The sequence below is a fragment of the Haliotis rubra genome, unplaced genomic scaffold (genome assembly GCF_003918875.1).
Source record: "Haliotis rubra isolate DU_JTF1 unplaced genomic scaffold, ASM391887v1 Scf51, whole genome shotgun sequence".
In the NCBI taxonomy this organism is placed as follows: Eukaryota; Metazoa; Mollusca; class Gastropoda; order Lepetellida; family Haliotidae; genus Haliotis; species Haliotis rubra.
This window is the reverse complement of record NW_025767202.1, coordinates 21,721-136,612: the sequence shown is the minus strand read 5'-3', so window position 1 is coordinate 136,612 and position 114,892 is coordinate 21,721. Positions and strand designations below refer to the sequence as shown.

The 114,892-nt window shown below is 40.4% G+C and overlaps 3 protein-coding genes across 3 annotated transcripts in view; 2 read left to right on the top strand and 1 right to left on the bottom strand.

The window, feature by feature from the left end:
• Window positions 1-29,262: 29,262 nt before the first annotated feature.
• On the top strand, window positions 29,263-51,763 carry LOC124292245. The gene is made up of 5 exons (XM_046729312.1): window positions 29,263-29,861; window positions 46,875-47,318; window positions 48,846-48,890; window positions 49,948-51,038; window positions 51,217-51,763. The coding sequence occupies exons 1-4, from the start codon at window positions 29,801-29,803 to the stop codon at window positions 50,238-50,240; spliced, it is 843 nt and encodes a 280-aa protein (XP_046585268.1). The 5' UTR covers window positions 29,263-29,800; the 3' UTR covers window positions 50,241-51,038; window positions 51,217-51,763.
• An 11,891-nt stretch (window positions 51,764-63,654) lies between these two features.
• LOC124292228 lies at window positions 63,655-90,183 on the top strand. The gene is made up of 4 exons (XM_046729280.1): window positions 63,655-63,765; window positions 85,696-86,139; window positions 87,973-88,017; window positions 88,545-90,183. The coding sequence occupies exons 1-4, from the start codon at window positions 63,705-63,707 to the stop codon at window positions 88,835-88,837; spliced, it is 843 nt and encodes a 280-aa protein (XP_046585236.1). The 5' UTR covers window positions 63,655-63,704; the 3' UTR covers window positions 88,838-90,183.
• An 11,253-nt stretch (window positions 90,184-101,436) lies between these two features.
• LOC124292257 (sodium- and chloride-dependent glycine transporter 2-like) overlaps window positions 101,437-114,892 on the bottom strand; it is a 20,781-nt gene continuing 7,325 nt past the window's right edge. The window contains exons 5-13 of the mRNA XM_046729322.1: window positions 110,051-110,185; window positions 109,041-109,144; window positions 107,046-107,170; window positions 106,582-106,694; window positions 106,123-106,254; window positions 105,129-105,228; window positions 104,356-104,456; window positions 103,416-103,583; window positions 101,437-102,582 (exon numbers count right to left, since the gene is read on the bottom strand). Of these exons, the coding sequence (XP_046585278.1) occupies window positions 102,457-102,582; window positions 103,416-103,583; window positions 104,356-104,456; window positions 105,129-105,228; window positions 106,123-106,254; window positions 106,582-106,694; window positions 107,046-107,170; window positions 109,041-109,144; window positions 110,051-110,185 (1,104 nt within the window). The 3' untranslated portion in view covers window positions 101,437-102,456. The remainder of the gene's footprint in view (window positions 102,583-103,415; window positions 103,584-104,355; window positions 104,457-105,128; window positions 105,229-106,122; window positions 106,255-106,581; window positions 106,695-107,045; window positions 107,171-109,040; window positions 109,145-110,050; window positions 110,186-114,892) is intronic.

The following is a 114,892-nucleotide window of genomic DNA, read 5'->3' as shown; positions in this document are numbered from 1 at the left end:
CGTTTATCTTGTATCAGATGTCTGGCTCAAGGGCTGTACTGGAAGTATGGTGAGTCTATCTTTATGATAGGGAAGTATGGATAAGGGGACGAAAGTCTTTTATAGCGACAACTTGTTGTTAATGCAGATATAATCTAGAAATGAAAATTAACACTGATACGTATTGCTGATATACTTGTGCTAGTCTAAACCAAGAGTTAAGTATTACATGCGCGGATATGTGTGCCTGGTCATGAGGAATTAACACAGTATCTCCTTACATCTAAGTCGTCTGTGTATTCAACACCCAGGCAGGTGAGCGTTACAACTAATCTCATAAACACAGATCGTGATGCTCTCTACCGAAATATCCAGCAATATCACGGCGGGGGACACCAGAATGAGCTTCACACATTGTGTGCATGTGGCGAATCTAACCCGGGTCTTCAGCGTGACGAGCGAACGCCCTAACTACCAGGCTACCCCGCCGCCCCATAAGGTGGGAAAGAGAGTCATTGTGATGCAGATAAGGGTTGTGGATATGGTAAACCAAGAATCATGACTGCAGGAAGTCTTCAATATAACAGCTGGCATAACAGTAATAATACACGGATGAGCATCGACATTGCCAAACAAGGACTTACAGGGTCTGAAAGAGTTCGTGTTGATTCAGAAACAGTAGTCTCTATCTGCCATAAGGTTCAACAAACCTGTTTGTTATTATAGTTAATGGGCACAACGGAAGGCTATGGTACAGATCAACTCGTTGATTGTTCACTACTGTTATGTGCCTGTGCAACACTGCCCCGGTTTTGTCGTCAATGTAGACAATTTATTGTTTCTCTTATCTTCGCACCGTAAATCACTTCTGGGCGAATAACCCGAACTTATCGTCGGCCCAGACTGCAGTAACATAGACGGATCAAGAAGGGGGGTGCAGGGGTGCGTACCCCCCCCCCCCCTTTTCCCTTTCTAAAAAACCTGTATCCGTCCCTGAGTAAAATAAAGGAATCTACATGTATTGGTTCGTTCCCCAAGGAGGCACGGATAGGCCAGCCGTCCAAGGAACTATTGGCCCCTTCGATGTGCAGAGTTGACTCCCTTGGGTCGCTAGAACCTAAGGTCGTGGGTTCTTGGTCCCTATTGTCCTATATTAATATATACTGGGCTCCCATCAGGCTTTACTAGGTCCCCACAACACTATTCCAGGGTCCTATCAGTCTGTAATAGGTCCCTACCACACTATTCCAGGGTCCCATCATTCTGTACTAGTACCCACAACACTCCCCCCACACTATTCCAGGGTCCCATCAGTCTGTACTAGGTCCCCACCCACACTATTCCAGGGTCCCATCAGTCTGTACTAGGTCCCCACCACACTATTCCAGGGTCCCATCAGTCTGTACTAGGTCCCCACCACACTATTCCAGGGTCCCATCAGTCTGTACTAGGTCCCCACCGCACTATTCTGTACAGGTTCCCACCACACTATTCCAGGGTCCCATCAGTCTGTACTAGGTTCCAGGGTCCCATCCTGTACACTATTCCAGGGTCCCATCAGTCTGTACTAGGTCCCCACACCAGGGTCCCATCACTATTCCGGGGTCCATCATCAGTCTCCAGGGTCCCATACTAGGGTCCCCACCTCACACTATTCCTAGGGGGTCCCATCAGTCTGTACTAGGTCCCCACCACACTATTCCAGGGTCCCATCAGTCTGTACTAGGTCCCCACCACACTATTCCAGGGTCCCATCAGTCTGTACTAGGTCAGTCTGTACTAGGTCCCCACCTGGGGTCCCATCAGTCTGTACTAGGTCAGTCCCACCACCACTTATTCCAGGGTCCCATCAGTCTGTACTAGGTTCCCACACTGCACTATTCCAGGGTCCCATTCCAGGGGTCCCATCGGTCTGTACTAGGTCCCACCACACTATTCAGGGGTCCCATCAGTCTGCTAGGTCCCCACCACACTTTTCCAGGGTCTGGTTCCCACCACACTATTCCAGGGTCCCATCAGTCTAGGTCCCCTATTCCAGGGCACTGTATTCCCCAGGGTCCCATCAGTCTGTACTAGGTCCCCACCACACTATTCCAGGGTCCCATCAGTCTGTACTAGGTCCCCACCACACTATTCCAGGGTCCCATCAGTCTGTACTAGGTCCCCACCACACTATTCCAGGGTTCCATCAGTCTGTACTAGGTACCCACAACACTATTCCAGGGTCCCATCAGGCTTTACTAGGTTCCCACCACACTATTCCAGGGTCCCATCAGTCTGTACTAGGTCCCCACCACACTATTCCAGGGTCCCATCAGTCTGTACTAGGTCCCCATCACTCCATACTACTGACTCGTGCGGGACACCAATCACCCTTTATTAGATCCTAACACTCTACTAGATCACTCTACACAAGGTCCCCATCTGTCTATACTACTATCTACCACTTTATGCTCTATATACTCTATTCACTTTCGAAACGTGTTTTCCTGTATATTTAGAATAGACAGCTTTCTTTGTGCGACTGCTTGTGTATGGGACTGCCCAATTGGCTACTCTCCGAAGAAAGTATATATTTGATGACGTATTTTCTACACATTCAAGTTGTTTCTTCGCACGTTAGATCATTAAATAACACATCGATGTGTTCATTGGGCATGTTATCCTTACCGGTCCTCTCTACTTATATGTGCATCTACTATCCTGTTATCCCTATCCTGCCTGTCTACTACCCTGTCCATCTACTATCCTGTTATCCCTACCCTGCCTCTCTACTACCCTATCCATCTACTATCCTGTTATCCCCTACCTTGCCTCTCTACTATCATGTCCACGCACTAACCTGCCATCCATTAAGGCAACAACTCAAATATCCAGCCACACCCACTTAACCCACTCAAGCCGTGTGTCGTGTATTACGCCAAGCCTACCTCAATCAGGTCAATCCCCGATCAGGTGCATCTGTGTGACGATGCAGTTTTAGTAATGTTTGTTACACATTTCATAAAGTAGTTGGACAGTCTTATGTTTAACTATACATTATGTCATATAATGTGTTGAAATATTTGGTACACTGAAGGAAGTGGGATCCTGGTGGTCTACCGCGGTTATTCCTGTGTTGACAACCGTGTCAATGAAGTAGGCGAGATAACCGAATATGAGGCACAAAAATGTGGAATGTATACAACTGGAACTAGTGAATGCATATTGCATTCGAACGAGTATTTTGTATTATTATTTCAAATGTGTCAGCGTGTTTATAACTTTCTGACTAAATTTATTCATTCTATTTGGGATAGTGCTGTTAAGTCTAATGGGACACTGGGGTTATGTGGTGTTACACATACAGGTTATATTCAAAGATGGCGTCTTCTTCATGGTTTTTTAGACAACCTCTAAATTTATAAAACGTGTTAGAAAGTTTGCCACATAAAGGCGAGGGAGACACTGAAACGGTGTGTACGGGATGAGTCCTGTACGGATTTCACCTCGCTGTCACACCTGGCCACAACCAGCAAAACCCTTTGTTATCCTTGTGTCTGTGTTTAACATTCTGCAAAACTTACTTTCGTTGTTGGAGTTGTATACACTTTACATTTAAATTAACAATCTAATTTTCTTGTCCATTTTAATAGGAAACACCTATAGGACTTAAGAGTAATAATATACAAAACTCCTGGTGGGATAGGGTGTTAAACAATTGATTGCATCATGTAATATATGTCCTTCTTTACCTTCAACTTCCCGATACGGTTTTGTTCGGGCTGTTTTAAGCATGAGAATGTTTCCTTGTTGACAGGCAGTTTGCCACAATAGTCACAGAAATAGCACGGCGACCATTTAACCTGAATAAGCTACTGTGTTCATTCATTACGAAGGTGATATCGTGTATCAGGTTCAGTATGTACGAAATGCAACCGCATATATTTTCAAAACAGGTCGACGGAATGACACAGAGAAGTAATTAAAACCCATTAATTGAAAAAGCACGCCTCGGTTTGGGGAAATGGTTTGCTGTAAAATTAATTTATTTCCCATTGTACTGAAGACATAATACCGTGTTGGTGCATCGCATCAATGTTTTCTATATGAATATATAGTAATTGCAAATAGTGCAACACAACATTTACTATGACGTGAACACGAACCTATAATACAGCCATTGACAACGTCCCTCAACAACATCTCTCAATCATGGTCATAATGTATGGTGTATTTATAAACCACAGATCCGGACCGGGGATCTTGTATGGATATTCACATTCTGTAAAAAAAACACATAAAGGGAATTAATTACTTACAATCGAACAGCATAGCCCGAACTTTTTTGTGTAAAACTTGTGAAGCGTAGATAATGCTAAATAAATATAGCTTAACCTTCTTCAAGCCACCGGCAAGTTTCAGAGGAGCTGTATTGGGATCCGTATTACATGGGTTCATTTGTTCAGGGGTGTAGGGATGCTTGAAGATCTGTTTCAAAACACAGTGGCCTGCGCATGGTATGTCAGTCTGTGTACCACGTTATGCTCTGTTTTTTCTTCTAAATGTGACTCAGTCATGTGTGAAGGACAGGGTAAACCAGTCTCACGACATCCTTACCAGCGTTCCTGTTGACTACACACCTTTGCCAACAATGCATGAGCATTCATCAATATATTTGGCCATTCTTCATTGAGTACAAGAGGTGACTTCACCTGCAAATGTGCTTTAAAAGTACAAGCGTTTTTATTTGTGTTTTGGTTTTTATGTTTCATTCAGTACGACGTGATTGAAACATGATTTGATGTCAATTACAGGTGCTAGAGCCATTATGTGATATATGCCGCAAACAATTTGGTTGTTTGGTTGGTTAACGCCGCACTCAGCAATAGTTCAGCTATATGACGGCAGTTTGTAAATAATCGAGTCTGGACCAGACAGTCCGGTGATCAACAGCATAAGTAGCGAAACAATATGGATTGTAGATGCCATATAGATTGTGGGTTACAGATGCCGATTAAACAGTGGGTTATTCGTGCTAGTTAAACTGTGAGTTATCGATACCGATTTAAATGTGGGGTATTCGTGATAGACAAACTGGGTTATGGATGCCGATTCAAATGGGTATTTGTGCTAGTTAAACTGTGAGTTATAGATACCGATTTAAATGTGGGGTGTTTGTGCTAGATAAACTGTGGGTCATAGATGCTGATTAAACTGTGGGTTATGGATGCCGATTAAACTGTGGATTATAGATTGCTGGTTAAACTGTCGGCCATTCGTGCAATATAAACCGTGCGTTATAGATGCTGATTAAACTGTGGGTTATTCGTGCTAGTTAAACTGTGAGTTGTAGATACCGATTTGTGGGGCATTTGAAGCTAAACAAACTGGGTTATGGATGCCGATTAAACTGTGGATTATAGATTGCTGGTTAAACTGTCGGTCACCCGTGCCAGATAAACTGTGCGTTATAGATGCTGATTAAACTGTGGGTTATTCGTGCTAGTTAAACTGTGAGTTGTAGATACCGATTTTAATGTGTGGGGTATTTGTGCTAAACAAACTGGGTTATGGATGCCGATTAAACTGTGGATTATAGATTGCTGGTTAAACTGTCGGTCACCCGTGCCAGATAAACCGTGCGTTATAGATGCTGATTAAACTGTGGGTTATTCGTGCTAGTTAAACTGTGAGTTGTAGATACCGATTTTAATGTGGGGTATTTGTGCTAGACAAACTGGGTTATGGATGCCGATTAAAATGTGGGGTATTTGTGCTAGTTAAACTGTGGGTTATGGATGCCGATTAAACTGTGGATTATAGATTGCTGGTTAAACTGTCGGTGACTCGTGCCTGATAAACTGTGCGTTATAGATTCTGATTAAACTGGGTGATTCGTGCTAGTTAAACTGTGAGTTGTAGATACCGATCTTACTGTGGGGTATTTGTGCTAAACAAACTGTGGATTATAGATGCTGGTTAAACTGTCGGTCACCCGTGCCAGATAAACTGTGCGTTATAGATGCTGATTAAACTGGGTTATTCGTGCTAGTTAAACTGTGAGTTGTAGATACCGATTTAAATGTGGGGTATTTGTGCTAAACAAACTGTGGGTTATGGATGCCGATTAAACTGTGGATTATAGATTGCTGGTTAAACTGTCGGTCACCCGTGCCAGATAAACTGTGCGTTATAGATGCTGATTAAACTGTGGGTTATTCGTGCTAGTTAAACTGTGAGTTGTAGATACCGATTAAAATGTGGGGTATTTGTGCTAAACAAACTGGGTTATGGATGCCGATTAAACTGTGGATTATAGATTGCTGGTTAAACTGTCGGTCACCCGTGCCAGATAAACTGTGTGCAGTTAAACTGTGAGTTGTAGATACCGATCTACCGTGGGTATTTGTGCTAAAACAAACTGTGGTTATGGATGCCGATTAAACTGTGGATTATAGATTGCTGGTTAAACTGTCGGTCACTCGTGCCAGATAAACTGTGCGTTATAGATGCTGGTTAAACTGGGTTATTCGTGCTAGTTAAACTGTGAGTTGTAGATACCGATTAAAATGTGGGGTATTTGTGCTAAACAAACTGTGGGTTATGGATGCCGATTAAACTGTGGATTATAGATTGCTGGTTAAACTGTCGGTCACCCGTGCCAGATAAACTGTGCGTTATAGATGCTGATTAAACTGTGGGTTATTCGTGCTAGTTAAACTGTGAGTTGTAGATACCGATTTAAATGTGGGGTATTTGTGCTAGACAAACTGGGTTATGGATGCCGATTAAAATGTGGGGTATTTGTGCTAGTTAAACTGTGGGTTATGGATGCCGATTAAACTGTGGATTATAGATTGCTGGTTAAACTGTCGGTGACTCGTGCCTGATAAACTGTGCGTTATAGATGCTGATTAAACTGGGTGATTCGTGCTAGTTAAACTGTGGGTTATGGATGCCGATTAAAATGTGGGGTATTTGTGCTAGTTAAACTGTGGGTTATGGATGTCGATTAAACTGTGCGTTATAGATGCTGGATATAAAAGTACAAAACTGAAAGGCATATTGAACTCATGTAGCTGCGGCACAACAATACAAATCTACTATTTATTTCCAAAACGTAATCTTTGTGTGACTGAACAGCTTCAGCGCCAAACATGCGGCAATTTAACTTTTCCCCTTGTTTTAGAAGCTTTTGAAGAAATATTTGCCAAAACGTCACCAAGAAAGCATGCGATGCCAAATGCACGTGCATTCAGTCTTCAATTTTGTGATTCATTTTTGCCTGGAAAAAGGAAATCATCATGCCACGACTGGGTGCCGCCAATCGAAACATCACCATAGGCCGCCTTGAAGCTGGGCAGTCGCAGTCTGCAGTTGCTCGACACTTCAACGTTCATCAGAGCACCATATCTCGCCTTTGGGATCGATTCCTGCAGACCAATTCCGCCCAAGATCGCCCGAGAAGCGGCCGTCCAACAGTTACCACCCAAGCCTAGGACCGCTACATCCGGGTTGCTCACTTGCATCACCGTCTTGCCACAGCCGTGGAGACTGCACAACGCATCCCTGGTTTGAGAAGAATTTCCCACCAAACTGTCATGAATCGATTGCGGGAAGTGGAGATTCGACCAAGAAGACCAGTTGTCGCCCCTATTTTGAGAGCAAACGCTTTGCGGTGCTGTCGTAGAGTCAGGAACTGGAACCTTAGAAAATGGAGGCGAGTCTGGTCCAGTGATGAATGATGAGTTTACCGTCGGAGAAATAAACCTACTTGCCCCTAATTGCATTCGACAGGTCGACAGATTCGGTTGAAATCTGTGAAGGGCATTTCGGTAGAGACAGTGTCATGGTATGGGGTTTAACAATCCAGGCTTATGTTGTGTTATCGAACTCGTTGTCTATAGGCGTGTGAATGTTCACCTTTTCACCATTGACATTACATGAAATAATTGCTCTTGAACTAACGCAATAAATTGTTCAAAAAATGGCTTACGCGTTTCTTTTGAAGAGTGTAGGTGTCACAAATCAATGCGAGTTAATAGATGTCAGATAAATGTTGGTTGCAGATGCGGCATATAATGGCTCCACATGCTGACAATAGACTAATGACTGATTAGTCAGATTTCGGGAACATGATATAACTTGGTTGAATTGTTTTCGATTGGGCACAGTTTGCAATGAATGTCCATATCCTATACATCAATCAAGAATCAAAGGCTTAACGATATACCTACGCATATCTCTTCCTAGACCTCAAGTAAATAGACACGACATATTTGTAATAATTCTTCAAGACTCGTTGTGCGGTTGCAGCAGTAACACCAGATCTTGATGAATCTGGTCATTGTTGCCAGCCAATTGAAAAACCGTTCAGAGACAACCCTTTGCCACCTGGTCCATTAACATAATGAAACCAATTATTTTTTTCTAACATCCTTTCTAACATCTTAACATCCCTAATAGTTTGTTATTCATCATTAAAGACCGTTGTGAGAAAAGCTGATCTCATCATAAACATGTCAAGTGACCTTAACAGGTTTCATCATGAAACTCCACGTGATAGGAACACACTTCTGTATGGAAGCGCCGTGTTACTGGAAACAGATTTGATTGAGACACCTTCGCGTTACAGTTACAACCAACGTGCACCTCACAAGGAAGCCACAGGATTCCACAACAAATCCTTGGTCTAGTAATTCTCGATATGCTGTTTGCTTAATTTAATTTAATCCCCAATATGTTTGTAGTCAGTTGGAAAGTATACAGCAATAACGATGAGGGGTGGGCAGGTGGACTCTCAGCGAGACAGCTTCATATGAGAGAAAATCTAAAAGTTATGCATCTTTCCGACCTTAACCAGTTTTGTAAAATCCGTGAGCATGGATATGGTACTAATATAAAACATTATTTGGACGAACGGGGATTCGAACCATGATCGGGGCGGTGGGGTAGCCTAATGGTTGAAGCGTTGGTTCGTCACGCCGAAGACCCGGGTTCGAATCCACACATGGGCACAATGTGTGAAGCCCATTTCTGGTGTCCCCTGCCGTGATGTTGCTGGAATATTGCTGAAAGCGGCGTAAAACCAAACTCAGTCAGTCAGTCGAACCATGATCAGAGGTTTCTGGCATACCAGGGCAGAGTGAATAGCAGATCGGGTCACATGGGAAAGAACTATGTTGCTAGGGTGAATGAGTGAGTGGGCTTGGTGTTACGTCGCTTTTAGCATTATTCCAGCAATAACACGGCGGGGAACACCAGAAATGGGATTCACACATTATACCCCTGTGAGTCAATCGGCGGGGAACACCAGAAATGGGCTTCACACATTATACCCCTGTGAGTCAATCGGCGGGGAACACCAGAAATGGGTTTCACACATTGTACCCATGTGAGTCAATCGGCGGGGAACACCAGAAATGGGCTTCACACACACATTGTACCCATGTGAGTCAATCGGCGGGGAACACCAGAAATGGGCTTCACACATTGTACCCTGTGAGTCAATCGATGTGATGAACCACTAGGCTACCCCACCGCCTTTATACTGCCACGACGAAGATAGTATTCGCTTGAAAACTGATAATTTGACTAAACCTGTTAACGTAATCAGAACGACATGAGGCAGAACATATTTGCCGAGGCACTGCAAATTTAATTCGAAAACAAAATCAGATACCTGTAATGACGTATACGTTGTTTTGTCCGTCAGATTATATCGTGTTGTGTATGTAGCAGGGCGTGAAGTCGTACAACTGATGACATCTTTACTTTGCCAGCTTGCTGACGGGGTAAACATCTTTGGTCATGTGGCACCATACTCATTCGCACCCGACTTTGCCTACTGTCAGTTATATTGTCTATAGTATGTTGGTGTAGATCCAGCCTAGTCTTCGTTATGTTGTCTCTCCATAACACACGATTTCAAGGTTGTAATTTATCGACATTGTCCTTCACACTGCCTTACATTCTTAGCGGAGTTCGAGTCGGATGAAGCGGCCGGAAAATCTAGCAGTGTCGTCATTGCCCCGAAACCACTGTAAGGTGCCTGTGGACGTGTCGGCACTCGTATTGCCCTGTTGCAGGATAAATGCTACACTACTTTCACCAATAGCAGATACCAACAGTCCTCACTGTAGTAATCTGAGTGTATATTACCGAGTGTATGCTTCACTCCACATGAATTAATCTCAGGAAAGGTTATGGCTGCAACATGTATATGCTTTGTTTGTGTGCTGGCTGCCTCACTCTGAGTGGTGTGGGTTCGAATCCCGGATGGGACTCAAACCAACAAAAGTACGAGAATCTGTACTTTACTAAGAATGTGTAATCTCAAACATAACAATTGACCACTTTCTAAATGGCATTGTGTAATCATGCTTGGTTTGTTGCTGAACGCCGCACTCAGCAATATTCCAGCTATATGGCGACTGTCTGTAAATAATCGTGTCTGGACCAGACAATCCAGTGACCAACAGCATGAGCATCGATCTACGCAGTTGGGATACGATGACATGTGTGAGTGAGTGAGTGAGTTAATTTTTATCGTTACATCGGCAATATTTCAGCGATAACGTGACGAGAACATCTAATTGTTGTATTACAGAACAATAAAATTAGAAAGTAAAAGCCTATTGACGAACAGTAAAAGTTAAAGTAAAACTAGCATGTTGTCATAAAACGGTATTTTTAAAGAGAACAATACAATAAAAAAAACAGGCCATAGATTGGCAACACCTGAAGAATGTTGTCCTCAGTTCCTGTAACCTACAGTCTATACTGTACCTGCAGTATGTACATTCACTGTGTTAATAACATCCGGGAAACTCTGGGGTCGTTGTATCTCGCCCAGCATATCTATTGATATACCATGTCTCTAGTCTTCTTTCAATAACCACCCGTGAAGATCCGGGCTAGAATAGATCTTCAGTAACCTATGCTTGTCGTAGGAGACGACTAACGGGAGCGGGTGGTCAGGCTCGCTGACTTGGTTGACACATGTTATTTTATCCAAATTGCGTAGTTCGATGCTCATTATGTTGATCACTGGATTGTCTGGTCCAGACTCGATTATTTACATATAGATGGAATATTGCGGGGGTAACTAACAAACAAACCAAAATAACTTAGCTCATCGGCTCTACCTTTCCCCAGACATGCACGTCTCTGTACAATATAATTAAATAGCTTCATCAATAGAAGCAAAATAAAGTCAGGAAGAAAATCCCGATTGGCGTCTTTAATGACTTGCTTTTCTAGTCTGTGTTCACAGAAAGCTTTGTTCTGTTTTGAAATTTAGTGTGTACACCCGGAATGCTATCAGCTTAATTTGTAATCCAATATGGAGGTCAGGTAAGATATTTGTATTTAGATATAGTCGTGTGTCAAGGACATTCATCAATATTTATTTATTTTATTTATATCTTTTATTTTGCCATTTCGTTAAATTACTTCCTGTGTAACACAATATTCTATGTACATAAATACTCCTTTGAATGGGGCCGTAATATGAGTTTGTTTGTACGTCAGTGTTCATGTTCTGCGGAAACAGAATTTGTCAATTACAATTTCAATTTGTCAATTACAGACAGACAGACAGAATTAGTTTATTATAGTGTCACATGTTAGACATGTTAGACAGTATAAGCAATTGAAATAATGTTTAACATCCGGTCATATCCCGGCTTATGAGACACTAGCATTTATAACATATTTATAACACATAGGTAAACAATAAAGATGTGGTATAAAATGGGTAAAATAATATCTGATAAAGGCATATAGGGTGTGTGGCGGGAGTTAAATGAATATTTGGCGTCTAAAAAACATATGTCGGACAATAACTGCAGTGCGTTTGATAGTTTTGGTTTTTTTTCGCACTCATGGTTTTAACAAATAGGTTTGTTGGGTTGCTGTAAATATATGTTTGTTTAATGTCGTATCTGCTGTCTTCATATAGTGAACATTCGATTTTATTTGGGCAAAAGTTGCCAACTCTGTTCCAAGGGGGTGGAGGGTTTGTTGTAGCGTCCAGTTTCAATATGAAAAGGGGGCTTTCACAGCGCAATCTGGGTAAGTATTTCCTGAGGTTTCTTGACATTATAGTTCTGACGTATGTTTCAGGGATGAGTTCCTTTTTAAAAAAGTCTATAACAACGAAGCTTGTTTCCATTTGTAATATTTGGTTTATCGTCAAAAACCTCCTTAAACCATAAACATTCATCTGTAACTTCATTTCTTTCTTCAGCTTTAACGTGACCCAATGAATGGATTCTGGCATAATAAGTATGTTGACGATATCAAGTTGCTTGCCGGTTTTCAGAACAGTGTTACAAAACGATTTTTTCCCCTTCTTTTTGTAACTTCTAAAATTCTTCGTGGTAATCCGCTGGTCTCATTTCTTTTCATCTTAAGAAACCATCTAAAACCTTCCAGTCTCTGTTTAGTGAGGCAGGAACCGCCTCCGTGGTTAAGTGGTTACAGCGTCCGCCCGGAGAGCGGAAGGTCGCGGGTTCGATCCCCGACCGCGTCAAACCAAAAGACGTTAAAATATGGTACTTGTTGGTCCCTGCCTGGCGCCGGCATTAATGGGTACAACAAGGACTGGTAGGCTCGGAGTCAGTATACTGTGTCTGAGTGGGGTATTCATGCTTCACTGCGGCATGGTATCTCAGTGGGCTAGCACTATAAAACCAGTTTAAGTCTGGGCTAGTACAAGCAGCCGCACATACATATACACAGGCATGCACGTCGTCATATGAGCGAAATATTCTCAAGCACGACGTTTAACCCAATGTCACCTTAGTGAGGCAGGATTGTCATCCCATTTCTCCTCGAGCAGCGCAGTTTGATGTACAACGTGAAACTCCCAGGAAGATATCAAATGCACTGCTGTTTTCTTCAAAGCTCAAACCAAGCTTAAGTTTGTTCGCATGAAGGCCACTGGCCTATATACCGAGAAAACGCTCATGTTCAGATTGTTTGAATAACAACAAAAAAACACGGAGTGGGTGGCAAATAAGTAAACTGCTTATATCAATACATCCCCGGTTACGATGAACAATAAGGAGACTAATCTAAATATGTTTCAAGACTTAAATGTTGTAATAACAAATGTTCCCAACGTCTAATTTGTGTGCTAGTGGTGCCAACGTGAAACATGTGTCAGACGGGGGTTATTTTAAGCTCCGCAATAAGAAAACAGGATAAATATGATCATTTAAATATTTTGTTTTTTTATGATAAGCTCGTGTAAAGATTTAAAAATGCCCATGTTGATGGAGTTACTTATCTTTATGTTTTAACCTTCAGTGTAAAAAGATATATATTCCATAATATCGTGATATTACTCGCTCACTGTGAGTGATAAACTCAATTCCCTCATATTCAAGTTCGCAGACGATACTGCATTAACAGGCCTCCTCAACAGCTCTGAACTAGACTACAAAAACGAAAATGATAGATTCACTTCCTGGTGTAAAGACAATTATTTTGCATTAAATGTCACCAAGACAAAGGAAATGATTATAGAGTTCGTACAAGTAAACAACCTCTAGAACCAGTACTCATCGACTTGGAGGAAGTGCATGTGGTAGAGGAATACAGATATCTGGGAACTATACTCGACAATAAACTGTCTTGGAAAGCCAATACTCACGCCTTATACTGTAAAGGTCAACAAAGGCTATATTTTCTCCGCAAGCTGCGTTCTTTTAATGTTGACTAAGTCATGTTAAACCTATTTTAACAAACCTTTATCCGAAGTGTTATCACATTTTGTTTACAAGCATGGTACGGTAATCTCCCCCTGAAGCTAAAAAACAAAATCAACTCAATTGTGAAACTTTCTAGTAACGTTTGCGGCATTCCCCTCCATGACTGCTCTTTATGAGGCCCAGGCTGAAAAGAAAGCATCTGCAATTCTGGCTAATACGTCCCACTTCTTACATTATCATTTTGAACTACTTCCTTCCGGCCTCCGCTTCAAAATTCCTCTTTACAAATATAATAGAACCTCCATATCATTTAAAATTCTTAATAAATCTCAACATTACTTTTAAATGCTTAGTATTTATGTTAATAATGTACATTGCCAATCTTAATATTACTATTGTGTTTTAATACTGTCAGTGCAATATTTTAGGATCGTTAAATGATCCAGAGTTCTAATGAATGTAAACCAAATTTCCTACGTGGATAATAAAGACTTATCTTATCTTATATTTCCGTCATGTGAAAACATCGTGTTGGGCGTGTTCACATTAACCACACGAACTTATAGACGCTTCGGAAATGTGTCTATTAAATATCAGCCGTTAGATCACTGCATCCCGGTCTGAGGCGACACTGGCTAACCTGACAGAATCTAGTTCCCGAGTTTAAGCCAAAGTACATGCATTGGTTTGATACTCACAGTTTATCATAGTACATAAGCATATCATAGCCTTTCTTGGGAATTCTACCAGTGTGCATTTCTGCAAGTTTAAGCCAGTATTTCATAAAGCGACAGACTGAATTTACACATGAATGGTATTGGCCACATTCACCGTATACATTTACATTCAGTGTTGAAAAAATAATGTCTTGCAAGCAGTTAAAGGGCAAGTATACACGGAAACATGCCTTTGCTTGTTGTACTTTTTCAACATAAAATGATTTATTTAGTAGTTTCATAGCCACAACAGCAGTACATCAGTACATCACTCAATAATTGTACCCCATGTTTACAATTATCTACAATTTCCAGAGAAAATCCATTGATAAAGAATGGGAATAACAGAGGGCTGAATATACAGCCTTGTTTTAAACCAACAGGACAGTCAGATATTCTCCTACACACACCATCGCCACATCTTACACATTTATTCAGCGAGGTATAGATCTTGTTCAGGACTCTTAACATTTTCCAGCTTCAACCAGATGTGTACACACAATTCAAGATCGATTAACAGAGGCGAACGCCTTTCTACAAAGGCAACTAGAGTTTATTGTTCTTTATTTTAAGTGAAAACAATGATCCAGTGTAGAATATACCTGTCAAAGTCAAAAGGGGAAAGTTGCTTTCCCGATCCCTATGCTGGAAGTAAGGGGCGAATAAATTGATCATGTGGTGAATTGTTTGATTGTCGTACCCCGATTGAGGAAATTTACTCATAATATCAGTCATTGGTTTCTCTGCTACCGATTGGATTATTTGGGAAAAGGGGTCATACAGGGACAATAGACCAACGCAGGGTTTAATGAGCCTCTTTCAACGAATACACTTAACTGAATGTCTTGCAGTTGGTGCCCTGCTTTGTTAAACTGCAAAACTAGAATGTAACTGTATATGTATGCAAATCTTGTTCATTCCTAAACACCACCATTCATTCAGTATTGATCTATATATACCTTGCTGAATGCAAGTAATGAACTCAGGAGGTCGACTATTACACAAAGCATGCATCAATGCTCATCAGTCGTTGGTTCAAAGGAATTGATTTACATTTACATGGATATTTATGGGTATGTAATTGACACAACTACATATAGCTGTTTTATGGGTTTCAAACATTGATCTAAGCTTTTCAATTTCATGGTATGAATTTATTGCATATGCAGGGACCCGTGACAGACAAAGGGTTTATGAATCACCATCAAACAGTGATGATACCCGGTGTTCGCGCAATGGTGAGCATGTCCTGCCCCACCGGTGGCACCCGTCATAAACATGAGTCATTTGCTCACCTCAAATAATTCGGGAACGTATGGTACAAGTCAAAATAGGGAATTGCATCGGACATCATTTTTGTCACTGATGCATCAAGTTTGGAAATTTCATCCACATGTCTACCATAAAACTTCTTCAAAGCTACACTGAGGCCTTGAATGTTGTAACCTTTATCAAACAAGTTCTGAGCAAATGTGGCATGACGTTCTTTGAAATCCTGATCAAAAGCTAGTGAATTGTTCACCTGGAAAAAATCGTGAACGTATAGTACGTATAAGAACATATTGCAGCACATGCCTTACACAAGGAAGACCAAACAGAATTAGAAACTGCTTGCTGAGTCAGGAAATGCGTGAGAAAATAACACGCTGATGGTCACATACCGACAAAGGATGCAAACATGTTTCATTATTTAGCACTGCAGGCAATCTAAAGAGAAAATGGTAGAAAACTGGTAGAAAACTTCAATTCCGTTTCTGTTTGCCATTTGGAGTTCACAAGTGCTCAATAAACCTGCGTTGGGAAATTAAGCTTACAGAGACCAGAGAAGTAGAAAGATTGATCACATAATTTTTGTTTTTGGTTTGCTTGTTGTTTAACGCCGCACAAAAATATTCCTGATATATGACGGCGGTCTGTAAATTTTCGAGTCTGGACAAAACAATCCAGTGATTAACATCACGAGCATTGATTTATGCAACTAGGATACGATGGCATGTGTCAAGCAAGTCAGCGAGCCTGACCACCCTATCCCGTCTGTCGTCTCTTAAAAGCATGGGTATCCGAAGACCAATTCTAACCCGTTATGAACACAGAATGCCTCATACAAGTCATGAGTTTTTTTCTTTCACTTTGTGATCAAGCCCCGTTAAGATCCTGACTGGGATCTGCAACAGCTCGTGACTGTGAAAACAGGCGGCTCAAGGGACCATGTGGTCACACGCCGACTTGGAAAAATGTAAATAATTATAGACAGAGTGGTGAATAGGTGACTTTTAACTTAAGTTAAATTGTGCAAGATGGTAACCACAAGTCTTAGAATGAAACCACTGGAACGACGTGGTACAGAAGATTCCCCTGTTCCAGTAAAATAACACGAAATGGGAAATATTATACATCCTATCATAGTACTAGCGAAGATTGTAAAACCACATTCACTTAATCTTCTTCTCATCAGCCAAATGAACCAGAGATGTGTAATGGTAAAATGCGTTTGGGGTGGGGGGAAGGGAGAATTAATGCTGAAAGTTAGTTTCTGTAACACGCCCGGGTGATATATTTGACCTTAGTTGAAGAAGTTGCGTTAATTAAATATTTTTCATCTCAGAAAATGTATTACTAAAACCGGTGGTGCATCTTTGTTATCGTTATAATGAAATTCGTTACAGAATATTACATGTGGATTGATGTCATACTGTTCCTTCTCGTATGTCAGACCATATTTCTCAGACAAATATAAGTGCACAACTCTGAATGTCAATGTGAGCTGCGGGACCTAAGTTGCCATAGCAACCAGTCTGGAACTATACTGTATTGAGCATAATGCGCAACAACCTAACGGTATACAGGAATAAACCTTTTCAAAGCTATTTAGTTTGTCCAAACTCGCCCGCCCGTCCGTCATGGCAAGCTTTCCCAAGACCATTATTGCCCGAGAGTAGTACGCAAATTATAATGGATACGTTCATAAGTGTATTTCACTAAACATACGAATTAACTTGCACTCCTCTCCTGCAACCGATTGCAATGCCGAAGTCAAGAAACCAGTCAATATTGGCATCAATTCTGTGTTGTAGAACACAAAAATATATGTGTTAAACTAACCATGTTGTATGAATCAATATCGTAATGGCATATTCTCGATGTGAGTGTCATGTAACGTTTACATGTCTTTCAGTGCTTGCTATAACCTCGGCGTTCTTGCGCTAAGGCCACATCTACAACGCATCTGAAACAAACAGTCTGGTCTGAATAATATTTTTACAGCACTTGTGAGTGTTGAAGAAGAGTGGTTAGCACACAGTGTTATGTTTGGTTAAACCAACACACTTGCTCAGAATCCACGCCAGCCCATCTGAACACCAACGCTAAAATCGTCATAATTCTTTCAATGTAATATCTCCTTTTCACATCAAACAAAAATTTGCGGTGACAACTTCAAAGTCGTGTAACCAATTTTATCATTCTAAACACGTGTGAAATAGCGATATGTTACAAGAGCGATGTCTTACTCGAACTGAATAAAACGGGTTGTCATTTATCGCTGAATACTCCAGGAAATGTATTGATTGGTAATTAGAAGTATGGAAAATACCTGTCCATCACATTTAATGGCGCGAGTAACATGTGTACTTGTTTTAAAGCCTCCCAATATACTTCCAACAGGGTGGTACATAGTAACGTGTCTATCCTGCATAGTCTACGTCTGTATTTATATAAAAGCATGGAAATTGAGAGCCAACACTATTAACCCACAGCACTTAGCCCTACAGTTACCACTGGTACACAGTGAGGCTCGTCATTTAAAACCAACAATTTATAAAAGCATTTTGTTGTTTATATAATATTGTATTACAAATTCTCATACCTGTGCCTGCTAAGCTCCTATATTTTCACTTAGGTATTATTTGCTATCACAAGAGAAAGTATGCATCATTGGCCAAGAACATCTTTATTGAATAAAATCTGTCTGTCTGTCTGTCAAACTGGATGAGCTCCTGACGATCCGGGTTAGAACTGATCTTCAACAACCCATTCTTGTCGTAAGAGGCGACTAACGGGATCGGATCGGTCAGGCCCGCTGACTTGGTTGACACGTCATCGTATCCGTATTGCTCATGCATATGCTCACTGGATTGTCTAGTTCAGACTCGATTATTTACAGACCCCAACCATATAGCTGAAATATAGCGGCGTGAAACAAAAATATCCCCATTGAAACAAATCAAACATATGGGGAGTTGGGGAGATTGTTGTGTTGAATTTTAACGCACATTTATTCTGTGGATAACTGATAGTTGTTGAGATGACTTCGAAACCCTTTCAAAATTCTGCGTCAGGACATCATTGTTAATAGTCTCCTTGAAACAGAGATACATGTTTTTTTCTTATGAATTAAAGTAAATTCCAAGTTCCTAAATGAACACTGTACAGCAAGTCTGAATGACACTACCTTACCAAACCAGTCAACCTTATACCACACTTTGTATTAATGTATTAATTTCAGCCAATATTATTCAACGCTATGTAACAAGATACGTCTTTAGACGAACAGTATATATTAAGGCCAAACAAATGCTAACATTAAACTATGCTACTGACTTTGTAGTGACGACTGTTAGTCACATCGGCAATGTCATACCGCAAATACAAGAAGTTATACATTGATGATAGAATATGTTAGATAGCAAAATCTGTCGACAAATGGCAAGAAATTCAACTAGAATATCCACGATACAGAACTTAAACTAGCATTTAACTTTAAAGTATATCACTGTTCAGGACAAGGCAATATAAAAACGAGCTGTAGATCGCCAGCATCTGAAGGTAGATAGCCAGCAACTGAGGTAGATCGCCAGCAAGTGAGGTAGATTGCCATACTAGGGATCACTGGGACTCATAGCACTTTTACTACCTGCATAGACCCTAGCTTGATTTAATGTAATCATTCCTTTCAGGTGTTGGGAAATTAACCAAACATTGAAAGAACACTTATCTATTATTACAACCATGGAGGATGAAAAATACTTTGAATAAAGAATGTGACTAACGTACTGGCTTTGAGAAGGTGTGATGCGAATGCTCGCCATCATTCACATAACGCCATGCTGATACTGATTTAGGAAAACTGATTTGTATGGATAGTCAACTTCTTTATTGCAATGAGGCGGTATTACCGACTACTATGGCATGCTGACCCTTTTCGCGAACACCTGGTGTCATCACTGACTTTCATTAATTCTTTATACGTCTAGTGTTCCTTTTATACCAAAAGAAATCTGTGCATTGATTTTGTAAATGACATACAGGGGTCGTCACTTACTTTGTACATAAGTTTTAAGAGGGGGGGATTCACAATATATATGCTTCTCCATATACACGCACGCACGCACACACACGCGCGCGCGCGCACACACACACACACACACACACACACGGCCCCTTAAGATATTGAAACTATAATCCTCAATGATGTTTGCTCCTTCAACTAACTTAACAAATCGTTCCCTACCACAAGTCCCCAGGGCTCCATTGGTACGTTCCATGGTCGCCCATTAACACACACACACAAACAGAATGATGCACTCCATCGACAGTACACGGATGATCCGTCGCATTGTTACATTCCAACACAGCTAAACAATGAGAAGACCGATTACATATAAGGATACTTTGCTTAGATCTATTTCCAATTATCCATAGGATCGACAGACAACATCAGATTATGATTGATGGATGTATTGTCTTACTGACGCGTCTTTCATCTTTCAAGAGCCTAGCATTGTCTTTCATTGGGTTCAATTACTTTCAAGATGTTTCAGTTATCTTGTTAAAGGGTCAGCCATATTTCCTCACCTTCAGCCAATGGTATAATCAAGTAAGCTACTTTTCGTCAAAATGTGGTTATTTAGTGTTCGATGCAAGACAGCACAGGCAAAGCAGATACCCGTGAATAGTTCCTTCTTCAGGTAGAAACGAACATATTTCTCCGACATGTCATCGCTAAATAAATCAAGATTTGCTTTGCAACTGTGACGACGGACTGTTCCCCCTGGTCTGTGATACATAGTTCAGTGGTGGTCGCTGCTTTCATACATAAGTAGGCTGCTGCAAGATCGATATTTGGCTATCCGGCTGGGTACCCGAAGGAATAAAAACAGTCATCGGAAAAAAATCTATTTAAAGAAAGTCTTCAAAGTAAAGTCAATTGTGTCGACATCATTGCCACGTGAACTTGAATCACCATCAAATAGTGATGATGCTAGTGCGCGTATCCTGCCCCAACGGTGGCACCCGTAACAAACATATGCAAAGACATAAAACATATTCGCTCAATCATGCGATCACTGTCCCCGATGAACATCAAACACCGTCAGGGTCGTATGACTCTCTTTGATATTTTTGAAACAACTTACTTCAAAGTTTGAAAATTGAAGAGTTTAATTGGCAATTGAAGTGTTTATCCCCATTGACTACATGACACTTTTTTTTATGGATAACAAGTTCTGAACGACTTCATCGGGTGAATGCTGAGTCTGTACACAGAGTGAATATATACTACCCATCAAAAGTTTACACTCATTAGTGTAAATGTAGCCACTTACTTCAGTCAACTGTTCTAAACTAGATTTCGCAAAATAGTCCATATTTTTCAAAGGTTCTGTTTATACATGTACTGAAGTATTGTAAAACAAATTCGAAACGTTGAAAATATTAGTGTCATGAGTTCAATAAAATTAATGGTGAAACTCAGTGAAAATTGGCGAATTCTTAACAAAACTCAACACCAAAACACAGCTGTTCACATGCACGATATTTGCACATGCGTTTCAGCAATTTGATGCATGACCCTTTTGCAACATCATCTGCATAAGGTTTGCAGTTGGTTCCCCCAAGTTGTAGAAAAATTCCACTTCTATGTAACCATATATATATATATATACATAACATGTACTGAGTTCTTTAAGTAGTATATATATAGATGGAACATGTTTACACAATGCAAGGTGGGGGAATGTACAAAGATAACAATATAATTACGAAGCCAAATAGGAGTAATATTCAAGGATAGCAATATATTGTAATGACAAAGCCAAGAGCGGCTGTGGGTCGTGTTTATGTACAAAGATACAACATAACAACTTCATCCCCATTGTCATTCAGTCTCGTTACAAAAACTGTAATTGTACTACATGAAAGGCAAAACAGAAAGGGCTTTGTCTTCATACGGCCATATTGTTTAGTTTGTCGCTTTACAGAGCAGAAATACATGACTATGACATCTTATAACTCTGGTGGTTTATTCATCTGACAAGTACGTGGGAACAATGTATTTGTTATACAATCGATCTAAAATGTACAGAAACATGTTCTACAATTTGCAAATCACAGACGGAAACACATTGAACATAGTGGCAGTCATCACCTATGCAGGCATTCAGGTTGAAAGTAATTACCAGCTGCTCGGGATAACGATCCGCAACTCGTTTGGTTTTGAATCCGAAACCATTCTGGCAGTCGTTTTCCAATTTGAAAGCTGATCTCTCTATTAACGACCGACCATAACATTCCCTGGCTGATCTCTCTATTAACGACCGACCATAACATTCCCTGGCTGATTGTCATGAGTATGAATAGCATGTTATTCAGAATAATTCACGAGAGATACATCATTGATTTCGACATTGATGTGCCCCGAACATGTATTGTAACAGAGCTTTCGTGTCATACTCATTCCAGCGACAAAACAAGCCAAGGTTTTTAACCTAAAAAAACTCGAATTCAAGCATTTATTTATTTCTTCTCCTACCGATCCAAATAAAGTTTTATGCAGACTACAAATATCCTGCGGAATGCATTCTACCCGAACAGTGTATTCTTCACTGTCAAAAATCGTAAATAAGAAAAATACTCTTCTTAAAACAAAGCCAGCTGTACGATTCCAACTCATAAGCATCAGAAGTTTATGAATCACTTTCAAATACTGAATGATTCCAGATGTTCGTGATATAGTGAATCGAATGTTCCTGTAACAAATACGGCAAAGTCAAATTAAAGGCACAATGTCACACATTGTCAACAATATTTTGGGCTATACTATATATTTTGGGCATATGCACTCACCTTAGCTTCCAGTTGCAATAAAAGACTTATCCCTTGCGACTTGCCTGAAATCGATAATTGAAACTTCGAGGCGAACAACTTTCAAACAGAGAACACTTGTCATATATGGAATTTTAAAACATTCTCCGGACACAGAAAACTGTCGCACACGGTGTTGTCGATGTTTGCCGAACTGGTTTCAATCACAAGCTATGCAAGGAAATTCGTAAAGAGCGCTCCTAGGGACATAACTCAATGGGGTTCGCTTGAAATAATGTTCGGCCGGTAGAGGGCGCGAGAGTCGATTTAATGCAATGTTGCATTCATTCGAACTTTTTAATTTAATATTGTAATCTAGGTACGTATTTTTAAAAAATAAATCATCTTCCCTGAAGGCTGCTAGTGAGTATTATTGAGAGAAATGTATTATTTATTTTAGAGAAGTGTGGTGTGATATAGTGTCTTTAAATAGGTTCAGGTCCAATATAGTCCGTTTGGCTCAAAACCGGACCAAAGAATTGCAATCTAACTCGAAAACTAATAAATATAAAATACTCAATGAAACGCTGATCATAATCAAACATCATACCCACTCTGTGAGGTTTTTTGCAGAATTTTTGTCCTAAAAATAAAAAAAAAATTAACAATCTATCATTAGAATATTGACACAGATCCCTATTTGTTACTAGGGAGGAATGCAGAGAAAGGGACAGCCAGGTGTTCGAGAAACTGACTGACTGACTGACTGAGTTTGGTTTTACGCCGCTTTTAACAATATTCCAGCAATATCACGGCGGGGGACACCAGAAATGGGATTCACTCATTGTTCCCATGTGAGGATTCGAACCTGGGTCTTCGGCGTGACGAGCCAACGCTTTAACCACTAGACTACCCCACCGCCCTGTTCGAGAAAGGATGGAGACGGCACAGCACAGGTTAATTAATCAATAACTATGTCGGTACTTGTGCACGTGCTTCTCTAACACCTGGCTGTCCCTTTCTCTGTACTCCCCCCTCGTAACAAATAGTGAACTGTGTCAATATTTTAATGATAGTTTCTTAAACATCTTTTTTGGGTGGGGTCCGGAAAATTTTCAAATATAAGAAAGCTGTTGGGTATTAGTAAATGATAAACATGTGTACTATTTATATTTATGTGGCAATTTTGTACGATGATAACATTTGCAATTCATCGGTCCGTTTCTGACTCAAACGGACTGTAGTTGTATATGACATACTTTGTGTCGCTGGAAAATAATTTAACAAGATCAAGACATTGCGAGATATACAAACACCGCTCGTGTTACACAGACATGCACGTCTGCTTTGGACATACAGTGGATCTTGTGACCACGCCTTTTGTGGCTGTATAAACCACCACGGGAGCTAATAGCAACTCGAAGGCAATATGTCCTTAACACTGATGACGACATCAACTATAATTAACGATGTAAGTGTATTCTGGTGCAGATCGAAATCCAACAAAAAATTCCCCGCTTTCATTATCACATCACTCTTTGTACTGGAGAAGCCCCAGGTGATTTGACATCTCGACTTAAGTTTTCACAATTTACTCACTTCAACCCATTTACTTCAGACAAATATATTTTCCCTACCATTGGGTTCAATATATTAAAGCTTAATTCTTATCACTATAGGAACAGCCAAACACAAAGTTACAAACAATAGACAGAAGGAGTTGGCTTCATTGCAATTTGAAGCATTGTCGGTGTAAAACATGAATATATATTTAACAATTACCTATTATTAATTAATTAGATCATTCCTAAAGGCTTTTAGTTCGTGTCGCGTTATCTACAGATATGTCTACGCAATAAGGAAACCCTGTTATTGATAATTATTGTACACTTACAAAGAAAATAAAATGACAGGCATCATATGTTTTTTGTCAATTGCGCGTATGCTTTTGAGTGTAACTAACAAATTGTATCTGCACATTAACCAATAAACCTTTGCAAAAAGAAAATAGATTAAAAACATGTAAAAGAATAAGCATATGTATTATATTTGAATTTAAAGATATCTGCATATTGAAAACATTACTGCAAAATGATGGCAATGGCTGGACACAATAGAAGGGCAGTACCAAATGGCAATGACAATATATAGTACAAAAGCGGTTGGAATAGTACTAATGCCAGTGATAATTATATTCATCTGGCAACATCTGATGTCATGCTTTCTTTGTCCACAGGCAAACTGCGCAACAGAGACAAATATTATCAGTCTTTCTAGAAGCGAGCAAAGGTTGGCAACGTACTTCCCTTGCTTCGGTCCGTAAAATCTTTTTAATGGCAAAATAAAATATCGCCGGCATCAGAGGTTGACACCCATTTCATAACAGGGTTGTGCTCTCAGATTTTCAACCCCATTCTCACTAATTACTCACGTAAAATATATTTAATGCAACATTTTAAGCGTCACTCGAGGCATTGTCAAATCGTTCTTCGCCTCCATTACCCCTGCCAGCTTCCGGTTCAACGGAGTTCCTTCGAGCCGAAATGAGGGAAGTACGTTGCCAACCTTTGCTCGCTTCGCTCGCATATAGAAAGACTGGTCATTTTTCTCTCTGTTGCGCAACCCTATTTGCGCTACAGTGTGCCTGTGGTTTGTTCAGTATAGGCCCAGGCTGTCCTGCTGCTCCCCGCACAACCGGCCTTGAATGAGTGAGTGAGTTTAGTTTCACGATGCAGCTATATGGCGGCGGTCTGTAAATAATCGAGTCCGGACCAGACAATCCAGTGATCAGCAGCATCAGCATCGATCTGCGCAATTAGGAACCGATGACATGTGTCAACCAAGCCAGCGAGCCTGACCAGCCGACCCCGTTAGTCCCCTCTTACGACAAGCATGGTTTACTGAAGATCAAGATTCTAACCCGGACCTCGACGGGTCATCCGGTCTTGAAGTAATGTGAGGTGATGGAGGCATGCGTTTGTCCACTTCTTTGGTTTCAATACCTCCTCTATAAAGTTGTATTTCTAGCTGTACAGGTGATCAAAATAACAATAGATAGATTGCTATCAATAGATAGAAATTCATGTCTGACAACTTGCTGTTCTTAAACCAAATATTTTTACAAGTTATTCACGAACTTGTCATTGGGCAGTACTACCATGGCAACATCCCGGAGTCACGCATGTGCTATTTGCTAGCCGACAAGGACGTCAGTTTCACGATGACAACCTATTGGTACTCATGTCCCGGGATATCTTTGCCAACACACAAGGCGCTGCGCTGCAGGAAGGATTGGATAGAATGAATCAAATCGACATTAGACAGTGTTATTCATTGTGTGACAATGCTGCAAGTGTAAGACATTGTACCTGCCTGTTGATGTTCAGTTAGGGGCAGTGGTGTGCTATATTTAGAAGTTTGCTATATTTCCATATAATGTGGTACAACTCAGTAACAAATAGAACAGTATAGAAAGATCTGAAATCCGTGTCCTGGGTCTTTGAGGGAAATTTACTCTGGCCTCTCATCTCACATTACACCTCAAGTTATTAAAAGACAGCATTGTGTGTGATTTGGTGGGCTGTGTTTAGACGTGTGCTATATTCCCATAATGTGGTACAACTCAGTGACAAATAGAACAGTACAGAAAGATCTGGAATCCATGTCCTGGGTCTTTATGGAGACTTTACTCTTGCCACTCATCTCATATTACATCTCAAGTTATAAAAAGACAGCATTGTGTGTGATTTTGTGTGCTGTGTTTAGACGTGTGCTATATTCCCATAATGTGGTACAACTCAGTGACAAATAGAACAGTACAGAAAGATCTGGAATCCATGTCCTGGGTCTTTATGGAGACTTTACTCTTGCTTGCCTCTCATCTCACATTACACCTCAAGTTATAAAAAGACAGCATTGTGTGTGATGATCATTATTCCCTGGATACTCTGCCTAGTTGGAGACTACCGTCATTTTCTTTATTGTTGTTTTTGTATTATACAGCCTTTGAATTTTTATTGGCAGTCTGTCTTATACTGCTACTGTCATACCTTTGTAGTGATTTGAACTAATTGGTAAACGTAGTTAATTTTAGAGTGATTGAGTGAGTGAGTGAGTTAAAATTTACAGTAACATCGGCAATATTTCAGCCATATCGTGACTAAATTATAGATTTACAATGATTAAAGTAAATTATAAACATCTGTCAACGAAGGACAGTAAAATAACTAGATTATCACAGATATTAATTGAAAACTAGTAATCTATTCTACAATAAATTAACTATACAGGACGATACAATATAATAACAAGCTATATATCGCCAACAATTGAAGGGGGATCCCCATACAAGGGACCATGGGGACTTACAGTACCTTTGCTACCTGCATGGACCCAAGCTGGATTTACACCATCCCTTCAGCTGCTGGCGATTGTAGGAAGATTTAGGCTAAATTTATAATAAGAAAAATTCGATATTTAAAAATGTGGTAAATTTAAATTTTACTTAGAAGTTTTGGGACTTACGTATCCTCGCAGGAGGAAAATAATTTTACGACACTTTAACCCCCTTTGAGGATACAGCCACTAACAATCGCAGTTGCAGTTAATTTTAGAATACAGTTGTTTATTATATGACACTGTCTTGTTTGATGGTTTTACACGCGGTTCTTATACAAACTGATGGTAGCACAATATATCGTCAGTATCACTGACTCTTATCAACAACATATGACCCATGGTTAATCAGGGATTGGCAAAGACACTGAGACTTTATCGCCAGGACTGAAAGTTCTATCTTGAGTCTTCCTGTCGAAAAGTACTTCATCTTGTCTTGGGATTCTTTCAAGTCATCCCAAGCAACATCACAAGCTTTCAAAAGTCAGGGCCAAAACGATGAAAATGTTTTAAATGTCAACAAGCTGTATGGCCAAAGACGAGGTCGAACAGACTGAAACCTAAGAACTACTGAACTGACTGTCACAGCAAACAACAACAAATGAATGCCTCATCCCAATCGTTCTCAGTTTTTATCATATTGTTAAGAGTCTGATGGAACCTTTCTAGTGCTCCCTCAGGTTCAGGAAGCTATAACTTTACCTAACTGATAAATAGCCTGCTGGAACATACCTGACATCAAATTGAAGCCTTGATCTGATTGAATAGTCTTAGGCAAACGAAACATTGTGAAGAACTTCACCCAAGCCTTGATAATTACCAGAGCTGTATTTTCGGAATAGGAACAGCCTCTGGAAACCTCGTGCATGCACAAATGATGGTAAACATGTACTGCTTGTCTGATTTAGTCTCAGACAAGGGACCAACACAGTCAATAATGACCCTGCTGAAATATTCTTCAAAAGCTAGAATGAGTTTCAATGATGTGGCTGGTACTTTATGAAGTGGTTTGCCACCCATTTGACACATACGACACACAAAGTAGGTCAAGAGAAACCTTGTCACAAGGTTTGTTTACACCCAAATGGCCTGTCAAAGGAGTTTCATATGCCAAACTTAAAACATGTTTTCAATATGAATTTGGAAGAACAATCTGATGAAGAAAAACCCATTCATTATCAGCGGGTTCCTCTTGCGGCCTACATTTCCTCATGAAAACGATAATTGTATTTGTGTTCTTACCTACGCTGATGACATAATTCTCCTTGTTGAGAATGAACAGGATCTAAATGTGCTTCTTTATGGACTTAGTGAGTGGTGTGCTGTGAATAAGATGTCTGTCAACCCAAACAAGTCGAAGATTTTGCATTTCCGGAGCCATTCAGTAAACAGAACGGACTGTTTATTCCAGTGTAGTGACATGAACTTTAGTATCGCTAGATTCTACAAGCGATCGTGCGACCAGAATCCGAGGAGACTGTCCTTTAAAGTTTTTATGTGGGTCAATACACTGGCTCTTTTAAACAAGCGCAACTGGAATCACCGTGTTCACAGAAAATTACGAAGTTTGGATCTCGAGCATTTCACTCCGATCGGGAACATATTTCATATTCGCTTTTTAACTACATGTAATGAGGTTGGAGATAAGATCATGCAGAATTTTATACGGGAATGGATTATCTCAGTTAATCAAGAGAGTAAACGCAGATCAGGAAAGAACACGCTTCGTCTATATCGGGAGTTGAAAGTGTCATATGAAGTGGAACTATACATACCGAGTTCTCTACCTCGTTCTTACCGTCGTTCCCTTGCACTATTCCGCTGTGGAGTTGCCCCGCTTCGTGTTGAGACAGGTCGTTATATCAAACTACCCCTGGATGAGCGTGTTTGTTTTAATTGTCATAAATGTATTGAGGATGAATGCCATGTTTTATTCCACTGCCCTCTATATACAAATCTCACTGTTAGTCTTTTAACTAAATGTGCTGAAGTCTGTGATAGTTTTCAAGATTTACGTGATGGTGATAAGTTTTCTTTATTATGTCCAGTGATGAAGTACTCTTTTTAGCGGCCAAAACCTGCAAGCTCTTATTGGAAAAGCGTCAGAATATTTTATATCATAATGCTTAACTTTTATCTTTTTTATCATGTATTTATATAATTAGCATACCTATTTTTTTAAGAAAGGTGCATAATTTTTAAAATTGTGTACATTTATGTAATATGGTTTTATTTACAGTCTCTCTCCCTATATGGCTGGCTCGTTAATGTATGTTACTGTACTGTATATATGTACGAGGTGAGACTTTAATAAAATATCTGTCTGCCTGTGTAACCTCTTACGACAACCATGGGTTGTGAGTGCAATCCCATTCTTCCTGGGTACCATGGGTATGGAATACAGCGCGAGCGTGGACAGAGAAAATTTCAATCGAACCTAATCTAATGTGACATCTTCTTGTGTTCCTGCTCATGGAGGGAGACATGAGGCACAGTTGTGTTGTTGTGCGAGCTTCCAAGATTCGCCTCCCTTATGGTTCATGGAATGGTCGACTCTCACGCTCGTTTGGATCAGGTGATGCATGCTGGTGATACACTGTTAATAGATGCGCTACACGCTATACGATGTTCATCAACTGTATCCGATCAATCATTACGCAGCATTGCGTCCAGAATGGTATTCCACAAAGATTTAATTTAGTGCAAGACCTAACTGAAGATTTGAATAGTCAAAAGCAATACTTACGTAAATGCTCTTCGATCTGTTTCTCCCTTAAGCCTGGCGCACTAAATATTAATACACGTCTCCTGGGTCAAGATACCGTTCAATACAGCACTAGAAACATATTCTACGCGTGTATTCATAAGAAGTCTGCACACGGCAACAGCGCACAACAGTAGTGTCTCGGATAACAGATTTGTATTGTAAGAATGGAAACAGCGGCGAGAGTATGTGCTATTCTCATGATGCTCCCGAAGTCTGTGATTCCAGGTAATTTCCATGTATTAATATAACTACATGAGTCATTGGTATAGATTTTAGGAATTTTACTCATGGAAACGAATAAGGGAACACATGAAAGTACAAGTGTTCCTTTATTCTTTTCCAGGTTTCTTAACAAGGTATGTATTGCACTGTAAGTGAAATTCTGGAAATTATTAAAGAACATAGTGACTTTTCTGGGTTTCATCTTCTTTTTTATTGATGAAACCCAGAAAAATCTCTATGTTCATCAAATAGCATCTTCTAAAATGTCAATCAAACATCTAACTAAAGGAACACTTGTACTTTCACGTGATCCCTTATTCGTTTCTAGGAGTATATATTATTGTATGGGTCACACGAATCAAGGAGTGTCTATATTTCAAGAAACAGCACGACTTGATTTCGAAGTGGTATTCGGTATTATGAAACGATGTTATTTATGGTGAGCAAGTTTATCACATGTATGTCATTGAATGTTTCGCACATTTGTTTTGTTTTGTTATTCATATCACAACTGGGTTTTCCAGTCATACAGCAATCTGACCACATGGTGTTCTGTAAGTCACTACTTAGAGGGTATATATCTTCTATATTGTCGGGGGCGGTGGGTAGCCTAGTGGGTAAAGCGTTCGCTCGTCACGCCGAAGACCCCGGTTCGATTCTCCACACGGGTAGTGTGTGAAGCCCATTTCTGGTCTCTCCCGCCGTGATATTGCTGGAACATTGCTAAATGCGGCGTAAAATCAAAACTCACTCACTCTATATTGTCGTAATAGCGTCATTACAATACGGGTGCATATACGTCTAACATGAGTTTCGACACACTAAGACAATACCATGACACATCCTGATACATGACATGAACAAGGAGGGGAATATATAACTGAACCTCTTCATTTCTTCAACAACTTAACAAACACGAGCCAGTGCGGCCACCTGGCAACATCTTTCAAAATTCAAGTACAAAATACAAATTAAACGTCTTGATGGGTGAGAATTAGAAAACATGTAGTTCCCCGTTTAATCGAGTCATTTTATAGGAAATAGAATATACCTGTCAGCAGGCATGTTGTCTCTGCCTCGTCATCGATGGATGCAGTGAAACTGTAACTTCACTTACTTGTTCCCACGGTTGATGACACCCCAACGAGTGATCACTGCGTATCTGGTCTTACTTTTGTAATCCGTATTATTCAGTTTATTTAACATTTCTTTCACCATTTTACAATGGTTTCGGTGAAATGGTGCGTGAACATCAACCCCAATCAGATAACTTATGACTGAATACACAGATAATGAGAACCATACCCTGAGTCGTTAAACGTCACATTTGTTGTTGTCTGAATATGATATGTCAACATGTAGTTTTCCCGATCAAAATATAAGGTTCGCGGGAAGCGCGGAAATTATGAAAATAATGTGTTTTTTCTTTTTATCACAGATTTCATGCTTCTTAATTATCGTAGAACCCATATATATGCGATTGAAAAGTGGATTGGAATTCGCAGACTGAATCATATCAATCACATAGTGTTCTTGTACTGCACGGAAATATTTTACACAGGTTATATCGAACATGCAGTGATTGATATAATTCAGTGATAAGTATTGGAAAGGCATGTTGAACATCAGGCATTAATGGCGTGCTCGTCAGGGTAATATATAAATGAGTAATGAACTCCATAAACAATTGTCGCAATGTCGCACACGAGTTTGAGAGTCTTGGCGTCATTTCGAACACCAAACACGGTTTCGTTAAATTGTAAATAGTAAAATAAGTGTACAATGCATGGTGCGTTACATAATTTAGAATAAATCATCTCGTCGGCTATCGCTCCATCTTCTGGTCTCAGTGGATTGATGTTCTCAATTCTGGGTATATACTTATGAAATAACAATTTAAAACGACGCATTTTGGGATGACCCAATAGGCTGCATATACCAATTATGAATCGGTGAATTTCCGAAGGCTCCACGGCCAGGCCGTGAGCCTTCGTCATGAATTAAGTGTAACAATTTTAATTGTTTGTACATGCCCCGTAATCGCTGCTGGAGCCATTGTTAACTTTGGAGTTAGGATGAGTGTTCTATATTGTTTGAGGAGGATTGTCTGATCCACTGACACTTTGAAACATTGGGTTTGAAACATCCCTTAGTATATTCAGTGCCTTCAGTATTTATCTTTTACATAATTAATAAGTTGATCGAAAATAATACCAAATAATTTGGCTTCCTTTACAACTTTAATAGGTATGTCATCTAAAAGTAGTTTTGGATCTTCGTGTCGTTTATATTTTCTGTAAAAATGTATACAATTGATTTCTGTTTCCGAGAATTTAAATTCATTTTCCAAGCTCTATTTATGAATTTTATTCAAATATAATCGCAGTTTCCTTTCGATAGTAAGCATGTTTTAACTACTGCAAGGAACATTAAGATCATCCACACAGAGCTATCCGTCAACTGAATCGCATAAAACATTTGATAAACTATAACTCGTTATACTAAATGATTGTCAAAAAGATATTGACTTGTGGTGTCCCTGGGCCAGAGAGTAATTATCAGAAAATGTAAAACCCACACGGAGTTGAAATGTTTATATAATATACGGCACACGGCCTCGCAGGCTGAAATCGTGTAACTCTTTTAAAATCCGATATTTCCACGAAATCTCGTATGTTTTTCATAATTAAAACACCACAGTTACTTCATGTCATCTATTTATAATGACAAACATTGTTCTTCTGTTTTTACTGAAACCACATTGTATATCAGTAAATAGACTGTTTCTTACGGAGTACCAAACTTGATTGATCATGCGTTAAATAGTTTTGCAGCTAGTTAACGGTATTGGTCTATAATTTGATCATGAAGGTTCGGTATGATCAGGTCCAGGTGTAGGTATTGGGAAAAGTATTGCATCAAGCCATGAAGAGGGAGGTTTCCCCGACGTCCAAATGTCATAAATAATATTGAAATGTTCAAGTAACCTGTTCAAGAGAAGTATGGATCTTATGAATAGAACATGTTTCAATGTATTCTTCCCTGTTTGTCGGAATTAAATTTAATATATTTTTCTATGATTAATTGGGTTTTGTCTTGCTGTTGTTTGCTTTTGTGGTTTTGGAAATAAGTAACATAATCAGAAGACAAATGGGTGGCCAAATTTCCTCGACGTTCCACCTATCAATATCGGATTTATTAGTTCATAACTGATCTCCGTCCTTTAGATAGTGAATGGTAGATGTAGCAGAATTAATGTTCCATGTGAAGTATATCGATGTTCTCCATTAGCTGCTTCCAAATGGGACAGTCTTTTGATGAAGATGCATTTCATAATGTTATAATTTATGTTGTTATGGTTCGTGAACACGACTTACAGCGTCAAGACTGTGAAGCAATTTACTGTTTTATTTTACTGATTGTTTACAGCTACTTATCGTCCGGTTCCGGAAACCGAATTTCCGGATTATCGTGGCAAATTAAATAGGCATAGATTGGTAACAAGCTAAAATCGTCCGGAAGGCGAGACATCCGGATTATCGGAGTCCGGACTTACGGGGCTTCACTGTATTACTGTCACAATGTTCTGTGGTCTTCTCACCACAGTGAGCACATGTAACAGGCAATGAGCAAGTATACACATGTAACTGAATAAAGCACTCCCTAATATATATTTCATCATAATGATGCAGTTGTCGGTAATAAAGCTACGTCAAAGATGTCATTGTCTACTACGGACGTTCTGCCGATTAAACTAAGCCCGTTTGCTATTTCAAAAGCAATCTCTGTGATTTGTGGCGAGGTAAAGAGTGTAAGTCGACTCCATACTGGGTCATTTTGGTTATATCCGCCCCATGTTCATGGAGGCCAACGCTAGGCCACATCGTTCCCATGCCTGGTAACACAGAAAATAACAGTACTGCCTTACTGCCTTAACCTACCTAAAGTGTTTTTTGGACCATTTAGAGGTGAAAAGGAAAACTGATAGCTATTTGTTTTAGTGATGGCATCGTGTTTTGCGGGCTTTGAATCGTTTCACGTGAATGAGTGAGTGAGTTAAACTTTCAACTTTCAATATTAGGACAATTTGAATAAATAAAAACATTTGTAACATATCATTCGAGTCTAAAAACTAATCAATTTTAATTCTAAGATATTCTGGGGTGGTGGGGTAGCCCAGTGTTTAAAGTGTTAAAGTAAGGCCATCTTACTGGGGATCATCGGGACTTACAGTACTTTAGCTTCCTGTGTGAATCCCCAGCAGGCTTTAGCCATCACTCCTGTCAGTGGTATTTGTAAACAATGCTAGCCATAAATTATAACAGTGTCCAATTAGTCCATCACTAAAGCTCCGGTTGTCTGCAATATACTAATACTATTATGACGAACATTCAATTATCAGGGGACAATCTTTTCACATTTTTTTCGAGCCCTTCAATAGCATTGCCATAACAATATTAGTTTTCAGTTACGTAATCTTTCATCTCTGAGACAATTTCTGACATTTCAGCTAAAAGACGATCTTACGATTCCCTTGATAATGTTCAGCGTCACATGTGGATAGGCTGACACGATTCAGGAGTTACTTAGTGTGTTGTTTGTTGGCTTTTATTGCATTGAAATTAGGGATAAAACAGTGATAATTACTCTCTTTAATCCGACATTCTCGCATTCCGACTCCGACACACCAATCTAGCAGCTGATTATTGTAAATACAGTGTAAAAACATTCGTTAATCCGACAATCAACACAGCCGGTCGGATGATCCGACCGTATATCCGACCGTATACAAACAATCACACGTGAGTGATAATTAGCGTGTGCCTTACTGGCTGCTTGACAGCGGCATCAGTGAACATCAAACTTGTTAATTAGGAACACAGGATAATTAATTGAGACGATTTAATCAAGAAATAACAGTAGAGCGAGCTGTATAAAATGTTTACAACCGACATGAGTTTTCATCACAAGATGTTTGTCACGAGTACACCAGCTGCTAAGCGACCCCGTGTAGAAGTTACGCCATTGATTAAGAAAGAAATCTCCTTTTGAAGAAAGACAAACCCCAGACAACACAACAAGAAGTCATCACTTTTGCTGAGCAGAAGTTTGATGTGAAGATTGGACGATCAACCGTATCTGACATCCTGAAGCAGTCTGCTTAGTGGTTGAGCGTCTCTATGACTGATTCCAATGGTTCAAGCTATCTGAGGCCAAAACATCGTTGAACACTTTGCAAACATTTCTGACACACCACTTAGATGTGTTTGATGTTAATGACCATCAAAGATTTTTTCAAGTTACAAATTATATATGTTATAATACACGCCTGAGTGTACATTAGACGTCCGCATGTTATTATGGAATTAGTTGTATGAAAACTGTAACATCCGGGTCATCATGGCAGCTGATATGCGGTAAAAACAAACGTGAGTTTTGTGCCAATGTGGTCATGAAATAGATATGAAACTGTTCGCTTATGTGATTGTATATGTATGTTATGCCATCTATGAATGTTAATAAATGAAAACAAGTATGTATTGTTAGTATTTTTATTTCTGTGAATATTTTTACATACGAATATGAAGAAGTATTGATAACTGAAAACTAGAATTCTTGTTTCTTCATTTATTCTTATTCTTGAGTCTAAGTTTTAAACATTAGATTGACTGTAAGAGAATGGAAAAAATATAATTAAGTATATGGTCAACATGTTCCCTAAAGTTACACATCTACAATATAGTGACAAACATTTTGGACAATGTAAAATGTAGTACAAACAAACTTGAAAACTTTCACAATACCATGTGCAAAACCAGTATCTTAATTACATTGAATAAACAGCAAGCTTAATATTTCAAACATTTTTCATACCAAACTTTAGGCCAAAAGAATACTTGAGAATAAATTTTGAAGTCAAAGCCAATTTCCACAAGTCAAGTCCAAAATAGCTATAAAGCCTAAATTATGAAAAATTATCTTATTGTTTGGTACAAGTTAAGAAAATGCATTAAATTCCTCCAAATGAATTGTAAAATAAGTTAATAACATTTGGCTTACCATTACTTTAGACCCTCATGAGTCCTGCCTGTGTCACATGTGCTTGCAGCACAAACCACATGGTCATTCTGTACCCCAAGAAATTATCTCCCCTCATCTTAAGGTTGACATAAAATGAGCACTTCATCAAAAATGAAATGTGGCATTCCAAAAAACTATGAAATAGAGATAAACCTTTTATCCATTACTACTAATTAATGTTGCAGAATATTTGTGCAATATGAAATGGTAACATTGTGGAAATATTATTAACTAAAATGTTTACTTCCTAAACCAATTGAGTCATTATAAGTGAAATAAATGAAAATCATTATTTTGACCTTTACACACCGGTCTCCTAATTGTAGAATCTGCATGAAACAATTACAAATGATTGTACAAAAATGGTCAAAATTGTCTTGATTTTAAAGTCATTTCTTACTGGAAAGAACTGGTGTCTTCATTTTCACACAAATAACACCAATAAATATTTGAGGTACATTCACAGTTTGTCATAAGGTCTTTCAAGAGTTCTGTTAATTTTTTAACCATGTACAATGATACACAATTTGTTTATAGGACGGACAAGCTCTGTTGTAGCTGTCCTCACACGCACAACACGTACAGATCCCTTTTTGTCTGTCATGACCTCCATGATACGTCCCAGTGACCATGAATTACGAGGAGAACTGTCTGCTAGAAGAACAATGTCTCCAACTTTAAGATTGGGCTTCCTTGCAACCCACTTCTGTCTCACTTGCTGCATGGTAAGGTATTCCTTTAGCCAACGCTTCCAAAATGTATCAGCTAAATACTGTACTTGCCTCCATCGTCGACGAGAGTAGACATCGTCTTTACAAAAAGTTCCTGGTGGCATCTTTTGACCTGAACGCAGAAGCAGAAGATGGTTCGGTGTGAGGGGGTTTAGATCATGAGGATGATATGGTACATCAGTGATAGGTCTCCCATTGAGAATAGTTTCAACCTCACAAAAGAGAGTACTCAGACCTTCATCGTCAAGTTTGATGGTTTGTTCATGGACAACTGCATGTAAAACTTTCCTTATTGAACGAATCATACGTTCCCAACTCCCACCATGATGAGATGCTGCAGGAGGGTTAAAATGCCAATCAATTCCTCTTTCTAGCAATGATGAGTGCAACTTGGGTTGGTTCAATTTCAGGATTTCTTCTTTGAGTTCACGTTCGCTGCTAGTGAGATTGGTCCCATTGTCTGACCTGATCACTTCTGGTTGACCTCGTCTTGATATAAATCGTCGTATAGCATTGATGCAGCTGTCGGTGTCAAGAGAACAAGCTAGTTCTAAATGCACTGCTCTCATGGTCAAACATGAGAAGATCACACCATACCTTTTCATTGTTGCACGACCTCTTTTAACTAAAAAAGGTCCAAAAAAGTCCATACCCACATGCGAAAATGGTGGTTTGTCAGGTTGAAGACGGTCATCTGGAAGGTCTGCCATCTGTTGTTGTCCAGTTGGTGACTGATACTTCTTACAAATGACACACTTGGAAACAAGACTCTTGATAATAACTCCAGCTCCCAAGATCCAAAAGCGTTGCCTCAAGTGGGCAAGTATAGCATTTCTTCCCATATGACCTACAGCCGTGTGAGCATCTTTGATCATCAACTTTGACAAAGGAGAAGTTTTGGGTAATACAACCGGATGTTTAGAATCATGTTGAATCTTAGCTCTTTGAAGACGTCCACCGACCCTTATGATTCCATTTTCAATGAAGGGATCTAACTTGTACAGAGGACTAGATTTACTGACCCTTCTTCCATTGTTAACTTGGTTTTTGTTTCCTTTCAAAACTTCAACCTCTTTCCTGAAGTGTTGACCCTGCACATGACGAATAACTGCAACTTCTGCATCCTTTAGTACTGAAACTGTCAACATGGGCTTTGAAACGCACAATCCTTTGGGTTTATTTGCACCTGTATTTGATTCCAATTGCTTTTCTTTTACCTTTCTTTTCAGCTCTCTCATAGTTAAGATGATCCATCCAACAGCCTTTCGGAGTCGTATCCAACTTGAGTAATGATTCAATAATCTGTCCATTACATCTTGGGACTGGCAAGTTACTAGACAACTTACAGAGTTCTTGACCTCTGGGTCTTCATCAGGTACAGACACACATATGTCTGGAGAAAGGGGCCATTCAACTCTTGGTCTCCACAGAAACCCTGGTCCTTTAAACCACTGTTGCGCAAGTTTGAACTTGTCAAACATCATCCCTCTTGATGCAACGTCTGCTGGATTGAGCTTAGTGTTGACGTACTTCCACTGCTCGACTTCAGAACCCTCATGGATAGTTGTGAGCCTATTTGCTACAAAGGTTTTGAATCTTGATGTACTGTTATGGATATATCTGAGCACCGACATACTGTCAGTCCAAAAGAAAGTCTCATCTATTTTGTATTGTAGCTCTTTGGTCAATAGCTTACACAGGCGAACTGCAACTGTAGCAGCTGTTAGCTCCATACGAGGTATTGTCATTTTCTTCAGGGGTGCCACCCTTGATTTAGCCATTACCAAGACACAGTGAACATTGTTGCTTACATTTGTAAGGCGAAGGTAGGCTACAACACCATAGCCAACTTCACTAGCATCACAAAACAGATGCAACTGATACGATGTACTTTTACCAAACCCTTGTGGTTTGTAACACCGTTCTACTGCTATCTCATCCAACCTTGGCAAGTTCTTTAGCCACTGAAGCCAAATTGTCAAAGAGGGTTCATCTATTTCTTCATCCCAACCAAGATCTTTCCTGCATAATTCTTGGAGAAGATTCTTGGCAATCAACAAGTAAGGTGCTACAAAACCCAGAGGATCATATACACTACTTACAACAGATAATATGCCTCTTCTGGTGGTTTTCTTATTCTTGTCTTGAATCTTGAAACCTAGAGTATCAGAGTCCACAAACCAAAAGACACCAAGAGCTCGCTCGCTGGGCAGAGATTCACATTCCAGATTCAATTCCTTCACCTCCTTGGCTCTCTCCTCAGTTGGGATAGTTTTCATTACAGATTTGCTATTGCAGACCCATTTTGTCAAACGAAACCCTCCATCTTTGCAGAGCTTTGATAGTTCATTGATTAGGTAGACTGCCCTTTCTTCATCTTCTACAGATGCTAAACAGTCATCAACATAGAAGTTGTTCTTAACCATGTTAACAACTTCAGGAACATATCTTTCTTTGTTGTCCTCAGCAGTCTGTTGCAAAGCGAATGTGGCACAACTAGATGAAGAAATGGCCCCAAACAAATGGACACACATTCTATAAATTTCTGGCTTCTCATCACAATCACCTCTTGGCCACCAGTAGAAGCGAAGGTAGTTACGATCTTCGTTGGGTACTTTCACACGATAAAACATAGACTCAATGTCTCCCATAAACGCAACTTGGTCTTGGCGGAACCTGAGAAGAATGCCAATCAAGCTGTTTGTCATGTTTGGGCCTTGTATGAGCATATTGTTCAAGGACACTCCTTGAAAACTAGCACTACAATCAAACACTACTCTTATTTTGTCTGCCTTTCTTGGGTGGTATATCCCATGATGAGGTATGTACCATATCTTTCCTGGCTGACCTTCCAGCTCATCAGTAGGTACCTTTTCGGCATACCCCTTGACTAATATGTTTTCCATGAATGTTTCATAGTCATCATGAAACTTTGAATCAGTCAAAAACCTCCGCTTCAAACTGTCTAGGCGTTTTAGAGCTTGCACACTGTTGTTGGGCATTTGTACATTGGAGCACTTAAAAGGCAGGTTAATGTAATATTCACCTTCTTGCAAAGAAACAGACTCGGAAACCTTGTCGAGAAACCTTTTGTCCTCTTGAGACATTTCTGCTTTGTCGTCAATGGATCTTTCAGGGAAGTCAAAGTTTATGCTCTTCCTTACCAAACTATTCAATTCACTTATTTCCTCAATATTTCTGACACTTACAATGTCTGTTCTCATAGATGGAAAATGTTGCTTTTCTCCTTGTCGTGACGGTCTGACAACATTCCATAAAATCCATCCTAACCGGGTTCTGGTTGCATGAGGGCTGCCTTCAGGACCAACTTTGACTTCGAATGGAGAGTAGGCATCTGGGGCATTTCCGCCTATCAAAAGATCAACTCCAGATTCAAGATGAGGTACATGAATTCCATCAAAATGAGGCCACTGTGCAACATCAGCATCAGTCGGGATGTGCCTGTTTGATACTGGGATATTGCTCCTAGAATACACTGTAGGAAGGACAACGGTATTCTTTAGATCCATATCATGAACCTTTAAACCAGAGACAGCACGAACAAAGGAAGTATGAGGTTCTCCAAGTGTGTCTATGGTTATTTCAACCTTCTTTGACTTTCCATTGCATCCAAGCTGATTCATCAGGGATTCTGAACAAAAGGAGATGGTACTTCCAGGGTCCAGGAATGCATATGTCGATATCACTTTTAATGTATCTTTGAATGTTACTTTCACAGGGATTACAGCAAGTGTACAATCACCTTTACTGTCACCGGTCTCCATATCTTCATCAGCTTGACCTGTACATGCACTTAAACATTTCAGGTTTGTCTTTGAGTCAATATGCAACAGTGTTGAGTGGTTACCTTTGCAGTGCTGACAGATGACGTTCTTCTGACATTCCTTGCTGCGGTGACCCTGTTCGAAGCAACGAAAACATAGACCTTTGGATTTGAGAAAGTTCAAACGATCAATATGTGGTTTAGAAGCCAACCTTTTGCATGAGTCAATAAAATGCCCACCATTAGCACAGTAGTCACATGGCTTTTGATCATTGGCATCAAACCTAGATGGTTGTTGGATACTGTAATCCTTTTCCATCTTGCTTGCATTTATCAGGTCAGTTCCAAACGTTTGCTTGGACTGAACCTTTCCTGTGCTGGGTTTAGCTAAAACTCTCCTGTAAGCTTGTGTCTTGTCATCTGGTCGCATGGCTTCTTTTCCATACATAGGATCCATGGCCTTTTGCGCTTCTCTACGGACAAACTGCACAAGGTTAGAAAATTCTATGGTTGATCCAGAGAGACGAATTTGTAAAACAATACCTCTCCATTTCTCCTGACAGTGAAATGGTAGCTTCATAACAAGTTTACGTATATTGTCAGGATATTCCAGTACTTTCACCGAGTGCAAACTTGTCACTGCATTGTGGCATTCGTTCAGGAACACAGCATATTCGTCCAAAGCTTTCGCATTATCTGCTTTAATGTTGGGCCAGCACATAGCCCTTTTTATTAGAGCATTCGCAATTGTTTCTTGATTCCCATACCTAACTTCAAGCTCGGCCATAGCAGCTTTGTAGCCACTGCTTGCATCCAAGTAACCAAAACCTTTGACAACTTGATGTGCCTCACCCTCAGTGAACTGCTCAAGATAACACATGAGCTCATCTTCGGAACTTGAGTTGCTTATTATTTTTGTTCGAAATTGCCTCATGAACTTTTGGAATTCCAGGGGATTTCCATGAAACTTTTTGGATCTCTGGCACTGGTTTACGAAGTTGTTGGACCATTGATACATACATGCTATCAGATGGCCTTTCATGTGCATAGGAAGTAAAGGAAGGTGGTCTTGGATTGCGACTAGCCTCTTCGGCTCTCTGCAATGGTGTGTCCTCTCTTACGTCATGATATTTATGTGATTCAGATATTTGGCTTTCAGGATCAACACTACATTTCTCAAGTGTCATATATTTTCTGTCAGAATTTTTATCATCCTGATCATTGTCATAAACATCCAATACCTTTGACCTGGCCTCGGAAATCTCTAATTGTGTTCTCAACTCCAGCTCCTCCTCCTTCATCTTAATTTCTAATTTAGCCTGATTAAGCTTTTGTTTTTCTTTGAGGGCTTTTACTTTAGCTTGAAGTTCTGCTTGTCTCTGCCTTTCAAGTAGGATTGATGAAGAAATAGTACTGGCCAAAGGTGACAGACCGGTTCTACAAGAGCCAGACCTTTTACTAGAACGACTGGGGAATAAAGAATATTCACTTTGACTTTGGATTGATCCATGCTTCATGAAAAACTGCTCAATGGCTGTCTTAATGGATGAAAGGATTTTATCTTGAGACCTACTCTCCTCTTCAAACTGGGTTAATTCAGGCTCTTTCAATAATTGTCTATACTCATCTCTAACATCATACAGGGTGTTATAGAGGAAAAGCCAAGATGCATATTCCCGTCGAACATCCTCAATTGTGTTTTTAGTCACAACTCCAGTAGCAATTACTAGGTTGATGTGGTCGAAATCTCTTTCAAGCTGGCGGAAAATACCTTGTATCCGCTTACCTTTTGTTTCAGTTGCATATGACATGCCCTTATCCGTTAACTTTCTTTGTTTTGTCCTTATTATCTGTCATATTTTCTTGATCCAATTCCTAAGTCTAGTAATGTCAATGCTATGTTGATAACAAACTAGAATTTTGTTTCTTCATTTATTCTTATTCTTGAGTCTAAGTTTTAAACATTAGATTGACTGTAAGAGAATGGAAAAAATATAATTAAGTATATGGTCAACATGTTCCCTAAAGTTACACATCTACAATATAGTGACAAACATTTTGGACAATGTAAAATGTAGTACAAACAAACTTGAAAACTTTCACAATACCATGTGCAAAACCAGTATCTTAATTACATTGAATAAACAGCAAGCTTAATATTTCAAACATTTTTCATACCAAACTTTAGGCCAAAAGAATACTTGAGAATAAATTTTGAAGTCAAAGCCAATTTCCACAAGTCAAGTCCAAAATAGCTATAAAGCCTAAATTATGAAAAATTATCTTATTGTTTGGTACAAGTTAAGAAAATGCATTAAATTCCTCCAAATGAATTGTAAAATAAGTTAATAACATTTGGCTTACCATTACTTTAGACCCTCATGAGTCCTGCCTGTGTCACATGTGCTTGCAGCACAAACCACATGGTCATTCTGTACCCCAAGAAATTATCTCCCTCATCTTAAGGTTGACATAAAATGAGCACTTCATCAAAAATGAAATGTGGCATTCCAAAAACTATGAAATAGAGATAAACCTTTTATCCATTACTACTAATTAATGTTGCAGAATATTTGTGCAATATGAAATGGTAACATTGTGGAAATATTATTAACTAAAATGTTTACTTCCTAAACCAATTGAGTCATCATTATAAGTGAAATAAATGAAAATCATTATTTTGACCTTTACAGCATTTTTAAATTAGTGAGTGAGTGAGTTTCATTGTACGCCGCGTTTAGCAATATTCCGGCAATATCACGGCGGGGGACACCAGAAATGATTGACAACGCATCGGCAATATTACAGCCACATAGCGATGAAAACAAGGTAATCATTGTAAAATATCTGTCGACAAAGGACAGTAAAACCAACTAGACTATCACAGATATATATTAGTAGTATTCACAATAGAGGACGATAAAATATATAAACAGGCTATAGATCGCCAACAACTGAAGGTAGATCACAATACTAAGGACAATGGGAATTACAGTGCCTTTGTTACCTCCATAGACACACCTGAAATTGTCTTCACACATTGTACCCATATGGGGAATCGAACCCCGTGTCTTTGGCGTGACGAGCAAACGCTTTAACCACTAGGTTACCCACCGCCCCCTTGTGTGAATTAACCCTTGCCGTCCACGTGTTGGACAATCAGTCAGGATGACACCTCGTGTCATTAATTGAGACGCCCCGCTGAATCCCCCAAGCACAGTAAATCCTCACAGATAAGAAACGTGTGATTAAGTATGCCTGGCCGATCAAGCATACACTCACAAACACAGGCTGTTCCCAAATGAGAAAGCACAACGTTATCAATGTAAATAGGGAAAAGACAACTCCTAGACAAAAGATTGTCTTTCTTTTCACCTCGGTGGTATTGGTGCATTCAGACAGCACTCCGAAATGCCGTTGTGTACGTTGTCTGTCAGATGTGACAGTGCAATTCCATCTTTCAGTTTTTATTGGTAATCTAATAAGTATATAATTGGGGCGAAACCGCATTATCCGTGGTTCAAGGGAGGTTACTCTCTCTCACTACATCGGACATCCGAACTCATGTAAAAAAAGTCAGAAAGTAAATGCTCTTGTTAAACAATTCAAATCTGCTAGCAGTTCTGAAAATTATTGTCATGAATTCAGAGAATATAAACAAGTCTTTGAAACAAACTTTCTTCATAAATGTCTTCTGCCATGTTGGAAAGTAGCTTGGAAATTATTACAGCTATCACTCATGATGAACTTAAGGCAGCTATATCAAGAACACATAATTCGGCACCAGGTGCAGATGAGTTGTGCTATGAAATGTTTAAACATATGCCAGATTCTACTCTAGCTGTTATTCGGGAACGTTTGAACTTAAGTTGGTGTTCTGAATCCTTACCTAGGACATGGAGACATGCAATAACAGTTCCAGTGCCCAAACCAGGAAAAGATCCATCGCTTCCTGCATCATATAGACCGATTGCTCTCACTTCTAATGTGTGTAAAATCATGGAGAGGATAGTTATTAATCGCCTGAACTATTATCTTGAACGAAATGAGCTTACCCACTTCCAGTCAGGATTCAGAAAGGGGCGTTCATCAACATGTTCGTCCAGAAATTGAAGTTCAGAAAGCTTTATGCAACCAGGAATACATGTTGTGTGTATTCCTTGATATCGAAAAAGCTTATGCTTATTATTTCTTAGTTAAGTACAGATTCTAGTGCTTTTGTTGGATTGAGTCCCATCCGGGATTCGAACCCACACCCTCAGAGTCAGGCACCTAATCGCCAGCACACAAAGTCAGACGCCAAGACTGATCAGCCACCACGGCTTCCACAAAAATGGAAGTCGGACAACTGGTAGTCTAGTGAGTGAGTGAGTTAATATGTAACGTCACATCGGCAATATCTCAGCCATATCGTGACGAAACCAATTTAAACAATTAAAAATGAAAAGATTTTGGAGAGTAAAAACTGTCGACGATGGACAGTAAAAATACTAGAATATCACATGAATGTATTCCTTTTGTGAAACTGTTCCCACGATATCTATGACGCCATTGGTTGAGATTTTGACCTTTGATGACATAGATAGGGGTCATATGATAAACACCGAATTTGTACTTGAGCGTTCACCGGCAATAGTATTGTTTCGTACTCATTACAGGACATGAATGGGTTTCGAGAATATTACGTTGGTTTAACTTGCGTGAAGAGTCTTATCAGCTTCAGTGTAAATTATGATAAACTTCCCATCAATATAATCACACTCAATTATGGGGTCAATATAATCACACTCAATTATGGTGCTTATCACCATAATTGAGTGTGGTTATATTGATGGGAAGTTTATCATAATTTACATATGCAGTTTTATCGAAATTCTCTTTCATCGATTATGAAAACAATTATGAGTCAATCGCCTGAAAGAGAATTTCGATAAAACTGCATGTTTGATCACTGACGATAAGTAATTGATTTCACTGAAAAAATGAAATACAAAAGGTTATTTATATCATTGGTATTGCTGTCAATTGCCTAGTGACAACTACTCTGGGCCTTACACATGTTTGGGTAAATTAATATGCTGCGCCGTTTCGGTTTGAATGAATTACATATTTACGTATGTGTTTGTTTCTTATCACTTAAACTGTTTCTCAGTTGTAATTCGTAAAAGATAAACATAGTATATTTATTCAGTCTAATTTCGAAAAGTGGGCCAACTGAAAAAAAACTCTAAACAGAATTTTTCAAAAGTGGGGGCCCACATTTCTGTCTACTTTGATGTGTACAGTTTTGTTGGTGTGGTCGTCTTTTGTAAAACTACAGTCAACACATTTATATATATGCTTAGATTTGTAGTTATACTCACTTTTTAAAAATCCTTGACCACTAAAAGTCTCTACAGAGAAAAAGATAAGTGGGCCCACATTTCCGTTTTCACTTTACTGTATACAGATTGGTTGCTGATATGTGGTAAACGTTCTTTATCTACGAAGAAAGTCAATGAAATTGCCCACCTTTCCTGTTTCATATATCGGTTATTCAACATCAGATGATACTCCTGGATACACCCTCTAACAACAAGCTTGTAAGTGATCCACAAGTCAGTAATATTCATAAACACATCTAACAATCGTAAAGCAAAAGGCTGCTATTCATATAGATGGAAATGACTCGTAAATTGTATAGTTTTTATAATGATTTGAGTAACGGTGGACGCAGTTTATCGCTTTCTCAGCGTCATGCGTATTTTGGATACGAAACTAATCAGCATACCTCGAGTCTGTATCTGGAGTTAACTCCCTTCGCAACTCGAACACCTGATCATGCGTTTTCGCCATAAGTAGCTATAATTGGCTGTTTCGAAGCGGGAATACCATTTTCTATGAACTGGAGGTAGTTCCGGAAGATAAGCATCTGAATGGCATATTTCATTTTATAGTTTGTAATATTTACTTTTTGAAGAAGCATTTACTCTTCCAAGATTGATAAAACTGATCAAAGGAACTCCTTAACAGTAACTTTCAGAACCTTTGCGTAACAATAAATTGAGATGTTCAGACATAATATAAGCCAGTATCCCGTAGGATATTTTATTTTGCTGTAAGTTCGAAATATGGCCGTCACTGTACACATAAGCGGATTAATTTTTCGGCAGCTTTTTTACCTGGGAATCGCAACATTTTACAACTTAGTGAGGACATTTAATCACTTAAAGTAAGACATGTCAACATGATGGTTATTAACGTGTGTTCATGTTACTGTAGGAATAAACAGCAAATATCCGGTGTCTTTACTCAGTTGAAGTGTACATGTTAGACAGACAGACAGACAGATAGATATGGTATCTGTGTTTAGACCGTTGTGCCTACGTACATTCACCTTACTGAGCAGTGGTTCATTGAAAGATATGTTTGTATATTTAGGTCAACTAAACACAGCTTCTTACAACAACTGGGCAGACCCCTACGGCCTCAACATCATCGGACACTGGTCAGTAAAGGTTGAACTGAAAGGATGTAAGAACATACAGTTTGGTCTGTGGGGGCCGACCAAGTCACAGTCCAATGGCTACAACATCGATTTGAATAAAGAAACCGGGGGCCAGTATTTCTCGGCGGTCAGGAAAAAATGCTCTGGTTGCCCAGGGACACCAGAGGGTGAAGTGAATCAGGGCGGTTCTTACTTCACTTGCGACTCAACCTTTCACCCCTACTGGCTCAGTTGGGACCAGTGCACCATCAAAATGGGCAAAGGGACAGTTATCGGTGACCAGCAGGTGCTCAGTTGGATGGACCCGGATATCATTGAGATCAAGTACATCTCTGTCGGGGCAGCAGACGGATCAAGTGTCGTCTCCATGCGTTTTGGTGAGTCATGTCAAGAAATCTTTACACTTAGTTCCAGTTTGTTGTCCTTATTAACTTTCATCTGTCAACTTCCAAACCTTGCCTCCCTCTGACGAATTTTGGTAAAATTTGGAACAAAATTATTCATTTAAAAATACCCTTTATACAAATATAGAACTTTGTTCGCTTGACATATCAATGGTGGGTGCGCTCACGTACACGAAAATCTACACACACATTACTGGAATTAATCCGAGTCAACCGAAGTACATGTATACACAAGCAAAAAAGTATCGCCTATGATAGCTATGACTTTTAACATAGCCATTTATATCATAATTATGTTCGGTTGTATGGTTATTTTGACCCTTCGGGAGCAACATACATTGATTTCTGCTTGAACAAAGGCGATCACCACGTGCAATAGGTGTACCCATTTTTAAGCAAACATCAAGTTTCAACAAATCGCTAGCTCTTACACCTAGATAACTTGGAATCAATTGTTTTAGTTGTTGATTAGTAACTATGGGGCCCCCTCATCTGACTAAGTATTGCTCAAAGATGACAAGTCATAAGTATGCAGAAGGAAAACCAAGTTCTATGGATAGTCAACTTCTCTATTGCAATGAGTGCGATGTTTCCGTGTAGGTACTAACACCGTTATCAAGCAAGTGACTATCCACTTTCCTTCATATATACAACTTCTAAAATGCCTCTCAAAGAAAGTAAACAGAGTACTGCCATGTCATTCAGGGCTATCGGAAGAGATGTTGGTTGTCATCGATCGTCAATGAGTCGATTGGCTAAATAACAGCAGCAAACTAATGATGTTAAGGGTCTCAGATCGACCAGGAATGACAACTCAGAGGGAAGATACAACCCTTCTCAGAATCATATGAATTCAGCCGTTTATATTAAGAGACTCTCACATAATTGAAAAGTCGATCTTGTGATGATCAGACATTATCTAAATGGACAACATCATTGACATTCCAGACAGGGTTCTTGTACACCAGATATTGTCATTAAGCACAGCTATTGGTTTATGTGTAATATCTTGAACATTGTATGCCAGAATCCTGTACCTGGCCGCACTTGTTAACGTCATAGAGCCGCGTTTCAGTAAGGTGCATCCATTCATAACGCTCATTTCAAGTCTTGGACAGTACAGAGATATGTTGACTTGAAAATGAAGAAGGGGTAACTTTCTCTAAAAGATCCTTGACCAATCTTTTCTATGTGGACCCTAATTCGATAAAAGAAAGCACGTCTAGAACTGGCAAAGGGAACAGATTTTATGGAAATTATGCTTCCCGTTTAATGAGTCTTTTATCGAAACTACTTAAACGTACTTCAACATCAACATATTACAGAGCTTTTTAACAGATGTGCAAAGTTAAACTGAACGTGCACGAAATGTGTTCATATACAAAATGCACTTTGGAATTTATGTTTGTCTCCCTTTACGAGTATGGCTATGCTTTTCACACAAGCGTCGATGTCACATTGAAATGTAGAATTTGAGATTCATCTCTTTTTTCCTTGCAGATGGTACAACCGATGATTTGACGGTGAACACTGTCCAGACCTGCGGTAAGAATGTGCAAACATCTAATTCAACATGCTTGCGGTTATAAATAACAAGAATCGTATAAAGCTATATTTTCGTTTACACCCTCAAATGTTAGATTGTGTAAAGTTTACATCCACAGGAACAAAAGCGACAAAACCCTATCCATGTAGATTTATATGGACACCAAAACATGTATGCTCAAATGGATGGATGGATGATTAAATTACATAATTTCTCGTAATTGAAACGCACCATGGTTACACGTTACAGGTTATTGGCAGCAAGACAATATTAATGATTCTCCGACATTCACCAGTCTGTTCAAATAGTATACATGTCCTAATGGCCCTGTCCTGTCCTCTTCAGTGTGAGGAAATCCCTGCTGTCAGCGACTCAAATTTGTTAGTAGTGGATGCAAATCTCAGATGCGGGACATCAAAACATTGCGGATCTGTTTCTTTATGCATACAAATTTCTGATGGGGTTGGCAAAATTAAAACAAGCTCATTCGGCCAAAAAGTTTAACTTAGGCTTCAAGTATATCGATGATCTAATATCGTTCAATAACCATCACATTCTCACCCACGTATTTTCCCACCTGAACTTGCAATTAAGGAGACAAGTGAGACCGCTTAAACTGTTTAATATTTAGATCTATGCATAAAGATTCATAGATTTTGCCAGGTGAATAATTGACTAGATTCTGCGTATGTTTATACGGATGCCACCGGAGGGTCACCATTTCGCGAACACCTGGTATCATAACTATTTGATAGTGATTAATAAACACATGCTTTGTCATCATATCGCATGGTGACAGTCACTTGACTATCTGGTCCAGACTTCATTGTTTACAAACAACATCGTGCAGCTAAAATACTGCTGAAACAAATACATACTCTTGATATAGTCAGAAACTTCTTATGGATGAAGAAAGGGTATTGAGATATTATCAAACACTAAATGTTTCTGGCAAGTGGCCGTGTCTACTTCGCTCCCACAATGTACCGACAAATTGTAACTAATATGCTTCTAAACGCGAGTCACTCCCATACCCCTACGACTATGCTGTTTCAGGGGAACCCACTTGCGCTGCTCAGAGTCGACCGGCAGTGTCCGGAGCGTTCCAGCCATTTGTGTTTCATTTGTCTGGTGCAGGGAAGATGATCAACGACTCTGGAGATGTCATCTTCAATGGAACAGGCATGACGAAGAAGGAGTGCAACCACAAGTGTCTCTGTACCACTGCATGCATTGGGTTCAGCATCTCCGCAACGGGCACCTGCAAACTGACTGACAAGTGTGTTCCATCACTTGCAACTGAAGCAGGCTCCAACGTCTATACCCTAAAGTCCTTTGGAAGTACATAATCGCACTTCCATCGTGTGTTTGCGAGTCTGTGATATAAATGATTACGCAGCAATTCTCAGTGAGCACAGACATACTGTACTGAAATAATGACCATACAAGGATTCTTTCAGTTGAGATTTGTTTTCATTATTTAGGTGAATACTTCTGTAAAATTCCATTCTTAGCTTTGGAAAGAAATGGTACGTTCTTCCAAATTTTAGACATTTGTATGAACAATTACAGGGAAGTAGAAGTTGTAGCATGTAGTATGTTTTTGGACCCCGTTATTGCGCTTAGAGGGGACATGGGGTAGGTTTCAGTGTCTGTAAGACAAAAGGTAGAGGGTTTCAGATATTTATTAAGATTGAAATCTTTGCCGCAACATCGGCTGCCATATGTAATTCATCGATGGGCAAATGGGATTCCTTCCTCTTGGGATAACAAGGTAATGAATATCGTCCGACAATTTAACTCTGCTCATTTGTTAAATAATGATTGGGGAACTAAATCTTGTGTAAAATATATTTTAAAAGTTTTAATGCATGAGGACGTATTAAAATGGCACGCTAAGCTCTGGGATGATGACGGTAATGTTAATGGGAATAAGTTACGAACTTACAAAAAGTATAAGGTCTCCCGTTTTGTAGAATTTTATGTACAAAATGTTATCTTTCGAGACCATCGTCGTATTTTAGCTAAGTTTAGGTGGGGAATTTTACCATTGTATGTTGAAAAGGGTAGATATATCAAGCCTTCTGTACCACTTGAAGAAAGGCTCTGTAAATATTGTAAAAATGCTCGTATATATTTTATTGAAGGTGAGCGAGCGAGCGAGTTTGGTTTTACGCCGCTTTTAGCAATATTCCAGCAACATCACGGCGGGGGACACCAGAAATGGGCTTCACACATTGTACCCATGTGGGGAATCGAACCCGGGTTTTCGGCGTGACGAGCCAACGCTTTAACCATTAGGCTACCCCACCGCCCATATTGAAGGTGAATTTCACGGATCCAATGTACTTTTTATAAAAACATTAGATTTAACCTTTTAAAGGCAGCTGTAGAAAGCAATCGTAATTTTAACTACCTTTGTGATGAAGATAAATTGTTTTATATAATGAATTCCGATGTTTTACAAAAATAATATATTAGCAAATGCACTTTATAAAATGTTTAATAGACGTGAAATGGCGGAATAATGTTAATTTTATATATACAATGCATATCTAATTTATTCTTATTTATGCTTTTTCCTTTTTGACTAATTTCATTATGATTATTTTAAGAATCTCCTGTTATTCTTTTTCTTTCTCTTTTGTTGTTTCATCGAGGAGTCTGTTGTTGTTCTGCGTGTGTCTTATCTACACTCTGCCTAAATTTCTATCTCCCATATTATATTCTATCATGTGTGTACCATTAATGTACTTATAATGTATTTATAGTGTCTCGTAAGCACATGTATGGCTTGACGCACTTCCTTTAAAATGTTTATGTGATTCTGTATTTTAATGTTAATGCTGTGCTTGTGACACTTTAATAAACATTTTACTACTTCTACTACTACCACTACTACTTAATTACAATGTTCGTGAGGATCCTCTTTTCGCTCCTACCGCGACAGTAGCAATTTCACTTTATTCTCAGCAATCACGAAATGATTACCGCCTCATCATCCATGGAACCCTAGACCCGCGTTATTGACTCATTTAAGTCATATCTGACAAATGATTGCCAACTTTGTGTTTTTACAATCAAAGTGACATGTACCACGGGAAGTCAACGGTGACTTGTTAAACTCTCTCCTACGTAAAATGTTGTACAGCAGCCAGAATACTTATTGCCCAATGTTACGGCGGCCTGACACCTCGCCTTATACTGGTATACTGCTGACTTAGTTCCCGTACCGTAACATAAAAATAGCAGACAGAAACGTAGCTGTAGGAGAACCAAACTTCCACACTAGTGTCCAAACGGACGTTCCCACAATGAAACTAATAAACTAGGAGTCATTTGATGAACAATCGAGTCGGGACCAAACAATCCAGAGATCAACAGCATGAGCATCGATCTGCGCAATTGGGAACCGATGACATGTGTCAACCAAATCAGCGAGTCTGACCACCCCATCCCGTTAGTTGCCTCTTACGACAAGCATGGGTTACTGAAGATCAATATTCTAACCCGGACCTTCACGGGTCCCGCAAACAGTAATTAGTATAAATGAGTCAAGTCTGGATGTAAGTCCTGGATGCCAGGATAACATGAACTGTCTATTTCATTAGCAAAATTATTCATGAACAACGAAGATAGCAGGGGGCTTAAGACACATCCCTGACGCACTCCCACATTACCCTCAAACATACCTGAAACTGATATATCAGATTTAACACACGATTTTACACTTGCATAGATAGGTTTAACATATTTGGCAAAACTCCCTTGTGTTGTAAAACTGTCCACAGCTTAGCCTCAGCTTAGCCTTAGCAAAATCCACAAATAAAGCATAAACTTTAGCTTTCTTTTTCCTCAAGAGTTGAACAACAGACTGCAAGCTGAAGATATTATACATAGCCGAAAAACCATGCCTAAATCCGGCCTGTGATTGCTATTTCCGGCTTATCCATGTTTGTGGTTTGTGTCCAAAAGTCGCCAAAACGACATATATACAACAAAGATTTGACACAAGCAGCTCAACAGGCTTTACCATTTTCTGCTCTTCCATACAGGAAATTATAAGAAAGATTCCTAACAGTAACCCTGTGATAAGTTGTATATCCACATGACTCTCTCCCTGTGATAAGTTGTATATCCACATGACTCTCTCCCTGTGATAAGTTGAATATCCACATGACTCTCTCCCTGTGATAACTTGTTTATCAACATGACTCTCTCCCTGTGATAAGTTGTTTATCAACATGATTCTCTCCCTGTGATAAGTTGTATATCAACATGACTCTCTCCCTGTGATAAGTTGTTTATCAACATGACTCTCTTCCTGTGATAAGTTGTTTATCAACATGACTCTCTTCCTGTGATAAGTTGTTTATCAACATGATTCTCTCCCTGTGATAAGTTGTATATCAACATGACTCTCTACCTGTGATGAGTTGTATATCCACATGAATCCCTCCCTGTGATAAGTTGTATCTCAACATGACTCTCTCCCTGTGATAAGTTGTTTATCAACATGACTCTCTCCCTGTGATAAGTTGTTTATCAACATGATTCTCTCCCTGTGATAAGTTGTATATCAACATGACTCTCTCCCTGTGATAAGTTGTATATCCACATGAATCTCTCCCTGTGATAAGTTGTTTATCAACATGATTCTCTTCCTGTGATAAGTTGTTTATCAACATGATTCTCTCCCTGTGATAAGTTCTATACCAACATGACTCTCTCCCTGTGATAAGTTGTTTATCAACATGACTCTCTTCCTGTGATAAGTTGTTTATCAACATGATTCTCTTCCTGTGATAAGTTGTTTATCAACATGATTCTCTCCCTGTGATAAGTTCTATACCAACATGACTCTCTCCCTGTGATAAGTTGTATATCAACATGACTCTCTCCCTGTGATAAGTTGTTTATCAACATGATTCTCTTCCTGTGATAAGTTGTTTATCAACATGATTCTCTTCCTGTGATAAGTTCTATACCAACATGACTCTCTCCCTGTGATAAGTTGTATATCAACATGACTCTCTCCCTGTGATAAGTTGTTTATCAACATGATTCTCTCCCTGTGATAAGTTCTATACCAACATGACTCTCTCCCTGTGATAAGTTGTATATCAACATGACTCTCTCCCTGTGATAAGTTGTTTATCAACATGATTCCCTCCCTGTGATAAGTTGGTTATCAACATGATTCTCTCCCTGTGATAAGTTGTATATCCACATGAATCTCTCCCTGTGATAAGTTGTTTATCAACATGATTCTCTTCCTGTGATAAGTTGTTTATCAACATGATTCTCTCCCTGTGATAAGTTGTTTATCAACATGACTCTCTCCCTGTGATAAGTTGTATATCCACATGACTCTCTTCCTGTGATAAGTTGTTTATCAACATGATTCTCTTCCTGTGATAAGTTGTTTATCAACATGACTCTCTCCCTGTGATAAGTTGTATATCAACATGACTCTCTCCCTGTGATAAGTTGTTTATCAACATGATTCTCTTCCTGTGATAAGTTGTTTATCAACATGATTCTCTTCCTGTGATAAGTTGTTTATCAACATGATTCTCTCCCTGTGATAAGTTCTATACCAACATGACTCTCTCCCTGTGATAAGTTGTATATCAACACATGACTCTCCCTGTGATAAGTTGTTTATCAACATGATTCTCTCCCTGTGATAAGTTCTATACCAACATGACTCTCTCCCTGTGATAAGTTGTATATCAACATGACTCTCTCCCTGTGATAAGTTGTTTATCAACATGATTCTCTCCCTGTGATAAGTTGTTTATCAACATGATTCTCTCCCTGTGATAAGTTGTATATCCACATGAATCTCTCCCTGTGATAAGTTGTTTATCAACATGATTCTCTTCCTGTGATAAGTTGTTTATCAACATGATTCTCTCCCTGTGATAAGTTGTTTATCAACATGACTCTCTCCCTGTGATAAGTTGTATATCAACATGACTCTCTTCCTGTGATAAGTTGTTTATCAACATGATTCTCTTCCTGTGATAAGTTGTTTATCAACATGACTCTCTCCCTGTGATAAGTTGTATATCAACATGACTCTCTCCCTGTGATAAGTTGTTTATCAACATGATTCTCTTCCTGTGATAAGTTGTTTATCAACATGATTCTCTTCCTGTGATAAGTTGTATATCAACATGACTCTCTCCCTGTGATAAGTTGTTTATCAACATGACTCTCTCCCTGTGATAAGTTCTATACCAACATGACTCTCTCCCTGTGATAAGTTGTATATCAACATGACTCTCTCCCTGTGATAAGTTGTATACCAACATGACTCTCTCCCTGTGATAAGTTGTATATCAACATGACTCTCTCCCTGTGATAAGTTGTTTATCAACATGATTCTCTCCCTGTGATAAGTTGTATATCCACATGAATCTCTCCCTGTGATAAGTTGTTTATCAACATGATTCTCTTCCTGTGATAAGTTGTTTATCAACATGATTCTCTCCCTGTGATAAGTTGTTTATCAACATGACTCTCTCCCTGTGATAAGTTGTATATCAACATGACTCTCTCCCTGTGATAAGTTGTATATCAACATGACTCTCGCCCTGTGATAAGTTGTATATCAACATGACTCTCTCCTGTGATAAGTTGTATATCAACATGATTCTCTTCCTGAGATAAGTTGCATATCAACATGACTCTTTCCCTGTGATAAGTTGTATATCAGTATGACTCTCTCCCTGTGATAAGTTGTATATTAATATGACTCTCTCCCTGTGATAACTTGTATATCAACATGACTCTCTCCCTGTGATAAGTTGTATATCAATATGACTCTCTTCTTTGTGATAAGTTGTATATCAACATGATTCTCTCCCTGTGATAACTTGTATATCAACATGACTCTCTCCCTGTGATAACTTGTATATCAACATGACTCTCTCCCTGTGATAAGTTGTATATCAACATAGCTCCAGTAATTTAATTGATGAAACATGAGAACAAGAAAGACAATTGGCATTCCTGTCTATAACCAGAGCACAAACCGGAAAACTGTGTTTAGCCACATCACTTCACACACACACACACACACACTTACACACACACACACACACACACACACACACACACACACACACACACACACACACACACATATATATATATATATATATATATATATGTAGATCCTTTCAAATCTATAAAAGCACTATACAGCCGTTACCGTTATTTAAAATAGGAAGTAAGACCACTGATCAGGAAACGAGCCACTTATGAACAGTGCACCCTGCATCAACTGAACTCTCGTAACAGTAGAACGAAATATTAATCTGTAGGATCCTGAGAAGGTACGTTAGTCCCAAAACTTTCAAAGGAAATTTAAATTCACCAGCTGTTTTAAATGTAGCATTTCTGTCATTTTAATTTTGGCTTAATTGAACTTCAATCGCCAGTGGCTGAAGGGATGATATGAATCCAGCTAGGGCCCATGCAGGTAGCAGAAGTACTGTAAGTCCCCATGGACCCTAGTATGGTGATCTACCTTCAGTTGTTGGTGATTTATAGCCTATTTTTATATTGTGTTGTCCCCTATAGTTAAACTGTTTTAGATTCAATTACTAGTTTTAGATGTATATCTGTGATACTCTAGTTGCTTTACTGTCCTTTGTCGGCAGGTTTTTATACTATCTATATATATTCTATTTTAATGTCAAGTGTTCTTGTCACGATATGGCTGAAATATTGCCGATGTGACGTTAAATAATAACTCACTCACTCACTCACTCATTAATCTGTAGTTAGTGAATAGCTATCACAAGTGTTACAGTGGCTCTCTGTTGATTATCTCAATACTCTATATACAAGACTACTAGTGAATAGTGCATTATATAGGTGTTACGGTTGTCCAGACTTTTAGGTGGGATACTCTCTAAGATATAGACTAATATCCTACCATAACCTTGATGAGGTTTAACACTCTCCAAGACCTTGTATTAACCAATTACCGTGTCTAATTCAATTTAAGGAACAAATGTATCCTGTATCAACTCACCTCGAGTGACAGTACAAAAGATTAATCTACAGGTAGTGAATCAATCACAAGTTTTAGATGACTCTCTATTAATTAACTTATTGATCAATATTCAAGACACTTACCTTCAATGAATAAGTAAAAACCGAATTTAATTTACACATCAGCAAAAAACATTCAGATACAAATTCATTCTTGGTTTAGACAGTGTCAGCAATATGTCATGCGTCAGATTCAGAGCAAATGATCCAAGTAGGCACTAATTAAAAACATCGATCTACGTTGTTGGGAAATAATGACATGAATCACCCATGTCAGCGAGCCTGATCACCCGGTCCCTTTAGCCTCTTGGGATACGCCTACTGCAAGGGTTGCTGGAGATCAATTATAACCCGGATCTTCAGATGAACTCTTAGGGTAACGAGGTCAAATGCTTGGCTTGGTAATAGTGCCACGGTCGTCTTTTATGATTATAGAAAACGTTCAGCAGCCGTGCCTCGACTGAACGAGAGTCACCTGCCAATAACGCCGATCTAGTCTTAATGACATGAACATCCTGAACCACTTCTTGATCTGAACATTCAAGTGACCGCAAAATGTTTGATGGAAGCATCGTTTACAGGAATGGCCAGTGAACCTGCACCGTCTGCGTATTATCTATGCATCAAGTTCAAGAGAGACAGTATGGCTGAAATATTGCCGATGTGACTTTAAAGTTTAACTCACTCACTCACTCAAGAGAGACAGAAAACTAACGTTCAAGATGCATGCTATACTTACAATACATACAAGGATGGTGACGTTGTTACCAGGGTGTCACTGGAATCATAACAGTATCGTCCAGATTAGACCCGTGAAGGTCCGGGTTAGAATATTGATCTTCACCAACCCATGCTTGTCGTAAGAGGCGACTAACGGGATCGGGTGGTCAGGCTCGCTGACTTGGTTTCAAACATGTCATCGGTTCCCAATTGTGCAGATCGATCCTCATGCTGTTGATCACTGGATTGTCTGGTCCGGACTAGATTATTTACAGACTGCCGCCATATAACTGGAATATTGCCGAGTGCGGCGTAAAACTAAACTCACTCACTCACTCACTCACTCATCCAGATTAACCAATAACCATTTTCACGACATAAATAAATGCCATATCAAGAGCTCTAGAGCACATTAGAGAGAGTTAAGATTATCCGTCACATCGGCAATATATCAGCCATATCGTGACTACAAAAGCTCACACATTGATAATGATTAAAGCAATATTATTCAATCTGTCGACGAATGACAGTAAAACAACAGAATTATCACAAATAGAGATTTAAAACAAGCATATAAATCTGAAACTATTTTACTACTGGAAACAATACAATGTAAAACCAGGCTGACGGTAGATCTCCATACTACACTAAGAGGCAAATATAACGCAGTCAGCATTTTCTATCTATAATAGCCCATAATAAAAAAGTTATTAGTTGAAAAACATACCTCAGCATGATAATGGTCTAATGCCATTGTCTGTAAAGAGGCTAGGGTTCTGTGCACATCATGAGCAAAACGCCATCTTTAACTGGCCGTCTGCCTTGTACGTACATGATATGCATTTTGATACTGCATTCAAACAGTCCATGTTTGTCCCCTATAAAAACACAGTGTGGTTTGACATTGGCACCCACATGAACCATGCCACGGTTAACGCAAGATCAGAGACATAAAGCCATTGGAACACTGCCAGCTGGCACTTCCCAGACCGACGTCGCACAACATTTTAACGTGCATCCATCAACTGTCAGTCGTCTCATAAGGCGCTCCCGAATCACTGGGAGGGGTGAGGACCGGCCACGCCCAGGCGTTCAACGAGTGACCCCGCACGCCAGGACAGATACATCGTTGTGCCATCCCCAACCCCCACCCCCCGAGATCGAATCCAGACAGTTGAACAGACTGCCAACAACACTATTGGAACCAGTGGGAGACCCATCAGCAGCCGAACCAATGGGAAATGTTGGGGGAATGTTGGGTTTTTTTCTGATGAGTCTCGCTTTCACGCCTCTTTCCCAGATGGACGCCAACGTGTTTATCGACGTCAATGTGGACGTTTTGTGCGACCCTGTGTTATTGAGAGAGATCGTTTTGGTGGAGAAGGAGTAATGGTTTCGGGTGCAATATTGTGCGAGGCAACTGGACTGCGCGGCGTTGCGTCGAGACAGTTCCCCAGCCATTTCTTCTTCCTCTCTTGAGACAACATGGTGGTAACCGACTAGTCGTTCAGCAAGACAATCCTCGTCCACACACAGCCACCCTGACACGGAATTTCCTTAGGAACAACAATGTGGAAGTCATACAGTGGCCCTCCGGTAGACATGAATCCAATACAGCCCCTGTGGGTCGAACTTGGTAGGCGTGTGAGATATCAGCAGATTCCACCCCGCAATGGTGTAATTTTCCTATGTTAATACTGTTGACCTTTGAAAGTGAACACTACCCCTTCAGCCTTTGGCGATTGTACTCAAATTTAGCCATCACTTAAAATGACAAATATCCTGCCTGTTAGACCTAAATTGAATGTTTTGGGACTTATGTACCCTCTCATGAGTACAATACTTTTACATTTCTGTAACCCCCTTCGTGGATACAGTCACCAAGTGTCTTGGGTGAGTGAGTGAGTTATTATTTAACGTCACATCGGCAATATTTCAGCCATATCGTGACGAAAACATATGCGACATTGAAATGGAATAGATGTATGTTATAACAACCTGTCGACGAAGGACAGTAAAACAACTAGAATATCACAATTACAACTAAAACTAGTGTGGAAAATTAAAACTAATAGCACTATTTGGACAATACAATATAAAAACTGGCTATAGATCGCCAACAACTGAAGGTAGATCACCAAACTAGGACCCATGGGGACTTACAGTACTTTTGCTACCTGCATGGACCCTAGTTGGATTTATACCATCCCTTCAGCCGCTGGCGATTGAAGTCAAATTTAGCCAAAATTAAAATGACAAGAATACTACATTTAAAACAGCTGGTAATATTTAAATTCCCTTTGAATGTTCGGGACTTACGTACCCTCTCAGGAGGACAATAATTCTACGCTACTTCAAACCCCTTTGAGGGTACAGTCACTAACAATCTCAGTTACTAATGTAAACTACCAATAATAAAATATGTATCTATTTACAAATCGGTTAACAAGTCTAAGTATGATGACCTCTTCAATCTGGACTGACAACCCAAGTAGGTGTAACCAATGTAAGTTTTATTTCATGTAATTTATAAATACCCACTTGGGTGTCCCACTTCTTTTGCATCAGATCACGGATGTAAGTTCTAATGCTAGCTTTGTAATCAGAGTATGGAATAAGAAGTGGTGTCACAGATTTATTGAGTGCTGCCTTGGCAGCAAGATCGGCCATTGTGTTCCCAGAAATGCCAACGTGGCTGGGTAACCAACAAAAGACAATGTCGCATTGGCCAGTACAAAGCTCATTATACAATTCAATAATTTCTAATAAAAGTGGATGTTTACAAGAAAGATTTTTAATAGCCTGAAGACACGAAAGAGAATTTGAAAAGATGATGTATTGTTTATATTTACGGTGTTTATCAATATATTTAAGAGCTGTTAATATGCCGTTAGCTTCCGCTGTGAAAATAGAGCTATTATTTGGTAGTCGAGAAGATATTGTTCTGGATCCAATGACAGTGGCACATGCCACCGCGCCACCATCCTTGGACCTATCTATAAATAAGGATTTGTAGCTAATATGTTTAGTTTTTAATTGATTATATTCTTGTTTATATTGTAATTCATTAGTTTCAGATTTCTCAAACTTTGTCAGAGTTAGGTCAACTTCAGGCCTCATCAGTTGCCAAGGAGGAAAGAAAGAAGACGGGAAGAAGCCAGATTTTCCAGCTCAATGCCGGCAACAGAAATAAATGGTTTAATTCTGTGCCCAAGAGGCGGAATAAGAGAAGATTTTTTATTGTATGAATCCTCATAGAAGGGATTAAAGACACATTTAAATGCAGGGTTAGATGTGTTAGTGTACAGTTTGGTAATATACTGTAATGATAATTTGATACGGCGTTGTGCTCATCTGCCTCGACATAGAGGCTGTCTACAGGAGAAGTTCTAAAAGAGCCAAGACAAAGTCTTAGACCTTGGTGGTGGACAGAATCAAGTAGTTTTAGGTTGCTTTTGCAGGCTCCACCATAGACGATGGAACCATAATCAAGTTTGGAACTGACCAATGATCGATACAGATGGAGGAAGGTAGCTTGATCCCCTCCCCATTTAGAATTTGAAACCACTTTCAACAAGTCAAGTGCCTTCAGGCATTTAGTTTTAAGGGATTTAATATGTGGCAGAAAAGTGAAATGGGAGTCAAAAATTAGACCCAAGAACTTGTCCTTGACAACTTTGATGGGCGTGCCATCTAGAGATAGTTCAGGGTCTTTATGTGGTTTGTATTTACGGCAGAAATGTATGCAATTAGTTTTTGATACAGCCATTTTCAAGACACCATTTATTTATCTTGTTTAAACACAACTGCAGTTGTCGTTCAATAGTATGCATATTTTTCCCACGACAAGAAATATTAAAATCATCCATCATAACGATACATCTATTGAATCGTTTAAAACTTTTGATAAACTATTTATCTTTATACTAAATAGTGTAACAGACAAAATACTGCCTTGTGGAACACCCTGATCCTGATTGTAATGATCAGACACGGAAGAACCCACGCGGATTTGAAATTGTCTGTCCTTGGCTACTAATTGAGGCAAACGGCCTCGCCATCCGAAGCCAGGTAAATCTCTTAAAATGCCATATTTCCACGTAGTGTCATATGCTTTTTCTAGATCGAAAAAGATAGACACTGCATGTTGTTTATTAATTAGAGCGTTTTTAACAAATGATTCCAAACGCAGTAAGTGATCGACAGTACTTCTATTTTTACGGAAACCACATTGTATATCTGTTATAAGGTTATTAGTTTCCAAGTACCAAACAAGTCGATTATTTATCATTCGTTCCATGGTTTTGCAAACACAGCTAGTTAGTGAAATAGGTCTATAATTGGACGGATCTGTATGTGATCACGTCCAGGTTTAGGTATTGGTACTACTATAGCATCACGATTCTGGTAAGTGCTTCTAAAAAAAGGAAATATAATGAAAAGACTTAGGTGTGGAATTTTAAAATTAAACGTTAACGAGGGAATGTGGTTGGGAATTGAATTAAGTCAATTGTGTAATAATGGAATTGAAGATCCTTGTATGTAAATGCTACAGGAATTTAAGACGGCGTTATCTACCATGTATGTATCACCACAATGTTAATATTCACAAATTTAGCCAGCTAATGAATTCAAAGTGCAGTGATGTATTAAATAATTTATGTAGATATGATTGTCACAGCTTAATCTTAAGAGAACAATATGTTTGAAATTTGTATCATATATAAAACATCCATGTACATTCTATGTCATTCATGTTCGATTTAAACATATTATACCATGTGTCTATGGGCCAATGGCCTTCACACAAATAAACAACTTGACTTGACTCCTTGTGTCCCCGCCCAGGTTGGTTAGTTTGATACAACATATCCTGGTGTTCAGGAGCAGGGATGCGGAAGCTACTGCCTCTCAAGAACAGATTGCTGACTACAAGAATTCGCTCCTACAGAGGTGTTCGTTTTCACAGCTCCCACGTTGTGATGTTTGTTTGTTTGTTGTTTAACGTCGCACTCAGCAATATTCCAACTATATGGTGGTGGTCGGCACAAAATCGAGTCTGGACCAAACAATCCAGAGATCAACAGCATGAGCATCTACGCAATTGGGATACGATTATATGTCTCAACCAAGTAAGCGAGCCTGACCACCCGATCCCATTGGTCGCCTCTTACAACAAGCATGGGTTGCTTAAGACCAAATCTAACTCTTGACGAGTTCCCACGTTGTAACTTACGCTTTTAGTGCAAGCTCGTTCTTTCCGAGTACATCGGGTATGGAATACCGTGTACAGAGTCAATTTCAATCAAATCAAATCTAATCTACTGTGGGGCGGTGGGGTAGCCTAGTGGTTAAAGCGTTCGCTCGTCACGCCGAAGACCTGGGTTCGTTTCCCCACATGGGTACAATGTGTGAAGCCGATTTCTGGTGTCCCCCGCCGTGATATTGCTGGAATATTGCTAAAAGCGGCGTAAAACCATACTCACGCACTCGCTCTAATCTACCGTAAAATCGTCTTGTGTTCTTGCTCAAGACGGGAGACACGAGGCACATATGCACCAGAATTTAGTGATAATGAGTCTAACTCCCAAGATTCGCTTCCAATATGTTTCTCTGGTTCCAATAGAACGGGCGAATGGCGACCTCGTTTGGATCCGGTGATGCATTCGTGTGATGCACCGTACAACAACTGAAACTCTGTTAAGAGCAGCATTGCACACTATTCGCTGTTCAACAACTGTAATTCACATGTATACGCATCATAGGGTCCTGAACAATTTCCCATAGATATTCAATGTAGTGTTTGACCTGACTGAAGATCTTAATACAGACATTAAGCAATACCTACGTAAATACTTTTCGACATGTTTTCCCTTGAGCCTTGCGCAGTAAAACATAAGTCATTTGACTTTCAATTCAGCGTTAGATATATATTCTGCAACAGTGTGTTCATAAGGAATCCTGCACACAGCTACAGCGGACTACGGTTGTGTTCTGTCCGGGACTGATCCGTATTCGAGAAAATGGAAACCGCGGCAATCATATGGACCATTTTGATGATACTACCGAAATATGTCTTATCAGGTATTTCTTTTATTCTAAACTACTATTAACATAAACATATCATTGTTATAGCTTTTGGAAATTTATTTTCTTGATGAAACCGCAGGGCTTTGCTTACTTTGATGTGGGATTCAGTGAATTAAACAAATATATAGTAAAAAAACTTATTTATATATATATTGGGGGGGATGTTGGGTTTTGTGGTTATTGTTTGGTAATTTATTTTCTTGATGAAACCGCAGGGCTTTGATTACTTGGATGTGGGATTCAGTGAATTAAACAAATATATATGAAAAAAATTATTTATATATATATATATATATATATATATTGGGGGGATGTTGGGTTTGTGGTTATTTTTTGCTTTGTTTGTTTGTTTGTTTTTGTTTTGTTGTTTTCCGTGGGTTTTGTGTTTTTTGTTGTTTTTTTGTTGTTTTTGTTTTGTGTTTTTTGTGTGTGTTTTTTTTTTGTGTGTGTTTTTTTTTTTTTGGGGGGGGGGAGGTAAATGAAAGTATTGAATGTAGTTGTTCCCTCTGACGCGGCCTCCAAAAACATAGCTTTTTTATGTTTGCTTAATTACATAGATTATTTTATCAAAGAACTTGGTCTACGTGACATAATCATTAATGCCACAGATAAAACCAGTATGTTAACTGACGAAGAAATCTGCCAAAAGCATTCATCAGTGGTATCATGTCTTTTTACTCAACCTGAAATAAGTCCATTCTCCTTTTTGTAATGAATTCAAAAGCTACATAAAATGCGTACACAAAGAGATATATTGTAAATGTACCACCAAATCATTGTTTTAACCATAATCCTTAAAGCTATTATCAAGGACGGACTTTCTCGATAATCACAGAAATTATTTGAGACAAGCGGAATTAATACCATGTGGATTCTAAAGAAGTCAAGGTTTACATACATTTTAACATCCTCTCCAAATATGTCTTTTTTTCACATTGTACAACACTATCCCACTTGGTAGGGAAAAATTTCATTCCTTGATTCCTTGGGCAAAAAATATATATACCTATCTTCAGAGGTTCATCCCTGGATACACATACACACGCATGCACGTCGTCATATGAGCGAAATATTCTCAAGCACGACGTAAAACCCAATTTCACCTCACCTCATCTCATCCCTGGAATGGTGGCCTAACTTCCGCTGTTAGCGATCTCTTGCCTATTTTTATCACGTGTCGTTGATCTTTAGTTTTAGTTTCAATTTTCCTTGAGCTAGTGATGTAATAATGTGAAAACTTGCCCGTTACGATATGGCCGATATATTTCTGATCTGGCGTTATTTTACTTTACTCAAATCAAAGGTTCTGGACAATTTGTCAGAATTGAAGACAAAGGTCATTTGAAATTTGCCGAGAAAACAATATGTGAAATGCTGGACTTTCTCATTGACAGCATCTTTGTGGGTAAAACATTTCGACAAGAGTGAGTGAGTGAGTTAATATTTATCGTCACATCGGCAATATTTCAGCCATATCGTGACGAGAACAATTAGTAATTATATTATAGAGCAATAATATTAGAAAATAAATGCCTGTTGACGAAGAACAGTAAAACTACTAGTGTATCACTGATATCCATTTAGACCTGATAATTAAATCTAAAACAGTTTAACTAGAAATAACAAGACAATGTAAAAACGGGATATAGATTGCCAACAACTGAAAGTAGATTACCAGACTAGGGACCATGGGGACTTACAGTACATTTGCATCCTGCATGGACCATTTCGACAAGAAAGAGGCATCCCTATGGGCACCAAATGTGCTCGCCTCCTCGCGGACCTGTTTCATTGTGTATATAAATCTCATGTTGCATTTTTGCTCGGGTTGGCAAAATCAAAACAAGGTAATTGGCCAAGAAGTTCGACTTCAGCTTCGGGTATATTAGTGATCTAATATCGATCAGTAAGCATGAAATAGCCAATCCCTTCCACTGATTTATCCACCTGTACGTGAAATTGAGGAGACAAATAAGACCGTCACAACTGTTTCATATTTAGATCTGTATATAACGAGTTAGTTACAAATATCTCTCTGGTTAGCTGTATGACAAAAGTTACGATTTCAAGTTTCCAATAGTCAACTTTACTTTCATGTCGAGCAATATTCCATCTGCTCCAGTCTTTGATGTTAACATTTCACAACCTTTGAGGTACAATCGAGCATGAGATTTTTTAACAAGATTTTAAAGATCGTCATACTACTCTTGCTCCTCAAGTTGTTCGATCAAGGTTACAACATTCAAGACATCAGTAAAGCTTTCAAAACGTTAACCTAGGACTGAACACATGTTCAGCTTGTTTGATCCAATAATCTATATATTAACCATGATTTGCCTAGTGTTTAAAGCGCACAAATGTCGCACATGTTCTAAGTTTGCGCGTCTCGGGGTAATATCAAACATCAAACACATGCTCACTGGAAAGCAGCTGACAGTAAATTGTTTGGAGATACTTCAAATTGTAAACAGTGAAATTAGTATACAATGATCCATCTTCAGGCCCCAATGCTCCGATGTCCCATTTTTAGCAGAGGGTATACTACTGGTTTAGATAGCATATCAGTGGCAGGTATGTGCTGCAAATATAATTTGTAGCCGTTTCATTATCATATAGGCGTCTCAGTAATAGTGACAAGCACATTCGGATATACATGTGCCTAAAATATTGATTGATAAACTAGCAGTTTCTTGGTTCCAAATTGACTGAGAATTTCAGTAATTTACACAGTCAATGTTTTATCAAAACTATAATTATTTGACTGTAATGTGTAGCATTAATTATTTGAATGTAATGTGTGACATTATTCACTCTAGACATTAGCAAGTAACAGGAAGGGCAAAATATTTTGTGGATGACAACTTCCTTATATGAATATTTCGGACACTTTAAACAAAACACTAAGAGACTATCGTGAAAGAGAAATCAGATTGGATGAAATTAGCAATGCTGTTTACAGGATGAAGTGTAATAAAAACCCAGGGATTAATGGATTTCCTATTGATTTCTTTAAAAAACCTTTGGATCCATAGATTTATTAAAGAAGTATCAACAAAAAATGAAATGTCTTTGAATATGAAAAGGGGTGTTATCACCTGTATTCCAAAACCCCAAAAAGATAGAACATTGCTTAAAAATTGGAGGCCAATCACTTTACTTAATGCTATTTATAAAATTATCAGCTCCTGCATTGCACATAGAACAAAACCTACTTTAGATGAACTTATTCACTCTAACCAAACTGGTTTTATACCGGGTAGGACTATTAGTGAAAATACAAGATTGTTATATGATATAATGTTTGAAACAAAGAAACAAAACATTCCTGGTTTGCTGATTCTGATTGATTTTGAAAGAGCGTTTGGCACTGTTTCAAAAGATTTTATCAACCTGGTTTTACATAAACTTGAATTTTGCCCTGAAATGATAAGATGGATAAATAACTTATGAAACAACATCTTGTGTTATCCAACATGGTAATCTATCCGACTTCTTTGCAAATGTAACGGGATGTAGACAGGGAGACCCACTATCCCCATATATTTTCCTTTTTGTGGCTGAGATTCTTGGTTGCATGATAAGAAACAATGAAAACATCAAAGGTATTGCCATCAATGATAATGAATATAAACTGGATCAATATGCCGATGATACTGAACTATTTTCTGATGGAACTGAAAAGAGTTTGTACTCTGCTATTGACACAATTCATAAGTTTTACAAAATGTCAGTCTTGAAAATTAATTAAGATAAATCAAAATGCATTGGATCCAAAGCTAAATCTATGGATAAAATATGTAATGATCTGAAAATTGAAAGTGTAATTGGTGAATTTGATGTACTAGGTATTAAAGTTACACCAGATCTTGAAGACTTATGGCTAATCAACATCAGAAAGAGACTGGAGGAAATTAATAGACTCTTAGCATCTTGGAGAAAAAGAAATTTACCACTTATTGGTAAAATAACAGTAATAAAAACTCTAGCAATCTCCAAATTGGTCAATATTTTCAATTCCTTGCCCAACCCACCAGCAGAATTTATCACGTCCCTTGACAAAATGTTTTTTAAATTTATTTGGAATGACAAGAATTATAAAATAAAAAGGAATGTAATTAAAAACAACTATGAAGAAGGAGGTTTGAGAATGATTGATACAAAAACATTTATAGACGCTTTGAAATTATCTACTTTAAGACGGTATTTCAAAAGAGGTGATAAGGATAATCCATGCAATATACCTTTCCAAGACATATTTAATTATGGTGCAAATTCTGAAATTTAACTAAGATTAAAAATCCTTTTTGGCTTGATGTGCTAAAAGCATGGCAACTATCTACAAAAAACATTATATTGACCCAAATAACATTAATGAAGTTCTATCCCAACCATTATGGTTTAATCATAATTTTTAAAATTCATTAAACTTCATAAAGAACTGGGCAGATAAAGGGATTATAAATATTAGGGATATTTGTGATGAAACTGGATTATTGTCAGTAGAATCGTTTAAAGAAATATATGGTATCAAAGGCTCTTTTTTATTATTATAGATATTTACTACATGTATTACCTGACTCTTGGATAAATACTCTTAACCACTGTTATTTAATACCAGTCAGGGATTTAAATATTAACTAATGCCAGATATATCTAGTAAAAACATCTAAAGGCTGCAGGATTTTTTATGATAAACCTATTTCCAATTATATACACCCAAATATGTGTAATAAATGGCAGCTGCTATTTCCTGAAATAGACTTTGATTGGAAAAATATATTTACAGTATACAGAAAAGGATCGCAAAACACAAAACTTTTAGATTTTCAATATCGATTTCTACAAGGTGTTATTTATACAAAAAGACAATTGCTTAAAATGAAAAAAGTTGATAGCAGTCTATGTTGTTTCTGCAATGAGAGTGTTTGTCATGTGTACTAGGAATGTCAGGAGACACAAACATATTGGAAAAACCTAAAAATTTGGCTTAACAATTTATACCCTCATCCATTGCTTTTATCAAAACATATGATTTGGTTTGGTACTCTACATCATAATATATTACTAAATCACATCATCAGTGCAGCAAAAAGATACATTTACGTATGCAGTATTAAGAATACGCATCCAAACATAACTCTATTTATAAAAACTTTGAAAGAAGTATTCTTTGTGGAAAACCATACATGCAAAAGAAATAATAAAATAGAACGTTTCAATCATAAATGTGGTCTTCTCTTCCCAGTACTTTGATGAATTTAAAATGTATCTGAGGTCATATTTCTCTTTTATTGACTTATATATGTGTATTAACATGATATTGACGTAGTACCTGTACATCATCCACCTGTCTGTACATCACTGTTCTACATACGACATTGTAATCCTGGGAACCAATAAAACAACAACAGTGAACAACAAAAATATTTCGGACACATGAAAATGTACTGAAGGAGATCTTCCTGTGATTTTCACAAGCTGAGCCAGGGTACTTTCTGTACATGATGGAGAATCTTGTGTTTAATAGCTTCATTTAGTGAGAGCAGCTGAACCGAGTTATTTTGTCCACATAAATGAAATAATGACATCATTCATTAAGTGTGTCTAGACTATTTGCTGCACATAAATGAAATGTTCCCGTAAATGTTAAAATGTTTTAGATTTAATTACTAGTTTTACATTTATATCTGTGATAACCGTCTTTTGTTGACAGAATTGTATAATTTACCTTTAATTGGGTATATCTGGACCACTTTCAACCAAAGCCTCTGCAAAGCCTTATTTCACAAGTAAGGCTTTGGTCGGGCCCTTAGCTCTTGCTACCATTACCCCTACTATGAAAAAGTTTGGGACGATAGCGGGACCTCCTAGCCGCACCGGGGTATGGCTGGAGTGTGTTGGTATCCTGGGATTGCATCATCCAATACTGGGCTGCGTCTAACGTGCCGCTATGACACTATGCCATGTTTACCTCGATGAAACAGTTTAATGTGAATCGCCTATGATCTCTTTGGTGTTTGTAATAAAGGCTTGCCGGGCTTTTTTCACCCCTTGTTCTATGTACTTTTTTTTCTCGTCCTCGCTGATAGTAGACTTACGAGACTTGGATCGAATCTCTTGTTTCATTTTGTTATATTTTGTGAGTTCAGAGAGGATTGAACTAAACTCCTCCTCTGAGATCTTACTGTCAGTGAGTGCAGTGGAAATACGCTCACTTACTGTGTTCAGCTTTGCTTCAGCCAGAACTCTGATCTCATCGTGTTTCAACGCCTTACGATGCAGTCTGCGTGATGTCAACTTAAGCGCCAACCCTAACACCCCTGCCACCCCAGCTGTTATTTCAATGCCTAGCACTACGGGGGCAGCCACGATGGTAGCTAACAACCCAACACCTGCCGCTCCCAGCCCCATGCTGGTTGCCATAAGGGCAGTGTCAGCCCCGTCCACGATATTGAAAGCTCTATGGTACTTCTTACACAGTGCTTTACGCGTGTCGCGGTCTTGTTCTAGTTGGCGTTTCACATCACATAACTGCCTCAAACGGAACCCGTCTACGGTTTCCAGGGTCTTCGCTACTTCCTCTACGACTGGGTACAGGCCCATCCTATAATATATATTACAAAAGATATTTTAATTGAGTTTCAGTTAACCTTCGGCTAATGTACTTAAAGCTGATAATACTTAGATTAGTGTGCACGTAAAAAAACGGGGTCTTAACTCTACTTCCATTAAGGAGACGAACCCCATCAAGGCTTGCTAAAGGTTCGTTTCCCGATACCTTAGTAATACGACAACGTTGGTTATTACACCTGTCTTCCCAAGTTATGATCATATCAGCCATAATGTAAATATGGTGAGGAAACGGGGTATCTCCGAGATAGACGTCCATGATGAATGTGTAGTTTTCCATGACATTTCTAAAGACCTCTTGGTGATCAAGTAATTTGATCTCTATAGCCACCTTTATAATGGAAGTTAACATGTTACCCGAGTGGTCTGGTATTGGTGCGATATATATATTAGATTCCATAACGAGGCCGTGGGGGACCGAAACGAACGCTCCTATAATTATGCCGTTGTTCTTAATCTCGGAGATAGTACCATCTTGTCTCGCGGTGATATAAGGGGCGGTGAGGGTTAAGTTGAGTAACCATTCAGGCTCTTTAAAATCTGATAACGACACCCGCCTATACACGTTGTCTTTGAAGTGCAGGATGTATAAGGTGTCTTCCTCACCAGGCTGATCGAATCCCTCTGTGCCTCCTAGACCCCCGAGTGTGGGTTTGGGTAGATGATCAACCATTGCTGCCCGCCTATACACTTTGTCTTTCAAGTGCAGGATGTACAAGGTGTCTTCCTCACCAGGCTGATCGAATCCCTCCGTGTCCCCTAGGTCATTAAGCGTAGTGTTGGGCTGATGACTGGTCATTGCTATAATACTATTACGATATAGTTTCCAACTGGTTTTCTGATAATAGTTCAGGGGTGAACTTCACCCCCATGAAGTGTATGTTGTCAGGTAGGAAGATCTTGGTTAGTGATATCGTGTTTTCCACGATCACGGTGACACCCTGCAGACTGGTGTTGGAGCCGACACCCATCCGCACGTAAACTGTGCAAACGTGATACTGGTGTCGTTTCACCCACCCGAGTTTGACCCCCTTCACATCATTCCCCTATGGTTCCCCTAGGTAGACTTTGATGATCAGTGTTGAGTTCGCCGGTAGACTCTCCAGTATCCTGACCACGCCTTCAAATTCAGACACCAACTGCAATGTCACGTTTTGCATGCCCGCTTTACTCGATAGCATGTGGGCTGCCATACTGGCGACTGGGCTGATGGCTACGCTACGTCTCTGAGTCGGGACGTAAGCCACGAGCAGGGTTCCGTTGTTAACGACTTTGTTTAGATGGTTGTCTTTGTTATCCGTGAACACGTAGGGGGAGCCGAGCCTAATATTGAGAAACCAGTCGGCTTTATCTGGTATCAACACCCACTTGTCATCTTCGGTGAAGACGAGCGTATATGGCTTGTTTCGGGCGACGGTAGTGCTCTCTACATCGTCTAAGTCGAACAGCTTACCCCCGAACGATGGGTATATTATCCATTTATCATCCCCGGTGGTGACTAGGGTGTACCGAGTGTTGACTGTCGCTCTTGTGGTATCTACTATATCACCTAGGGCTCCCCCGGGGGGGACTTCAACGCGTTTGTAAATGTTGTTTTTCAGTTGCAAGGCGTACAATTTACCATCTACTCCGGGAGCGTCGAATCCGCGTGTGTCCCCGAGGTCGGAGATCCCCACATTGACGCATTTTTTCACCCCGGGCCCTTGTGCGCTGGTCATTTTATGTGAAGTGTTAAGCTGAGGTATCCTATATTGACGGGATTATGATTTATATCTAACACCGACATTATCAGCTCAGGTATGTTGCCCTGAGTCAACCTCTTATACTGCCGCGGTGAAAACGACTCAGTTCTACCGTCGTTGTATTTCTCTGTTTTCACCGGTACGGCTCTCAGTATAGTGGAAGGGTGACCCCCTTGAATGTTGTACGTTGTGCTCACCTGACCGAGATGAATGTACAGCTCTCGGTACGGTACTAGGTCGGGTAACTTCGTGCCTGTGACGGTTGTTGTTGGTTTTATCTCGTCAGGCGGTATACCGAGTGTCCTCGCCAATGGCCGGCCGAGCCTCAAGGAGTTTCTTCCGTTGTTGATTAACACCACTGTACCGTTTGAGTCGTTCATCTTGAGTTCGGCTCCCAGGGGTTTGAAGACCTCGTCGCTTAGCGAGCACACGCTGTAGTAGCCGTCAGTTATCTGGCTGCGAGCTCCACTGACGAACAGCTTATTGTTGCTGGCGTTGATGTTAGTCCATTGCGGTAGGTAGGTGATATCGCAGAGTGCGACTTCGAGTTGACCCGACGTATTATCGATCGCGTGCGTCAGCTGAATGGCCTCACCGCTCGTTATTCCTGGAAGTGTTATGTACATGTTAGAGTATATATGCTCATTATATAATAGTTTTAAAATGTATTCCCCTGGTGTGTTTTACCCTAAACTGGACGTAGATTTCTTCCCCATGAAGATCGCGGTTGCTGATGGGATGTATTTTAACGCCCAGCTTTTAGATGTGTTCAGCCTGTATAAATTTTCGGTGACTAACGCTAAGGTAGTTCATGCTTGGTTCAACAACCCGATGCAGTTCTGGCAGAATCAACTCAACTTCGCCGTGTGGTGCGCTACAACGGGGTGTGGTGTGACATTAACCGACACTCGGCGTGGACCGCTGAGTCAGTCTGTGTTCAAGTTCCACGTGTACTACCAGGTCAGGCGTATCCTTAAAGAAATCAGCGTCCCGCTCCCACTGGGCGACGCATGGAACCCATTAAACAACAAGTACGATAGACGGGCCTACGAACGTATTTGCAACGAATTCGAACTAAACCCGAAGACGGATTGGCGTTTGCCGGGGCCGAACCACAGGTTGGGTATCCCCATCGTTCACCAAATGCCCCTCGTGGAAGCCAGCAAACTGCTGGTGAAAGATTGGGGATACAAGTCGTATCATCTCTTCACAACCAACGAGTGGGATGACCGTTACATGGCTTTCAATGTCAACAAGGAGTACAGAGTCTGGAGGTTTGATCAGGGAGGGGCAGCGGATGACTGGGAAAAGTTTATGTTGGACACGTCGAAAGGGTTTACTCGTGCCGGCACTGAACGCTTAAACGACTCGATTCGAACGTACGTGTGGGCGGTGTTGGGTGCGCAGACGCAAACGCGTTCCAGTATTATCGGTAAGGGGACTGCTTACGACGCTCAGAAACAGTTCGTTGCCAACGTTGAGGATGCTATCAATGCTCCAGTTGATCTCCCGAGTGCCATCAAACGCTACCAAGACGTGTTGGAATATGCCAGGTCGAAAGTCGACTACGTCTTCGAGGTGGGGCTGTACATGGCTCCGAGCGATATGCAACTGAGGGTAAAAAAAGTAGTGGGCTACAACAACAAAATAGTTGTAGCCACGGCGGGCCAAAAGTTGGGCGTCAACCCTGATGTCAACGTCCCCCACGTCCCACCACCCACAACCGGTGAAACGGGTATAGTGGCGCCACCCCCGGATCCTAGGGTGCAACCAACACCCCCTGTGGGGTCACACACACAGCAGCACATCGACCGTAAAACAGCCCTGGTGGTTGGTGGGGTAGCTTTGGGACTTATTTGGTTAAAAATTTCTTAGCCGCTACGTACACCAAACCCACCATGGCGACAATGGCTGCCCATAGGTTTTGACTGAGCCACGTGGCAGTTTTAGCCAGAGCGCCCAGCAGCCACGAGACGATGCTACCCAGGATGCCGGGCAGGGCTTCGGCGGCCTTACCAGCCAGTTTAGCCAGGGCCTCCCCTAGGGATTTCAGGTGTTTTTTTATCCATTCTTTGACACCACCTGTGGGTGTTGGTGTTGGTGCAGGCGTGGGGGTACCCCCTGTCAATGACACCACCAGGGTTGATATTATGAAGCCCAATGCAGTCAGAATGCTGGCGATGGTGATCCCTTGCTCCCGGAACAGTATCCGAATCCTGTCAGCTAGCGTGGTGTCTTCATTTAGGACTCGATCGATGGTTTCCCGTACTCTACTGATCTGTGATCGGAGCGCTTCCCGGTTAGAGGAAGCGGATACCAACCTAGTCCGTCTCTCGTCTTCCAAGTTTTTTATTCTCTCCTCGATACGACGTTTCATATCACCATCCGCTCCGGTGAGTTTTATTTTCTCGCGAGCGATGTGCTCGTCGATTTCGTTACGTTTCCCCATGTTGTTCACGAGTTCTCCGCGTACATGTTTCAAGGCTTCGTCTAGGCCTCGCAGTTCCCTCAGGGGAAATTCGAGACCCGGCAAGGGGTTGTCATGGTACGTGGTCAATAGTTTTTCGATACTGTCTGACGTTTCTTTAGCACGTTGGGGTTCATCGCCTTTGGGCCTGGCTGCTTGCAGATCTTGGACGGCCTTCGGGGGGGAAGCTTTGGCCGCGCGCCGCCGTAATCTATGAAGCCTAGTTCATCACGGATCAGCTGGCCCCCACCAGGGCGACTGGTGAGTGTTGACAAAGCATACGGCTTCCCGTCTTTTTTTATGATATCGACCCCCGGGTGAGCCTTCAATCGCAGCGTGCCCTTCTTATCGACGGTAAACTTGGCATAGTCCCTTCCCAACGGCTTGATGTTGTCTCTATTTTCAACTGCGTTGTAATAATCGTCGACAGCAGGCTGTACAAGTTCAGTACTTAAGGGGGTAGTGAATGTGGTATGTACTCTGCCATTATTTAGTATTAAAACTTATATATTTCATTTATATAACAATGTACGGTAGAAAACTAGATCCTTTCAGAAGGTCGAGAGAGCCTCTAGGCGTCAGAGCCGTGCGCCAGTCGGTGACCATCACCAACAATCCCAGCAAGATAGACCAGAACCAAACGCTGCTGGTTAGATTCCCAAACCTTGGCGAGAATGACCTCATTGTACCAGGCACGGTTCGACTGGCATTCAACCTCACGTTGACCTCCACCAACGACAAACGCGAGCTAGTGCGGAACGTAGGTCGAGCCATCATCAAGAAAACCACCATCAAGATCAGCGGTAACGAGGTGCTGAGCATCGACGACAGCGACGTGTTTCACTGCTACGGGGATCTCTCGAAAAGCGAGGGAGAACGTGTCAATGCCGTGTACCAGGGTATCAGCAAATCGACCAGGTCGCGCATAGGGTATGCCTTCACGCAAGACCAGCTAGACAAGATCACGGACGGTGAAAAGGCCATCGCCCAAGCGTACGGGAACAGGTTCTGCGTGCCGCTCGACTTCAAGTTGCTCACGGGACACGCGCCGTTTTACCAGGCCGCGCTGGGTGATAGGCTTGAATACGAGCTAACGTTTAACGACTACAGCAAAGTAGTGCATACGCCGAACGGTGATGAGGCCAGTTACGCCATAGATAACATCTCTCTGGAGTTCGACATGGTCACTAGCCCGGAGCTGGCCAGGCAGGTTCGAAGCCAGTACTCTGGGAAGATGGCCATCCTGTACGATCGCATACTGAGGCATAGATCAGTCGTGCGAGATAAGAGTGACACTGTGTGGAATATCAACCTGAACGTGCCGGCGCGATCGATGAAAGGCATCCTGGTCGTCCCAGTGGAGGATTACGAGCCGTTCCGGAGGGACAGCGAGAAGTTTTTCAACCCCGAGATTGAAAAGGTGGAAGTGACCATCGAGGGCGTGCCCAACCAGCTGTTCAGTCATGGTATGAGGGCATACCAGCAGTGGGATGAGATAAATAAGCTACCAGCCAAACAACACCACATAACCAAAGACCTGGACCTATCCTCCGTGAAGATCGGTGAGTACCTGACCACCAAGTACGCGCTGTGGTTGGACATGCGATCCACGGATGACGATAAACTGCACGGTAGTTGTCGCCGCATAGATAACGGCAGCGAGGGGATAACTATCCAGATTACCAAGAAGGCTCAACCCGCTGGCAAGTTGAAATTATATCTGTACGTTATTATGGACGCGCAACTTAATATAGACAATGGGAGATTCGTGCAAGCCATCTACTGATTTGCCTGCCGGCGGCATTGATTTGTCCCGCGACCCACACTGCGCCATCGTGTGCGGGCAGACTGGTTGTTGGATATGTTGGAGGGGGTACTACAGGGATGTGTTCGACCACATCGTTATCATGTGCCCTACTCTGAGCATGAATAAAACGTACACGGAAAGACCTTGGGTGATGACGGACCCGGACGTACACAGAGTCGACCCGGGACCACGTCTGCAGGACTGGTTGAAAGCTTACCATATGAAATTTAAAGGGGAGTCGACGCTGTTCATACTGGATGACTGCAGCGCTAATCGTGAGATAACAAAAAAGAGAGATATGCTATCGTACCTGGCCTTCTCTGGCCGACACGCAAATCACAGTGTCTGGGTGCTAACGCAGAAGTTCAACTCGGTGTTGAAAGACCTCAGGGAGCAGACGCGATGGGTGGCCTTATTTCACTGCAAGGACAGGGATTCGTTCGAAGAGTGTTCGAGAGAGAACGATGTGATGAGCAAATTAGAACGGGAACGGGTGAAGAAACAGCTCGCTGAAACTAAACACGCTAAGCTCGTGCTCAAGACCGACCAACCAGTAGCCTATAGGGTGTTTTAGCTTAGCAATGCTCAGCAATGCTTAGCAATGCTTAGCAATGCTTAGCAATGCTTAGCAATGCTTAGCAAAGCTTAGCAATGCTTAGTATAAATACTTAGCATTTAGTTATAGCTATGATATTTGAAGTGTTCGTCGTGTGCAACTTAACCTTCATTTCTCTCTGTTTCACCTATATCCTATATTATATAGTTAAAACTAAATCTTACTTGTTACATTATAAGATGGAGTGTGATGAACTGCTCGAACAATTGTTGGTACCCCAATCACCATGATGATAAGCGAGAGAAACTGGTGGCGTTGGCTGTTGGTGGCAAAGCCAAACATTACTTTGGAGACTACACTCCCGATAAAATTCACAAAATGTCAGCTGAAGAAATCGATAAACTGTACGCTAGATACGAGACCCGGCTCGGAGCAGAGATGACAAAGACAATAGGATCGGCTATGACCCAGATATACACTGGTATTGCGTCATACTTCCTTCCCATTCCCCAGGAACGCCGACTTTACCTGTGGGAAGACCTCGAGAAAGACCCTTTTATTGAACACGCCTTGAGCTCTATTAGCTGCGAGCTGTACCACAAATATGGTATGTTGTTAGCCCCGGTGACGGCGGCGATTATCACGGCAAAGCATTGCCAATTTGAGAGGAAAAATAATAATAATAGTATAGATGGATGCTGCACAGGAGGAGATGGGGGGAAACCCCCAAGGAGGAGACCCCACCCCAGACCCCTTCAGAGGTGACGGGGAAACCCCAACAACTGGGGGAAACCCCCAGGGAGGTGACCCCTACAGTAACCAGGCAGAAGAATCCTAAGAGAGTAGCTGCTGGTAAAAAACGGTGGTGTAACCAACATAAAATTATCACGGTGACTCACCCGACTCGACTCTTGTTGGCTGTAGGCGTAACTGCTGCCGTGGTTATCTCGTGGTTATATACACGACACAGGAATCCCAAGGATTCCGGGGGAGGGAACCCCTCACAGGGATCCCAGGGAGACCCCACAATTAGAGGTCAACCCGCATATCATGTTATAATTTAATATTTTTATATCATATACATAATGTCTGAGGGGAAAACGTTCGTCAACGACGCATACCACGCCACAGTGGTCGCCAGTCTAGCCGTAGGATACGCTCGGTTGACCAAAATGGTGCTTAAACAACCAACTATCAAGCTAGATTTCAACCTGCAGGATATGGGTATGCTTATAATGAACCTTGGTATGGCGATGGCTACAAAAGACATCCTAGTAAACCAAGGGATACTACCTGAAAATATTATGAAGTAAATATAGGATGGCTACGATTGCCATGATGGTTGGTGGGGCGTTAGTGAATGCCCTAGCATTTTCCGGGAGTAATTTCCTCTTCTCGAAACTACGAGAGTCACACGCGGCTGAAATACAGGAAGAAAGGAAGCGGCATAATCTCGCTATTGAGAAATTACAAACAGCACAATCCGAGTACGCTAAAAAACGCCTCCAGAGGATCGATTACATTAACGAACAACTCAGGCGTGAAAACCATGCCGTTCAAACATTCCACGATGTCGACGACGCAGCGAGAGAATACTTCTTATTAACAGGTAAACGGCTGCAACCGCTCAATAAACCCACACTCGCTCAGTACTACACGCCATCCAAGGGGCAAATGGACCGTGAACTGGTATTCATAGCGCTGGGTATAGCAGCGACTGCGTTGGTTGCGAAGCAATTAGACTAAGTACTCATATAAGTATGCTAAACATGAGACCTGCTCCATACCGATGCGAATACATACTTATGGGGAAGAAAGAAGCCTGTGGTAGGAAATGCAGGACTAGGGGGTACTGTTGGTTCCACATGGGAAGCCCTAACTACGCGTGTTGTGTGTGTGGCATAGGGGTTAAAGGGCACTACTGCCTATGTAAAGCTCACGGGGCGAATGTAGTCAGACATCATCTCATCTACGAGAATAAAAAGGCCTACATAAAAGAACGTAGGCGACTTCTCAAGATAGACCCCAATTAGAGATTATACATACCTACGTATAGCTATGTTTGTGAAAATTGACCCCAGGGAAAGTATACCCGGCATCGAATCTCTGGTTAAAAACATACTCAAAGAGGAACTGAATGACTGGGGGCGCTTCAGATTTCAGGTCATATTGGAAGTGGCATGGATTAAGGAGGGTGTTAAGTATACTCACCCCTTCACATGTGAGGGGGGATATCACGACTCAATACCAAATCAATTGTTTTACAAGTATACAGGAATACATGTACAACTTCAAGGAATACTATATCCAACAGTGTAAGTACTGGATTGAAACAGCCCATCTAGTGGTTTTATGAGCGCCTCACTATATTTTTTATCCGTTACCTCACTTTACTGTGGTCCAATTAGACATTGATCTTCTTAGGTGTGTACGCAACTATGACTACTATACGCGAGCTCAAACAAATCGCCAGAAGCCGTGGTGTGATCGGGTATTCTCGAATGCGGAAGCCAGCCTTGTTGAGATTAGTAGGTTTAGAAGCCCCTCCTACGGTAAAACAATTAAAAGCTCAAGGAAAACAGCTTGGATACACGGGTTATTCAAACCTGGGGAGAGCCGGGTTAACCACATTGTTATCACATGCCCCCGTAGCGCAACCTCCCACTGTAAAACAACTGAAAGTTCAGGCACGTGATTTGGGGTTAGGGGGGATATTCCCGTATGAGGAAACCACAGCTTGTAGAACTATTACGGCAGAATAGAGCTATTGACCTACAGTTCGTGCGCACTGAGCGCGCTGTAGGTAACTATTTGAGAGGCTGGCGTATGCATGTTGATAGGAACATAGACATTATAGATATCAAGCCTCTGATAGTTGATAAAATAAACCAGGAACTAAACAGTCTAGAAAGTATCAAATTTCAGATCACAGTTAAAATGTCGCTCGATAAGCAGGCAGGGGGAGGGGTCACTGAGTACGTTCAGCCTTACTTCCGAGGTAGGCAAGAGGTCGTGACCAATATAGAGACCATAGACGCATCAATCGATACCAGTTTTCAGCAGATACGAGAATACCTAGAACGCTACACACACTTGGGGTCTGGGTGGACTGTAGATAAAATCGATAATGTCTATCTAGACATAGCTAACTACGTGCCATTCAGAGGCGGGTCATACCTAGACTTGCCTCCCTACTATAGGAAAAAACATGCCATGGTCAACGTCAAGAATAGAGGAGACGATTGCCTGAGGGTAGCTATCAGGTCAGCCTTGTTTCCAGCTGACACTCATTCAGACAGGCTTTCTAGCTATCCCCAGGATGATGTGCTCAACTGGGATGGTATAGATGAACCCACCCCCATATCCCAGATGACTAAAATAGAAAAACAGAATAATCTAGCTATAAATGTCTTTGGGCACGAAGGTAACACAACAATAGTACACAGAGTCAGCCCGTTGGGGAAACCCCAACTGTTGGGGGAACCCCACCGCGTTATCAATATATTCATGATCCAGCGAGGTGACAAGTGCCACTACGCTTGGATAAAACACTTTAGCAGGTTGTTGTATGATCAATCGGCACACAGAGAAAAGACCAACTTTTGCGAACGGTGCCTACATGGCTTCACACGAGCTGATTTATTAGAATCCCACCGGGAGGATTGCCAAGGTGTGGGGCAGACGGCTATACGAGTCGACATGCCTAAGGAAGGTGACAATATCCTAAAATTCGGCAACCACAAGAACCAAATGTCTGTGCCTTATATCATATACGCCGACTTTGAAGCCTTGGTTAAACCTGTTGAGGCTGTTGGGGGTACTCCCAATGCTCTACCCACAGGCAGGGTTGTTGGGGGTACCCCAACCACACTCAAAACACAAGAGCATGAAGCCTGTGGGTTTGGATACGTTGTAGTCCGTTGTGACGGGGAAACGAAAGCTCCGGTAGTGTATAGGGGTCCCGACGCGGCTGAAAGGTTTCTTAAGTGTTTGCAGGAGGAAGAAAAAATTATTAGGAATGCGCTGTATAGAGTCGCTCCCATGCGTATGACCCGAGCCGACCGACTAGCTCATGCCTGTAGTACTAATTGTCACGTGTGTGACTCACCACTGAACGGTGATTCGGTGAGAGATCACTGCCACGTAACCGGTAGGTATAGAGGCGCCGCTCACAGCTCACAGAGCGTGTAACCTTAAGCTTAGAATCAACCCTAAGACAATAAACATCCCCGTTGTCTTTCACAACTTGAGAGGGTACGACTCTCACTTAATCATGCAGGCCATCGCGAAAATCGATGGTAATATAACGTGCATCCCCAACAACATGGAGAGATACATCTCCTTCAGCTTAAACGGCCTTAGGTTCATCGACTCGATTCAATTCCTACTGTCCTCACTCGACAGTCTGGTCAAGGCCAATGATACCTTCCCTATTACCGATCGATACACAGACGCCGAGACTAGACCCCTGCTTATGAGGAAGGGTGTGTACCCCTATGAGTACATGGATAGTTGGGCCAAGTTCGCCGAGACCAGACTACCCCCCCATCAGAGAATTTTACAGCAATCTGACAGACTCGGAAATATCCCAAGACGATTACTCGCACGCGATTAACGTATGGGATAAACTGGGTTGTGAGAATCTGGGTGACTACCACGACCTGTACTTGAGGACAGATGTACTGCTGTTAGCCGACGTGTTTGAGACGTTTAGGCGGACATGTTTCAAGCAGTATAAACTCGACCCCGCATGGTATTACACCAGCCCAGGTCTGTCGTGGGATGCCTTGCTTAAAAAAGACCGGAGTTAAGTTGGAATTGCTTACAGATTATGACATGCACCTATTCATTGAGAAAGGCTTGCGAGGTGGGATCTCCATGGCAACAAAACGATACGCGAGAGCAAATAATCAATACGTGAAGGGCTACGACCCGAGCAAGCCAACCAATCACATTCTCTACCTCGACGCCAACAACCTGTACGGCTGGGCCATGAGCCAGTATCTACCCACAGGGGTATTCGAATGGGCCTCACCCATTGATGTTATGAGCATCGCACCAGATTCGAACAAAGGCTATATCCTCGAAGTGGACTTAGAATACCCCAAGGCATTACACACATCACACAACAGCTACCCCCTGGCCCCCGAACGTATGAGGGTTAACCCAGACTGGATGTCTGAGTACCAACATAACTTGTTAGGTGGGCGGGTGGCAGACGTTGAAAAACTCGTGCCTAACTTAATGAATAAGACCAAGTACATAGTTCACTATCGCAACCTACAGCTGTACCTGTCGTTGGGTATGAGGCTGACCAAAATACACAGGCTGCTCGTGTTCAACCAGAGCCCATGGATGGAGCCTTACATCAGAATGAACACAGACCTCCGAAAGCTTGCCACCAGTGACTTTGAGAAAAATCTCTACAAGCTCATGAACAACTCGGTGTTTGGTAAGACTATGGAGAACCTTAGGAAACGCGTGACCGTGAAGCTGGTTCGGTGGAATGAGGACGACAAGCTCAGGAGACTGATAGCTAGTCCGGCATTCAACCGTAGCAAGATATTCACCGATGACCTAGTTGCCCTACACATGAAGAAAAGCCACATAAAATTCAACCGGCCTGTTTACGTGGGGATGAGCATCCTCGATTTATCCAAACACCTGATGTACGACTTTTACTACAACGAGCTTAAGAAACAGTACGACGACAGGTGTGAAGTGCTGTACACTGATACAGATTCCCTGCTGATGGAGATTCGAACCGAGGACGTGTACGAGGACATGAAAAAACACCTCGATTTGTATGACACCAGCGACTACCCCAAGGACCATGCCATACACAGTACGGTAAATAAAAAGGTCCTGGGTAAGATGAAGGACGAGTGTGCCGCCACACCCATAGCCGAGTACATAGGTTTGAGGCCTAAGATGTACTCCATACTGAAAGCTGACAATGGTGAGATCCGGAAGGCTAAGGGTGTTAAGAAGTACGTGGTTAAACAACACATCAAACACGCCAGATTCAAGGAAGCCCTGTTCAAGACCCGTACATTTAGGCATAAAATGAACACACTTAGAAGTGATGGCCATAGGATATACGGACTGACAATAAACAAGACGTCCCTGTCGCCTATGGACACTAAACGTTGGATAGCTATTGATGGGATCAACACGTACGCGTACGGGCATGAGAAAATTGAACCAAGAACGGAACCAGAGAAAGTTTGAGGCTATTTACTATAGCCCACGTGGGTACTGGAAAGGAGCTAGCGCTGTAGATAAGCTGGCTAAAATGGCGCGAGTACCCCCCGGAGGAAGCCAAAGCATGGCTTGAAAAACAAGGTTCGGTATTAACATACCTAATAGCGTTCACCAGGCAGACCTACTGTTCCTACCCCACGACAAGAGGTACAAGTATGCCTTAACCGTAGTGGACGTAGCCAGTCGCTACAAGGAAGCCGAACCCTTGACCACGAAAGATTCTGCCCAGGTAGCCAGAGGATTCGAACGCATATACAAACGCAGTCCGCTGACGTGGCCAACAGAGCTGCAAGTTGACCCCGGGCGGGAGTTCATGGGCCGCCGTGTCACAACTGCTAACCAAACACGATACAAAGGTCAGGCGTGGCACGGCTGGAGCCCATCGCAGCCAAGCCATAGTTGAGAGATTCAATAGGACTTTGGCTGAGCGCTTATTTGGGCATCAGTATGCTAGGGAGATGGCCACCCCGGGAAAACGATCGACTGAATGGGTATCACGGCTCCCTAAGGTGGTGTCGGCAATCAACCATGAAGTCACCCGTCTCATCGGCAAGAAACCGGCAGACGCTATCAAACTAAAATCAATAGTGGCAGAGTCGGCTGCTCCATTGCGTGGGAAGGAGAAACAGATACCAGATAGGGCCCTAGTAAGGTATCTATACCAGCCGGGGGGAACACGAGGGTGATAGCCGTAAGCGAGCCACCGATCCTATATGGTCAATCAAAACTTACAACATAGATAAAGTTGACATGAAAGCCGACGAGCCTAACTTGTACTACTTGAGGGATGGGCCAGGTAGGGGGTTTGTAAGAGCGGAATTATTGATCGTACCGTACGGCACAGTGTTACCTCCGGTCAACACGGCATAGCGGTGCCCCAGGATACCAACACACTCCAGCCATACCCCGGTGCGGCTAGGAGGTCCCGCTATCGTCCCAAACTTTTTCATAGTAGGGGTAATGGTAGCAAGAGCTAAGGGCCCGACCAAAGCCTTACTTGTGAAATAAGGCTTTGCAGAGGCTTTGGTTGAAAGTGGTCCAGAACCCCCCATTGTATATACTACTTATATTTATAACTTGACTGAAATACTGCCGATGTGACTTAAAATCTTAACTCACTCACTCACTCGATTATGGAAACAGTTATTGATCTTAGAAAAGTCAACATTTTGTCTTTCGAACAAGCGTGTTATGTTCTTTTGGTTGTGGTTGATTGAATAAATAACTGATATCTGTTCTCCGTTCCGATGTACATGATACTAATGTACAAAGTGGATTTCAAACCCGGTCATTGATATTAGTAGTTCGTCAGACAAATACAAGGGCAAATACATGAGCAACAAGCGAAAGGCTCAAAATCATCGGTCACTGGTCATTGAAAGTTGAACTGAAAGGATGTTAGAACATACAGTTTGGTCTGTGGGGGCCGACCAAGTCACAGTCTAATGGCTACAGTGAGAACATTTAATTTCTTAAAGTAAAACATGTCAACGTGATGACTATTAACGTATGATCATGTTACTTTAGGTGAGGTGAGGTGAGGTGAGGTGAGGTGAAATGGGGTTTAACGTCGTTCTTAAGAATATTTCGCTCATATGACGACGTGCATGCGTGTGTACAAGTGTATGCTTGTACTAGCCCAGATCTAAGCTAAGATACCATGCCGCAGTTAAGTATGAATACCCCACTCAGACACATTATACTGACTCCGAGCCGATCAGTCCTTGTTGTACCACCGACCGCCAGGCAGGGAACAACAAGTACCATATTTTAACGTCTTTTGGTATGACACGGCCGGGGATCGAACCCGCGACCTTCCGCTCTCCGGGTGGTTGCTCTAATCACTACACCGCGTAGTTGAGGGAATAGTGAGTGAGTTTAGTTTTACGCCACACTCGGCAATATTACAGCTAGGTGAGGAATTAAACAGCAAGTACACTGTGTCTTTACTTCATTTAAGTGCACAGGTTACACATATCCACACTTTGCTAAGGATCAAATCATTGATGCAATAGAAAACTGTGATGTGGGGTCAAATTTTGTTTAAATATCTAAGCCTATTGTAAGCATGGATCCAAGTTTCAGTATGTCACTGCATCTTGTGAATCCCCTACCTGCTATTGACAGATGTTTTGCACTTGTCAATGACCCGTGCCATGATTTGCAAAATGGTCGGTTAGGGCCATGAAAACCATTTTTATGGTTACTCATGTATCAAATGCATAAGGTTAGCTTAAAGTGGCTGTTTTCCTAAAGATGTGTTACCATACCACTATTCATCCACTTTTAAAATGATACAATTTCAAATCATAAATCTACGTTTGAGTAAAGAATTTTTGTGATCCTTAGCAAAGTGTGAGTGGTATACATAAAGGCGATCTGTGTTTAGACCCGTTGGGCCTACATACAATAACCTTACTGGGCGGAGGCTCACTGAAACATATGTTTGTATATTTAGGTCAGATAAATACGGCATCATACAACAACTGGGCAGACCCCTACGGCCTCAACATCATCGGCCACTGGTCAGTAAAGGTTGAACTGAAAGGATGTAAGAACATACAGTTTGGTCTGTGGGGGCCAACCAAGTCAAAGTCCAATGGCTACAACATCGATTTGAATAAAGAAACCGGGGGCCAGTATTTCTCAGCAGTCAGGAAAAAATGCTCTGGTTGCCCAGGGACATCGGAGGGTGAGGTGAATCAGGGCGGTTCCTTCTTCACTTGCGTCTGGACCTTTCACCCCTACTGGCTCAGCTGGGACCAGTGCACCATCAAGATGGGCAAAGGGACAGTTATCGGTGACCAGCAGGTGCTCAGCTGGATGGACCCGGATATCATTCAGATCAAGTACTTTACTATCGGGGCATCAGACGGATCAACTGTCGTCTCCATGCGTTTTGGTGAGTTGTGTTAAGAAATATGCATAGTTTCAGTTAGTTCCAATTAAATGTCCTCATTAAACTTCCATCTGTCGGCTTCTAGTTTACATCGCTCGATTGGATGATCAGCATAAGTGCAAGCGTGCCTTGTCATACGATCTGGTGACTAGCAAATGGTACCCACATACATACTGACAGACAAAAGCAACTGTAAGTCATAGAAAGCGACGTTAATGTTGATGTTATTAAAAGTGACAGAAAAATATTTGATCATTCGTATGGTCAGTATTTAACAAAAATAACATAAAATAAAATCCGTATATGTTAACAGGGACAGAGTGACACTGGTTAAAAGAGGAGTCATTTAAAGTGTGACCACTATTTGCTGTCATACCGACAAGGCAGCCAGATACCAGTTGATTACCAGCAGCCTGGGGGAGTTATTCCAAATGTCAAAGATTGATCCCACTGTGCTTGCGTTATCGGCTGGTTCTGGTCCTGTCGAAGCGTCATCCATTTCATCCCGAACATGAGGTTCTGAGGACACAGTAGGCGGTGACGGGTACATCAGTGTTCAGCTGGATAAGGACAAACTTTATGAGTGAACAACTTCTTTATTCAGGTACATGTATCGTTGTCAAACAGATATCCTTGGCAACGATACAAGAATAAGTATCGAAACGTCGCACCACCTGAATCAAGAAGTTGTTCATGCATAAAGTTTGTTCTTATCTGGATCTCCTATCTCAAAAAATACCACTCAAAGAGGTGTTCAGCTGCCTCAAAAGATATGTTACATCAGGACTTGGCATTATCCTGCAGCAGCGTGATGTTACTTTCCCTTGGACGACTACCAGACTAAGTCTGTACTCATCTGTGGACAGTATTCTGTCACAATCGTGTCTTCTAAACATCAGACGCTGTCTACACCAAGCTTGGCTAAGAAGCAAAGTTGGTAGTGTCGCTGGATCTTGGGATAGGATTTTGCGCTCCTCCTAAACCTGTTTTGTTCTGTTGCTGATTGGTCTCAACCTAGCAAAACTCCAAGCTAATGTATCTGTTTGATATCGATTCCTGTAGATGCAACAACAGAATATGATAGTCTCGGAATATAATAGTTGTTGTGTAGGAGATGACGTCACCAAAGAGATGGTGTTGTGTTCCGTTGGACATTATTCGAACATGCAATTGCAGATTGTATATCACGACTAACAGTTTGGAGAATGTCGTCATGGATGTCTGTTGACATGTTCTTAATTTAGACAAACTTTATCACAAATGTCTTTATGAAATACGGAAATAGACTGAGCTCAATATGGAGAAAGAGAACAAACCTGTCTTTGAAGGATGCTCGACATTAAACTCCTTATTGTATAAGGAATCCAATTCAATAAACTGTTACCGGATACGCGTTTAGTGCAAATCAAGTGTCTCGCAAGTTCCCATGATATTTTCTTTGACAAGAATCCTTATATACATTGCATATAATTGTAAAACCATTTAAGAAGATTTTGTCGGCGAGTTCGATGGCTCTGACACAATTTATTTGAGTTGGATGTCTCCGACACAATTTTTTTAATTTGTTGAGAAAATGGTTCCTGATGATTCTGTCATTTACATGACTCGTTTGCTTTAATATATTGCAGCGTTGCATCATCAGCATAGGCGAGACTGTGCATATTCTAGTGAATAGTTTAACGTCGCTTGGTAATACTGAGTAAAACTGGAAATCTACATCTACCAAGTGTACATCGTAACAATTCAATGTTATTCTTACTTTCAACGTATGGCGATGCTTTGCATACAATTATACAATGCCACATTGAAATGTACAAATTGATTATATTCTTCCAGACTCTACAACCAATAATCTGACTGTGAACACTCTCCAGACCTGCGGTAAGGATGTAGAAATAATTCATTTACCATGCTTGTTGTAATCTTAATGAGGATCCCGTTGAGCTTTGATTTCATTTAGATTTTTTTTAAATGTGTTTGTTAGCCCACTAACGTGTTTTTCACTACAATTCAAGTATACCATCGAAAACTGTATACATATGTCATATATCTGGCAAAATGCTTTCTCATTTTTGCAACGCTTAATAGTTAATTATACTTCGCAGAAGTTTATAGAAATTGGCAGCAAGACGACATAAATGGCAGTATAAACATATCTTCATGGTCTTGTTTAGTCGTCTTCAGTAAGAAGAATGCCGTGCTGTCAACAACTCAACGTTGATGGTAATGAATGCAAATCTCAGATTCTGGGCAATCAAAACATTTTATTTCAGATATCACCAAAACAGTTAAAAAGTCTGACATGTGCCAGTTTCTACTTCGCTCCCACAATGTACCGACACGCTTTATGTAACTGTAATTCCTCTAAACCCGATTCCATACCTTACCCTGTGGCCATCCTGTTTCAGGGGAACCCGCTTGTGCTGCTCAAAGTCGACCGGCAGTGTCCGGAGCGTTCCAGCCATTTGTGTTTCATCTGTCTGGTGCAGGGAAGATGATCAACGACGCTGGAGATGTCATCTTCAGTGGAGCAGGGATGACGAAGAAGGAGTGCAACCACAAGTGTCTCTGTACCACTGCATGCATTGGGTTCAGCATCTCCGCTACGGGCACCTGCAAACTGACCGACAAGTGTGTTCCATCACTTGCAACTGAAGCAGGCTCCAATGTCTATACCCTCAAATCCTTTGGAAGTACATAATCAGTCTTGTTATAACGATATATTGTTATATAAATTACAACATGATGTAACTTGACCGAGCCGGTAAATTCTGCATAAGTCATTGTTTGTCATTGGTGAATTCTATTTCTTTTTCAATGAATAATATTCTTGTAAGTGATTTAAAAATATTGAAGATATCATATATACAATTACTGATGGGAGCGTAAATAGAAACGACAGAATCCTTTCCAGACATAAGAAATATATTTTGTACTATTGGGGCTCGATGCTGATTACATGGCTATGAATCATTATGATTTAGTCATGATACCAGGTGTTCGCTAAACGTTTAACATATTCTGCCTCACTTGCAAAGGTGAGCAATGTTCACGTGAACGAAAACGGGTCGTGAATCACATGACTATTGAAAGAGTTTTGTAAAATGTGATTGTGTATGGAAACAACGTTTGGGTGGTTTGATCGTAGTGATGTATTCCTCTCAGCACGTGTGTAAACAAGAGCTACAACATAGCTGTGGCTACTTCCGAGTCATTTAATGAAAAGTCCTCCAAGATCTTCACCTGTCACTTCTATAAATGTGCATGCTCCACGTGTTCCTTTGGATTATTCTTATAAACATATACAGCGTCTTTGCGCTGTTGAAGTTTTGTGATGTGTCTACTCAAAGAACGCCGTCCCTTATCCATCCTACTTTTTGTCTCCATTCGATACTGTGCACACACTGTTAGTTTTTGTTATCTGTTATATGCAGTCGGGCATTTTTTTAATACACAAGCCTGTTTCTGGGAGATGTATCGTAGCCCAACGTTTTGGATCACCTTACTTTACTACACGTACGAATCGGGATTCATGCCGCGATGCATTCAACAGGTCTAAGCCAATACCCATCTTACAATTTCTGTTTGCATCGACTGGAACGAACTTATATGTTCTTGCGATCTCTGATGACTATCGAAACTACACAGTTATCACCTTAACAAATGTGTATGAGTCACCACCAATTATCAAAAACGTCAGACACATGATATTCTTACACCTGATATTCTTACACTTTATATCCTTACAACTGATTTCCTTACACTGGTGCCATCGATGATTCTCGGTAGTCCATTGCGACTTTCACAAATTCACGTGTGTGTTTGTGTTTGTTTGTTTGTTTGGCTGTTTGTTTATACTTCTGCTGACAAGTTTATATTGCCAGCCCACTGTGTGCAGTTAAACATGGATATTACTCTCATATACCATGTTTATTAACTCACAGCCTCCTAGTCTTTGTGTGAATATTTCATGTGTAATGTTAATATATATTACTGGGAGTGTTATATGTTTCAAATGATAATTTTTGTCATTGACATGCATTGTCTGAGACCGTTTCAGTGTGACTAGCCAGATGTTGGAATGCTGTTATATAGATTTTCAAATCCAAGGTTTAAGGAAATGGTTGCTGTGTCGTTACATTGCCATTCACTATGACCATGATAGTCGGAATCCTGTAGCAGTGGTTACAAAACAACTCTTTACCATGGTACTAATGGTGAATGTCTGGCATCACCCCAGTCAATCCCGACGGCTTCACTACATAAACGCCGCAAAGTACAAATCTTTATCTTTTTATTATTATTATTAATATTATAGGATATTTATATAGCGCACATATCCAGGCAACTAGGGCATGCTCAAGGCGCTGGTACTTCTTTCCCTCGATCATTGGATGTCAACCTCAACAGCACATCGTATTATCAATCTCAACTCCCTGGGGAGTATACAACGTTTGCAGCCACTAGGAGCTCCGAGTTATTGTGGCTTTCTCATCCTAACGAGGTACCCACACACAGCTCGGTGGACTGGGACACATAGTCACAGTACTTTGTCCAAGTTCACTGCACGTTGCTGTACCCGCAACTAGGTGTTTGCACGTATTCATGTGGCCACCATCTGGTCATATACCAACGGATTCGTGGGTTGTTTTAAGTGCACAGGGTTGTGTACTGTACACTAGGGGTTGTGACAACACCGAAAGAGTCTGCACACAAAGTTGACTCCAAGGATTTTACACCCGGTCACAGGTGGGCTCGATCCCGTCTCCTCAACCTCGCTGGATCACTAGCCTGGCGCCTTAGCCACCTCGCCCATCGCGCTCTCCAAATGTAATTCGAAATGTTCGAATACATTTACTACATCGTAAAGTAAAATGAAGTATCTGGGCTGGGAGATCTATTGTCTAACACAGGACAGTGAAATTAGGATTTGGGTATATACAAGTAACAGCAAGTCCTTCGTAGACAGGTTTTTATAATATACATCTATTCCATTTCAATGTCACATATGTTCTCGTCACGATATGGCTGAAATATTGCCTATGTGACGTTAAATAATAACTCACTCAAGTAACAGCAAACATGCATGTTTCGTAGTATACCTACACATTTTTCAGAAAGTAACCTGAGCGTCATAATATACTCTTTTAAAAAACAGATCCGCCAACCCTTATTTCGTAGATATTGGAATTACGATTTGTTTCTGGAGTGCCAACAGAGAGGAAGTCCAAATAGAGCGCAACGTTAGACAAACACGCTCATTAATTATTGATGGGCAGATTATGTGCCTGGTGCCAGGAGAGTGCTTACATTTGTGGACCCGGAGTTGCGGTGCAGAACACTGTAATTGGACGGTCGTCTCCCTTGAAGTATACATGAGCACGTATCTTGCATGGCAGGGGACTTACAACTAATGAAATATTCTCTCAGAAGAAAAAAATATAGTGAAAGTGCCTCCTGCAGTTTGATTTGATTATTTGTTTCTGTTTAGTTTTGTATCCGTTTGGGAAAACCGCAATAAATCTCTTCCAGCACTCGTGCGACTTATCCATTGTGTATTGGAAGTGACCATAGACACTAACATCCGATGGGGAAAAGACAACTGACAACCGGGCGTTTACCAAGTGAGAATAGCAAGTAAATCCTCTCAAGCTTGCTTTAAATATGTATCGCGGGAGAATTCTTTCTGGTAGTCCACTGAAGATGAGGTCAATATTTGTTACATTAATTATCATTTTTCCCTTTGAGTGGCATTTTAGAAGAACAATAATAACAAACCTTATGGACAAGAATGTATTTTATTTCGCAAGTGGGGCGTTTTGATTCAGATTCTTGTACCGTTGTCAAGCATTAGTTGTACAAGAATCTGTATCGATTATTATTTATCGTATTGGCAAACATCTAAACAAAATAGCTATCAAGTACCCAAACCTTACTGCCCTACCCTACCCTCTTTTGTACTTGACGAGTCTCTCACCTACAAGAAGTGCACCTAACGTGTCGAGGATACGAAATGTGTTTTCTAGCCGCAAATAGCCGACAAACTACTGATGCGGCTTGAACCAGCGTGTACTCACTCACTCGAGACTATCGCGATGATGATAACCACCCTTCCTGCTGTTTCGGCCATCTTTGTCGTGATGAAGCGACAGGGGTCATTAATACACACAATAGAATCTCATATATGAAATTTAAATGAAACTTTAACACACAGGCCAAAATGGACAAAGCGATGACACCGTTATAGGATCCATTTTTGTAGAAAAATACAAGTTCCTAAAACATGATCTATTTGAAAATGATCTGGAGCATATATAAAGATTTGATATCGAGGTCCATATTGCAATGCTGCCATCATACCAATAGATAAAATTGACAAAACCCTTTCCACGTTCATAAGAAATCTCTGCTAAAAGCAGAGTCGATTGTACAGTTGTGACTTTATCATGTGCATATATTTGTTTCAGCAGTATTAGGTAATTTATGACCAATAGGTTCAATTTCAGTTCATAGTCATGTATGTCAGGCCACGCTCATTACTAACATATATAAGTCAAAGATTAAGCTTATTGTCTCAATCAATGAAATCTGAGTTTACATAGACAATATAGATTTCCTCTATAAGTAAAACTGCACTTCCGGTGTTAGAGTCTCGAGCGTCTAAGGTCTCAAATTGCGAACTGGTAATTATAACATTTGACGGATCTTTATAATTAGTTCTTTGCAACATACTGGTCCAGAGACTGACATTGTCGATTCGGCCAAAATTCAACTCTTTTCATAGAATATTCAGTTACAAAATTTAATTGTCACTTCAAAACCCGTCAATGCATACAAGAACAACTGTTCAGGAATAACATACAGGAATAACATAACTATTGATATTTTTTGACAATTTAGAAAATCCTCCTTTTCGGCTTTCGGGTGTTATATAGTTGTATCCTTTTGTATTGCAAAACGTCAACATAAACGCAAATTAAAGAACAAAGGCCAAAATGATACAAGATATTTAGAAGTCTCTCCAACATTAACTATAACATACTCTCTGGTTATACAATTCCAGCAACGTGTGTTGATGTGTCTATACTTGATCAAGGACCAATTGTTCCTGAAGGAAATGCTAGGCTCTGACACCTTTTCGTGAAATCAGGACTTTCAATGTATTCCACGCTAGCATTCACATATCCTAAAAGTGATCATTTTCCTAACTCCAAAGGCTTTGTTACCGCAGCACCTCGTATCCCACGCTTCCATTCCATATATCCTATTCCTCTACAGCAGCATGGGTCTCCGCTACCATTTATATATCCTGAAGGAGTTTCTCCAGTCCGACCCCTCCACAGGCTTGGAGTATTCAGCACGGTGCTTCCTCGAGATTGGTCCCCACGCGGAGTCTGGCCTCAAACAGGTGCCCACTCTCTAAGAAATAAAACAAATATGCGTAATTGTTAATGTAATTATACTTTAAGAATATAACCTCCAACGTAATGAATGAATGGAATGGAATGGAAACACTGGAGTATGGTCAGTGTTGTTCGGCGTTGCAAACTGTCGTTCTAGAAACAAAAACTGACTCCATATCTTAGTCATGTTAATGTTGTGAATTTATGTCCACTGTGACAAGTCATTTTGGGTTTGTTTTGAAAAGAACATTTGTGCATACTTATTTCTTCCGATATGTGGGCGGTGGGTTAGCTTCGTCACGCCGAAGACCCGGTTCGATTCCCCACATGGATACATTGTGTAAAGCCCGTTTCTGGTGTATATGTAGTAGTTACGCTATCTAAAAACGAGAGGTTTGTCCAGATAGACGATGGGCGAGCCGGTGTTGAACATGTCGAGGGCGTAGCCCGAGACACATATTCTGCTGTCAATCAACCCCGGCTTGCCCATCGTTTATCTGGACAAACCTCGAGTGATTGGATAGCGTAACTGCTTCGTACCATGCCCACATTCCGTGTTTTCAAAATCTGCGCGGGGTGTTTGAATTTGAAATCATTCTGTTTCACACCGCCGCTATGTCAAGTTACGATTGGCATGACACCATAGACGACCTTACATTGTCACAAATAATTGACGAAGTTGAAAGTAATAGACTGGAATGGGATGATACAATAGAAGTCACAATTTTTTCGCAAGGTGCTGAGGTTATGGAAACTCAATGGGCCGTGTTAGATGGGACTCAGTTGTCATTATCGAACACGGACGGAGGTGCAATGTTTCCTGAACTTACAAACTGTACACTTACACAGGTCATGAAAAATTATGATGTAGACATGAGCTTTATTTGAAGAATGAAGTAACTAATACAAGGTTTACATTCGATTGAGACTGTTTTATGTACGTGGGAACAGTAGGCATGGCTTGCTAACCTGTAGTGGGACAAGGTTACTTCAAGCCGTAGTGTAACTATATAGATTGACGACGGGCAAGATCAAAGGGACCGTGGCCAGGGCATGGTACAATGCTTGAATATTGCTAAAAGCGGCGTAAAACTAAAACTCACTCATTCTTCTGATATGTGTACTCACGATTCACACTTGAGTAAAGTGAGTGAGTGAGTTAACATTTATCGTTACATCGGCAATATTTCAGCTATATCGTGAACAATTAATTTTATACATAGTAATTAATGGTAAATTGTAAAAACCTGTCAACGAAGGACAGTAAAATAACTAGATTATCACAGATTCGAATTTAAAACTAGTAATGAAATCTAAAACAGTTTAACTATAGAAGACAATATATACTGAAAGCCATTAAAAATGCAATTTGACATTCATACTGTCTTTACTCACACTAATTTCAACATATATAAACCTAACTGGCAGATTTGTTTTAAGTGAACATCTGTGAATAATTTCATCTGAAAATGTCCAGTCAACAACAACATCAGTGACGCAACAACGACATCAAACAAAGGAGGGGTCACTTGCAGTCAATATCGTGTGTGTCCACCGTGCGCTGCAACACATGCTCGCAGTCTTTGGGGCATTGAAAGACACACATTTCTCAGGAACAGCTGTTGGATGGTCTGCAGCCTCTGATGGTCTGTGGTCTGATCATGACACACACCCCTCCAAAACGATCATGTTCAAGGACACAGTTTGGCGCAAGTCTTTCTCCTTTACGTCGATAAATCTGTTGACGTCCATCTGCAAAGGATAAGTTAAACCTGGATTCATCTGGCCATGTCCTGTTGCCAAGATTGGCCCCATTTGCTGCCTGGCAAGTCAGTGGCGATGCAAGAAGGTTGGACCACGGTACGGGTGACGACACTGATGTTGAAGGCAGCAAGGCGTCCTTCCACCTTTTGGGCGCTGAAATTACGTTGACTTGTCCCAATTGTCCTCCTGGCCAAATCATCAGCTGTTTGGAACCGATTTCGCAAGTGTGAAACTCGGATATTGCGGTTTTGTCGAGCTGTTATCACAGGTGGTGCACCAGGTCGCGGACGATCAGCAACACTTCCGGTAGCCCGAAAACTTTGTCTGAGTCGACTTACAGTGGATGGATTCACATTAAAGTGCCTGGCAATTATCACATCTGAAGCACCTTGGATGACCATACCGATAACCTGATTCCTTTCGTCTTGTGTCAAGTGTGGCATTTTCTCAAAGTGATTGAATTCCACAATTCCTTGTGCTTTTACAGGGCCTGGGTGCAGGTAATGCATGTGCACATTGTTTCATGAATGTGGTTGTGTTTACGAGAAATGTCAAAGGTTCAGTTTTACGTATCTAAGTTCATGTGAGAGGAATGCTCCGGGACTCGAACTCGAAATGGGCCAGAATAACAGCCTTTTATCCCTACATCCTCTGTATCGCAGGAAAAAATCTGCAATTGAACTTTTGTAAGTTTCAGGACAACAAATGCCAATTGCGTTTTTAATGGCTTACAGTATAGTATAAAACACGGGCTATAGATCGCCAACAACTAAAAGTAGATCACCATACCAGGGACCATGGGGACTTACAGCGCTTTTGCTACCTGCATGGACACTAGCTGGATTTACACCATTTCTATAATCAAATATGTCATGACCATATTGTTGACAAGCTTCCAAATGAAATACCAACATCACGGACATGTTTAAGATCAGTGCTGTCATGATAAATGGAATGAATGCACTGTTGGAAATGCTGTGGGGGTGCAAACTGTAGCTACATCATCAGTTGGATTTACATCATCCCTTCAGCCGCTGGCGAGTGTAGGACAGTTAAGCCATAATTTAAAACAACGAATATGCTACCATTAAAAGTTCGGTAGAGCGAAATTGACCTTGAAAGTTTTGGGACTTACGTACCCTCTCAGGAGGACAATAATTTTACTGTTCTTTAACCCCTTTGAGGATACAGCCACTAACAATCGAATTGATAATCTAAACTACCAATTATAAAACCTTGTCTATTTACAAAACATATATCAAAATTCATTTAACAAATCTATCTCTTTTAAAACATCATCAATGATTAAATGATTATTAACATTATTAAAAAGGTCCTTTACTGTTTTGACATTGAAATATTTATCCCATGTGATGGAGAATTCAACACAGTCAAGCAGGATATGCTTGACGGTGACTCTCTCATCACAAGGGATACAAAACGGAGGATCCTCGCCTTTCAATAGATATACATGAGTATATCTTGTGTGGCCAATACGACATCGTCGCATGATGACCTGTTCAAATCTGGACTGACAACCCAAGTAAGTGTAACCAATATAGGGTTTTATTTCATGTAATTTATTAATACCTACTTGGGTGTCCCACTTCTTCTGCATCAGATCACGGATGTACGATCTAATCAGAGATTTGTAATCAGAGTATGGATTAAGAAGTGGTGTCACAGATTTTTTGAGTGCTGCCTTAGCAGCAAGATCGGACATGGTGTTCCCAGAAATGCCAACGTGGCTGGGTAACCAACAAAAGACAATGCCGTATTGGCCAGTAGAAAGATCATTGTATAATTCAGTTATATCGATTAAAAGTGGTTGTTTGCGAGAAAGATTTTAAATAGTCTGAAGGCAAGAAAGAGAGTCGGAAAAGATTATGTATTGTTTATATTTAGGGTGTTTGTTAATATATTTTAAGGCTGTCAATATGGCGTTAACTTCTGCTGTGAAAATAGAGCTGTTTTTTGGTATATTGCTAAGTGTGGCGTGAATTATAAACACACAATTGATCTGAACGTTTCTAGTTGTATCTCGTGTTTTGGTTCGCTGGTCAAGATTGTATGTGTCTTTCTTGTTTGGTCCAGACCATTGCCATACAGGAATATTGCTCAGTCGTAAACCAGAAACATCTGCAGACACGGCAGTTTTTAACAATGGTATTAAAACGAATACCTATTAATGTTAAATTTGACCTAGTCAGGATCAATAACTAAAATACAAAATTAAACTAAATATAAAACGCTAGTGCCCGAAACTAAACCCAACCCAATGTCCATAACCATGACAGCTAATAAAGCGTTCATAAAATACATTCTCAAATTACTCTGCAGCTCAAACGTTGTGTACAAGCCTTCCGCCTGTAAATTCATCAAAATATATTTGTGTTTGTACTTTGAAATTCCATGAAAAGTGAAGTTTCAGGAATGAATTCTACACAAATCAGGCATTGTTTGGTCATCCTTGTTTTTCACGCCTTACCCGTGTGACTAAAACAAGTCCAGAGATGTAGCTGAGTCCACAGAAACAAGCGGTCACCAGACCTCGCCTTTGCTGAAGCCTGTTCGGAAATGTATCTACAATTGCAGTTACTGTTGTCTCGGTCGTTCCAAACTAGAACAAACATATAAATGTTACAACTCCTGTTACTCGGGAATATCGTAGAATATATAGATTTTTACGTTGGTCGAGTATTGAATTTGATCAAGTAATACAGAGTGAAAATGGAATGTATATGTTTCTCCTTCTCATTGTGTGTAGTCGATGCCACGTCGTATATTGTCATATAGAGGGGTGGGGTGAGGGGTTGGGGGTTGGGGTCGCCTTACCGAGAGTCTTCTCCCACCGTCACCAGCATGATAAAGAATATAACTGCCCACAATTGTGGTACCGGAAGTAGCATAAGAGCTTCTGGGTAAGCCACAAAACCAAGTCCAGGCCCTGCATTGCACAATTCGTTTGTGCTTTAGCCAGTATAGTTTGTATTAGTATTGGGACTAACAAACTAGCAATCAGACATGTCCTGATATTTTGCCTGATTGTGGGGGTCTGTAATAGTGAATTTGAAATAACTACATGTATAATTGAAATGTTTGTCGGTTCGTTATGATACAGCTGGAAGTTTCCTGAAAAAACACAAGTCATTTAATCGCACACATTATATTCAAACACCTGTATCTTTGCTGTCTCTACACATGGAAGAGAATGTAACTAAAAGCTAACAAACTGAACTACGATTAATTGTTTCAACTCGTTTTCCGTTTTTGTGAACCCCTTTGCTCTCCGCCATGAATCCAAGAACGGAGAAAATGGCGAAGCCTGCGTAGAAACTCGTGCCCTCGCTGAGGAACGTGATGCTGACAGCATCCCCACAAGTTGAATAAAGCAGTATGATATCTTAAGATCAGAAAAATCCAAGTTTGTGTTTTTGTATTTTCTAAAACCAAAGGGAAGTAACTCTAACCGTTGTAGCCCTAGAAGGCGTGCTCACTTAAGAAGAATGACACAACATAGATATTATAAAACGGTCACTATGTCATATTATGGAAGCGTCAGTTTATATACGCTAAGCTAATTTCAAGACAAGTATTTTCATGCTAATTTCCTACTATTTTATGTACATTGAATTATTTATCGTACTGTTTCTGTTGTTATTGCAGTCAATCACTCGCACTCTCTCATGCGCACAAGCGCGACACACTGTCAAGATATTGTAAAATGCATGAAACCTGAACAATACAAAGCTTGGAAGGAAATTTGTCGCCCTCTTATTATTGAAAAGACTAAGATTCGACTCAAGAAATCCATACTCAGCTTGAAAATTAACCACTTGCTTCATCTTTCTTGAACTGTATAACCAATATCGATAAACCTTTGTCTACTCAAAGAAGCCGTCCCTTATCCATCATACTTTTTGTGTCCATTCGATACTGTGCACACACTGTTGGTTTTCGTTACCTGTCATATGCAGTCGGGCATTTTGTTATACACAAGCCTTTTTCTGGGAGATGTATCGTCGCCCAACGTTTTGGATCACGTTACTTTACTACACCTACGAACAGGGATTCATGCCGCGATGCGTTCAAAATTTCCTAGCCAATATCCATATTACAATTTCTGCTTGAATCGACTGAAACTTGCATCACGAACTTTTACGTTCTTTCAATGTATTTTGGCTATCGAAACTATACACCACCACTTATTAAAAACGTCGGACACATGCATTCAAATGGCGGACAACATTGATTTCTTGTGCAGTACCTGACGTATTTTCTTACACCTGATATCCTTCCATCTGATATCCTTACCCCAGATATCCTTACCCCTGATATCCAGGTAGCAAAAGTAATGTAAGTCCCCATGGTTCTTAGTATGGTTATCTACCTGCAGTTGTTGGCGATCTATAGCCCGTGTTTTAAATCGTATTGTTTTCTTTAATTAAAATGTTTAGTTTTTCATGCCTGATATCCTTACACTGACCGCTGATTCTCGGCAGTCCATTGCGACTTTTACATATTCACATGTGTGTGTTTGTTTGTATGTACTTCTGCTGACAAGTTTTATATTGCCATCCCACTGTGTGCAGTTAAACATGGATATCACTCTCATACACAGTGTATTGACTTGCAGGCTCCTTTTATTTGTTATATCCTCGAGAGCCAGGCAGGGTGAAATAATTAGAATCTTTTCAGGACCAAGGGATCCACCATCCTCTTGCCGTGTGATGTTTGAATATTTCATAGGTAATTTCTCAACATATATGTTATATAACTGGGAGTGGTATGTGTTTATATGTCATTGTTTTGTCATTGACATGCGTTGTTTATACTTCTGCTGACAAGGTTTATATTGCCAGCCACTGTGTGCAGTTAAACATGGATATCACTCTCATATACCATGTCTATTAACTCCCAGCCTCCCAGCCTTTGTTATATCCTCGAGAGCCAAGCAGGGTAAAATAATTTACCACCTTTCCACGACCACCATGCTCTCGCCGTGTGATGCATGAATATTTCACTGGGAGTATTATTTGTTTCATATGATAACATAGTGGTTCACGAAACCGTTCCACGTGTGGCAAGCCAGATGTTTGAATGGTGTTATATAGGTGTTCAAATCGAAGGTTTGCCGAAAATTTTGCCATGTTACACTGCCATTCAGATGACGCTACCGTGATAGTCGGAATCCTGCATTCTCACTGTTCCCACGGTGGTTATAAAACAACTCTTTACCACGATTCTAATGATGAATGTCTGACATCACTCCGTTATAATCCCAACGGTTTCGCTAAATAAACGCTGCTAAGTACAATTTTTTATCTTCATATGTTGTTCGAAATGATGGAAAACATTTTGTATATCTTAATATAAAATTTAGTATCTGGGCTTGGAAATCGTATTGTCTAACACGGGACAGTGAAATTATGATTTGGGTTTACACAAGTCATCGCAAACAGGCACGTTACGTGGTATGCCTACACATTTTTCAGAAAGTAACCTGAGCGTCATAATAAACACACTTAACAAAACAGATCCGCAAACCCATTCTTTGGTGACATTGAAAATACGATTGAATGCAAACAGAGAGGAAGTGCAAATAGAGCGCAACGTTAGACAAACACGAATATTAATCATTGATAGGTAGATCGTGTGCCTTGTGTCAGGAGAGTGCTTATATTTGTGGAGCCGGTGTTGCGGTTCAAAACACTGTAACTGGACGGTCGCCTCTCCTGAAGTATACATGATATCTTGTATCTGTGGGGACAAATATTCTCTCAGAAGAAATATGGTGAAAGTGCCTCCTGCAGTTTGATCTGATTATTTGCTTTTGTTTAGTTTTGTATCCGTTTTGGCAAAACCACAATAAACTTCTTCAGCACTCGTGTGACTTGTCATTGTGCACTGAAAGTGACCATAGACACTAACATCCGATGGGGAAAAAGACAACTGACAACCGGGAGTTTGCCAAGTGAGAATAGCGAGTAAAAACTCTTCAAGCTTGTTTTAAATATGTATCGCGGGAGAATTGTTTCTTGTAGTCCACTGAAGATGAGATCAATATTTGTCACATTAATTCTCCTTTTTCCCTTTGAGTGGCATTTTAGAAGAACAATAATAACAAATGTTATGGAGAGCAATTTAGTTTATTTCGCAAGTGGGGCGTTTGATTCAGATTCTTGTACCGTTGTCAAGCATTAGTTGTACAAGAATCTGTATCGATTATTATTTATCGTATTGGCAAACATCTAAACAAAATAGCTATGAAGTGTACCCATGCCTTATTGCACTAACCTACCCTCTTTTGTAGTTGACGAGTCTCCCCCCTACAAGAGGTGAGGTGACGTGGGGTTTAACGTCGTACTTAAGAATACACCATGCAAGAGTTAAGCATGAATACTACTGGTGTGACGATTCATTGATATGCATACAAAGTTTTATATTGTCATACATACCGATACGATACTTCAAATGGGCCACGATACATCGATGTTTTACTTTGAATATTGCCGAATCGCGATATGTCAAGAAAGACTTTGTTTTTATCTTAAGCAAGGTGTTTTATAGTTGGAGTTAGAATAAATGGCGGTCCCACCTACAAGAAGTACACCTACCGTGTCAAGGCTACCAATGGGTTTTTACTTGATGAAAAAGCAGGGGTCATTAAAACACATAAGAATCTCATATATGAGAGGTTTAAATGAAGCTTTAACACACAGGCTAAAAGGACAAAGTGATGATAGCCGCTATAGGACCCATTTTTGTAGATGAATACAAGTCTTCTAAAACATGATCTATTTCAAAAAGATCTGGAGCCTATATAAAGATTTGATATCGAGGTTCAACATACAAATACATAGAAGCGAGAAAGCCTTTTCCACATTCTTAACAAATTTCTGCTAAAAGCAGAGTCAATTGTACAGTTGTGACTCAACATGTGCATACATGTGTTTCAGCAGTATTAGGTTTATGATCATGAAGTTCACTTTCACTATTCCACATCCACATATATTAAAACCAATCATTTTCCTAACTACAAATTCTTTGTTTCCACAGTACTTTGTATCCCACGCTTCCATTCCATATATCCTAAAAGGCTAGCTTTTCCTATTCCTCTACTGCTTGGTGTGCTCAGCAGCATGGGTGCCCGCTACCATTTATATATCCTGAAGGAGTTCTTCCAGTCCGACCCTTCAACAGGTTTGGAGTATTCAGCACGGTGTTTCCTCGAGATTGGTCCCCACGTGGAGTCAGGTCTCAAACAGGTGCCCACTCTCTAGCAAATACAACACATATGCGTAATTGTCAATTTAATGATTTGATGTAAGAACACAATATCCATCGGAATGAATGAATGGAATTAAATACACTGTTGTTCGGCGTTGCAAAATCTCAAGTAAATAGTCGCTCCAGAAACAAAAACTTACTCCATATCCCGTCATAACAGACTAAGTCGTGTTAAGGTTGTGAATGTATATCCACTGTGACAAGTCTATTTTTTTCAGAAAAAGAAACAGTTTTGCATACTTATTTCATCTGATATGTGAGCGGTGGGGTAGCCTGGTGGTTAAAGCGTTCGCTCGTCATGCCGAAGACTCGGGTTCGATTCCCTAACTGGGTACAAAATGAGCAGCCCATTTCTGGTGTCCCCCGCCGTGATATTGCTTGAATATTTTTTTAAAGTGGCGTAAAACTAAAACTTACTCCCTCTGCTGATATGTTTTCTCATGATTCACACTTAAGGAGAAGACAAAGAACCAATTTCCAAGCCAGATAATAGAATCAAACGTATCATTATGCCACACCTCGCTGAGAGGAATAACACCAACGCTGCAGGTATGGCGCTAAAACTCTATTAATCTCATTGACAATCCGACAAAGTACATATTCACTGCTGAACAATTCGAAAAAGATACTTCGACAACGACACCCCACAAAGGCTATGTTTCAGGGCGGCACAGGCCCGAATCGCAGAAGTTCTCGGGAGTAAAGTGGATGAACCCTGTCACACTAATCTGGGGAACAGCTTAGCTCAACAGACATTACTCAGAGCCGCATACAGCCTGTTATAGGAAATATGAATATCATCAAAAGAAACAGATATCTTACCTCAACAAATGATCCTTTTGCCTTTACCAACTCCTTTATCATACAGATTGGCACCGGTACCATGGATACCAGACCAATGAATAACCCAATGGCTACGCCATAGGTCGGGTACTCATAGTCCCCGTATGTTGGAGCCTCGTACTGTACAAGAGTCAGGACGAAACACATCTGGAAATAATAATCATCAGCAGTTAGTGATTTGATCATAGCTAGTGAGTGCTTGATACTTACGCAAAGTACAATTACATAGATACCAGAGAGGGGTCATCTATTTCTCAAAACCAGAAAATCATATAGATAGAAATGGAGAATTCCATACATATCTTGGACTATTATTTTGATAATGGCAAAAGGCGGCTAATTCTGACTCGATCACAGACAGACAAGGGCGGAACCACGTTTGTCAACACTGAAAGTAGTACCTACCTAATTATATTCACCGTTAACCCCTTTCATACGTAGGATTTATGTTGCCAATTCGAATGATAGATTTTAGATTACAAAACGAATGGAACATTTTCCATATTCAACATCAACGAGTTTAGTGATCTATTCATTACACACAGGATGGGAAAACAGTGTATTCAAAGAACTGAATATCAAGCAGACGATGTGGGATGTAAAAAAATCAAAATGGAGATAACTCTGTCACGACTGCTTTATAGATGAAAATATACAATTAAACATGTTCAATTAAAAAATAATACCAATCCCCAGGACACCGAAATTGAATTATAATTATGCACAAACCTAATGTTTTGGTTGGTTGACATTTTTGGTCAAAAACTGCTTGAATGGAGTTATAATGTTAATTTAAAATACAGAGCTGGCAACAGAAAGGTCAAATAACCAAAATTATCTCATAGAGATATTCAGAACACATGTGTAATAATGTAAAATACATAACCAGTTAATCTACATGTAGCATGTATTTACTTACAGCCATTAGGATTGGAGATACAAAACACCACATCATCTTCATGAACACTGGGGGTCTCCGTCCAAGCATCATCTGAATGTCACCACTGAACCGGGCCGCGCCTGACAAGCGGACAGAGCACCACTGACATCAAGGCAGCACTTATGGTGTGCAACAGATAACATCTCGGATTGCATGAGAGTGAGTTTAGTTTTACGCCGCACTCAGCAATACTCCAGCTATATGGCGGCGGTCTGTAAAAAATTGAGTCTGGACCAGACAATCCAGTGATCAACAGCATGAGCATCGATCTGCGCAATCGGGAACCGATGACACGGATTGCATGAGAAGACGACTTGGTGTCGTATATATAAATCGTCAGTCAAAAGAATAACCAGTCTTGGGTTTAAAGGGGAAACTATCTGGAAGTATATGAATGGACAACAGATGACACCAGGTGTTGCCCTATAGCAACTACAGTATTGTTGGCCTGACGCCGCACTGCAGTAGTTTTGCCATGCGACAAACCAGACAATCAAGTGATCGATGAACCAGAAAATTATGTTAATTTTAATTACGACTAATGCAGAGACGTTCACAGATTCCGTTGAAAAACATTTTAGAAATAAATTGTTGGCGGTCACAGTGGCGGTCAGTTTTAATGTCTCTTGTCAAACATTTCTTTTGTTATTGAATCAGCATTGATAAATACAAGAAAAAAGATAAAACATTCAGATCGACGAAGCATGTCTGACAACACTAGTTCACACAAGCGTGTCTACTCTGTGTGTTACCGTATATCCATCCGATGATGACACACTCCATGATCCCCACCACTAGAAGACTGAAGGTCGCCACATACCAGTCGATCAGCACGAACACGTAGATACCGCCCTGTAACAGAATACACGATTCAGGGTTGTCAAAGGGCCCCAGCAACCTATACTGGGCACAGGATGTGAACAATGTGAACAGCCATACGTGAAGAGGCTCGGTTACTTCGGGTTAGAATTAGGTCTTCAGCAACCCATGGTTGTCTCACGTGAAGATCCCCAATTGGTCTTCAGCAACCCACGCTTGTCTCACGTGAAGATCCGGGTTAGAATTGGTCTTCAGCAACCAATGCTTGTTGTAAGAGGGATCGGGTGGTCAGGCTCGCTGATTTGGATGACACATGATATCATGTATCATTTGCGTAGATCGATGGTCATGCTGTTGATCACTTCATTGTTTTGTTCGTACTCGATTATTTACAGACGTGCCGCCATTTAGCTGCAATATTGGTAAGTGTGGCGTGAATTATAAACAAATAGTTGATCTGAAGGTTTCTAGTTGTATCTCGTGTTTTGGTTCGCTGGTCAAGATTGTATGTGTCTTTCTTGTTTGGTCCAGACCATTGCCATACAGGAATATTGCTCAGTCATAAACCAGAAATATCTGCAGACACGGCATTTTTCAACAATGGTCTTAGAACAAATACCCTATTAATGTTAAATTTGACCTAGTCAGGATCAATAACTAAAATACAAAATTAAACTAAATATAAAACGCTAGTGCCCGAAACTAAACCCAACCCTATGTCCATAACCATGACAGCTAGTAAAGCGTTCATAAAATACATTCTCAAATTACTGTGCAGCTCAAACGTTGTGTAAAAGCCTTCCGCCTGTACATTCATCAAAATATAGTTTGTGTTTGTACTTTGAAATTCCATGAAAAATGAAATTTCAGGAATGAATTCTACACAAATCAGGCATTGTTTGGTCGTCCTTGTTTTTCACGCCTTACCCGTGTGACTAAAACAAGTCCAGAGATGTAGCTGAATCCACACAAACAAGCGGTCACCAGACCTCGCCTTTGATGAAGCTTGTTCGGAAATGTATCTACAATTGCAGTTACTGTTGTCTCGGTCGTTCCAAACTAGAACAAACATAGAAATGTTACAACTCCTGTTACACGGGAATATCCTTGAACACTCGTCCAAACAAAACCATTATCAAACCATGCTATTAGCCATACAGACAAACTGCAAATTTACGTACTTTCTCCTGTCTCTGTCCTTTTATTGACTCAAAGACAATATAAAGACTAGATTTTTACGTTGGTCGAGTATTGAATTTGATCAAGTAATACAGAGTGAAAATGGAATGTATATGTTTCTCCTTCTCATTGTGTGTAGTCGACGCCACGTCGTATATTGTCATATAGAGGGGTGGGGTGAGGGGTTGGGGGTTGGGGTCGCCTTACCTGAGAGTCTACTCCCACCGTCACCAGCATGATGAAGAAGATAACTGCCCACAATTGTGGTACCGGAAGTAGCGCAAGAGCTTCTGGGTAAGCCACAAAACCAAGTCCAGGCCCTGCAGTGCACAATTCGTTTGTGCTTTAGCCAGTATATTTTGTATTAGTATTGGGACTAACAAACTAGCAATCAGACATGTCCTGAAATTTTGCCTGATTTTGGGGGTCTGTAATAGTGAATTTGAAATAACTACATGTATAATTGAAATGTTTGTCGGTAATAGGTTCGTTATGATACAGCTGGAAGTTTGCTGAAAAACACAAATCATTTAATCGCACACATTATATTCAAACACCGGTATCTTTGCTGTCTCTACACATGGAAGAGAATGTAACTAAAAGCTAACAAACTGAACTACGATTAATTGTTTCAACTCGTTTTCCGTTTTTGTGTTATCACGCCTCCTAACCTGCTTTGATGACCTCTGATATGTGAACCCCTTTGCTCTCCGCCATGAATCCAAGAACGGAGAAAATGGCGAAGCCTGCGTAGAAACTCGTGCCCTCGCTGAGGAACGTGATCATGACAGCATCCCTACAAGTTGAATAACTCAGTGTTATATCTTAAGATCAGAAAAATCCAAGTTTGTGTTTTTGTATTTTCTAAAACCAAAGGGAAGTAACTCTAACCATTGTAGCCCTAGAAGGGGTGCTCACTTAAGAAGAATGACACAACATAGAGATTATGAAACGGTCACTATCTCATATTATGGAAGTGTCAGTTTATATACGCTAAGCTAATTTCAAGACAAGTATTTTCAATCTTAATTTCCTGCTATTTTATGTACATTGCATTATTTATCGTATTGTTTCGTTGTTCTTGCAGTCAATCACTCGCACTCTCTCATGCGCACAAGCGCGACACACTGTCAAGTTATTGTAAAATGCAAGAAACTAGAACAATACAAAGCGTGGAAGGAAGATTGTTGCCCTCTTATTATTGAAAAGACTAAGATTCGACTCAAGAAATCCATACTCAGCTTGAAAATTAACCACTTGCTTATCGTTCTTGAATTGTATAACCAGTGGTACTCCGCTGTCTGATATACCAGTATTAAAACATGACATGTTGAAGACACTCATGTCAGTATCGTCTGCGAGTAATAGTTTGTCATGTACATATAAGTCAAGAGCATGAATGACACAATTATATACTGTATTACAATCATATACTGCACAGGTAATAGTCCTAATCAGGGCATCATGAATATGCAATCATTTCTGTTTTTCCTACTTGTACGTATTGTAACAGCTACGAGCGTTCATCTGGCTGTAAAAAAGAGTTCGATAATAGAGTACACCACTATGAACACATCATAGCCCTTGGACGAAATTCTCAGAATGGCGTCTTTGAGTGACATATATTGACAAACTTCTTTTATTTCGTGAGTGCGACGTTTCGATACAGATTATTGTTCCGTTGTCAAGCAGTATGTTTAGATACAGAAAATGGGTTTCTTAACCTCGTACTCACGAAATAAAAGAAGTTGGAATCTATAAAGTTTGTCAATACAGTTCTATGAAATTCAATCATGAACAGAAGAATTGGTACAAAGCCATGACATGGGATTGAAGGAGTTACTTTCCTACCACCTTCTGCTCATGAAACCAGCTGTGACTATTTTTGCCTGACTTATCGCTCGTTTTGGTCACCTCGGCAAATACTGTATACTTTTATACCTTGATAAAAGTACTACATGGAGTTAAATGGTAACTGCGTCTGCAGTCTATACACACAGTGATTCGACTTTCACTTAGCTTGTAGGTAAAGAGCATCAAACGATAAAGGCACGGGGTTCCACAGCTACAACACGTGTTGATGGACATGTTGCCTACAGTGTCTACGAAACATGCTCCAGGACGGATACATTCATGCCTCGTTTAACCTTCTACTACCTACCTACCTACCTACCTACCTACCTACCTACCTACCTACCTACCTACCTACCTACCTACCTACCTACCTACCTACCTACCTACCTACCTACCACGCGCACGCACACGCACACGCACACGCACACGCACACGCACACGCACGCACACGCACGCACACACACACACACACACACACACACACACACACACACACACACACACACACACACACACACACACACACACACACATGAACCTTTTAGAATTCATGATTTACGCGTGTACCCCCTTCTCCAAAATCCTGGATCCGCCTCTGCCCACCGTACCCAATGGGTCAAAAGGGGGTATCAAACATGATTATTACAATTTAGATATACCCAGGTCCTACAATTCAAATGTTATCAGTTCTCACTTGGAAATGATACCTCAAAAAGGGTTCGTATCAGATGGCAAGGTGTCGTAGATGGTACAGTCAATAGTGGCAGTAGTTCTAAAAAGACAGGTGTATTGTTTGAATTTGGCACATGTACCTATAGCAGTTGTTGGAGAACCTGTTGTAGCTGGCTATGGTGTGAAGGCCGCCCCAGGTAACGCCGAGAGAGTAAAACATCTGCAGCATCGCCTCCATCCACACCTGCAACCACCACAGTGATCAAAGTTACTGACCCTTGAATCTGGATTCTGAGATAAGTGATGTTTGATGGTGTAAGCGGCTGCCTCACACACTATTATACATTTGTCGTTTATGGAGTAGCGTCCCTTGAGGACGCCAAAAACCTGTAGTTACGGGATCGAAGCATGGTTCGCCACGATTATATACCTAGACGTATCAGCAAATTAGTAAACAACTAAGCCCAGCACGTCTTTGAGCGGGCGTTGTTCCTACATTGAACGGCCGCCTTCGTGGTGTAGTGGTTAGAGCGTCAGCCCGGAGAGCGGAAGGTCGCGGGTTTGTTCCTCAGCCGCGTCATACCAAAAGAAATTAAAATATGGAACTTGTTGGTCCCTGCCTTGTGCTCGGCATTAATGGGTACAACAAGGACTGGTCGGCTCGGAGTCAGTATAATGTGTCTGAGTGGGGTATCCATGCTCAACTGCGGCATGGTATCTCAGTGAGCTACTATAAAACCAGCCTAAGTCTGGGCTAGTAGAAGCAGCCGCACATACACACGCATGCACGTCGTCATATGAGCAAAATATTCTTAAGTGCCACGTTAAACCCCATTTTACCTCACCACCTACATTGAATCGCCATGCAGTCGTACTGGAATACTGTTTAAACGTTAAGCAGTAGTCAATTGTATTTATTCAATATAGCTTGTGCATATCGCATAATCAGGTTCTTCTCCTGATGATAAACACCAAAACCGACACTGATATATGATCAGCCATGCTGAGGAAATGCGCCGAATTAGAATTTATCTTTCACAAGCACGAACAGCTGCTGTCATCCCCAGATGATGATAGTTCATAAATACCTGTTATATGGTGGAAAGCGTACAGCCGTCATGAATAGGACACAATCTGTCGCCTCATTTACCTGCAAGTCAGCCAGTCGACTGAAGTCTGGACTGACGTAGTAGATGATGCCTTGGGTAGCTCCTGGCAGCATCACGGCGCGGATGAGGATGACTGTGATGAGTATGTAGGGCAGTGGGGCCGTCACATACACCACCTGGAGCAGGAGCAACGTGGCCATTGATTTGGGCCACCATAAGCACTCTGACATAAGCTGACATAAGCAGCTTTCCTGCTTGTTGTCTTTTATCTGGTCATGCTGAATTGACATATTATGTAGTGTACCTGTTTCTGTTTTCTATCAACCATGTCATCAACCCTCTTGGAACTTGGGCGGTGGGGTAGCCTAGTGGTTAAAGCGTTCCCTCGTCACGCCGAAGACCCGGGTTCGATGCCCCACATGGGCACAATGTGTAAAGCCCATTCCTGGTGTTCCCTGCCGTGATATTGCTTGAATATTGCTAAAAGAGGCGTCAAACCGAACTCACTCACTCACTCACTCCTGGAACTTAGTTAGATTAGGTGCCTTGCGCCCGACTGTTTACTATGGAATCCTGGAAGGGACATTGTCGCGTTGTAGCCCTCTCAAAAACAAGCAAAATTAGGCAAAATTAACCAAAACGCGACAACGCGACATTTTGCCCATTTGTCGCATTGTCGCGATGTCGCGTGTCGCGTTTTGAATAAAAAAAAAATATTATTCCTCCAAAGGGCGACACGCGTCATAGCAACAATTTTCAACGTCAAAATATGTCGCGTTGTCGCCCTATGTAAGATGTGTAAAAACAGCCTAAAAATTTACTAAAACGCGACACGCGACAATGTAACAACGCGACATTTTGATGAAATGTCGCGTTGTCGCATTGTCGCGTGTTGCGCTTTGTTAAAATATTGAATATAGCATGTATTATAACATATGACTAAAACGCAAAACGCGACAATGCGACAAAATATATGTCGCGTTGTCGCCCTTTTCTATTACCGTTGCGCATGCGTAGAAAGTTAATTAGTCTACGCATGCGCAGAAAATGTTATACTGTATTTCAGACTTTACTGGTGTTTTGTTACCTCCAATGTTTTTACAATGAAGTAGTGCTCGTAATGGCAATGGGGGCTGCTTTCTTGAACTTAATGGAAATCTTTCATTGTTGCTTTATTATTTTATATATTGTAAATGTGTTTAGCCACTCAAGCGTGTTTCAGCAGCCAGACAAATTATTGGCGCTACTATTCATTGTAATGAATGGTGGCCCTGTCATTCAAGGCGAGGCAATTTGCTAGTCACACTAGATAACTATGATCATAGGTTCGAACCCCAGCACCATACACATTCATCACTTTGAACATTTCACCCATATCAGACAGACATATTTATTTGTATATGTGGCCCTGAGGCCAATAGTACATGTGTACAATAATAGCAGTGCATTTATGCGCAACCTGTAAATACGCGAGTTATAGGAACATCAATAAATCCATAAACACCCATTCACAATTTACATTTTTTCTCTCAACATAAGTATGTGGTACAACACAAGGGCTAGCTTAAACAACAAGTCAATGTTTTCTGTGCGAAGTAGCATACAGAATTTATGTCTCGACGGTTGGTTATAGAAAAAAATAAGGCAAATATGTTTCTCTTATTTCTAAATATTTCGGGCATACAAGTAATACATGGTACTCATCTTCTTGTGATAAATTGCAGAATGGACATTGGATATCTATTGCATTTGAAGTTTTGGCAAATCGCGCCGCTTGGACTTTGAAGTTGTAAGCGTTACATCTAAATTTAGTAAGCGTACGCTTAAGTTGTGGTGATTTAATCTTTGAAAGGTAAATTTCTGTATTAATACAATATTTATATTCTGAATAAAAGTTGACACAGGTTGATGACGTTATTTCATTATACCAGTCCTGTTGATAAATGTCTTTGCATCTCTGCTTGAATAATTTGATGAAATATTGTGTATTACTTACATTTTGGGCGATCCATACATTTCCAAAGCCATGACTAAAAAGAATAGTTCTAACGAATGAAACCCAATTAATATCTCCGGTATCATCTAGTGTTTTAAGCATTTCATAACTACATCTTGAATATCGTGAAATTGGTTGTCTCATCAATCTTAGCCAATATGAAATAACCCGACATCGGGCGTTAATAAACAGTGGAAAACGTCCACATTCAGCTAAAATAACCTTGTTCGCAGTTCTGTAGCCAACACGCAACAAGAACTTACAGAACTTTGAATGTACCTTTTCAATATTCTTGTTTATGTTAATGCCCCATATTTCTGAGCCGTACAACAAAATTGGTTGAATTTTTCCATCAAACAGTTTAAATGATGCATGGATCGGTAATTCTTTATATTTGCATATGAATTTCTTTATGACATGTAGGGCTCGTTCAGCTTGCATAGATAATGTTTCACAGGCTCTGGAGAATATATTTCTACACGAAAATATTATACCTAAATATTTGTAATATGACACCACCTCCAATTTTTGGCCATTAAGGAACCAATTTTCACTTTTAGAGATTTTACCCCCATTTTTAAAACGGCATTACTTTAGTTTTACTAATATTTATCTGAAGACCCCATTTCAAACAATATTCATTTAGAGTATCTATCTTGCATTGTAACTGGACAACAGAATCGGCAAGAATCACGACATCATCTGCAAATAGCATTATTGCAAGATCTCTGATATGTTCGTTAATAAATACACCTCTCGTATCATTTAATAACATTTCCTTAACAAGTTCTTCAACATATAACAGGAAAAGTACAGGTGATAGAATGCAACCTTGCCTCACTCCGGCATATGTATCAAATATATCACTCATTTGAAATTTACTGGTTCTAACAGATGCTCTCACATTGGTGTACATATTACGTAAAAGACGTTGGAGTTTGCCATGTATACCTGACTGTAGTAGTACATATAACAGTTTTGACCTATTAACGGAATCAAACGCTTTCTTAAAATCTACGAAAAGACAATAAAACTTCCCCCCTTTCTTCCGCAGATATTTATGGATAATACTGTTGAGAGTAAATATATGGTCCGTAGTTGAATACTCTTCTCGAAATCCCGCTTGGCACTCAGATAAAAGTTCACGAGTGGAAATCCAAGCCTTAATGCGATTATCTAATATAGTGGTAAATATTTTGTTTAGTGTATTCAATAATGCAATACCTCTATAATTGTTTGGATCACCCCTTTCACCCGACTTATGCAGAGGTACAATTAATCCTACATTCCAGGAATCTGGAAAAACGCCGCTGTCTAGAACTCGATTAAATAGACTATTCATAAAAGGAAGCAATAAAGAAATACATTCTTTAAAAACTTCAACTTGAATACCATCTACCCCGGGTGATTTTCCACATTTCAGACTTTTTACTGCACACAATATCTCGTTATCAGTTATACGATTACCAAGGTATTCATCAGAAGTAATACAATCCTCACAGTCATTAAAGTTGTGATTACTTATATAGCTAAGAACATGTTCCCCAAAGGAATTATCAATGTTGTTCGTATCTCCAGCGAGCAGATTTTTTTGAAATAGTTAAACCATTCGTCAACTGATATATTTTCAGATATATTTTCCCTACAAAAACAATATTTCTTTATAGATTTCCAGAAATGTCGACAGTCTTGTTTCTTTGCAGCATCAACAATTTCGTTTAAAATGCTTTTTTCATAATCTGATTTCTTTCTATCACAAAGTGTTTTAAAATCCTTCTTTGCCCTTAGATAATGTTTACAATGCAGTGAGTTATTTGATTTTCTGAATCTATTTAGTAAAACATACTTATGTCTTTTAGCCTGTTCGCATTCACGGTCGAACCACCTGGGCTGTACACGTGTGTGCTGTGGGCGAGCGCGTGAGCGTGAGTGTGCACGTGTTCTCGTGGGTCGGTGTGTTTGTTCCCTGGGTGCATGCATGGCTCTACGGATAAAGTCATTCAGCGATGTAATAGCACCTTCAACACTGTCATGTAATACATCATGAAATATTATGCTGAATTCATTAATATTATCTGAAATGTATTGAATAAACTCACCCTTACGGCTAGCGTCCCACAGCTCTGTCTCAATGTTGTGTACCTCTGCACGCGCATGCTCGGAGTGATTGCTGTCACGTGTCATGTCATGTGATGTTTTCATATCTACTATTACAGGCAAGTGGTCCGATTCGGATTGCGCTAGAATATCAAAGTTCTCGAAATATCTATATAAACATGAGGAAACCAAACAATAATCCACAACACTGTTTCCTTGGTGTCCAATGAATGTAAATTCTCCATTTTTATCGTTCCCGTTTCTACCATTTAAAACATGTATGTTAAAATTGCGGCATATATCAAGGAGTTTTAATCCCTCTGAATTGACTATTTTATCTTTGGATGATCTAGGAATGTTAAATGGATCACTCTCATAGTCTATATCTTCAATTGGTAAATACTCAGTGGAGTCATGTTCTATATAACACTGTTTGTCGCCTATACGGGCATTAAAATCTCCAAATAAAACAAGCGATGCATCGGGATGTTCTCGGGTTAAAGTATATAGTCTACTCTCAAGGAGTCCGATTCCTGAAAGTCCTACATCAACGGAGTTCTGTGTATCAGTCACATATACGAACCCAAATATCGTGGGTTTATTGGCGAGGTCGTTCATAATGTCGCTTCTGAAAAAATATACAGTCTGACCACTCGCCGTGTATACGGGTGAATCTTGATGCGATGGACTGTCTCACATACACAGCGATACCGCCACTGAATCGTCCGACAGAGTGGATGCGTTCTCGCACACACTGGTAGGAGATATATCCTGGAAACAGAGTAGCAAA

What these genes read in the sequence shown, in the direction of transcription:
- LOC124292245 (XM_046729312.1), top strand. Translation starts at nt 29,801, where the DNA reads ATGGAAACAGCGGCGAGAGTATGTGCTATTCTCATGATGCTCCCGAAG. An exon ending in CCCGAAGTCTGTGATTCCAG is followed by an intron (nt 29,862 to 46,874) that starts GTAATTTCCATG and finishes TTGTATATTTAG; the next exon opens with GTCAACTAAACACAGCTTCT. An exon ending in TGTCGTCTCCATGCGTTTTG is followed by an intron (nt 47,319 to 48,845) that starts GTGAGTCATGTC and finishes TTTTCCTTGCAG; the next exon opens with ATGGTACAACCGATGATTTG.
- LOC124292228 (XM_046729280.1), top strand. Translation starts at nt 63,705, where the DNA reads ATGGAAACCGCGGCAATCATATGGACCATTTTGATGATACTACCGAAA. An exon ending in TGTCGTCTCCATGCGTTTTG is followed by an intron (nt 86,140 to 87,972) that starts GTGAGTTGTGTT and finishes ATATTCTTCCAG; the next exon opens with ACTCTACAACCAATAATCTG. An exon ending in GAACACTCTCCAGACCTGCG is followed by an intron (nt 88,018 to 88,544) that starts GTAAGGATGTAG and finishes ATCCTGTTTCAG; the next exon opens with GGGAACCCGCTTGTGCTGCT.